The sequence below is a fragment of the Carassius gibelio genome, chromosome B21 (genome assembly GCF_023724105.1).
Source record: "Carassius gibelio isolate Cgi1373 ecotype wild population from Czech Republic chromosome B21, carGib1.2-hapl.c, whole genome shotgun sequence".
Taxonomy (NCBI): Eukaryota; Metazoa; Chordata; class Actinopteri; order Cypriniformes; family Cyprinidae; genus Carassius; species Carassius gibelio.
In genome coordinates, this window is record NC_068416.1 from 12,319,108 (window position 1) to 12,441,003 (window position 121,896).

General features: G+C 37.6%; 3 protein-coding genes across 9 annotated transcripts; all 3 read left to right on the forward strand.

Annotated features, from left to right (window-relative positions):
* The first annotated feature begins 4,183 nt into the window (after window positions 1–4,183).
* adamts2a (ADAM metallopeptidase with thrombospondin type 1 motif, 2a) lies at window positions 4,184–94,096 on the forward strand. Its single transcript, XM_052588644.1, has 22 exons — window positions 4,184–4,342; window positions 5,762–6,177; window positions 42,660–42,828; window positions 57,632–57,834; window positions 64,253–64,336; window positions 68,996–69,152; window positions 69,364–69,469; window positions 70,548–70,691; window positions 70,801–70,933; window positions 73,298–73,411; window positions 73,510–73,655; window positions 73,744–73,919; window positions 75,921–76,054; window positions 77,043–77,166; window positions 77,307–77,387; window positions 77,711–77,874; window positions 80,747–80,906; window positions 84,042–84,174; window positions 85,134–85,341; window positions 88,724–88,853; window positions 88,942–89,016; window positions 91,569–94,096. Exons 1-22 carry the CDS (start codon window positions 4,258–4,260, stop codon window positions 92,399–92,401), a joined length of 3,975 nt encoding a protein of 1,324 aa, XP_052444604.1. The 5' UTR covers window positions 4,184–4,257; the 3' UTR covers window positions 92,402–94,096.
* Window positions 93,883–107,320, forward strand: LOC127985579 (uncharacterized). The gene is made up of 3 exons (XM_052587623.1): window positions 93,883–93,901; window positions 102,422–102,475; window positions 105,243–107,320. The coding sequence occupies exons 1-3, from the start codon at window positions 93,883–93,885 to the stop codon at window positions 106,058–106,060; spliced, it is 891 nt and encodes a 296-aa protein (XP_052443583.1). The 3' UTR covers window positions 106,061–107,320.
* Window positions 107,321–108,964: 1,644 nt separating this feature from the next.
* Window positions 108,965–120,776, forward strand: LOC127985911 (putative monooxygenase p33MONOX). Of its 7 annotated transcripts, none has more exons than XM_052588119.1 (10): window positions 108,992–109,163; window positions 109,731–109,840; window positions 112,435–112,618; window positions 113,007–113,115; window positions 113,363–113,556; window positions 113,691–113,802; window positions 115,472–115,596; window positions 115,697–115,800; window positions 115,892–116,046; window positions 119,791–120,776. In XM_052588119.1, exons 4-10 carry the CDS (start codon window positions 113,091–113,093, stop codon window positions 120,000–120,002), a joined length of 927 nt encoding a protein of 308 aa, XP_052444079.1. In that variant the 5' UTR covers window positions 108,992–109,163; window positions 109,731–109,840; window positions 112,435–112,618; window positions 113,007–113,090; the 3' UTR covers window positions 120,003–120,776. The 7 variants fall into 7 exon arrangements, with proteins under 7 accessions (XP_052444077.1, XP_052444079.1, XP_052444080.1 ...); XM_052588120.1 differs by having other exon boundaries at window positions 113,018–113,115; XM_052588122.1 differs by lacking the exon at window positions 108,992–109,163 and adding an exon at window positions 109,245–109,646.
* Window positions 120,777–121,896: the final 1,120 nt, after the last annotated feature.

The window sequence follows — 121,896 nt, forward strand, 5'->3', positions numbered from 1 at the left end:
CAGCTCCCCTAGTGTTGTCCCTCTCAAAAACCCTGTCTTCTGCTCTACACTTAAAATCCCACAATCCCAGGTCTCTGCAGTTATGTCATAAAGTTAACCACAGTTGACTTTTGCTTACTGAGCTTATAGTTTCTTAGTGTGCTGTTTTTGTGATTGAAAATGCTTTTCCGTACACAAATAGTTCCGTAAAAATGTTATATATAATATAAATATATATATATATATTTTTAAGGAACTATTTATATATAGCATGAAGTAATCCCTTATGTTGATATAGGATTACTTCATGCAGACTTCAATCATCAGAATTTTTTTTTTCACAATGGAAGTCAATGGCAACCAAAACTGGAAGAACATTATATTCTTTATGATGTTTATATATATATATATACTTTTGTTTTGAATTTTCCTTTTTTTTAATCTTGGCAGACCACTTTTAGTGCAGCGTGAACATTCTGCTAGGTATCTCCTTTTTGTTCCATAAAAGAAACAAATGGGAATAGGTAAATAATGAGTATTATTAAGGAAAACAATTGAAACTTTGAAACTTTGAAAAAGCAATTTACACTATTACATTTTAAATGGTTAACAATGTTAAAGTCAGCTTGTTTGTACTCCATAGTGTAAAGCTCTATGGGTCCCTGCATGCTATCATAAGTGCACAACATTCTTTAAAATACACCGAAGGCCTGTCATTGTACTTTCAGAGCCTTGACCTGACAGAGAGGATTGGAGAAGCAAAGGTGCTGACAGATAGATGGCACATGATCCATTTCCTCCTGCGCCACAGAGATGCATTAGATATTCTTGTTCCAAGAAACCAGCATCCAAACTCACCAGGTGATTTATTTCAATAATCCACTAATTTCATAACAGAGCAGAAAGAGTCTTCTCTAATGGCTGTGTGGTGCTGTAGAAGAATATTATGTAGGCTATGATGTAAAAAATACTATGACAGATTTTTAGTTATAAGAAATAGAAAGGGGAAAATTAAGAATGATTTCTACAAGATACCATCCATAATCTTAACCACAAGAAGAGCATTTCATTTTTCAATGAATCTTATTCTACCGTTTCCATGACAAGTGTGAATTGCTACTCATCTTCTCATTCTGAAATTGATTAATAGGAAATTAACCTATTATTTATTTTACTTCTGAAATGATAAAAAAATCAATGGGTTAGATGGCTGGTTAGTTTTGGCAGTTGCCCTGCTATTAGATGTTGTATGTACAGAATTAGGCGAGCAAAAAGCCTTTTTCTTAATTTACGGCCATGTAAAGTAGCCATTGTTACCTTTTTCAAATATTTAATTATATTAATGCTTTCTTAGTTCCTACATCTCTTAAAATTGTGAATCTCAATCATGTTTCTGTATATATTAGGGTTGTCAGTTTAACGCGTACTTAATTAGTTATAAAAGAAGAAATAACGCAATTAAAATATTTTAATGCAGTTAATGCACCGGGTCCCCCAGACCTGCACGTCATCTTATATTTCACACAGTTGACAAATATAATGCAGGGCAACAGCTCCATAAATGAAGTTATGCCCTAAAAGTCAAAAGTCTACTGTTATGTCTATAGCCAAATTTAGTTTGCGATTTAATTTACAGTACACTGTAATTAGGTGAATCATTTTAATCGACTGAAAGCCCTAATATACATATATATCTCCACCCACTTCCCTTCCCAATATATATCTATTCTTTTTGCATTTGTCACACTTGAATGATTCAGATCAAACAAATGTTAATATTACACAAAGATAACCCAAGTGAATATAAAATGCAGTTTCAAATTAACAAGTTCATTTATTGAGGGGAAAAAAGCGGTCCAAACCTACCTGACCCTACATGAAAAAGTAATTGCCCCCTAAATCTAATAACTGGTTGAGCCACCCTTTGCAGCAAAAACTGCAATAAAGCATTTTCGATAACTGGCAATGAGTTTTTCATGTTCGATGTGGATAAATTTGGCCCACTCGTCTTTGCGGAATTGTTTTAATTAAGCCACATTGGAGGGTTTTCAAGCATGAGAGGACTGTTTAAGGTCATGCCACAGCATCTCAATTGTATTATGTCCGGTCTTTGACTTGGCCAGTCCAAAACCTTTTTTTTTTTTTTCTTGAGCCATTCAGAGATGGACTTGCTGGTGTGTTTGAGATCATTGTTCTGCTGCATAAACCCAGTGAGCTTGAGCTTGAGATCACAAACTGACAGCCGGACGTTCTCCTTCAGGATTTTCTGCAGAATTCATGGTTCCATCAATTAAGTCATCCAGGTCCTGAAGCTGGAAAGCAGCCCCAAACCATTACACTACTATCACCATGTTTGACTGTTGGTATGATGTTCTTTATGAAATGCTGTGTTGGTTTTACACCAGATGTAACGGGCACAAACCTTCCAAAAAGTTAAACTTTTGTTTTATCAGTCCACAGAATATTTGCCCAAAAGTCTTGGAGATAATCAAGATATATTTTGGCAAATGCAAGTCAAGCCTTTGTGTTCTTTTTGGTCAACAGTGGCTTTTCTTTTGCCTTGGAACTCTCCCTTGGATGTCGTTTGTGCCCTGTCTCTTTCTTACTGTTGAATCATGAACACTGACCTTAACTGAGGCAAGTGAGGCCTGCACTTCTTCAGATGTTGTTCTGGGTTCTTTTATGACCTCCTGGATTAGTCTTTGTTGTGCTCTTGGAGTAATTTTGGTAGGCCGGCCACTCCTGGGAAGGTTCACCACTGTTCCAAGTTTTCTCCATTTGTGGATAATGGCTCTGACCCTGGTTTGCTGGAGTCCCAAAACCTTAAAAACCTTTATTACCCTTTCCAGACTGATACATGTAAACTATTTTGTTTTTTCACCTATTCTTGAATTTCTTGAGATCGCTGCATGATGTTCTGCTCTTTAAGCATGCTTAACTTTGTCAGACAGGTTCTATTTAAGTGATTTCTTGATTCAACAGTTCTGGCAGTAATCAGGCCTGAGTGTGGCTAGTGAAATTTAATTTGAATTTGACATTTCTAAAATAGTGGGGTTAATCACAGTTCTTTCATGATTTAACAGGAGGGGGCAATTCATTTTTCACATAGGGCCAGGTAGGTTTGGACAGCTTTTTTCCCATATGAAATCATCATTTAATAACTGCATTTTATTTACTTGCATTATCTTTGTGTAATATTAAGATTTATGTGATGATCTGAATCTTTTAAGTGTGACAAGTAAAAAAATAAAAAAATAAAAAAACTTTTTATGGCACTGTAAATTTAGGCTATATGTATAGGTTATTTATGTTATTTTTTTAACCTAATCAGAATAACCCAACTGCATTTTGACTGAGATGAATTGGAATGCACAATGAAAAAACATAATTTTTGAAATTGAAAAAATTTAATAATAATGGAGTTATCGGATTTTGCAAACGAACTCTTCATATACAGCCCGTTTCTGTCGCCGTAAAATGGTCAATATGAAAAGTTATCGGTATGGTTTGTTTATGCCTTTATGTAAGCTACATTTAAATGCATATGTATAATATTATTATTAGTTGTAGTAGTAGTGGCAGTAGTAATACTATTACTATTTTTATGATTATTTAAAGTATTTTCTGTCAATTATGTAGCATGACTGGTCATGTGATGTAAACATGGTGGTGCCCGTGAGGGGGCGACCCTCACCTGTAGATTAGAAACGCCGGGCTGTTCTGAAATCTTGTAGACTGATATGGATGCCTTCTAGTATGAGTATACAGACATTAATTTCTTTGTGTTTATATTTTAGAGAAAAAACGCCCCCCCCCCCCCCCTTATATGTTCTTCAACTCGTATTTCTACTGTGTATTAGGCCTACATGTTGCATTACATGCGTCTATAGAACTTATTAAACTTTCTAGAGAATAATAAATAAAATAAATAATTAAATAAATACATTTCCTTGATTCTGACTCTGAAGAGTGAGTTTAGCACTTTTTATATAGGAGTGCATCACAGGAAGCTTAAGACTGGTGTTCACTTTTTGTGTTGATGGTAAGAACTATTACGCTGGTGGTCTCTGTTGTCATGAGATGATCTGCATTTACGCTTACTGTGGACTATAGAGGAGGAGAGGGGGCTGGACAGGGACACATCTTCCCCAGTGCACTTTGCAGTCAGTCAGGAAGGGGAGGGGGGAAAGAGGGGGCAGGGTTCGCTGCTGGATCGCTTATCTGAGATCTCAAAGTCCGCCTTTCGCCCGTGCGCTCTCCCCTCTCCGCGGACCTGCCATGGATGTTACTCCTGGATGTGCATTCTTCATTATTTTCCTTCACTTTCAGCACGCGAATACTCTTTACATCGCCAACAGTATAGGTACGTGGAGATGTTGTTATTGTCAGTTCTGATCACGGTTACTTTATGCAGGAGATGCAGGAGGATCTTCAGCGTTATGAAGCAGCAACTCAGTTTCTCGGTTTCATCAACTTGTACTTTCATAGAGATGCATGAGTTTTGAGAGAAAAATCATTTTATTGTCAGCGACGTTTTCTCTGAAACTGAGTGTGTGGAAGTTTTCATGGCATCTAAACTGAAAGATCTCTAACTTTTGTCACAGTAAAAAGAACGTCATGATACAGTATATACAGTAGCTACATTATATTGTATTTACGAATTTAGCGTTGATTGTGAAACTCAAAGGAAGCGCAGAATCCACGCGACCTGTCAATAATGTAAAACAGCTGATGGATCTTGTGCCTCCTGCTTGAAATAACTGTCGCAAAATGCCGACATTAATGTCATGATGAGTACACAGGAGAGTAAATTATACAGAAGAACCATGCACATTATTTATTTACTGTCAAATTAGAAAAGACCAATCATAGTGTTGACTTCACTGTAAGCTGCTCTTTCCTGATGAAGTGAAGGACACATAGGATGCACAAACAGAGCAGCCAAATGTGTTTCTGCTTCTCTCATCAGCATGTTAGGAATGCATGACACATTGTCTGGGAGAATAGGGTAAGATATGTCTTCATCTAAAAATACAATTTACAGTTCTTGTCCTGTGACCATATATATATGGTATCTATAGATAGTATCTATAGATATATCACTATCTATACTATCTATAGATAGTGTTTTTTTTTTTCTCTCTAACAAGAATTTATTAAATGTAAGTCATTTTAAATGTATTTTAATTATTGTCTGATTAATGATTGTCTTAGAACAATCAACATGTGACTCTGTAATTATTATTATTATCTTAAATAACTAATGTTTCACTTTTAATGTTTTCATTGCAATTCAGATTGATCAGGCATTTACCTAACTTGCCTGTTGACATGACAAGGGGCAGCCAGCTTGTATCACCCCCTTTAAAAAATAAATAAATACAAATGTTCTGTCCGTATGATAAAGGTGATAGAAAATATTGTGAAATATAGCTAAATATATTAGTTTTGCACGTCTCATTTCTCCTTGCCTAGAGGACAATTTAAGCAAAAGTTGACACAACTTACCCCCATCTGTTCGATGCAATGTTTCTATAGATTTTCCTTTTAATAAGAAATGCCTTTACATCATTAACTTTTTAAAGCTGTCATTTTAAATATTGGCTGTGTTTAGACAGCTGTACTGTCTGCACAATGCAAGCCTTGTAGTTGATTTAGAGATTGGTGGAGTTTTGACCGATTCTGGAAGCTTATGTTGTGCACTGTGAAATCTGTTGACTTTGTGTTTGCATGTGTGCGCGTGCACATTTGAATGTGTGTAACTGTATGTATGCCCCTGCAGATTCCCTGCAGCATGTCCTGAGGGAGTACGGGCTAGTGAGGCCGATGAGCGTGGATGCAGACGGACGCTTTCTCTCCCACGCCGTCTCTGCCAGCCGGTTGAGTGGGCAGGGGTCCCACCGGCGCAGGAGGAGGCAGGCCAACCAGCATGGAGAGACCAATGAGGAGACAAACTCAGAGCAGGACCACCTGAGGCACAAGGAGACACTCTTTTATAATGTCACTGTTTTTGGACAGGAGTTTCACCTTCGCCTCAGGCTAAATTCCAGGCTAGTGGCCCCTGGAGCCAAAGTGGAGTGGCTTGAGGACGATAACCAAATGCACTCTGAGCCCTTGTTGCCCAGTGACTGTTTATATGTGGGTTACGTTACCAATGTGCAGGATACATCAGTGGCTCTCAGTAATTGCAATGGCCTGGTAAGTTATTTGCTGTCTTATATAAAGCATCACTGCATGGTGTTTATCCAGTGTAATGTGGGTTAATGATATGATGGTAATTTTTTTTTTTTAAATATATATATTTATAAAATGTAGTTCAATATATATAAAGATTCCTGTTCTTAGTTGACAGGAGTGGTACTCAGTGTGGTCTTCTGCTGCTGTATCCCATCTGCTTCAGGGCTGCGACGTGTTGTGCGTTCGGAGATGGTATTCTACATACCTTGGTTGTAACGAGTGATTTTTTGAGTTAATGTTGCCTTTCTAGCATATCTAACCAGTCTGCCTATTCTCCTCTGTCCTCTGTCATCAACAAGGCATTTTCGTCCACACAACTGCCGCTCACTGGATATTTTTTCTTTTTCGGACCATTCTCTGTAAACCCTACAGATGATTGTGCGTGAAAATCCCAGTAGATCAGCAGTTTTTGAAATACTCAGATCAACGCGTCTGGCCCCAAAAACCATTCCACGTTCAAAGTCACTTAAATCCCCTTTCTTCCCCATTCTGATGCTCATTTTGAACTTCAGCAAGTCATCTTCACCACATCTAGATGCCTACATGGATTGAGATGCTGCCATGTGATTGGCTGATTAGCAATTTGTGTTACCAAGCAATTGAACAGGTATACCTAATAAAGTGGCTGGTGAGTGTGTGTGTGTGTGTGTGTGTGTGTATATATATATATATATAAAGAGAGAGAGAGAGAGTAAAAATACACACAAATACATGCATATATTTAAAAATAAATTTAACATAACATGTAAATCTATGTTAATATTTAAAAAATATATACCAGGGATCCTCAAATCTGTTTCCTGCAGAGTTTAGATCTAACCCTAATAAAAAACACACCTGAGCATGCTAATCAATGCCAATCAATGTCTTTGGGAACATTAGAAAATCACAGGCCGGTGACTTTGATCAGGGTTGGAGCTTAAGGCCGGGCATACACTGTGCTATTTTCATCCGATTTTGAGCCGAATTCTGACGCGTGCGACTCTTCTTCGGGTCGTGCCAAATTTCAGCATTTTCGTGCGTCGTTTGTCGCGCAGTGTTCGTGCAATGTACAAGGGGAAATGAGAGGCGATAAGCCTCTCCCGACCAGCAATCGGTTGGTAGGATGGATTTCTGAAATGTCAGAAATTTTGGTTGCATCTCATGAGGTATCGCACTATTGAAGCAGGGCTACGAACCGATTTTCCGCGTTTCCCTCACTGCACGTGCGTGAAACCATAAATGAAACCATGGTGACACCTGACACAGCGTGGACTGAAGTGATGGAGGGATAACTTGTGGAGTTATGGCAAAGAAAAATAAAAATAAAAGAGGGGAAAAAACGCCTGCTTACCTCCAGTTCGCGTTGCAAAATGGATTGACCATATTGGCCATGTCTTCCCAGCCACCTGCGCGTCTAGATACGCTGACGCCTTTTTTTTTTTTTTGGACGTTTCAGCACATATAATTGTGCTTTGCGCATATCACCAAAGCAGTGCGTTTATCCCGGGAAAGCATGTTTATTCTGAAACAGCCACAAACATCCGGGTTCTGAGGGATACATGTTGATTCGGTTGATTCCTCACGTATAGTGTGAGCAGTCAAATCGCAACTCGACGATCGGACCGTACAGTGAGCGCACAGAAATCGTGAATTTCAATATTTTATTCAGAATACAACATAGATGACATATCAAATGTTTAAACTGAGAAAAAATTATATTTTAAGGACAAAATAAGTTGATGGCATCAACACAAAAAAGTTGGGACAAGGCCATGTTTACCACTGTGTGTGTTTATAACAGTCTGCAAATATCTGGGGACTGAGGAGACAAGTTGCTCAAGTTTAGGAATAAGAATGTTGTCCTATTCTTGTCTTATACAGGCTTCTATCTGCTAAACTGCCTTAGGTTTTCTTTGTCGCATCTTCCTCTTTATGTTGCGCCAAATGTTTTCTATGGGTGAAAGATCTGGACTTCAGGCTGGCCATTTCAGTACACGGATCCTTCTTCTTGTTGGAAAATGCAAGGTCTTCCCTGAAAGAGACGACATCTGGATGGGAGCATATGTTGTTCTAGAACTTGGATATACCTTTCAGCATTGATGGTGCCTTTCCACACGCACTCATGCAACCCAATACCATCAGAGATGCAGTCTTCTGAACTGAGCGCTGATAACAACTTGGGTTGTCCTTGTCCTCTTTAGTCCAGATGACATGGCGTCCCAGTTTTCCAAAAAGAACTTCAAATTTGTATTCGTCTGACCAGAGAACAGTTTTCCACTTTGCCACAGTACATTTTAAAAGAGTCTTGGCCCAGGAAAACGGCTGCATGCCTGCACTTTACATAATAAATATACACAGTACACACACGTATATAAAGTTAGGGCTGTTAAATTCAGAAATTTTTGGAATAGAGTTCAATTCCAATTCCTGGTTCTGGAATCGACGGGATTAAATTCCAAGAATCAATTCCTCACTGTTGTTTTCGATTCTTTTTCAGTGATTCTTTTTTTTAGATTGAAAGAACCTAATCTCATCGTGAGTGCAGGATATAGGTCATAGAAAGTATCATTCTCATAATAAAAAGCTTTATTTGTAAAAAAAAATTATGATACATAAATTGTAATTTTGTCTGCTTTGCCTGTGAAATTAGTCATAGCCCACAGTTCAGCAGGGACACTGTACACTGAAACAAAATATCCAGAACAATCAGTCAATCAGATGCGCTCTCTGCGTTTTCTTTTAGAATGAACATTGTCTGATATACATTTTTTTTTTCTTTTTCTTTTTTTTAAAGATTCTTTTAGATGGGAATAAGATCAAGAACCTCAGTCACGCCATCATCTATTCTGTTGTGCAGAGCTCAAAACCCCTGAATCGCCTCGAAATAGAGGAATTTCTTATTTTTGGAATCAATTCCCAGACCTATTTAAAGGCCTGCCTGAGGGTCAAGACTTGGTTTTAGGGATCAGGTTATAACTGAGGAAAGGTTAGGTTTAGGGTAAGGGTTTGGGTGAGGCACTTCGTTCTGTTGGGTAGGATTAGGGTATGGAAAAAGAGACTGCATTGTGGATGTCCTCACAAAGTATATATAGTCAAACACTTTTTAAATATTGCATAATTTGACCTTTTTAGGGTCAGTTCAGGTTGTAAAATATCATGTTATGTGACACCTCAAATAAATTAGCTTATTATAAATTAGTTTATGAATATATTTTATTATCAAGATATTTGCACAAAAAGCTTTTCTTAAAATAATGATGAAGATAATACTAGCATGTAGTGAAGAAAAATATGTATTTTTTATATGATGGTTACATGACATTGCATTTTTAGACATATCTAAAATTTCATTGAAAATGTCAATTTATTGAAACTAATATGAATACAAAGAATGCATTTCTAAGGACTTGTATATATATATTTGCCTTTATCATGGACATTCATGGCTCATGTACAAACAGAACACTGTGTTAAGTAGAAACTTCAGTATAGTAATGTTTCAGATCAGTGGTATGCTGTCTTAACTGCAGTGTTGAAAGGCGATTTAGCAACTTGCTATTGGATGTAAGAACTGCTTTTTTATTGGATGTCCACCAGAGGTCCTTCCTACCGGGATTCTGTGCATGCTTGAGTGCTGACTGGCATGGTTTAGACTATTGAAAGAAGGCTTCCTGTGACATCCCAAAAAACACTGCACATGTGTGCTGTACATTGTGTTACCAAATAAAATCACAGAGGGAAGACTTAAGTTTTAGTTACTATTCTACACCATCAAACAGTTCTCCTCACAAATCGCCCTTAAAAACAGCTATTCAGCCATGGCAGTTATCCATGAATTAGAGATCGCCATAGATATTATTCATGTGTTTATATCTTGGATGAAATTGAAAGAATTCTCATGCCCTTTGGTGGTTTGAATGTGGTAGAGATGGGTTGAAAAGTGATGCTTTATTCAAACGCAGTTCAGCTTAGGTTCTTAAAGGAGTCATCGGATGCCCGTTTTCCAAGTTGATATGATCATTTAGGGTCTTAATGAAAAGTCTGTAACATAGTGTGGTTAAAACTTCTCACTGGTAGTTTAGAAAACACCTTTTCACTCTGTTAAAACAGCTCTTTTCAGGGCAAGCCGTTTTGTTGTATTTTCCTTTAAATGTTAATGAGCTCTGCTGACCCCTCCCCTTTCTTCCGAGCCACTCTCAGAGAAACTTGCTAATTAGCACATTATTTAGAAAGGTGATTTGCAAATGATGCATTTACACTCACTTCTTCTGGAGATGAAGCTGGATCACAAATGATTTGCATGTACAGAGACACATGCAAATCATGAATCTTTGCAAATCACCTTTCTAAATAATGTGCTAATTAGCAAGTTTCTCTGAGAGTGGCTAGGAAGAAAGGGGAGGGGTCAGCAGAGCTCATTAACATTTAAAGGAAAATACAACAAAACGGCTTGCCCTGAAAAGAGCTGTTTTAACAGAGTGAAAAGGTGTTTTCTAAACTACCAGTGAGAAGTTTTAACCAAACTATGTTACAGACTTTTGTTTTCGAAGGGTGCATTCCCTTCAAAAACAAAGCTAATCCAGCTTTGTTTTTGAAGGTAATGCACCCCCAATTTGGCAACACTGTCTGAGCTGCTGAAAACACATCTACTGACACATGTACTCTACTAACACAATCTACTGTCTTCAGCAGCTCTTTAATTTGGGCTACTTTAACACTGTTTTAACACTGTTGGGCTAGTTTTGGGCTTGTTTTGAGTAGGGATTGGGGTGGGTTTTCTTGTGGAAACCTGGCAACCCTGGGCTCAGATGTCAGGAGTAAATGACGACTGCTATGTTCATTAAAACATCCAACAACAGAACACCTCAATCACTTAGGAGCCTTTCTTGTCTACATCTGCTCCGGCTGTGAAACAATGGCGGACTGATGACACTCACTCAGGGCGGGTCTAAGGTAAAACGCCAGTCCCATCTGTGCAAAAAACGCTACTTTCAAACTATAATGGGAGGAGCATGTCTGTGTGACGTCACACAGACAGGCATCTAAGATCGGCTCAATTGGAGAAACGGGTAAAGATTTTAGTAGATAAAGAAAAAATCTCTATAATCGTTATAGGGTGCCAACGCACTGCCAACACACATTTCAGTTCAAACTACTTGTAAAAGTGCATGTAGCATCTGATGGCGCCTTTAAAGGGGTCACATTCAGATGATTGAAATGGCCAGATGTTGAAGTTGGTGCTCCAATTGTTTTATATTTAGCATCCGATGACTGCTTTAAACATGAGAATGTTACTGACTGTCTCTCACCTAAGAACACAAAATATCTGTCATAAATTGTTTTACATCACTTGTGCAATTTGAGTGACCAATGATCATTTTTTGATTTGGAAGTGTGCTAAGGCCCCATTTTTGACTTCACAATAAAACTACCCAAAGACATGCACTTGCTTTAAGCTAAAAAATTAAAAAAATTGTCATTCAAAAGAGATAAGGTATATTTTGTACAGTGAAGAATGTGTAGGGTCCAATGTTGTTTTGGACCCTATTTACACTGTACTGAATTATTTGCTGAAGTAACTAAATGTATTAGTAATTTCTAAAAGATAAATAAATAAAATAACAATAATAATAATAATAGTAATCCAAATTAAAGTTTACTTTAATTGTATTGACAAAAACATTTTACAATATTGAAGAAAACAGGTAATACACGTTTGAAACATAAATTCTGCCAGTGTTTACTCTCCCTTATTTTTGGGTGAAATATCCCTTTAAGGATTTAATGGACACTGGACATGGAAAATCTTGAAATGAACAAAGTGCTGGGAGACCGAACAGAAACTGGCTTTGAGAATAGAGGAAACAGCTTATTTCTGTTGCTTTTAAGCCTCAGCCTCAGTGATGGATACACTAGCCCTCCACTGTCTGTACTTGTAACTTTGTGCCGTTCCTCACGCAGAGGGTGCTACATTTCTGCGCCTGGAGCACGTGGAGTTTAGAGCATGTCTGGGCAGCATCTGAAAACACTCTGGAGTGACCTCACAAGTACAAGCCCCTGCTCCACCGTCACTGCAGGCTAAGAGGCGGGGTAACAGTAGCCCCGCAGTGAACTCAGACACGTACAGCACTACAGGAGAGCAGGGCCTGGCTTTTAGTCGATGTAGAGTGGATTTCTGGATTATTCCTTTGACCCACATGGTTGTCACTCCAGAGACGGAATCTGAAGGGAAACAGTCACCTTTTTATTTTCCTCATAAAAGAATAAAATTAATTTAATGTTTTATTTGGGGTGAACTTCCCTTCCCTTAAGCGAAACGCAGTCTAATTCAGCAGATCCGCTTTCCACCGGTAGCTGTTTTATTCTTTTTGCGCATTCAGGGGCGATTTCACTAAAGTTTTGCCAATTTTGCATTCGTTGTTTCAGCACAAAAACTTTGTTTACAAAGCTAAGCAGTATTTGGCATGTGTGGTAAACACTGTGCTCTTATTGCAAGAGAAAAGCAGCCGATAAACTGAATTTTATTAATAAACAATGTCACTATGACCATTTTTCATTGAACATGGCAGAGCAATTCTGCAAAAACTACTAAAAAATAGTTCAAAAACTACATAAACAGTCAAACGGTATAGTCAAGCACATGCCGTCATATGAAAGAGTCGATTCAGGTATCTGAATCACAGTTGTAAAGTTGTAAAGTTCCAGCATTGTTGAATTGTAATGTTGAAGTATTGCTGAAGTTGAATTGTAAAGTTCCAGTAAACTATAGGGCCTTTCATACCGCTTTAGTCCCAGAAGTAAATGTACAGTACCAAAGTACTGTGATGATTTTGCGCGAACTATTTCCCAGTATGTAATATGTATACGTAAATCGATTGAAAGAACGGAAAGGAGGATTACGAATCCCCAACGACAACTGGCAGTGCTACATTGCTATAAGTGCCTGCACTTCAGCATCCGTATATTTATCGCTGTTCATCATTAGCTAATTTGGTTCTTGAAAAAGGTTGTCCGGTACTAAAATCGCACCCAGTTCCTGCGGTGTGAAAAAAGTGGTTAGTACCACAATTAGTTATGGTACTATGAAAAGGTTCCTGTGGTGTGGACGCCCTTATGTCAGATTGCAGTAGTAGTCTGCTGTATACTCCACAACCAAGCTGCAGGATAGGGAACATGCATCATTAAAATCGTACAACATTCTGCAGTAAATTGGATTTGCATAAGTCCTTTATCGACTCAAGTGTTAAATCCATGCCAATAGTAAATAAGTGCAACTACATGAAACTCTCAATATATGACAAAGCATTTGTCATTCTCAATGACACTTTCAAATGTGTCCACACTACCTAACTGTTTTGATGCAGACTGCATATTCAGTTCCATTCATATTTAATGTCTTTACCCCCCCCCCCCCACATGCACACGGACAAACACACATGCCTAATTCTTTCACACTAAGAGTTTGTGGAAGAAGATAATTATGTAATTCCAGGGGCTAGAACAGATTTTATGGAGATTAAGGTACACTGACCTTTTTTAACGAACAGATAATCAATGATATGGATACTTGTATTACAAATGTCCAAATTCTCCTTTCATTTTTATAATCGTGGCAGACCAAGTCAAGAACAAAGAATAACCTTACTTTTGTGCTCAGGGCACTAAGAGTTGTTTATAAAGTGTGCAAAAGTAACTTTTTTAAGGGCCATCCAATTTTATATTGAAATATTTCTTACTAGCACTTGCGGAAATTAACCATGGTTATTTTTCATTAGGGGAATAATTAAATGTTTGCATCATTTTCTATATATAAATGTTTGTCCTCATGATACTAAAATTATTTTACCATGTAATTTTGTCACTTGCAGCGTCATCATATCAATCACGAGTTTCACATCTTTGCGATCTAAAAATAAATTTTTACCACAAATCCACCACCAATAAATTCTACCTATTGTCAGAGGGGCTCCATCTTGATCCTGGAAATGTACATTCTTGCTGTTTAGTCTTAACCACTCTAACATCTGCCCACAAATTTTAAGCAAGACCATAAGATATTTGTTTAGAGTTGTAAGTAAACTCTGCAGAAAGGCAGATTTCTAGAACCAGGAATGATCACTTCCTGTGGTCACACACCCTTTTTGCCCCTGAGTTAAACACTTAACATCTGTCTGCTGGGGGTACAGTTGGCATGATTAGACCCCTGCTTTAGGCTCTTTGTAACAATTCTTTCTAGAACAAAATGTTCTGATAACAGCCATAAGGAGGCTATTGTGATAAAATTTTTAATTGCACAATTGCATAATTCCACAAACCTTTTGTAATGATCTATAATTGGCACCAAACATTTGGTATTGGCATTGGTATAAGTATCAGTGACTCATTTAAACCATTTTCATTTGCACTCTATATTAACCTTTTTTCTTGTATTTTTTTACCCAAGCCCAGCTTTGACTGCAAAGAATGTGTTCAAATGTATTGTAGGATATTATAGACAGGGAATAATACAGCTATGCTGCTTTCAAAAATGTCTTCAAGTCAGATGTTACGCAAAACATCTGAACTGGATGTGACTTGATGCTCCAGGATTTGGACATAGTCTGTCTCAACCCCTTGTTAACCAGATGGTCCATAAACATAATGAACGTTTGGCTTTGTTTTTCATGTGTTACAATTAGAACCAGGGTATCTGAATAGTTGAAGGTTGACGTGTGTAACCACTATGGCAATGAATGGATTTGCAATTTTCTCAAGGGCTGTTCACACAAAGAACTATTACCAAGAAGTTATAATCATTCTATTTATATGAGGGAATGTCCATATCTATAAAGCTTCCTATAAAAACAACACAGAGAATAATATTGTTGGAGGCACTTTCAGAATGCTTTATTTATTTATTTTTATTTTTTTGCCATCAGACAAACTATAAGAAACACTGACAGCCAATCAAAATCCTTCCAACTTTAAAGAGTTTGAGAATTATCTGACAATGTAACTGCAACTAAGGCAATGTTAGTGCCCATGTGGGTAACTAATATAGTTATCATTTTGTTTGTCTTTATAGCTATAGATCTTGGTGTGAACAGGCCATAAAGTCAGCATGAAATCAAAATGGACCCCATGTACTTTGTTTGCACTCATTACTAGTCTCATGGTGAAACATTTTTCATTGCAATTTAATTCACAAAAAAACAGTGAAAAATGCACCGCCATTGGTTCGGAGACGGAGCTCTAGCCTGTGAAATTGTGTTTAGTCCCGTGGGTTCCCGTCGAGCGACCAAAGGTGCAGAGACCACATCTCTGGGTGCGGATGCCAAATCGTTCCGTCCGCCTGAGAAAGGAGATCCCATCACAGAGGAACAGGCCATGGGGCCGCAGTCAGCATCTGTGACAGGTCGGCTATCCAGTGCTGATTTTCCCAGAGTGGGGCTACAAGAAGAACCTTGCATCTCTGGTCCCTGACCCGCCTGATTACTTGGGGAATCAGTGATCTGACTAGCACGTGGTGGCTCTTTAGGTCTGACAGGAAGCTCTGGCAGGCTCGTTGAACTGCAATCATCTCAAGGCAGTTGAAGTGAAGCCTGCTCTCCTCTTTCGACCATCGGCCTTCGCACAGCGCGCCCCAACCTTTGTTAGACGTGTCTGTGGGGAACACTTTCCTTATGCAAACCATACCAAGCGGGGCACCCCGTTCCATCCATTGCATTTTCCTCCAAGGGGTCAGGGCCGAAATGCAGTCCTGATTCACCTTGATATTCAGGCGTCCATGACACCACGCATGAGGTGGAACATGTGGTTTCAGACAATATTGGAGTGGGCTCATACGTAGAAGCCCGAGCTCCAGCACCGGCAATGCTCTTGCCATAAGGCCCAGCAACTTCTGGAATGTTTTAGGGGCGAGAAACACCTATTTTGAAAGAGGCCGCGAGGTGCTGTAGAGCCGCGGCGTGCTCCTTCACTATCGTTGCCCTCATCATAACTGAGTCTAATACTGTTCCCAGAAACAATATACGTTGGCTGGGGGACAGCAAACTCTTGGCAAAATTCACCCTGAGCCCCAGGCATTCCAGATGGCTGAGAAGCAAAGTTCTGTAACCCAATGCCTCCCCCTCTGACTGAGCTAGAACTAGCCAGTCATCGAGGTAATTGAGAATGTGGATTCCCTTCTGCCTGAGAGGGGAGAGAGCCATGTCCATGCACTTTGTAAACGTGCGAGGTGCCAGAGACAGCTCAAAGGGGAGGACCTTGTATTAGTAAGCCCCACCCTCAAAGGCAAATCTCAAGAACGGCCTGTGACGGGGGGCTATCTGGATGTGAAAGTAAGCATCTTACAGATCCAGCGAAAATAACCAATCCTCTGAGCGTATTTGTGAGAGTATTTTGTTTCAATGTGATCATTCTGAAGCACCATCTCATGAGGGCATGGTTCAGATGTCTTAAATCGAGGATGGGGTGCAGCCCGCCATCCTTCCTAGGAAATAGAAAGTAACGGCTGTAAAACGTGCCGCGCGCGGTGTGCTGGGGGAACGATTTCTATAGCTCCCTTCACCAGCAGATTTTCTACTTTGGCACGAAGAACGTGAGTGTTCTCGTTGCGAAGTGGTGACCACCCTGCGAAAGCATGGTGGTCGTTGTGCGAACTGAAGGGAATAGCCGTGTTTTATTATTCCCATGACCCAATCTGATACCCCGGGAATGGCTTGCCATTGTGAGGCCCGGATGGACAGAGGTTGGATTAACTCGAGTGTTTGTCTGCCGCGGGGGGACATAGCACTTGTGAGTGTTGTGTGAGGAAAAATGCTCTTTTTGTGAAAGAGTGTGTTTTTTATTTTGTGTGCTAAACCAGTGATTTGCTGTCTGGGCGCTAAAAAGGGCCCATTGTTTGCAGCAAAAACAACTACGTTGACACCTGGAGATGGACGGCAAAACACACGGGGCAGTTTGGGGGGTGGTCCAGCGGCAGCGAGACTTAGCCCCCTCCTCTTTCTTTAATGTAGATCAGAATGACGGTGGCAGCGCAGGGTCCAGCACTACCTTGGGCCGGGGTCCCATGGGTTTAGGGAACTGAAACTGTCTGGTGGCCGAACAAGAACTGTGTTGAGGCTCGGATTTCACAGGCTGGGCAGTGGCGGTAGCACCGGGCGCTTGCTTGGGAGGCTGACGAGTGGGCACCTGTCTGGGCTGACTGGCAGCGGCAGATGAAGCGCGTTTTGGCAGGAAGTGTCGCATTGCCTGGGATGACTTCTGTGCCTCTGTGAAGCGTTCAGCAAACCCTTCAATTGCTGGACCGAAAAGGCCAATGGGGGAGATCGGTGCATCCAGGAACTGGGCTCTGTCAGCATCCTTGATCTCCGTGAGGTTAAGCCACGAGTGGCGCTCCAGGGTGACCAGGTTAGCCATTGAGTGCCCTATGGCCTGGGCAGTGCTCTTGGTAGCACGCAGTGCCAAGTCTGTTGCACTTCTCAGCTCCCTGAGCGTGGTGACATCAGGGCCAGACTCATCAGTGGCGGCGAGAAGTTTGGCCTGGAAGACTTGTAGCACTGCCATGGAGTGGAGCACCGCGGCTGCTTGCCCTGCCGATGAGTAAGCACGCCCGCCGAGCGCCGACGCTCAACTTATTGTTAACCAGATGGTCCATAAACATAATGACCGTTTGGCTTTGTTTTTCATGTGTTACAATTAGAACCAGGGTATCTGAATATCTGAATGTTGATGTGTGTAATCGCTATGGTGCCGTATGGAATCTTTTAAGACAGCCTATAAATTGACAGGGCGGGGTGCAGGTAACCAAATTTAGAAGATCCAAAAAAGGTCATTAAGGCATTATTACAGTAATCAAGAGGTTTAGGTCTTGTGAAGAAATGTGATTACTTTATATAATAAATAGATTTAACTTAAGCATTTATTTATCTAAACAAATGACACACATACAAAGAAATAAGGGTGTAACGGAAATTTTTTGTACAGAAAATTTTCAGTATGGGGCTTTCAGTTTGGTATGCATGTGTACACAAGAGGAACTTCATTGGAAACTTCCAATTTTATGTATTTTTACTTTTGATAAGAAACAAAGTCTTATCTTTTAAATTATGCCCATTTTATCAGGAATTTCTAACAATAAATTACTGTTTTGGTGCTCTTTGATGTGGTGTGATCGATGTATAAGAGTGACCGTGACAATCCCTTCCTCTTTACTACTAGTTTTAACATGAAATAAACATGAATAAACATCTCATGTAATCGATCAATCAGTGTTTCAATCGCGGAAAGGTGTCAGTAAATACAAAAGTAGTATTTCATTTACCTCAGGCAAGTGATGAGTGTTCACAGCTCGTTAGTTCGGTAGAGAAATTCTAGAGCAGAGCATTTCGAAAAATATCATGAAACAAGTTATGCAGCCACTGTGTAAATGAGTATATTTAGACAGCAATAGTAATTTTATAATTAAGAAGTACATTTTAAGATGGCATTATGTGCAATTTACATGTTTGTGTACAATTAAATATATATAATTTTTTATTTATAAAGTGCCTTTCCAAAACCCAAGGTCGCCAGGATTGACTAACAATTCCTCATTAGAAGATTATAATGGGGAGTGGGTAGGAACATAAGCCAGAAGTAAGTCAAATAAATGTCTACGACCAAGGTTATGGAGAGCTTTATAAATGAGAATTAGTATCTTGTAGTTTATGCACAAAGAAACTGAAAGCCAATGAAGGTGATAGAGGATTGGGGTAATGTGATTGCTCTTTCTTGTGTGAGTAATCAAGCGAGTTTTGAACATATTGTCTTGTTTGATATTATTACCTGACAGCCCATAAAAAAGTGAATAACTGTAATCTAGTTGAGATGTGATGAAGGCATGTGTAACAGTTTCAGTATCCTGCTGACTGAGAGAGAATTGAATACGAGAGATATTACGTAGGTGGAAAAAAGCTGTCTTTACTACTTTATCAATGTGATCATTGAATGAAAGAGTGGAATCAATGAGAACACCAAGATTTCAAACTTTAGTGTATGTCATAATCAGATCACCATCAAGATCTATCAGTTGACCAGAGAGTTTAGATACAACAGCTTTAGAGCCAAACAAAAAAAAACTGAGCTGGATGGTGCACTAAAATAAATTTGAATGTCATCTGCATAACAGTGGAAGTTAAACCCATAGCATTTTATTATTTGTCCAATTGGTAGCACATAAATGGTAAAGAGGAGAGAGGCCCAAAACAGAACTTTGAGGTACACCATAACTGATGGATTTGGTAGATAATATGTGTTTCTGGCATATAACAAATTGTTGCCTCTCGGTCAAATAGGAGGAAAACCATTCAAGGGCTGTGCCAGGAATTCCATTGAAAGCAGTGAGACGAGTATTTAATGAAAAACAGTGTAAAAATCTGAACTGAGGTCTAACAAAAGGAGAGTGCTGAGAGCACCAGAGTCAGAAGCTAAAAGAAGATCATTAAGAACCTTAACCAGGGCTTTTTCAGTACTCTGAAATTGAAAGCCAAACTAGAAGGGTTCGTAGAGGATGTGTGCTGTTAAGAAGGCCTGTAACTGGGAGGCAGCAACTTTTTCTAATATCTTATAAAGAAGAGATAAGTCCTGAACAGGCCTATAACTTAGGTAAGAATTTTCAAGACCATGATTCTTAAGATATATATATGTGTGTTACACCCCTACATAGAACTCAAATATGAGTGTGTGATGCACAAGAACCAGTGAGGTTTGTTCTAGTGTCTGATGCACATCATATAAAGCCAACACATCTCTTCCCAAAACCTGGATTAAACTGGTTGATTTGAAAGTATTACTTTAACAACAGCTTTATGACCATTTTGGATCTTCTAAGTTTTGGTTACGTGGACTTGAGTAAATGATGATTGAATTTTCCTTTTTGAAATTGTTCACTATCGACATAAACCCAGTTTCTGTTTGTAACTGCAATCTGAATATAGAGAGAACACATATAAACCTCACTGTGTCCTCGCTGACATATTCATATTCTTTCTGCAGCAGAGGATGGAGCTCAGAGCTCATTGGTGAAGAACCAAAACACGTATACTCACAATACTCTTGGAGCTCAGTAGGGCAGTTGTGCACTGTGAGGTCTGAACCCCTGCTAAGTGTGAAGTGAGTGGGAGGTTCACCGTGAGCTTGTGCCTCAGTTCTCCAGCAGGGGCACAAGCTGTTGCTGCAGCTAAAGCTAGTTTGCAGCAGGAAGCCTGAAATTAGCAGGATCCTCCTACTCAATGAGGTTTGGCACAATATACAAGGGGGATATTTGGGCTTGTGGATAGTTGTGTCTTTAAAGATGAAATGTGATATTTTAATATTCTTTCTCCTATCCCATTGAAGTAAGCCATTGAAGGGCTGATTTCCCATGAAAAGTGTAAACACTGTAACTGTGTTGCTTTCAAAACATTGCTTTGTTTGTTTGAGTCTTGTTTGTTTGCTCTACCCAGGCTGACATAGCAACATCAACTCAACCAATGGTGTGTGTTTGGGTGCTGGACTATCTGTTTAGTTGACCAATGGAATACGGGGAGTGTTACGGGAAACCTGTTGGTAACAATAATTAATTTTGCAATTCCATTTGGTGATGCAATTGCCTCTGACATTTCAGACTCAGCATTCGTAGTGAGGGGAAGCCTTATGAAGTGTTGTTTTACAAGTTTATTCCACTGCTGAGATATGAAATGGCTTGTTTTATTCTTTTGTAATTATGACATCATTAGTCCAGCTCATCAGGGAATAGTACAGAAACATCTGGAAAACTGAATGGAAATGAAAAGCCCATTTCATATAAACAAGCCTCCATTTTTCTCATTAGTCAGATTGCTGCTTGTTTGGCTTCTTGACTCAAGTCACCCACACATGCATAGATATTTGTGTAACTCTTTGTTAGCAATGGGTAACAATGGTCAACTAGTCATCCAACAATTGACTAATGAGGTCAACTAGGTAATTTCTCCTTGTAAATTTGTTTAGCCATGAGGTATTAATTAGTGTTCTGATTAATGTTTTTGTCCTACTCTAAAAAAACAAACAAACAAACACTGGAAGCACAAACAATGCACATGATAACACACATTACACACAAAGAATACAATAAAAATGTATTAAATAACCTAAAGCACGTTACACAAAACACCCTAACTTTACTGATAACAATTTTTTTTTTTGATAATAATGTTTGCTTACAGTAAATTATAGAATTCTTAATTTTTACTTCCAAAACCCATGCATTTTATGGTATTTTTTACAACAAAATTACATATAATTCAGTGTTATTTGCATATAATTTACATTTAATTTGCATGTATTTGCATGTTAATGTGCATTTATTAGCATGTTATTTACATATAAAAAAGTGTTATGCCATCTGCCTTTTTTCATATATGTTTGATGTTTTTTTTATTTATTATTTTTTAGTAAAGTTTTTTTATTTACTTTAATTTCTGTTAAAGCAACCACTACTATAGCCATAGGCTACTGAACAAATTCAAACTCTCTGGTCATTGTGTTGTACTTCAACTTTGAAGCCTTTCCATTCCTTTGCATTCCTTTGTCTAGCTGATTTTGAACACAAAAAAAAAAAAAAAACATATAATGAATACACTTTCTTATTAACCAGTATAATACAGCATAGAAATCAGATTCTGGAAGTAAAAATCTCACTGACTTTCTCTTCTTTTATAGCATAAATCTTCCAAGACAGGACTAACATGAGATCTGAGCTTAAGTGATGATATATTGTTCAACTGTATAAAAGACAAATTTCTAATAAAGAACATTGCCTTAAATTCTCAAATCAAAAGTTGCTGTTACCATAGAAACCCTATAAAAAACTCCCACGCCCATTAATGTCTCAAATAACTTATATTTGTATAAATGTTACTTTTTTCAATAAATGTTATACTCAGAATGCATGTCTGTATCTCAAATTTTGTATATGTTAGAGTTTTATATTTCATTTTTAGATCGTAAAAAGAAAAACTGTATATTATAAAAACAAACAAACATTTTACATTATTATTCACAGTGCTTCATGAACTGCATTATTCATTGTTGCATTCTATTGTGCATGGTTTTCTTGACACCGACTTCGTAAAAAATGTAGTTTTGCACATTACTTGTGTGCATTCCTTTAATGGGTCTCCAGCAGTCATCTTCTGTGCCGATACAATCCCTTTCTCTCCACCTTTGATGAGTGTACATTACTCTGATTCAGGATCCGACTGATAGCCTTTAATCTTCTGAACACTCTCTTTTGATGTCAGGTTTGTTCAGTGTGGGTTTAGGCGGCGTCATGAGAGCAGTGCACAAGCTTAGAGCCGAGTCTCAAATGACCTCTGAGCTGTCTCAAATGTATTGAAAAATGCTTCAAATGTGAAACCGGGCGATGTTTTTTTTTTTGGGGGGGGGGGGCATCTGTCAGACTTAAGCAGCAGGCCTTGGTGGCTCTTTGCACCGTTTGTGTGTGTGTGTGTCATCGTACCGTGGCGGCGGAGGATGAAAGGGGGGCACTAGTCAGGTGGGGTTGCTCAAGAAATCTCCTGGCACCTGTCGCCTGGGAATCTTTCAGAGTGCTTTGATGATGTCATTAACATTCCACCAGCAACGCTCTCCAAAACATAAAGTGGCAGAGAAAGAAAGAAATAAACAGTTTGCAAATTCCAGAGCGCACAGCTCAGTGTGCTAAAGTAACAGAGCGGTTTAGAGGTACAAATGAAATCACTCTAGAGCTTTGGGCACCGGATTGACCGGGAGTTGCCTTCCAGATGGATGACAGCTCTCATTTCTGGAATGGCCTCTGCGCTTTCATTGGGAATCTCAACTAAAGAGTCTTGTGATGTGGCAGCTGTGAAAGAGAGAGCAGGAGAGTGGTCTGGCCTGCTTCAGAGAAGTCTCATGATACCTTAAACACACACCTCTTCTTCCTGTGGTGGGAATAACAGAGACTGAACTGAGACATGTGTTCAGGGAGGACTGGAAAGGGAATCGTAAGCCAGATAAGGAGTTCCTCCCTAAGGCTGTACTTATTTGAACACACTGTGAGAAGCTCATATCTGAATTCTTCAAATTATTGGATGACATCGAGATTTGGGTTTGTTGGTTCATGGAAACAAAGAGGTGTTTCCCTTATTGCTCTGTTTCTTGCACTCCCTCTGGCCCAGTTGTGCTGAATGTGTGCTAGAGTGCTGTTTTAAAGTGATATTTCATGTCAGAGTTTCCAGTCGAGTAAACCAGCTTAGCACAGCACTGCAAAAATCATTTTCTTCATCAGTATTTTTTCTTTGTTTTAAAGTTACTTTTACTTGAAAAACTACATTATTTGATGTAATAACACTTCTTTTTCTGTACATACAGTACACTACCCTTCCATTTTTTAAAGAAGTCTAATATTCACCAAAAATGCAATTATTTTAACAAAAACAAAAATAATTGATAAAAAAAAACAATAGAAAATAAAAACAGTTATATTGTGGAATATTTCTAATAATTTTCATTCATAAATACAGTAAGGAGATAAATAGATAAATTTTTTCCCAGAATACTTTGCTAAATAAAAAGTTAAAAAGAACAGCATTTATTATATATATATATATATATATATATATATATATATATATATATATATATATATAGTAAGATTTTAAATGTCTTTGCTGTCACTTTTAATCAATTTAATGCATCAAATATGTTAATCCTTTTAAAAAACCTTACTGACCCCAAACAGTATTGTAAATCAGAATTGAGTTTAGTTTTCTTATTCCATTTACTAATATTTTTCTTTTCTTGGATTAAAGCAGGGCTTGAAAATTAAAAAAAAAATAAAATAAAATGTATTGGTTCACTCCGAGCTGAATTGATATTTTAAAGTTTCTGTTCCTGCAGTCCTTTGATATTATTACCGTTCCGAAACCGGTGCAGGTGGAAGAAATACCGGTTAATAACGTTATTTTTTTAACACCATTTCTTTTGCCCATAATTTGCCTAATAATAATAATAAAGTACAACGTTTTCTTTACTCAAAAAGAAAAGGAAAAAAGAGAGATCTGGTAACGTTAGCCAATAACCAGTGGTGTCAGAAGTATTGGCATTCATTACTCAAGTAGAAGTATAGATACTAGGGTTTAAAAAGACTTTTGTAGAAGATGCAACTCAAGCTTTTTACTCAAGTAAAAGTGTAATAGTACTGGTTTAAAAAACAACTTAAAGTATAAAAGTAAAAGTAATGTAAGGGAAAAAATGCCATTAAGAACAAAAGCTTGGGCCGTGCCACAGGAGCCTATTGTGCACTACCCCACCTCCTCAAAAAAACATTTTTCTAAAGGCCATAATGACTATAATGTTATATTAAAATGTACATGTTGAAAAATTTGGGATGCACTAGGCTACCTGTTTCAGCCGCATATATGCCCATTGAAAATGAACGCATTTTAGTTCAAAGCAAATACATTAAAGAGCTAGAGATATGATGTCTAGTTGCCAATAAGTATTGTTATGGTACAAAAAGTCAAACTTCAGAGGCATGTCATCAATAACCTTTAATGGAATGTAAATGTACATCCAAGCTTAGCTGCAGGAATTGGCGAGGGCAATGGACAAGAACATTGGTTAGTAACAGTTACTCTTGTATGATTGTCTATATACAATAAACATTATAGTGCTGTCAAAATGAATGATTAATCCAAGTGATTAATCAAAAACTAAAAATGAAAAATAACTCATAATCCTGATACCTTCTTGATTGATAGCTTCTTGTATTCAGTACATACGTCTGCTATGTCCAGTGTTCGGGGGGTAACGAGTTACAAAGTTGGTAAAGCCTAGTTATCACAACATTGTCAATCGCGTCATCAATCGCAAACGATAATTTATTCAAACATCTCGTTAACGAACTACCTACAGCAGCTTAATTTGTGGAGGAGGAAGAGAAAGCACCCATTTGGTAAATGAGCCAGTGAGAAATAATAACTTTTAAGTATGGTCCAGTGCCTTTTCGATACTTTTAAAATGGTACCAGCGCCTAAACGGTGCTTGAACCGATACTTTAAAAAAAGAACATCAAAAAAACTATGGATAACTTTAAAGAACATTACAAATATAAAAAAAAAATCCATAGCTTTCACCTTGGATGCTCTCATTTACCAAGTTGTGCTTCCCTTACTCGTAGGCTAATAAATGTATTTCACAATCTGGGTCATTATTTAATACAAAACCACACATAATGTTTGTACTGTATCTCTGTCACTCACTCTGATATTTAGTTAAGATGAGTGCTGTCTGTGTCTGTCTTTAATCAGTTCTGTGAATTACTGTATGCTCATTCTTTATAAAGTAGCTGTTACACCCCTGGACTCATTTAGTGTGTTTTTGCCCCTGTGAACCAGTTTCTGTCCCCCGTGTTTGGTTTGATTAGTTCCCAGGTGTGTCTATTTTATTCCCCATGTGTTCCATGTCCCTGTTAATTCAGTCATTCCATCCACCTGTGTTTCCCCAATTATCCCATGTACTTAAGCCTTGTCCTTTCAGTTCAGTTGGGTCGGGTCTACAAACCACTTACGTGTGTCTTCCTTCTATGTGTTCCATGTTGGATATCCCCTGTGTTGGATATAATAAAGCCTTATTTCGTTTATCCTCGACTCCGTGTTCCTTCCGGCAGCGTAACATAACAGAAAGACCCGACCGAAAAAGTTTAAATTGCGTGTTTTCCCTCCATTTTGTTTTCCGTTTTTTCACAGCCTTTTCTTTCCGTAGTGTGTCGATGGATCCCCTCCTTCGCACCGAATTCCTCCTCCTCCTGCTGGAGCAGGAAGGACGTTCTCTTGAGGACCATACCAGACTGTTTCTTCTGCTAGCTAATGCCACCAGCTACCCGGACCACGCGCTTGTCGTCCGAAGATGGTCCTCAGGAGGAATTCGCCGCATTCGTGGAGTGGACTCTGGTGAGAAATGGGTCACCTCTCACTGTCTGCCCCATGGAGGATCTCGCCAGGTCCACTCTGGACCCAGAGCCCAGCCTACCATCTCCACACGGTACGGAGCATGAGCCCAAGCCCACCGATGATTGAGAGCCAGAGAGCAACCCGTCAGACCAGGTGCGAGAGCCGGCGACACTGCCCACCACGAGGGAGCAAAATGTAGAGTGCCAAATGGGTCAAAATGAGGTGGAGGATCGTACAGACTGGGAATCTGAACTGGAAGAAGAACTGCCCCCTCTCCTCTCTCCTACGTCTCAGCTGGTCCCGTCCAGCCCTCCTTCGTCCTTGGTTTCCTCGTCCAGTTTGGAGGGGGTTTTCCATTTACCAATGCCAGTTCCCCAGTTAAGCCCAGGACGGGCTCCTGCCCCCCAGTTAAGCCCAGGACGGGCTCCTGCCCCCCAGTTAAGCCCAGGACGGGCTCCTGAACCCCAGTTAAGCCCAGAAAGGGTTCCAGCCCCAGAGTTCGCTCCAGTGCCTGCTCCTTAGAAATTCCCACCCTCCCACCCGCTCCTGTCTCCTCCTCCGCTGTCGCCTGGCAGCCCCTCTGCTCGCCCTCAGCCTACCATCATTGTGGTGTGAGCTCAGTGGGACTGCCATCCTCCCGCGCCGCCTTGGTCGGCGTCTCCCTCACCTCCGCCTCCAGCTTCTGAAGCCTGGACTCCGCCTCGTCCCGTTGACCCGTCGGCTCCACCATGGCTCCTAGCTCCTCCCTCTCCGCCGTGGCCCAGCAGTCCACAAGCTCTGCCTGGCTCCCTCGTCCCTCCGGCTCCGCCTTGGTCTGGCGTCGTCCATCCTGTGCCTTGGGACTCCACTCCTCCGGCTTCGCCACATCCCCTCGTCCCTCCAGCTCCGTCAGGCTCCTTCATCCCCTCGGCTCCACCTCAGTCCTCTGTCACTTTGGCTCCACCGTGGCCTTCCGGATCCACATCACTGCGTCAGTCACCAGAGCCATTAGTTCCGCCTAGGACCTCTGGCTCCTCCCCATCACCCTGGCTCTTCGGCTCTCCATCTCCGCCTCGGGCTCCTCCTCCACTTGCTCCGTTGCCGTGGGTCGAGCCCCTGGAGTCGCCGGCCATTCCTCCTCCATGGCTCCTCCCACCGTCAGCTCCACCATGGTCCGTTATGGCTGTGGCCTGGGTCCTGCTGGGCACCTCCTGCTCCAGATCCCTCCTGTCTCCTCCCTGGCTCCTCCCTCTGACATCTGGGTCCCTGCCTGCTGGCCCCCTCCTGGGAGTCTGTCCTCCACCGGAACCTCCTCCCAAGTTCCCACCCACGCCTCCCTCTGTTGTTTCTACGGTGCGAGGATGCACCTACCGGGAGGGGGGGGATAATGTTACACCCCTGGACTCATTTAGTGTATTTTTGCCCCTGTGACCCAGTTTCTGTCTCCCGTCTTTGGTTTGATTAGTTCCCAGGTGTGTCTATTTTATTCCCCATGTGTTCCATGTCCCTGTTAATTTAGTCATTCCATCCACCTGTGTTTCCCCAACTATCCCATGTACTTAAGCCTTGTCCTTTCAGTTCAGTTGGGTCGGGTCTACAAACCACTTACGTGTGTCTTCCTTTGTGTTCCATGTTGGATATCCCCTGTGTTGGATATAATAAAGCCTTATTTCATTTATCCTCGACTCCATGTTCCTTCCGGCAGCGTAATGTAACAGTAGCAACAATGTCGTTTTTAAAATACAGTACTGTGCAAAAGTCTTATGGAAAAGAAAAAAATAGTATTTTCATCCCCAAAAAAGGGTTTTAAGCCAGTTACTTATATCTTATGCTGTAATGTGTCCATAGGAAATATCAGTTTGCCATTAATTTTAACAATAATCTAGTGCGATTTTGAATGCACAAGCAGTTTGACAATGGCAAAATTAATGTTTGGAAATGAAACTGATATTTTCTACTGACACACTACTGCAAAATACATAAATAACTGTCCGAACACCATTCTTTTAAGTGAAAATACTAACGTGCCTAAGACTTTTGCACAGTAGTGTATGTATAAAGTAAGTATGATTAAATTAAGTATATTTAAATTAGTGAAATTAAAGTATGTGTACGTTTGGCTGCGGTGTGATGAGTGGTGAACAGAGCGAAAACTTTATAGTAGATGAGAAACCGACTGCTCCCTCGTGACCTTTTGTAAACTGTATTTATGACAAAGAACTGCACAGATACAGATATTCTAACAATCTATCGAAAAACACACACCTTGTGTCCTCTATCTCTGTTTGAGCTCACGCTGCTCCTCCGCGGTCTGCGGATTAAGAGCGCACTGAAAGACGAGGAGGAGACCGGTCTGATGCCGGTTTCATATGAAATTTAAGTGGACTGACTCTGAGGCGATCGGATACCGGTTCCATACCCAACCCTACTTTTAAGAAATATATTTTTTGATAAACGAACCTAAAACTGGCTATGTGCTCACTGGAGTGTGATGTGATTTGTGTCATGCGTAGGTGCGATGGATCGCGTACAAACAAATATGGTGTCGGAATGGTATATGTTTATAATTTTCATCCAACCACAATCAAATTCACTCCATCCGGATGGCGCGATTTATCTGGATAGGGTTTTTTTTTTTTTTTTTTTGAATGATGACAAGCCGGGAATGAAAACAAGCCGAAATGAAATAGCAGTAACGTAGCTATTTTTAAAATGTAAGGAGTAGAAAGTACAGATACTTGCATTAAAATGTAAGGAGTAGAAGTAAAAAGTCGGCTGAAAAATAATTACTCAAGTAAAGTATAGATACTCCAAATTTCTACTTAAGTACAGTAACGAAGTATTTGTACTTTGTTACTTGACACCTCTGCCAATAACTCACTGAGTTAAGTCACAGCCAACTTCTTCTTTTCTAGATTTTGGTCAAATGCATACAGGCTACTAAAGAAACAAAGAAACAAACAAAAATACATTAAAGTATTTTTAAGATATTTAAAAAATAATAATAATACTTATATAAGATTGTGTTTTGAGAGTGAAAAAAAAACATAAGTCATGTCTCACGTCACATTTTATTAGCAACATTACTTTCCGAAATATTTAAGGATAAAATGCCTTTAGGCTAAAGCAAAATGTTAATAAACATTCTCAAAACAGTTATAAGTTTCTCTCCAAAATAAATCATCTTAAGGTTAGGCTATAAAAACTGAAGCTGATGCCTACCTCTCTCATTCGGCACAAATCCAAATGTTTCCATATTCCCGACCTATCTGGATGCTAAAATATGATTTATTATATAGTGTTTGTACGTTCATCGACATAAAATATCATCCTTCACTATGGCTTGCAGAGTGAGTCGCGGTCACGCTGAATGCAACAAATTTTGTAAAACGTAGCAGTGTAACTTTTTTATTTGTTTCTTTAACTCTATTTTATTTTGATAATGAACAGGCTTCATTATGCTCGTAAGGTCGTTCCAATGGTCATACAGAAGCAAGACATTATTCAAAGCTGTCAAGGTTTTACAAAATAATTCAAATTGTAAAGCTTTTGCAAAATAAAGAAAACTAGGGGCCCGCTCTCTGCTGTTTCGTTTTCTTTTCTGAAAACTTTGGAACGTGTTACAATGAACTGTAATTTTGCTATTTTTTTATTTTGTTTCATCAATATGATTTAAGCTAAATATATTTAGTGTATATGCCTATATTGCTTTTTAAGTAATCCTATAGTTTTTCTGTTTTCTCCATTCACAGAAGTGCTTCAGGTGCATGTGATCTGTTGAATTCATCTCACACTATCCTCAGATAAACTCTAAGGGTGGTGCATTGCCATTGCGACTTAAGGCGGGCATACACTGTGTGATTTCTGTGGGATTTCGGCAAGGTACGAACTCACACTGTATGGGTAGATCGCATGCGATGTAAAGCCAAAGCTCACGATTTCTGTGCGCTCACTGTACGGTCCGATCGTCGAGTTGCGATTTGACTGCTCACACTATACGTGAGGAATCAACCGAATCAACATGTAGGATCCCTCAGAACCCGGATGTTTGTGGCTGTTTCAGAATAAACATGCTTTCCCGGGATAAACGCACTGCTTTGGTGATATGCGCAATTCTGTGTGCAGAAACGTCCGGAAAAAAAAGGTGTCGGTGTATCTAGACACGCAGGTGGCTGGGAAGACGTGGCCAATATGGTCAATTCATTTTGCAACGCGAACTGGAGGTAAGCAGGCGTTTTTTCCCCTCTTTTATTTTTTATTTTTCTTTGCCACAACTCCACAAGTTATCCCTCCATCACTTCAGTCCACACTACATGCCGTGTCAGGTGTCACCATGGTTAAGTTTATGGTATCGTGCACACGCAGTGAGGGAAACGCAGAAAATCGGTTCGTAGCCCTGCTTCAATAGTGCGATACCTCACGAGAGGCGACCAAAATTTCTGACATGTCAGAAATCCATCCGACCAACAGATTCCCGGTCGGGAGAGGCTTATCGCCTCTCGGTTCCCCTTGTACACTGCACAAACACTGCATGACAAATGACGCACGAAAATGCTGAAATTCGGCCCGACCCAAAAAGAGTCGCACGAGTCAGAATTCGGCTCAAAATCTGATGAAAATCGCACAGTGTATGCCCGGCCTATGATGAGTTCACAGCTGAGAGGACATTTCACTCGTTGGCTTCAGCATCACATTTGCATATTCCGTACTACTGGAATTCGTGATTGGTTAACAGCTAATTTTAAATATTAAATGGAACGATAAAATAACATTATTAACAGGTTAATGGCCATTTCAAATTTCCGATTCTGTTCAAAAATAAAATTTGATTTCGTTTCTGTTTCTGGTTCTGTTCCTGACAAAATTTTGTTCGTTTCCAGTTTTCGTTTTTGTTCATGTTCCTTTAACCGGTTCAGAGCCCTGGATTAAAGGAATATTTCAACCAAATATTTATTTATTTATGTATTGCATAAATTGTATGAACTGTTGTAGATATGAAAATTAAATTAAATTAGAAATTTCAACACAAAGTAATATATATTCAAAAAAAAAATTATGTAAATATTGAACATGGTGCTAATCAATAAAAATGGCAGGTGAAAATACATTTTGTGAGTCAAGATTTTTTTATTTCTATTTCTTTATTGCTACAGATAAACTGGTGGTAACACTTTATTTTAAGATCCAATTCTTGCTATTAACAAACCATTAACTATGAATTTTGCCTCATTAAACTCTTAAATTGCTGCTTATTAATATAGTTAGTAAGGTATTTGTTAAATGTTGTTACTGGGTAGGATTAGGGATGTAGAATATGGTCATGTAAAATTTGTGCTTTATACATTGTTAAAAAAACATAAAAAATTTAAAACATTACCAATTACCCTGTCCATAACGAATCCTCACTGCACTGAAGTTCCGCTCCTTGTGTATCATGACTGAGGAGAGTCTGGGAATTTAGAAACATAACAAATCCCTCAAGATCCATAAGGAAAATAGCACAAAGTAAACTGTCTGTTGAAGCATTGCCAAAGTCATGAATCTACAAGGTACAGGATGTGTTTATAGTTTTGCACCTTTTAGCCACAACATATCACGTGTGTGAGAAAGCATGCAAAACTAATGGTGCGTCACCCCATTTTTGCTTTCATTATGGACAGAAAAACTGAAATTGCATTGTGGCATTATGTAAAATATTTGGAAATTTCCATGTGAAAACAAGGCTTAGAAAAACCTTTTGGATTTCCAGTAAGGAGTGTTTTTTTAACTTAAAGCCAAAAACACACATAAAACTTAGTTATACCATGAAGCCAGTGGGAAGTCATTGAAAGCACTGAAGCCCAATTTCCTTCTTAATACCCTGAAATATGACATCAACTTTAGCCGTATTTAATTTTGAGTTTTGCTTGGCTTTTGATTTAATGGATCTGAGTGAATGAAATGTAAAGGCTTTAACTTGTTTTAACTGTGTAAATGCAAGTGTGAGGTGCGGGTATCAGTTTTTCCTTTTGTTTAAGAAAGAGAAAGGGAAAAGACAATGAATTCTTGGCAGCTGATGATGTGGAGAAGAGCCTGTAACATGAGATCATGGCGTCAGTTTAACCATAGGCCCATTGATAGTAAAGGTTTCCAGTGAGAGCTGACACCGAAAAGTTTAGAAAATAACAGTACTGTGTGAAAAAGGAAGCTTTTTATTTTTAAATAAGTTATTAGCTATTTGGCTAGACGTCCTAATTCTCTTAGGGAAGCAATGCTGGAATTAAAAGTTCAGATTTTTGAGACTCAATGATTTTGGTTTGTCCAGACCTCTGACAGGAAAAAATGTGTGCGGGTGTGTGAGGTCTGGCTTGATTCATATACAGCATGTGTGTGCACATGTGTGTAAATACTTTCCAGTACTTAGCATCCACCGTCATTGCTTCATCTCATCAACATTCCTACTAAACTCTTTGCCATAATTGGGGAATTCTGGCTCTTTTTTTTCATCATCTGTCATTCTTTAATAGATCCAAAACCAAAAATCTGTGAAGTCGTCCAGAGTTTTTCCTCTGTCAGTTGTTTAGAGAGGAGAAGAGACGTCTGTATGAAATACAGGCCAGCCATTGGACAGGCTGTGGAAAAGCAGTAGGTTTGGCTCGGGGAACGTGGTTGTCTTTGCCCGGCTCAGAAGATAAATGATCAGAAGGAACATGTAAGGCTGTGTTTCTTTCTGTGGAATTTGCTATTCCACTTCACTGTGTGTCTGATCATGCACACTCAGGTTTCTGCTTTTAATTCATGATTCAATAATCCTTAAGTAATCTGACCTGGATCATTGGACTGGCACAATTTACCAAATGGGAAACAGACTAAAATTCACACAACAGATGCAAGGTGACAGCATTTATTTATTTTGAATAAAGGAATAGTTTACTTCAAATAAAAAAAAAATTCTGTCATTCAAAGCCTGTATGACTTTCTTACTTTTAAAAAGAAAAAAAAGTAAAATATGATAGATTTTTCATTTTTGGGAGAACTTTAGACATCGTTATTTTTATTTTTTTTCAGATAATATTAATGATTTTTTACGATTTCTTAATTGATCGTTGTTGTATATACAGCGGTTGGACAAAATGATGGGAACACCCAGTATAATAGGGATCAGTTAAAGTTGTGTAGAGAAAAACAAACATTGCGGCTATCTTTTATTATTTTGTTGTCTATACTCACTGAGTTTTATATCAGTAGTATAAGTTGTGTTTGGCAGTGTTTAGTACAAGCAGCCTTGAAATTGGTGACTTAACCTTAACAGCCCAATTGTTCTTTATGACTATGATTGTGTCCACACAAAGCATGGCAAGACTTCATCAGCAAAGAAGAATGTTTGTAAAAAAAAAAAAAAAAAACCTCAAGTGAATGATAGGGACCATTAAACACTAAGAAGGACTGTGGCACAGAACTACTACTGCACAATGACAGCAAATCTCAATATTCACCTTGAAGACACTGTTTCCATAAAAAACTTACCAGAAAGAACTTTACAAAGCCAACATCCATGAAAGAGCTGCAATTTCCAAAACTTTAATCAAAGACACTAGTGCTAAAATGAAAGAAGTAGAAAAATAGTGTCATGATTATAAAACCTGAACAATTGGAGCACCAGTTTAAACATCTGGCCATTTCAATCAACTGAATGTGACCCCTTTGAAGGCGTCATCGGATGCTACATGCACTTTTACAAGTAGTTTGGACTGAAATGTGATAAAATGATAAAAAAAATGATAAAAATCCACCCAGTGTTTTTTTTTTCACCTGCTAAAATCTTTACCCCTTTCTCAAATCGAGCAAATCTCAGATTGTCACACAGACAGGCCCCTCCCACGATAGTTTGATTGACAGTAGCATTTCAGCGCTGACTGGACTGGCATCTTACCTTAGAGTGTCATCAGTCCACCATTGTTTCACCGTCGGATTAGATGTAGACAAGAATGACTCCTAAGTGATTGAGGTGTTTTGTTGTTTGATGTAATTATTATTAACTCCCGACATCTGAGCCGCTGAAGACGGAGTGGATTACATCTGTTTCTGAAGAAAATGAGCCCCCGATCTACATAAATGCATCTGTCTTCGCTCAAATGTTTTGTGGTCCAGAATAATTTACAGAAAAAGTGAGTAAAAGGTTTTTAATGAATCTTTGCAAATTTCCTTTCCTAACAATGGGCTAATTGGCAAGTTTCACACTGAATGCAAAGTAAACAGTCCCCCAGAGAGTGGCTTAGAAGAAAGGGGCGGGGTCAGCAGAGCTCATGAACATTTAAAGGAAAATGCTACAAAACAGCTTGCTCTGAAAAGAGCTGTTTTTTACATTGAGACATTTTAACTATGTTACAGAACATCAACTTGTGGAAAATGGACATCTGATGACCCCTTTAAGATATTAGATCTCAAAATGATTGCCATATTCAGGATAGATAAAGGATAAAGATCACAGGCATGCACAATTGGCTGTGTTGTCCCAACAAAAACACACATGAGGAAAGCTCATCATCAATGATCGTAAGTCTTCAGTTGCATAAGCACACTCAAAGACCTCATATGTTCCTTGGGTTTGCTTAAAATCGAAATGAATGAAAACACTGCAAATGCTCTGTGTGAATGAAAACACGAGTCACTGCTTTGTACGGCAGATCTTCTTACAGTTCTTAGTGAAGCAATCTTGTTTAAAAACAAGGTTAATATCCCATTTTCTTATAACCAGGTTCTGGTTGGAAACCATCCAAATCCGATCATGATTGAAACCTAAACCTTAGCTGCTCTTCTTTCTCCCAAGGCTAGTATTGAATAACAGTCATCAGGAACTACAGAAAAACTGCTCTCATCTGGGATCAAGAAGCGCAAAAGCATACACCGCTGGTCTTCTATGTACTATACTCCATGACTGACAGTGTAGTTCATCATAGGCTACTCTTTCAAAGAGTTCTAATATACCTGGAGTGAGCTATCAGTTAGCATTTCCATTCATCTCAATAGCATTTGCTAGGCTAGAGGTGCTTTGATGCTGCTATCAGACAAGGACACACACATCACAAACCCAGATAAACCCCGCCCACGGGAACACACAACAAAGGGGACGAGGCCATGCTGTGCTGCTTTAGAGAAGAGGAAGAGAAAACTAGGAGTGCACGCAAAAAATATGTTCATATATGAATCGTCTTCTAACGATTCTAATGGATTCACACGTTTTTCTAGGCTTGATTGTGTTAATGGGGTGCAGTCTAACATGTGTTCATGCTTTGCTTTTTTTTAAAAAAACACATTATTTTTCAAATAATTTAAATTTATTCCACACCGGTCTGTCCCTTCTCTCAAAGATGCCTCAATTATTTCCTGTTTTTATGAAGCCCCTCCCTTAGAAATATGCAATGGGCTAAGATTGGTCAGCTGGCTCAGTGTGTTGTGATTCGCTAAACTGCCTCTACAGTGTGTCTGACCATCCCGCCCCTCAAGCTCAGAATGTGCTCCAGTTGTATTGTAAACAATAAAGACCTCTATATTGCTTATCAGTTTGAGCCCGATTAAGGCGCAGAGAATATTAATGAAGAGGATCGCACAGAACCTGTGCAAGCACAGCTTAATGGTATGTTTGTTTGTTGTCGTGTCATACTTTTAGATATGCTGTTGTTTGTAAATGCTACTGCTTCTGTTAGCTTTTTAATAAAGGTTAGCTCAGTTTTATTCTGATTAAAGCTTTAATACATCACAGCAACCGTACACATCTCGATGTATGACGCTTCGCATTGCTAAGTGAAAATAAGTGTATAGATGGAAAAGTTGGTTGTAGCTGATTTGATGATCTGAATGAGAGCGAGAGAGAGAGAGAGAGAGAGAGAGAGAGAGAGAGAGAGAGAAATGCCGAGCAGGGCGATGCGAGGATCAGGATTGAGAACTGCTGCTTTAGAACATTGGTTTTGAAACTTGTGAATCCATTCGAATCGTTAGAAGACAGAATCACGATTCCTTTATGCACAGATTTGTATGTGCAACCCAAGTTTTCTCTTCCTCTTCTCTAAAACAGCACAACATGGCCTCGCCCCCTTTGTTGAGTGTTCCCGAGGACGGGGTTTATCTGGGTTTGTGACATAACAGACATGGGAAGAAGCTCGTTGTAGTGCCTTACCAGCCGTTTATATAGGCATTAAACTGACATCATTTTAAAAGATGATATCTACGTTTGCATTGAACTTTCAGAGCTGCAACTTTGGAGAAACTGTTTATGCTTAAACAGCAACATTACACTTACTAACGTTAAAGAAGTGAAATCGCCATCAACCACCCATTTAAAGGAGTAATTCAACTATAAGGGATTGTTAATTATGGCTATTCCCTATAATGAGCTGTTCCATTAACAACTTGTTCAATTTGTCATTGTCCACACTCTGACAATGTCCCAGTGATGGATTGGACAGGAAAGGACAGTATGTTAAGTATAGAAATCTGTCCGTCGTCATTAGTGTCACTGTACCCAACCACCCACATGCTTCTCTTTCATCCGATATAACTCTTTTTTACACTATATATACAGTTTCCTAATAGCCTCCTGTGTTATGTCAGAGTTTGGCCTCTCACGGGCCTCATGCTGGAGAAGCACTGCACTGAACTTCCTCCCTGTCTCTTGGGCTCAGCTCTGATCTTTCATCTTTCTTTTTATCTGTTTGGTTTTCCCTGTGTGTGAGTTCTCTGTCTTACACATAAAACAATTTGTCTCGACTTCATCATTGTTAGTATGAATGCGTTATGACATAGTAAAAAGATAAATCCAAGATGGCCAACAAGGTGAGAGAAATTACTAATGTAAATAGTAATTTCTCTATGTGCCCTCCAGAAGTTTGCGCTCTGCAAGTGAACGACGCCTTGTGGTGCCATACCAAAGAAGTTCAAAATCACTCTCACGGACCTTTTCCTGGACTGTGCCCAGCTGCTGAAATGACCTCCCAATCTCAATTCGAACATCTGACTCTTTACTCATTTTCAAGAAACATCTAAAGACTCATCTTTTTCGCCTGTACTTAACCAACTAACACCAGCACTCTTCATTTTCTTGTCTTTTTCATTGAATAAAAAAAAAAAAAAAATATATATATATATATATATATATATATATATATATATATATACACACACACACCTGGCTATGCGTTCTATACTAGACTAACTGAGACTTGTCATGACACTTGTATACTGTTGTTGTTCTCTTGTTGACCTGACTGCTTCTATTGTTCTCATTTGTAAGTCACTTTGGATAAAAGCGTCTGCTAAATGATTAAATGTAAATGTAAATGTAAATAAACATTCATTCTATATCTGACAGTAGTATCGCTCTTGTGATTTATGAACAGGCATGAGTTGAACAAACCTCCTTGATAACATGACGATGACGAGTTAGTTTAGAATTCTGAATTTTGCAGTATGTTATATATTTATATACATAAAGGGCGTTGGCACTCAGCATCAATAGCCTCGCCATTGCACCATGGAAATCCAGAGTTCAATTTGCGGCTAGAGGACTTTTCCTGACCCCGCTTTCTCTGTCCCACATTGCTTGCTTTCTCATCTACCCTTCCTATATCAATAAAGGCAAAAAATAAATAAATAGCCAAGTGTACTTAAAAACACTTTAATGACTATATTTCTTAACACACTTAAGTAAATTTTTTTGTTTTTTGCTTTGAAGTACATTTTAAATATTTTTTTGTCATGCTTTAAAGAGGTACACTTAAAACTTAACATAGAACATGTGTAAAGTACTTGATTATAATTTTAACTCTAGTGTGTTACTCAATATAACATTTAATTTCATTTTAGGTATATTACATTACAACTTTATCTCTGAGCCAAAGAAAGTCAAAAATGAGCCAAAAAAAAGCTCATGTTACTCCTCTCCTCATCAGGTTACACTGGCTACCAGTAGCCGCTCGCATCAAATTCAAGGTACTGATGCTTGCCTACAAGACGACCACTGGCACGGCACCAACTTACCTAAACTCACTGGTTAAATCCTATGTGCCCTCCAGAAGTTTGCGCTCTGCAAGTGAACAACGCCTTGTGGTGCCATCCCAAAGAAATTCAAAATCACTCTCACGGACCTTTTCCTGGACTGTGCCCAGCTGGTGGAATGACCTCCCAATCCCAATTCGTACAGCTGAGTCTTTACTAATTTTCAAGAAACGTCTGAAGACTCATCTTTTTCGCCTGCACTTAACCTACTAACACCAGTACTTTTCATTTTCTTGTCTTTGTTCATTTAATTAAAAAAAAAAAAAAAAAAAAAAAAAAAAAATCCTGGCTATGCGTTCTATACTAGACTAACTGAGACTTGTCATGGCACTTGTATACTGTTGTTGTTCTCCTGTTGACCTGACTGCTTCTATTGTTCTCATTTGTAAGTCGCTTTGGATAAAAGCGTCTGCTAAATGATTAAATGTAAAAATGTAAATGTAATCTCTAGCAATGTGTAATTACAAATAAGTTTAAGTGTAATTTAGTTCCCATAAATGCTTGTTAGTATATTTGACAGTACAATTGACTATAACAATATTTCAAAGATATGAGTAGTTATGTACTTACTATGTAAGAGGTATTTAAGTCCTAATTATCTAAAAAAAAAAAAAAAAAAAAAAAACATGAAAATAACACTTAAGCGTTTTGCATTTAATATGAATGTAAGAAAAAAATAATCTATTTAATTGCATCTTGGAATTAGCATGCAATTACTTGTCCAGAATTTCCATAAGTACTCTTTTTTTTTATAAAATGTATGCTAAAATGTGCTTATTTTACACAAGTTGTAGGACAAAAGGCAGCTCAGTAGAGCTTTTGTCTTATAATATATCATGATGTTGAAGCAGGGTTTTCTCCACGCTGTGATACTTCAGTTCAAATGAAAATTTCTAAATTGACATTGATTGTATTTTCTCCTAGGTGTGGATTGGGTGTAAATGAAAAATATTTCTCACTCTTTGAAGGGAAGACACTAATTTGCTAGGCGGCAGGACATTGAAAAAAAAAAAAAACTTGCATCTTGGCTATCAATTCCTGTTAAATTTGACAACAAGAAAAGTTATGTTTGAACCAAACTGGCCACCTGGAGCCAAGAAAACTTGAAGCAATAGTGGCAATTGAATAGATACAGTGCTCATTGTTTTGTGTCTGTCTAAATCAAACAAATATCAGCTTTTTGAGCAATCACACACATATAGAGTAGCCACAGAGGGTTGTGGATTTCTTATTAAACAGGGAGGTTGGCCGGATTCCACACATTCAAGTGCACACAAACACAGATAATGCATCTGAATCTGCTCATGAACTCTCTGTTGAATATTTTGGCAGATAGTTACAGTTCATATCAGCTGAAGTCTGCCTAACTAAAATCTCGCTGATATAGAGGTCTTGGAAGAAGCTGGATGGTGCAGCTGGCCCGGCTTGTTCTGTTGGAGGTTTTGTGCTGCGTTTCTGTGCTTCAACTGTAACGAAACAGAACATTTTATTATAGATTGTTCATACGAGGCTATTAGAGTTTAACTGTGTGTGCTTGAAAGGGGCCAAAACATAGGCATTAGCCATAGTTTTTACATGAGGAAAGAGGGGCTTTGATTTTGATGATGGGTTCCATTTCAGATTACGGGATCTGGAGATGTCCCAAAGGACTCCAAATGGAAAGAATTAGTCGGTTGAAATGCAGACGTGGTCGATTGTCCAGTAAAAACCCAGTTGACTAGTTTTTCCAAGTAGACACTTTAATAGGAACGACCTAATCTGATCGACGTGAATGACTCTTGTTGTCATTCAGCAGCTTTTAAAAATTTTACTTAAAAAATGATCTTGTCAGTACTGTTCAGTGTCTGAAAATATACTCCACTCTGCCTTTGTAGGGCAGTGTTTCAGTCTTGATAATTTCATTTTATCACAGAAATGACAAACTATTTTAAAGGTGCAGTCCGTAAATTGTTTGGTTAAAAATGATCCAAAATCAATATTTGAGAAGTATTTCAAGGTTGTTGTCAATGATGTGGTTATTTTAACAGTTTTCTTCATACTCTCGGTTCAACGACATTGTTAAATCAATCGATGCATCAAGAAAATGAGTGAATTGTTACACCTCTAGTGGATTGTAATTAAGAAAGGATTATGTGTTTATGAAACACGTGAATGAAATTATATTCCAGTTTCAGGAATATTCTGCAGATAGCCTTGGATTACACAAGATTTGTATTTTAAAGACAACTAGTTCAAAGGGAGAATAGTTTGCTTTTTGGGTTAAAATAATTTCTTAATATGAAATTCGAAATGGTATGACAATAAACGATCTTTAGATTAAATCACCATTGGTAGCATGATTGAATGTGATGCTTTAATGTTTGATGTTATTCAAATGAGTGGACAGACATCCCAGATGGTCATATACATTTTACATATTTTAACTGATATTCCAGTACTCTTTACTAAAGCAATTTGATTAACACTATAAACTAGTGCTGTCAAATGATTAATCGCATCCAAAATAAAAGTTTTTGTTTACATAATATATGTGTGCGTACTGTGTATATTTACTATGCATATATAAATACACACACATGCATGTGTATATTTTGAAAATATGTACATGTATTTACATGTGTATATGTACATTTATATAAATCATATAATTTATAATTTATAATAAAACATTTCTTCTATACATGCATGTGTGTGTATTTATATATACATAATAAATATACACAGTACACACACATATATATATATAAACAAAAACTTTTATTTTGAATGTCAAAATAAAACGCAATTAATCATTTGACGGAACTAATAAAAATATTTGTACTTTTTCCCCTTACCAAAACTTGAAAACCCAAAATGTGTAACAATTACATTACAAGTTATTTAAAGTTATATTGTAATAATTTTCATTTGTAATATTATTTAACAAGGACCCTGATTTCTTTTTTTAAAAGCATTTTAAAAAATTACCAACCACACATTGTTGTGTGTGTGTGTGTGTATGTACCTGGTATTACCTATGGTATGGGGACTAAATATTCCCATAAGTATAGTAATACCAGTAACTTTTGTAATTTTTTGTTCAGCTAAAACCATCATACACCTATGTCCTCATAAAACTTGAAGACCATGTGTTGGTGTGTGTATCCTTTATCTTAATATCCAGTGAGATTTTGCTTCTCAAGTAAATTGATATTGTTTTAAAGATTTTTTACTGGTAAACAGAGCAAAAATACCATGCAGAGTGTATAATGTAAGAATCCTGTTATATCATGCATAGGTGCATTATCCTATTAATCACTTACTTTTTTCCCAGATGTAGGATGTCTGGTAGACTCGTTCAGGTCAGTAAGAAAGGAAAAGCATATTTGATCTATGGTGACATTGTCGTTTTTGTTTACAATAGAGATGAGACACAGAGTGGATTTTGGGAGAGGAAGGAAGTAAATGTTGGTCTGTTTTGTTTTTACATCAGCACTTTCAGTCCACGTTGTCCACGTGCAATGGCAGCCCTTCATGCAGTGGTGTCGATTTTATGCAGCGTGTGGGCATTTCCTTCGTAATGAACCCTCGGGGGAAGCAGGAGGGAGTGAGGGAGGTGGCGGGATCGCTTGCTGTGTAATATTTCCTGGGAGAACAAGCTAAACGACTAGCTCAGCGGCCTGCACTCTGGTTTGCTGGGCTGGGCTTCAATTTTGTGATGACTGAGGGGGCTCCTGCATGACTTTAATGGCCCTGTTTGAAGTTCACATTTTATATTCCACCACATCAGAGGAGAGGTCTAACCTTGCCATCGATTGGCGCTCTAGTTCCAGCTGTCTAATTTGCTATGGAAGCAAAGGGAAAAGACCCTGTGTTCTGGCAAGGAAAAGGCAATAAATCTGTAGGGACTGCAACGTGTCCTACAATCGATTAGCCCTTTGTGTCTAAAGCCTTGCAGACTCTCTCTATCTTGCTCTTATTACGTTCACAGCGCCCCTGGCAGTGGACATGGACCGTCACTCAAAGCCAACGAACCTCAACGAGACACAGCGAGAACGGAACATGAGCTGTCAAGTGTATCTGTCAGTGAGTTTGTTCACTCTGGCAGAGAGATTCATATTGATCTTCGCTCGTGGTTTGGATTCACCTCTTCGCCCTCGTAGACTATTCTCTCACTGTAGTCTTTAAACTGTATAAACAAGACGATCTCATGTTTGCTCCCTAAAAATGTTCGGAAACATTAGCGAGAGTTTGTTTATGCTTATGCCAGGCAGTGTCACAGAGTTTTAGAGATGGTCGGGCCCGAACACATGAGTTAGAAAGAGGATGGATCGATTAAGAGATCAGGTTGCCCGAGGGTTTCTTCCAATGCTGATGAAAACATGATATAGCAGGCTTACAAAAATAGCCCTCATAGCTGATTTGCTTAATGGACTCGATGTGCAAGCTTTGTGCTGTACCTACCTTTGAAAAACCTAATCTCTACTTTTTTTTTCTCTCTTTTGAACCTGTCAGGCAGGGATGATCCGTGCAGGTCAAGAAGAGTTTTTTATCGAGCCACTGGAGAGAGAAGGCGACATGACAGGAGAGGAGGAAGGAGGACCCGGCCGTCATCACATCGTCTACCGGTCCTCTGACATCAAGAAGCCGGTCGTCAATCAACCCGGTGACTTTCACCCCAGAGGTCAGATCACCTTTTTGACAGCAGCTCGTCATGGAGCGCTGATGCGAGTCCTAAACATATATTTTGTTCAGTTTCTTGTCACTGAATCAGCATACATTTCTAGTCTTCTTAGTGCTGGTTAATGCAGGTTTTGTGCTGGTCTGGTATGGTTTTTTTTAGCCAAAGGAGGCTTAATGGTTAAGTTCACTCAGCAGTAAGGATTTTTCTGCTTGCAAGGTCAGGCTTGCGTCTACATTTTGCCTGTGGGAAAATGTATTTATTCTAATAAAAGGAAAAAGAGCCAAAAAATAAATCGTAAGAAAAAAATTTTTTTTACAAACCATCTGGCAGAAAAGACAGTAATTTGTAACTAAATGTATCAGAAAACCAAATGTTTAAAGAAAGACATAAAAATGTATGGTTCGGTACTTACTTCAGTTCAGGGATCACAGTTCGATACAATTTCGGTACAACAGGGAAAACAATTTATCTACTATGCTCGGTTTCTTTTGTTAAGCATAATGAGGGCTCCAGATCCCCAGTTCTACCCAGGAAGGGCTGTGGATCTCCAGTCAGTCCCAGAGCTTGCACCAGTGTTGGCTCAAGAGCGCCCTCAAGTTCCCACTCGTCTAGAGCACCCGCCAGAGTCAGCTCCTCTGGAACGGCCATTAAGATACCTAGTTTCCCCCAATAATTTCTTTTTTGGGTGGGGGGGCATAAGCTCCCCTGATCCGCCATGGCCTCCCAGGTCCGCCATGACTTCCTGGGTACCCTGATCCACCATGGCCTCGCGTGTCCCCTGATCCGCCATGGCAGCCCAAACTGCCTGCTCCACGATGGCTCCCTGGTCCGCCCTGGAGGCTCTCCTTGTCTCCGCCCTGTCCCAGTCCCGCACCAGTCTCCAGGGTACCCGCCCCCCATCCCCGATGCACTGTCTGAGATGGGGGCAATCTGTCACAAGTATGTTACAGTTATCCTTACTTGGTCCTTCCTGTGCCTATCCTGTTCATGTGAATTCGTTCCTAGCTGTGCTTCATTAATTACTTAATTTGTCCCGTAAGGTTCGGCAAAGATCTTCAGCTCTAACCAGCATACCAGCATGTAAAACGCAAAATATTCAGGTGAATAATCACAGAATTTTTTTTTGTGAACTATTCCTTACTAATTGGACCTGAAGTAGGCTACTTGGGTAAAGTGAGGAAAGTTCTCCAGGGCTGAGTCATTGCCCAGGCTGTTCATTCCCCTCCACCCGCAGCATCCCTTGTCAGATGTGTGAGGAGAGGAGCAGCAGAGTGACTGGATAAAGTCATAAACGATTCACGTGTCACTTTGAGTTTGAGCGGTCAAGTTCAGCCGGGTGATATGGAGAGGCTTGACATGCGTCACAGTCCCTTCAACATTTCATTTTTCTTCACAGCCTGGTTGTTTTAGATGGCTGCATGAATTGCTTAACTGCAATACTGTCAAACCCTATTTGACAGATATACAAAAAATATTGCTGATTCTTTTACAAGGACTTTAGGATTAGCCCTGGTAACAATACCAGTGTTCGGCAAGGCTACTTTTAAAAGTAAAAGCAATTTACTCTTACTTTACTTTTTAAAGTGATGTTGCAATCTTGTTTTATGCATCATAAAAATAAAGGCCTGTTCACACCAAGAATGAAAACTATAACTATATTAGCATTTACACCCAGAAGATAATAATGTTGTTTGTAATTTTAAGTGTGCTCTGCAGTTATGCTCTCGCATTGCATACTTTTAAAGTCGGATGGATTTTTTTATCCACAGAAACCAAACTGTTTCCAATTATATTGTTTCTTTGTATCATTATTGTTATGGCTGTAATGTGGTTATCATTACCATTATAGGTATCATTCTTGGTGATAAACAGGCATCATTTCTTTCTTTCTTTCTTTCTTTCTTTCTTTCTTTCTTTCTTTCTTTCTTTCTTTTTTCTTTCTTTCTTCTTCTGTTTTTGGAACTAATACGTTGTTGCTTTTGCCTTACTTTTTCTCATTATTGGTTGGATATGTATGAAGCAAAGCTGCATTTATTACATTTTTCAGGCAGCAGATATTGTTGCAGTACTTCTATTGAATATATATATATATATATATATATATATATATATATATATATATATATATATATATATATATATATATATATATCTCAGAGTATAATTTATTCCAAAAACATCTTTTGTATCATTATGCAAATATGTCTTTCATTTTTTTACTTTGAGCTTTTGAACAGTAGTGTACAGTACTTTAAAAAGTAAAGTAAAAAGTTAAACACAAATTAAACATACTTATACCATGATCTGTCTGAATACTCTATTCTGATTGGCTGGCAGGTATGAATTAAAACCGTTTAATGCACAGGTAGTTCCAAGTCAGTTTAATCACTGTTCTATATAAATGCACTGCTTTAATAATGAACTCATAGACGCAAACACACACACAGAGAGAGAGAGGTCAGAGATCGCATGTTGCACTCTGTACACACAGAAAATTGTTGTCATCACTGCCCTTTATTAATAAAATAGCCAAGATACTAGATTGCTGCATCATATTTATCAGCTGTTCATCAACAACAAGGTGGTAATTATCTCTCCATCTATAATTAATTCTATGTTTAATTCTATAATTAAATGCTATGATTCATTAAAATAAATGTGATCTTACTGCATTATTTCATCTCTGTGTCTGATTTGAAGTGGGCAAAATACTAGTGCTAATGAGCTGTAACTGACAAAAATAATGGTCGTGTTTACCCTTCCGGTCAAATACTAAACTGCAAACATCATTAACAACTTGTCGATGCTGGCAAATGACCATGGTATAAGCGGAATAATACACAGCTAGCTTCGTTTTGCGTCGGATGGTTCTTGGCCTACAGATCGTGCATTAAAATTGTTTTAATTGTAAAATTGTAACTGTGCACTATCCCTTATTTATACGAGAATAAAAACAGTAAGGAAAACATGAATTATAAACTATGACATTTTAGACCAAAATTGCCGACCATGACGAAATAGGATGTTCGAACACACACTCTGGAATGACAATTCACATTTAATTTAGATTATGTAGTGGTGTAAATGTAGGAATTAAAGCATTACTTTTTAATTGTGTTTAAAATTAAACTTAACTAGAAAATAAAGTTAACTAGAAAATAAAACTCAGTATGAAGACTTTTTTTAAAGACTGCTTTTATAAGCTTTTTCTCCTACATCTTCAGACAGTTGTTTCAGAAGCAATTGGTGCTTTTCCTTTTTTCTTAGAAATCAAATTAACCATAAATTAATCATATCCCTTATATGATATGTCTGTTTATCAGCATTATTCAGCTTTTACTTGGCAGAAAGCTTGATGTTATATTGCATTGTGGAAGTGCAGGTATGCCCAAGCCGGTACTAAAAATAACAGGACAATATATCTGTAAGTGAATCTCAATGTTTTTGAGCGAGCAGGTCTTTGGCGACATCAGCTGGAGTGCGTGTGTGCATATGAGAAGCTGCAGCTCTCAGTGCATTCCAGCAGAGACATGCTGGACTCAGACAGCCAGTGTCTACGTGGCAAAGCTTGATGAGAGTTTAAGTTCTACTTGGCAGACGTGAAGCATACAACATTGAAAATCACAGCAAAAGTAGTGGGAGGAGAGAAGGGTGAGAGGTTTTTTCCTCAAAAAATGGCTTGCAAAATATTTCATAATCAGACATGCTGGAAAAACTCCTCTGCTCTGTTTATATAATTTCTTTGTTGTATTTTTGGTTTAGATAACAGCGGAAGAGAGTTGTTGTTTTTTTTAATTACCATGCACATGTATTGGTGAAAGTTGGCCTTGACATAGACTTTGACCTTCTAGGTCTGTACTGACTTCTTTTCCATTTTGCATTTACTTGTACTTTTACTTTTGACATGAGGATCACAAATGGATCTGGTGGAGGTAATGGAGACAGGCAAGTCCCTTTCTTCTTCCTATCCCACCAGATCCACTGCCCGCTCTCTGGGATCGGAAACCTGCTCTGCAGTTTCTTCCCCCCAGGGAGAGGGCTCGATCCTCCACCTGTCTTCCTCAGAGGAGGTAGACATGGTGGCGTCAATGAAGACTCACCCCTCAGTCCCCCCAGTATGATATGGAAGTAGTTACAAGCGCCATTGTACATCGATTGGCCCAATGAGAAACAGGCTGAACCATCAAAGAGCAAATTAGATAAATGCTTTTTGTGAAGTAAGCCACTACCTCCACACCTGGCTGCTATTTCACATGGCACAGCAACTTTTCCTCGTGGTGTTTCTAGCTTTGAAACACTTTCTCCCAGACCTAATAGATCGCCATGTGTTGGTGTCTACCGACAACACAATGGTCTCTTACATCAGCCACCAGGGAGGGCTGCGTTCAAGCCCCTTTACAAGCTGGCGCACCAGATCCTTGTGTGGTCCCAGGGGAAACTCCTCTCACTGAGAGCAGTTCACATCCCTGGGCAGCTCAATATGGGAGCAGAAATACTGTCGAGGCAGGGGCAGAGGCCCAGGAAATGGAGGCTTCCCCCCAAGGTGGTGAAGCAGATTTAGAGAGTTTTTGGCCAGGCTCAGGTGGACCTGTTTGCAACTCAGGAGACATCACACTGTTCCCTCTGATTATCTCTGACTCATCCAGCTACTCTTGGACTGGATGCTATGGTATAGACACGTCTGTACACATTTCCCATGATCACTCTGCTCCCAGGAGTTCTGAAGAGAGGGTCCGTCTACTGCTAGTGGCTAGAGGCCGAATATGGTTCTCGGACCTGGTGTCCCTTCCCAATGGCTCTCCATCGGAGATTCCCATCAGGAGGGACCTCCTCTCTCAGGTGGGAGGGCATCATCTTTCACTCCCGCCCGGAGTTGTGAAAGCTGTGAGTGTGGACATTGAAGGGGCACATCTCGTAGCCTCCAGTCTTTCAACTGAGGTTGTTGAGACCATCCTCCAATCCAGAGCTACGTGGCAGCCACTGTGCCCTGCCACACCCCTCTCGGAGGTCAGTCAGTGGGCAGACGCCCCTAGTTACACGTTTCCTCTCTCAGTGGCCCCTTCGTCATGTCCTGAATTGCGTCAAGGCTCACTCAACTTGGAGTGTGGCGCCCTCCAAGGCCTTTCTGTCAAGTGTATCTATGCAGGACATCTGCAGTGCTGCTGGTTGATCTACATACTGTACATTCTTCAGCATTACATTATCTCACCTTAGTTGAGCTCTTCCGTACAGGGATTTGTAAGTCTGGCAGCGTGGGCATACTCATTCCCATATCGTTTTTACGCAGCTCAAGTTACTGAAGAGAACTGATTAGACATGTATTCTTAGCATGGGAACGCTGGAGGCATTCCCATAGCATTTCGATGCAGCATCTCATTCCCTTGGCTGTCTGTTTATCCAATGGTGGACATGCTTATTATTAAAAGTTTAAATACAAGTTGCAAATTTGAATTAGGGATGCAACTATTGTATGATTTTTGGCTAATACCAATACACTGGTATTTATTTCCATTATTTAATTTTCACCAAAATAAAACATCACATTTATACCATTCTAATATTTATTCTGTTATTTACATCGTTTATATGCATATCTTTTTATAGAATAAAAACAAAATTGTCCACCACAAGCAAGTGTGTATGTTTTTATGCTAATGTGGACAAATGTAATTTAAATGTATATATATAATATTACAAAGAACCTTTTTCATCCATCATTATTCTACACATGTGCAAAATATGTGGACGGAAATCTGCATATTGAAAGCAGTACGTTTCATAACAATTATAATTGGACATGACCTCTCATATGAATGTGGGAAAATCTGAGCCTGATTTTCTTTCCTGGTTTGTCACTGCATTTGAGCAGAGTGTCGTTTCTGCACTTTTGTCAGTTTCTCTTCACCTCAGTCACCCTGACATTTCAACCCACACATATCACACCGCAGCATACCAAATGTGCCATAATGCCTCCAGCTAGCCATCAGAGATCGTATAGATTTATGTGTGTGGCTATATGTGTGCGTTCATGGCTGTAGAATATGTGTGACTGCATGTGTTTTTCATTTAACGTTTTCCCATCCCTGAAACAGCAACATTTTGGTTGTTCCATTGACTAATAGCTGTTGGCCTGGTCTGACATTAAGGAGGAGTGTTCAGCTCCCTCCTGTGCTGCAAATATCTCCATTTGTGCTGGGCCACCTTTGCAGCAGTGCAAGTAAAGACAGTCTCTTAGGAAGAACGCCCGGGGCATTTCGTCTGGAGAGTTAACGAAGACTGATTTTGTGTGTCTTGGAATTCTGGCTCTGTGAGATGAGCTAACTCAACAATGCTGTGTTAAGTGATGATGCCTAGGTGAATAAGACATTAACCAACAGATTACAGGGTTCACTGGCTCTTGTTTTAAGATTGATGGCCAAAGTAAAGATGTGATTAAGATATCCTAAGAGATGACTGTAAAAAGGAAGTAGGGTAAATCCATATAAGCTGAGATACTTTTGTGATTGAGGTCACTGGGAATTGACACAATTATCATGAATTAACTCTAATTGACTTGCCAATTATAGGAAATCAGCTGTCTTTTTATATACACTCACATTTACCATTGTTCACCAAATTTTATATCATCATACATATCATAATTTTATATACATCATACATTGTTGCACTGTTGATAATGGACAATGGACCTTTGTTGTCCACAAAATTTTGCTAATGTAACCTCACCTTAAAAGAAGAGAATGTGAAATGCGACCACGTAATTCCAAATATATATATTGACCATTTCATTAATACAAAGAAAATAACATCCGGATACAAGCAGATGTGGCTGGTAGAAAGAGGATTTTTTTTTTTACTTACTGTCACCTAGTAGAAAATAAGTACAACTTAAGTCATGTGAATCAGGGTGTCACTAAAGTTCATGGGGTCTGATATATTTTTTTTTTATGCAATCATTATGCAAATTGGACTTCTTAATGAGGTGTTTAGAGAGGACAGAAAATTTGACATTATTAGTGTTTCATTCTGATTGGCAATAATATATTTTATTCTGTGATAACTTTAGTTTTAGCATTTCTCTTCCGAATCTATACATCTAAGGTGTATATAATACAGTTCTTCTTAAAGTTAGTAAACATTATAAAGAATTTTTGTTTCACACATAATCAATATAAATTGGCATTTATGCATAAAAATATATAGCTGCCTTTATTTTCAGTTCCTCACAAGGACAATAGGTCCTATAAATGATTCCCAACTCATTAGCATAGACCCAACACACTGACTAGTGGCAGAACTAAGGGTTGGTGCAACTCCTGCATCAGTGTTACTGTGTATATGAGAGTGTGTATGTGTGGGCTCATATTCCTCCATGCTGAGTCACGCCTTCTGAGCAGATGGACCTTCATTCATTCTGCAAGCAACATAGTTTTTCAATCAGTGAGGTTGCAATAGAAACAAGATGTTGCATTCATAGACAAATGGAATTCGAACTACATTCATAACCATGTTTTTATTTCATCCACGTAAAACATGTTTCAGGTTTGACATCAATGTGACATTGTCTGTCTTTACTGAAATCAGTGCAGCTTGGAGTTTTGTACTGTTTGTTTTACATTTCAAGTCTTGTATCTTACAGTCTCATGTTCTCTGACTTAGTACGTCTTGTTTTTTTCTAATTATTTTTCCAGTCACATATGTGAGCATTGATTTAAAGCCAACCATGTCTAATTTGATTCAAAATTAACTTTGCCATTGGGAATATAAAAACTAACCAGTGTTTCTAAAGTATATTTATTAAAATAAAAATAAATAAATAATAATAAAAACATGTCGATAGAGTCAAGCCAAACTTCCACTGGCATATTCAAAGAGGATTTCTCAAGTTGTTAACAGATCCAAATGACTTTGATTTCATTTTCAAAGCAAAGGTTCTACTTGAAAGCTTCTAAAAGATTCAGTTTTCATTTTATCCTTGCAGTTTTTTATGATGCTCCCGTTTCCTGAATACAAATAACGCTTGTGAGCCTGATATGTCAGAACTGACAAGCCTAGCACTCATTGATTCAAAGAATTATGATAATTGGCAACAGTTACTGTCTGCCCAACCTTCATCAATATTCTGTACATCAGCATTGCTCCTTGCAGACCGGCACTCCTTGCAGTTGAAACGGCTATGACTTCAGGTCAGGGGATAACTAGGAGCAGACATGTCCTCTCAGAATGGCATATAGAATATCTTTCTATTCATAGTCAATAGCAAATAAAACGCAGTGGCACAAGGCTATTACTATTGAAATATGATTGTGTCAGCTGACATTGTGATACTCGCTTGACTGTAACAATGTACAGTGTAGTAGAACTACTTTACTGTCACTTCATGGTTTTCCTTGATTTACAAATAAAAATAGCTCACTATATTTTAGTTATTATAAGGGCTCATATTTTTTTATAAATAAAATGTACAAAAAAAATCCAATAATTTTTTAATTAAATCGTATTAATCCATATTTTTCTGGAAAAACATAATAAGGGGTTTGAATAAGTCATGGTGACAGCATTAAATGTGAACAGGTAAATTTATATTAAAGGGGTCATTGGATGCAAAATTGACTTTAACATGTTGCGAAATTTTTTTTGGCAGTGTGTGTTCTCAGCCACCCTTTAATGATAAAAATCAACCCAGTGTTTTTCTTTTTTTAAAAGCCAGATAAATAATATCCCCTTTTTTAAATCAAGCCATTCTCAGATTCTGGGCTGTGTGATGTCACACAGACCCAGGCCCCTCCCATGATTGTTCATTGACACGGCCGTCTTACCTTAGACTTGCCTTGAGTGTCATCAGTCTGCAGTTGTTTCACTGCCAGAGCAGATGTAGGCAAGAATGACTCCTAAGCAATTAAGGTGTTTTGTTGTTGGATGTAATAATGAACATAGCAGTCGTCATTTAATCCCGAAATCTGATGACAATGTTAAGTGACTGAATATAGTATAAAATACCATATATCTGAATTGAATTAATTTTTTTGCAAACATATACAAGGTTTTTTGACAGTTCAGGGATAATCTTATCATCTTGAATCTGTGAATCAATATTAGAAAGCAGACTAAGGGAGTCACTTGATGTCCTCATGAACAGTGTTGGGGGGTAATACATTACAAGTAACGTGAGTTACATAATCAGATTACTTTCTTCAAGTTACTAGTAAAGTAATGCATTACTTTTTAATTTACAAGAAGATCTCACTGTAGTTCTAGAATAAAAATGAACATGCATTTATTAATGAGATTAATGCATTAATGTCACTCACAAAAAAAAAAAAAAAAACTTAAATGAATGAATAAAAATGAATAAAAACAGCGAAATGCGACTCAGAATGTGATCCAAACCTGCAATGATTAAATGTTAAATAACACAAATACCCTTTATATATTTAATACCATTTTATTAACCAATGTCTTTGGTGCTGACGTTCAATGATCCAATTCAACCAAACTAATAGGTCAAAATTGGGGTGATTTAATGGTAGACTCAACTGGTTTTATTTTCAAATTTGTATTTGTTTTATTATGCAGTAATTCTGTTTGACATCTATGACTGGCCTTAATATTTTGAGTTGTAATATTAATGGCCTGCACAAACATACAGGTTTTTGGATTTTTTATTTTTTTTTGTAGAGAAGAAAGATTGATATAGTGTTAGTTCAAGAATCACATTTGAAAGAGGAGGATGTACACAGGTGTAATAATACGTTTAATGAAGTAGTATCTTATTCATCTTTGGATACTAAAACCAAGGGTGTCCTAATATTGGTTTCTGAGGACTTATTAATTAATATTACTATTTCGGATACAGGTTGTGATACAGACGGTAGAATGACACATATAAAAACAATAGTGGAGAATAGGAATATGGTTTTTCTTTCATCGTGATTCCGATATCTGTTCCTTATCTTTGTTGGATCATGATGGAAATTTATGCAGAATATCTTTGATCCCTCTGCTATCTCATGCCATTATATGGCTATTTAACCCCTACATTTTTCTAGATTAAAACTTTTGCAGTCAATTCAGAAATAAATTTGTTCAGTTCATTTAAATTAACAAAGGTTCAGTAAATAATCCGCGAACACTCAGACAATGCACTTAGCAAAATCATGGCGGTTAGGTCTGAACTCAGTTCGTTACTGAGATTCAGGGCAGAATTCCCGATTCAAAGATCCAGGCAGAATTACTATTTTCAAGGAAGTAGACCAAGGCACCTTTTAGCGCTAAGATTACGCGACAGTGAAAAGTTTGCTAATATTTTAGAAGTTACATTTCAATCTGGTTTCTTTAGAATAAACATTAAAGGGTTAGTTCGACCAAAAATGAAAATTATGTAATTAATAACTCACCCTCATGTCGTTCCAAGCCCATGAGACTTATCTTCTGAACACAGTTTAAGATATTTTAGATTTAGTCTGAGAGCTCTCAGTCCCCCCATTGAAGCTGTGTGTATGGTCTACTGTCCATGTCCAGAAAGGTAAGAAAAACATCATCAAAGTAGTCCATGTGACATCAGAAGGTCAGTTAGAATTTGTTGAAGCATCAAATATACATTTTTGTCCATAAATAACAAATGCTACATATTTATTCAGCATTGTCTTCTCTTCCGGGTCTGTTGTGAGCGTGTTCACAACACTGCAATGAAGTGATGTCTGGTTCGCAAACTAAGCATTCGATTTAACCGGATCTTCTTGAACCAGTTCACCGAATCGAACTAAATCGTTTGAAACAGTTCGCGTCTCAAACAGTACACTGACTGAACTGCTGTGAAGCTTAAACTGTGTTCAGAAGATGAACGGAGGTCCTACGGGTTTGGAACGACATGAGGGTAAGTTATTAATTACATAATTTTCATTTTTGGGTGAACCAACCCTTTAATATCGCCTTCCACACTTATTTCATTGTCCGCAATGGGCTCATAATAAAGTAAACACTCTGGGAGATATCTATGATGATAGTGGTTTATAATCCTTCCAGAATTCTCCAATACGCATTAATCCACAAATGACTTAAGCTGTTAACTTTTTTAATGTGGCTGACACTCCCTCTGAGTTAAAATAAACCAATATCCCGGAGTAATTCATTTACTCTGAATGCGAACTGCTTTTGTGGACGCGTTCTTCCCAACAATGTGCAGAAACACGGCAGCTAAACTCTAAAAATTCACAGCGTTTTATTAGAATGGTGTTCTCATTATAATGGTATGGATGTGACAGTCCAGTCATAGTTATTAATATTCTGCATTGTAGTTTTACCTGCTCATGCTGTGTGCTGAAGAGATATCACTGCAGTACTACAATGAAGCGCTTGACTCAAACCAAATGCATCTTATATCAGGTAAATAATATATTCACGATATTGAAATGTTTTGAAATTACTTGTACCCTACCTGTTTTCGAAGAAATCCAGTCTCTGCCCATGTCAGTTTGAGTCTTGGTAAAGTTTAAATCCCTGCCGCCAAGATGCTCCTCGTTCACAGATTATGGAAAGTGAAACATAAATCTATAGGCATGGTTTGATTTATTCACACACTTTAAATTATTTATTTGAAGCTTCTTTCTTTTCAGATTCTTATTCACGGCTTTATCATATTAGACTGCATATTAATTTATTGGGAGAAAACCATAAGTTCTATGTGAAATCAGACATTTGAGTGCTCACATATAGTCAGAATGGCATAACCATAACAGCCCGCGAATATTCGACTGTTAGATTGGTAGTCGAATCAGGCTCCTCGAATCTAGGCATCGAATAGTCGACTATTTGGGGTCACCACTAGTATTATTATTATTATTTCTTTTTTTTTTCTTTATTTTGAAGTCTCCCAGGGGGTGGGACGGGTTGGGATGGGTTCTAAATTTGCACAGTTGCTTTTTGTTTTATACTTCTGTTCCCAGAAGAAAATTTAGAACCCATCCCCCCCAAAAAAATGAACCAGCCAATAAGTATATTCCCTAGAAATGTGAATATAAGAAATATGAGAAAGCAGACCATTTAGGATGAACCGATTTACTAGAATGAATCAGACTTCCCAAAGCTACATATGAAAGTGAATAAACTAGTGGAAAACCAAAGCTGGTCCTTCACACATGCTGGAGTTTTCAGCATGGAGTCAAATTAGAACAAGAACTAGCATGTTAAAGTGACCTGGGAATGTGCGCCCCGTGCTGGAATGACACCAAGGGTAGAGGCAATTAAAAGGACATCAACACAAAAGCCAGAGTCATGGAAAAGGTTAAGTACTGGCTTAGAATACAAATGATTTTTAAAGGAGAATCAGCCCTGACATGAGGAGTACCTAATGTATCTAAAAATGTTGGTCTTACTAACTTAAGCATTGCAACAACATTTCAGCTATTTTCATAATTTTCCAAGTGTGTACTATACCTTGTAGTAAGGAGCTACTTTATCGAATGATAAGTTTATTTGTTGAAGCAATAAACAAAAACTCACCTAAACATATACCCTCACTTTCATATTCTAGTGTAATGTGCTGCTAAATACAAAAAAAAAAAAAAAAAAGATGTCTGTTGCACAGAGCCCATGACTCATTTTCATATAAATTTTGTCAAGCTAATAAACATTGCAATTTGTTTGTTCTGCTGATTTTCTTTTACTAGCATTTGCGGCATTTTCATTTATACCATTAATGATTGTTGATCTCTTGGCAGTAAACATTACTGATTTTTATGGCGTATTTGTTGGACTTCCCATTCCATTTTGTGTGTCTGTGCTTGTTTAGAAACTAGCCAGACGTTTATGAAATTCGACTTTATTATTAAACATAAATGCAAAGTTTATAAAGAAGATGTATACAGCTTTGCCGATTCAAAACAGGGAACATTCATCATTCAAGATCCCTCCATTCTGAACCATACAGACTGTGAAGTGCTATACTTGAGAAATCAAATCTGAAAGGAACCGAAGAAGAGCATTTGTTTGAATTACACAAACAGTGTATACATTCTTATTAGACTGCAGATTAACGATTCTGTAAGTATTGATCTGGAAATCCTGAATCGCTGATCCTGTGAAAAAAGTTTGTTTCTATTTCATTTGTTTTCATCTAAGGTTGGATATTTTCATGGGTTAACCTCTTAGCTTTCCTGCAAATTTTGCCAACAACGCCTAAAAAAAAGCCTCTCCAAATTAAATTGCTTGCTGTTCTTGAACCATTTGGAGTATATGCCTGGTTTTGGTCTCTTTTGAAAGGGGACACTTTGAGGTTTGTACCTGAAGTGTCAGAATCACTGTATGTCTTACTGGTATTGAGTAATAGAACTTTGAACACAGTAAAAAAGGGAAAAAAAAATTCCGCCTACATTTTTTTTTGTAAAAACATGCCTGTAGATAACTCCAGCTGGGAGGTATTAGCTGGAAAACACAATGGGATCAAAGCATGAAGCCTTACCAACCCCAGTTTCAAATTTGATGATAATACCTTGGATAATGAGTGTTTTACACATGTTTATCTAAGTTTATGTCTAGGCGTTCCCCAAAAAAAGCCACTTGGAGACTCCAAATGACCCTTTGTATAGTGGGTTTTTTTTTTTCAATTCTTGAAACCAAACTTTCTACAAATGAAGAGACAAAACAACTGCTATGTATTAAAACACTTTAATATTAGAACTCACACTGTAAAAAATATATATATAAACACACACACACACAAAATACAAAACACAATAATGTTGGATCACTGTAGCATAATGGTAAGGAATCGAGGCTCCAGAAATTGGAGGGGGGGGGGGTGCATCTAATCAGATGTGAAGACACTGAACTGCTTATCCTAAGATGGTTTGCAAATAACGCAATGGAATCTGAAACAACAGTACAATATAAAACTTTTTGTGATTCAATATATCATATACTGTATTCAAAGTTTTTAACAAAATATTGAAACATACACAAGTTTTGTGAGAGTATCAGGAAAATCAGTTATGTCATTTACAATGCTCGATAGGAGTGGGTGGTCACTTGTGAGCTCTTGTGCTGGAATTCTGGTTTCCATAGTAACAGCGACTTCTCTGATTGGTGAATCGCCCTTCAGGATTATCTCATTACTTCTGAAGAAATGAAGAAATTAAATGGGAACGTCAAATGGCATATAAAAATGTGTAATCATAAGGTTTACCACCTTGGGAAGAAACATCAAATTTCCTTCAGAATACACAGAGTGAAGTCTGTAAAGCAAGCACATTGCGGTGACATACAAATGTTTTGGACACAATACCAAGTACAATGTAAATACCATTGTAAATAAATATGATAATTGAGAATTTTATTAAGGGAAATCAAGGCAAGGTGTCACTGAATTGTTACAGTAACATTTTTCTGCCTGTCATCCATTTAGTTCTCTCTCACCTCACACTGTCCCTCGCTCGAGCAGTTTTGGCACAGGCAGAGCCTGAGAGACATGCCTCAGTGGCACTGAACATGAAAGCTCTCGGAGTTGTGAGATTGTTTGTGCCGTGTGTTAGGTGACAAGAGGGAGAATCTGCTGAATGAAATGAGAAACATACTGCCACTGTTTTTGTTTATCATTGTACAGCTATTTTCATATTAAGTAATGGGCTGAAAAATCTACAGTATGAACAATATACAATGGGCAGTTTAGTTTCAATGTCTCATTTAAATTTGCCTTCTTCATGATGTTATATTTGAATGAGTCACATCATAGAATTTTTATTATGATTATCAAGATTCCTCATGACCTTTTAAAATGATGTCATTTTTGTGATTTATTTTTTTGCAGGTTCACCTCTGGGTCTTCAGGCTGGATTGCAGTATTTACCCCACCATGTTAAGAAGAAAATAAAGAGCAACACACGAACACGCAGAGAGACTTATGAAGATGAGATCTTTAACATCGAGGTTCTCTTGGGAGTCGACTGCTCTGTGGTGATGTTTCATGGCAGAGAGCACATCCAGAAATACCTCCTGACCCTCATGAATATTGTAAGTTTCCCAAATCCCATTAGAAAGGATTGAAGCTTGAGATGGTGGCTAATAGTTACAGAACTGAGTTTACCTTTATGGCCTATTATCATATGTCTTTTGCTCCATACAGGTTCTTTATTGGTTTCTATTGTTCCATGAAGAAACTTTAACATCCATGGAAGCTTTGCATTTTACAAAAGTTTCTGAAAAAAAAGTTATTAAGATTATTATAATGTCTTCAAAATTGTAGCGTGAAGACACTAATGTGACATAAATTGTGAAGGTCTTCACACTACACTAAAAGTGCCAGAAGAGGGATTTTGTATCAATGCAATAGAAGGACCATTTTCTTCTTAGTGTAAGGGACATTGTAATAATCATTCCATTTTAAAGAATCTTATGTCCAATGGAAAGATTACATATTAAATGTTTTTAACATTTTTAATGTTTTTAAACAATGCCAGTTAAGAATCCTTTACTGAAACATTTTTGGAAAAGCTTTATTTTTAAGAGTGTTGGGTAAGTGTCCATCTACTATAAGTTACTTTGTATAAAATAAGTTCTCTTAATGGCTTTTGCAAAATTAGGCATAATCAACATTTATCCAAAATACATCCCTTTTCAGACAGCGCTATGGTTATTTACAGTCATGATTTGATCATACAGACATTCACATGAATTACTTCATATTCAAACAAAGAATTTGGCATTATTGTATAAATTAGGGGCTCCATCCATCTCCCTGACAACTGCTCTTAGTCAAGAAATTACATTCACATCCCTGACAAGGCTTCCTACCTGAAAGATTGATGTATTTGAAATCCTCGACAAGACCAGACTCACAATGACATATTCTGACTTTCCCTTTGATTTTCTTTTTCATTTTGATAAATTATTTTGCCAGATATTTCACACAAACAGACCCATATGCTTGACCGATGTCCCATTAACTATAGTTGCTTATTAGCATGCCTATAAAATATTGTCTGCTTATTAGTACTATTCTGCATCCCTAATCATACCCAATACCTAAACTTAACAACAACCTTATTAACTATTATTAATCAGTAAATTATGAGTTTATTGAGGCAAAAGTCGTAGTTAATGGTTTGTTAATAGTGAGAATTGGGGTGTTTACTCTGTTTTAGTTCCCCTTGTGGAAATGTCCAAAATGTTCAGATTTGCGTACTGTTATGAACTGCAGTGTGACATTTTGTAATGCAACAACACACTTAAAGTAATATGTGTAGCTAAAGCACTTGTCATTCTTGTACTTTGGGTATTCAAGTGATCTCTTGCAACTTTTCAACTCTATCCTTTTCAAATCCCTCAATGTTCTTTTTTTTTTTTTTTTTCATGGTGCATGGTTCCGTTGCTAAGCAGAAGACAAGCTCCGATGGAAGACCTCGCTGCATTATTAATTTAGTCCTAATGATTTTCTGGCACTTTGGCCTCTTACTCGTCAATTAGCTACATGCCAGCTACAAGCAGAGATCTAGACTAATGAAATACTGACAGGGTCCTGGAGAGGGCCAAAGACAGCCAGTGCTAATGAGAGACTCGCTGCTGAGGTGATTAGTATGGTGTGTGTGTGTGTGTGTGTGTGTGGGAGAGAAGAGAATAAAAACAAGAGAGTATGTGCTGATAATAGTCATTTATGCCAGGTTACAGAGCTGTCATTACTGAGTATCTGAGTAGATACATGCTTTCAGGTGGGAACAGGGTTACCTGGCACTGTTTCTCAGAGACTAAAATTGCAACTGTTTTCGTTCTTAGCAACAATGATAATGAACTTGTATCTTAACAACATGGATACATATATAAATATATAATAATGATCATTTAAATGTTATATGATATTAAATATTTAATAAAATATTACATACATTAAAACTCATAATTTGGTTACTCTAAAATGTATAAGTCATTCATGACATGTCAATAAATTGTCTCCATATTGTCTGTATATATGTGTAAATGCGTATACACATGATTTATATTTAGTTTTCCTGTTAGTCAAATCTGAGATTAAAATTAAATTAAACTAAATTTATGCATTTAGCAGACGCTTTTATCCAAAGCAACTTACAGTGCATTCAGGCTATCATTTTTTACATATCATGTGTTCCTGGGGATTCGAACCCCCAACCTTGCGCTTGCTTGCTTGCTAGCACAGTGCTCTATATGCATTTTATTTTAAGGTCCATTTCTCAATATTAACTAGTTACTTATTTGCATGCTTATTGCTAGCATATTGGCTGTTTATTAGTACTTATAAAGCACATATACAGTCCCTGACAAAAGTATTGTCGCTTGTATACAAATTGACCTGAAGTGCCACTGAAATATATTTCTAATCAAGATTTTTTTTACAAGAAATGGCTCATTTTAATCCCAACAGCCCATTGAGTCAATTTTTGCAAAGACATAAGTGTTGTCGCCCTGTCATATGAGCTTCCCCTTTGACTAATAGTGGATCAATTAGGTCTCCGGTGTGTATAAAAACAACCCCAGTACAGTAGACCTTCACATCAACTGCAACTAGGCCTCTGCAAACATGCCTAAGATTCACCCTGAGACTAAAGTTTTGATTATCAAGAGGCTGAAGACCACATCCACTGCTGATATGGCAGACACCTTCAATGTGTCTCAGCATCAAGTACAAACGATAAAAAAAAACATTTGAAGACACTGGAGATGTTTTTGACAAGCCCAGGTCAGGCAGACCCCGCAAGACAACTGCTCCAGAGGACCGTTTGTTGGCTTGAAAATCCAAGGCCAGCCCATTTTCCACTACAGCTCCACAAGACCTGGTCACCTAGAGTCCCTGTGTCAACCAGAACGGTTTGTCGGATTCTGTCTTGGAATGGCCTCCATGGTCGAATTAGTGCCCATAAGCCAGCACTAAACAAAAGACAATTGAAATACCGTGGCATTTGCCAAGGCTCAAAGGATAGACGCTGGAAAAGTATCAGAATGTGGATTTTTCAGATGAATCTTCTGTTGAATTACACCACAGTCGCCGCAAATATTGCAGGAGATCTACTGGAGCCCGCATGGATCCAAGATTCACCAAGAAAACAGTGAAGTTTGGTGGCGGCAAAATCATGGTCTGGGGTTACGTCCAGTATGGGGGTGTGCGAGAGATCTGCAGGGTGGATGGCAACATCAACAGTCTAATATGCCAAGAAATCTCAGCTACCTCTTATATTTCCAACCATAAAAGAGGCCTTATTCTGCAGCAGGATGGTGCTCCATTGCATACTTCCATCTCCACATCAAAGTTCCTCAAGGCGAAGAAGATCAAGATGCTCCAGGATTGGCCAGCCCAGTCACCAGACATGAACATCATTGAGCATATGTGGGGTAGGATGAAAGAGGAAGCATGGAAGACGAAACCAAAGAATATTGATGAACTCTGGGAGGCATGCAAGACTGCTTTCTTTGCTATTCCTGATGACTTCATCAATAAATTGTATGAATCCTTGCCAAACCGCATGGATGCAGTCATTCAAGCTCATGGAAGTCATACAAGATATTAAAGGGTTAGTTCGCCCAAAAATGAAAATTATGTCATTAATAACTCACCCATATGCTGTTCCAAACATGTAAGACCTCCTTTTATCTTCGGAACACAGTTTAAGATATTTTAGATTTAGTCCGAGAGCTCTCAGTCCCTCCATTGAATCTGTGTGTAAGGTACACTGTCCATGTCCAGAAAGGTAAGAAAAACATCATCAGAGTAGTCCATGTGACATCAGAGGGTCAGTTGGAATTTTTTGAAGCATCAAAAATACATTTTGGTCCAAAAATAGCAAAAACGACGACTTTATTCAGCATTGTCTTCTCTTCCGTGTCTGTGTGAGAGAGAGTTCAAATCAAAACAGTCTGGATATCCGGTTCGCGAACAAATAATTTAAAAGTTAAAAAAAAGAATCGTTTTAAACGGTTCACATCTCTAATATGCATTAATCCACAAATGACTTAACTTTTTTTAAAATGTGGCTGACACTCCCTCTGAGTTCAAACAAACCAATATCCCGGAGTTCATGTACTCAAACAGTACATTGACTGAACTGCTGTGAAGAGAGTCACAGCAGTTCAGTCAATGTACTGTTTGAGTACATGAACTCCGGGATATTGGTTTGTTTGAACTTAGAGGGAGTGTCAGTCACATTAAAAAAGTTAACAGCTTAAGTCATTTGTGGATTAATGCGTATTAGAGATGTGAACCGTTTAAAACGATTCAGTTCGATTTGGTGAACTGAATGATTCGTTCGTGAACCGGATATCCAGACTGCTTTGATTTGAACCCTCTCTCACACAGACACGGAAGAGAAGACAATGCTGAATAAAGTCGTCGTTTTTGCTATTTTTGGACCAAAATGTATTTTCGATGCTTCAAAAAATTCCAACAGACCCTCTGATGTCACATGGACTACTCTGATGATGTTTTTCTTACCTTTCTGGACATGGACAGTGTACCGTACACACAGTTTCAATGGAGGCACTGAGAGCTCTCGGACTAAATCTAAAATATCTTAAACTGTGTTCCGAAGATAAATGGAGGTCTTACATGTTTGGAACGTCATGAGGGTGAGTTATTAATGACATAATTTTGATTATTGGGTGAACTAACCCTTTAAATTTGAATCTCACAGCACTACTACTTAATTTTCTGAAATATTTTTGTATTTGCAGTAAATTTGTTCAATTTCTCTATAGGCGACAAAACTTTTGTCTTACGAAAATTTGACCTTTCTGTCTTGATTAAATGATAAATCTTTTTTCAGTGAAACTAATTTATTTCAGTGCATTAAACATCATTTGGGAGGGTTTTAGCTTTTCATATAAGCTATTTCTAACACCAATTGATTAATTACAAGTCAGGTTAACAGCAGGGGTTTCTACAAAATAGATAAGCAACAAGACTTTTGTCAGGGACTGTATAACCTTTTTCTTCTTGACATTATTCTAAATCCTAAACCTAACAACTGCTAACTATTAATGAGCAGCACATTTGGATTTATTCAAAAGTCATTGTTAATAGTTAGTTGTTAGTGAGAATTGGTTCCGTAAACTAAAGTGGGATGATTTAGTTTTATTGACAAAACAAGTGGTATTATGAGGAATAGGCATCTTATTGTATCTTTTTGTATTCTGGGGAGGGTTTGAGTGTTTTAAAGGAACTATAGCTAGAATTTCTAAAGTGTCTGCTCTCCCTAATCAGACTCTGATTTTTAAACAGCCTCTAGTCGAGCTGTCATCCATCTGTCACTGTCTTTGTGTATGAGTGTGTGTGGTACAGTGTTTCTTTTCTTTCTCATCACTCTGGTCATCTCGCTGAAGCCTCAGCACCTTCCCAGGTTGCACCAGATTATTTTGTAAATGAGTGGAGCAAAGTCATATGTAAGCATGGTAAATTGATCGAATATGTGTTTTTTATGAAGGGATGCAGATATGCATGTCATGTTTGCTTATTTATTTATTCATAGATACATTTATATTAAACCTTCCACTTACCCCAGCTCCACCTGTCTAGATTTTCTAAAGAATTTATGTATGTTTATCTACACAGCAGCAGCATATCTTACATGCTCACAGCAGCATGTCTGTGTATCTGGTGGCAGTAGCAAGTCTGCACTTGAGTGTCAGAATGCATAAGAAATCTTGTCTGCCATAATCTTGTGTAGACAGACCTTCAAACTGATTGTGTGATGTCTAATTCTGCCAAGGCCAAATACATAAAAACTATGCAGAAATGTATATATATATATATAAATATTTATATATAAATATTTTATTTAATTTTTTTTAATCTGAACTTATAATAATAGCACTTCAACAAATATATAAATATCTGTACAGACGTCCAGGCACCAGTAAATAATGACTCAGCCCTTATGAAAATTAACCATGATTTTACAATAATAAAAGTGTCCTAAACCATTTAAATAATGCATATTGTCTTTTTGCATAATGATTGCCATTTGTATAACCATAGTTTTACTACAAATACCATGGTTAGACTATGGATAGCAGAACAAAACCGTGGTTAATTTGTGGTTATCATGGTTTAACTATGTAGTAACCATGGTTTTTTGGTTTTATTTGTACTGTAGTAAAATGGTTCACTTTTGTAAGAGAGGGTTCAGGGTTCACCTCTAAATCCTTCTCAAAGTGACTGTAAGGGTAAGTGCTATGCATTTTTCAGCTCACAGGCAGTAAACTCAGCTTTTTCCTGTTAAACTCTCTAACTTCTCAGAACACCTCTGGCACTGTGACAGTTTTTCCTGCCTACATAATTTTCGTAGCCGTGTTACTGTCCAGACAAATTACACATCCATTCATCACATCCAGGCTCTCTGTAGTAAGGCTATGTTTGTGTTACATTTCTACTTGTTTATCCTTTGTTTTCTTATGAATTGTTCCACAGGTGAATGAGATTTATCAGGACAGCTCCCTGGGTGCCCATATTAATGTTGTCCTGGTTAGAATCATGATGCTCTGCTCCTCCAAGGTAAGACGGCATCAGCCGGTTTCCTTCCATCCAAAACTTTTGGATGACTGTGGTTGTATCAACAACACTTCAAAGTACAAAAATATCTTATCTATGAAAAAATAGCTGGTGTATGATTCCAGTAGCTGTCCAACAGAAACGGTATTGAAGTATAATTTTGGGATCTCAAAAGGAAAGTTTCACCACTGTAGCCAAGGCAGATTCAAAGTTGGGTTTTTGGATTTATTTTGTAATGGATGCAAAGGCCTTGCATTTCTAAGAAACTTAGAATTAAATATAGCTGCAAGCAGCAATCACGGGGCCAAGCATTCCAGCGGCAACATCAGGAGCTAAGCATATGTAGCATCAGACCAAATGCAACAATGAATAATGAAATTAATAATTGCATGATTGTAATTGAAATGGCTGAAAATCGTTAATAAAAGTTCCACAGCGAGGAGCTAAGCATGGCATGGAGCATCAGACCAAATGCAACGAGTAAGAAAAGCAATTATTGGAAGAGTGTAATTGAAACAGCCAGTAAAACTCCAGTAAAATGATGCATTATCATTTTTGGAAAATAGGTGGCGCTGTAATCAAATCGCTTTGTTGTGTTCTGTGGGAGGTGACAATGTTGTGGGCAATTTCTTTCAAAATACTTACAGACCTTTAGGGCAATGAGTCGAACATGCCCACCGAGTTTCGTTCCGATCGACTTCCATTAACCTTGTCAAATAGGTAATTAAAGTTGTTTGGCCAATGGCGGCCATGTTTTTTAAGATAAGTGAAATTCCTCATAGAGCACTTGTGCCACATTGGGCCATATCAATTTTCAAGTTGATTGGATCAACGGTTGCTTAGTTATAGCCATTTGATTTTTTTTCATCCTGTAGCGCCACCAAGTGGCAGATATGGAAAAAAAATAATAATTTGACTAAAGTTTTTGTTCATGCATATGAGTTCTGAGTTTGGTGAAGATATCTCATTTTGTTCCCGAGTTATAGCCTTTTTCGTAAAATTGGTCCACGAATTTGAATGTTTTGGGTCACCTGGTTTTTTGTTCAGTCTTGATCAAACCACTGCAATAATATTCTCTGGACTCTCTAGATCAATAATTTTCAAAAATATGTTGCATTTTGTCCTTTGGTTAGCTATAAGAGGTCATTTAGGAAAGGGCCGTGGCCACATGTAACCTAAAGCCTATAAAACTGAAACAAAAACTCAAAACTTTATGAAACTTGGTTATAACATGTGAAAGATGACCCACCAAGCATGCAAAGTTTCATTAAGATCAGAAAATAGCTGGTGCTATAACAGTTAAAATGGCCTAAAAAACAAAAGATTTCTGTTGTGAATGGCATTAAACTGCAAAAAAAGGGGTAATATAATCACACATGCATTAGATCTGTATTTTTTCTAAACAATCATGCAAAATTTAACAGAGATTAGGTAAAAAAGAACACTGTAATATTTATAAAGCTTCAAAACCCAGTGTTGAATAAAAAATTGCAATTATAACCACTAGATGTCACCGGAAGACCACTAATGAGCTCACTAAAGACTAAAACATTACAGTTTATGGGCTTGTTGAGGGATTCATCTAGAAAAAATGTATATTACTATTATTTAATATTACTGTTCAAGCATTTCAGATCACATTGAGTCAAAGTTTACCAATTTATTCATACAGATATATCTAATGTTTATAATTATGCCAGATTATGATTGCAATGAAACCTGAAAAATGACATAGAAGCCCATAAAAACAGAAGACTTGCAATAGGTTTTATCACCCATCATTTATTTTAATTATCTATATATATAACAAAATGTGTGCATCTGTGTGTGGGTTTAAGCATGCTTATTGAGTATTAATATAGTAGTTTAAACATTTCATGTTTGTGTGTGTCTGTAATTCTGTTCTATTCTTTTACTGTCAGCCATATCTAGGTTATTTAAAATCAGTGCAGTACTATTATCTAGACTGTGAAATTATACATAAATTGCGTATGCTTCTTTGGAATGAAATTAAGACAACATATAACAGTTATAAAGGTTAAAGAGACAGTGTTGTATGATAAATTGCATTTACGACCACTAGATGTCACTGGAAGACCACTAATGGGCTCACTAAAGACTAAAACATTACAGTTCATTGTCTCGATGATTGATTCATCTAGAAAAATATATATTACTATTATTTAATATTACTGTTCAAGCATTTAAGATCACATTGAGTGAAAGTTCAACAATTTATTCATACATGTATATCAAATGTTTACTATTATGTCAGAATATGAATGCAATGAAACCTGACATAGAAATGTAAGAAAAGAAGTCTTTCTGTGAGTTGTGTGTCACCTATAATTTATTTCAAATATCTACATACAACAAAATGTGTGGGCATGTACTTCTCTCTGTGTGTGTGTGTGTGTGTGTGTGTAATCATGCTTATTGATTATTCATATAATAGTTGAACCATTTCATTTCTGTGTGTGAGTGTCTGTGAGCCTATTCTCCATATTAGACAATGGCACACACAAGTTTGGCTTAATTACAACAAAGCTTTGCAGAGATATAGCCTCAGACTCATTTTGTGAAGATGCCTGACATCTGAAGCAGCGCTGTACAAAAACGGTTTCGTCTATTGACACGAAATCCATAACTTTTTGTCAGCACGGTCTGAAGATGATCTGATTCAATTTTGGTGAAAATCAGACAAACGGTTGAGGATGAGTTTAAAAAAAAAGGTTTTCAACATGAATCAAAATGGCGGACAGGAAGTTTTGCTTAATATGACATAATTGGTATGTATGTTGTCGGCATGTCCCAAGGAACATTTTGAGACATGTTTCATGATAATAGGCTAATGCAATCAAAAGTTATTAGCATTATTGGAAATGTAATAATTAGCGGTTATTGATTGGTTTATTACTCTTGACCAATAGGTGGCGCTGTGACCAAAATGATGTGGCGTGGTCAATGTGATGTGACAATGTCACATATTAAGTTTTGTGTAAATATCTCCAACCTTTGCAGAGATACAGCCTCAGATGCAGTTTGGCATCTTTCCAGCAAATTAGTTGGTACGCTAATTGAAAACGGTTACGTGTATCGACACAAATTCCATAACTTTTTGCCAGCATGGTCTGAAGATGATCCAAATCAAATTTGGTGAAAATCTGAGCAACGGTCTAGGAGGAGTTCGAAAAAGTAGGTTTTCAACATGAATAAAAATGGCGGACAGGAAATTTTGCCAAAATTGACAAATGGGGTATCGGTGTTCTCGGCGTGACCCAAGGAATCTATCAACATCAGTTTTGTTACAATAGGCTAATGTATGCAAAAGTTATTAGCATTTTTCGAAAAATCGTTATAACTATTGACCACAAGGTGGGGCTGCCCCCATTTTTTTTGTGTACATTCAGGGCATGGAGCCGGACATTTTTGTAATTATTTGCGAAACGATACGGAACTTCATTCTTAAGATACAGCAATTTACAACTAAATTCAAAATGGCCGACGCCCAAAATAGCCGAATTGGGAAAATTCAGTATCATTCGACTCGGAATGATGCACTGAATCTAAAGACACCACTTTTGTGATTTTTGGCAAAACCGTTCAGAAGTTATGAGCAAAAACATGCATTTTTCATATCTCCTGACCACTAGGGGGCACAGCGCCGAAACACTGCATGTAGTCCCAGGGATTGGTTGTTATAAGACCCACCAAGATTGGTCTCAATAGGCCAAACCGTTGCGGAGATATAGCCTCACGTTCACGTTTGCGTGCTTTTCGAAGAATTCGTTCATGAGCTATTCGGAAACGGTTTGAGAAATCAACTTGAATTCCATAACTTTTTGCCAGCATGGTCTGAAAATTATCTGATTCAATTTTCGTGACAATCGGTGCAACGGCCTAGGACGAGTTCGAAAAAGTAGGTTTTACGAACAATTGACGATAGCGAAAAAACTAAACCTTGCGATTTTTGAATTTTGGTGTCCATTCGACTCGGCATGAGCCAAGGAATCACAGGAAAAAAGAATTTTCATTTTGTGGCTTACGGTTCAAGAGTTATTAGCATCAAGTTTTTGAAAGTTTAGACAATTGGTGGCGCTAGAGAGTTTGAGTTAGAGACTTCAAATTTGCTACGGTTAATGTTCAGACAGTCCTCTATTAGTGTGCCAAATTATACAACTTTCCCGCAATCGGTTCTATGGGCTACCATAGACTTGGGGTGGAAGAAGAAGAATAATAACGCCAACAAACACAATAGGTGCCTTCGCACCTTCGGTGCTTGGCCCCTAAAAATGTATAACAATGTTTAAAAAATAAATCAACAGCATACTGACATTGAAAAAGCTTGATTATTGACTTCCAGATACAAAGTGGTGCCAAAGTCCTGGCCAGCAGGTTTAAGTTTCTTTATTCTTTGGACCACCTTGCATTTAATTACTTAATGAATGAATGAACTAATAAATAGACTCTCAAAGCTCAAGTAGAACTCTAAAATCAAACTGTTGAAAATTCTCTTGAAAACATGTCCAAAATGATACCAAAAATTGGCTTTAATACATTTTGCTTAAGTATTCTAATACTGAAATTTTCACATTTCTGAAATGAAACTGTTTCAAATAACAGTGTCCGGTATTAACCTATGATCTGTGTTGGTATTGTCAGTCCATGGGTTTGATTGAGCTGGGCAACGCCTCTCAGAGTCTGGAGAATGTCTGCCGCTGGGCCTACCTGCAGCAAAAAGAGGACAAGAATGATGCAGAATACCACGATCATGCCATTTTCCTCACCAGACAAGAGTTTGGGCCCACTGGCATGCAAGGTAATACTTTTGGATTCTATAAACTTACATGTAAACATGACATGATGCAAGAATCTCAGATATACAGGCTAATTAAAATAAATGTAACAAGGAGAGAACTGTAATCTTACCATACTTTTTTTTCTTCTTTTTTTTCACTGAGAGACTTACCAACTTGAGCCAACATAAACAACAGACCATTGATGAAAATGTATCTTCTCTCTCTTTGCAGGTTATGCTCCCGTGACAGGAATGTGTCACCCTGTGAGAAGTTGCACTCTGAACCATGAGGATGGCTTCTCGTCTGCTTTTGTTGTGGCCCATGAGACAGGACACGTGTGAGAAAAACTTGATACAACCTTCCTCCATAATATGCCACCAGTGTTGGAGATAGCTAGTATGAAAGTGTCAAGCCCTAAGTTAATTATAAAAACTAGTAGTTCAACTCAAATCAAGCTGCTAAGTATTTACAGTTCATACCATAAATAAAAGGTTAATGGTGCACTAAGTGATTTTTACCAAACAATGTAGATATTTGAAAGCACCAAAACAAAAATGCACATATTTCAGCATGACCTCGTCCCTATTTTAATGTCTTGATGAGTACATACACAACCCTGGCATAACGTTGATCGCAGAAACAAGTGATGATGACACATCAGCATATTCAGACAAAAGCTAGAACAGATAACTAGTGTGAAACAATGCAAAATCAATATTGCTCACCTATCAAAATGAAACAACACAACCTCAGCGTCTGATTCAAGCCCTTCCCGCTCCTTTAGTCTTCTCCAACAGTGGAAAACGTATCTTTAATGTTTTGTTTTTCTGATATTTCCCCCCTTTTTTATCTGCCATCTCTCTCTATCTAATGTCGATCTGCTAATCTCCATCCTGTGCACTCAAATTGAGCGTTTTCTCTATCATTACAAGACATGGCCCTTACTGCTGATTGGCTACAAGTTTGTTTTGGGACTCAGTCCGACACTGTGGTCAAAAGAGCTTTTCAAATATTGAAATAAAAGTGCACCTTTAACTATATCAAAGCTATTGGGTGGACGGTAATATCTTTGAATATCATTTTCTTTAGATTTTTTTTTCTTTTTTTAATTTAGAGAAGTGTTAATCTGCCACAAAAACAGTCAATAAAATTGAAAGTTCTGTAATATTCATTTTTAAATATTTGATAATATTTTGTATATCATCGCAAATAAAGATGTCGTGTATATGTTGTATGTTTGAATTGTATAATACTAGTATGCACAATATTTTTTACATAATCTTTCACCCACATTTCCATTCATTACAGAAGATGATTGTATAGACTGAGTGAGTGAATGTGTGCTTGTTAGGGCCCGAGCACTGCAGTGCGAGGACCCTATTGGAATTGCTCCGTTTATTAATTATTATATTCAGACTGGGGATGGAGCACGATGGCCAGGCGAATGAGTGCGGGGATGAGGTTCCCATGGGGAGTATAATGGCTCCTCTGGTTCAAGCAGCCTTCCACCGCTTTCATTGGTCCCGATGTAGTCAACAGGAGCTCAGGCGATATCTCCAGTGAGTTTTCTGGTTATGGTAGCTTCCTGCTTAGTAGTATATGAATATATTCTGTTATGCATCCTGTTCCTTGATTTCACATTCTAAGATAATCCAATTACTTATGCAGTACATATGACTGTCTGCGTGATGATCCCTTTGATCATGAATGGCCAACTCTGCCCCAGCTGCCTGGCCTGCATTACTCTATGAACGACCAGTGCCGCTTTGACTTTGGCATGGGCTACATGATGTGCACTGCGGTGAGTGAAAGAGAGACTTTGTCACACCAATTAACCTGACATGCCATCTCACTCCACATTCAACCACATTAACTGGTTAGATTTATAGTTAGTAATACTGAGTCCAAGTAAAGATAATGAAATAATACTGAAAATGTGGAATGTTTGAAACATTTCACCTAGAGGAAACCCATGACATATAATTATGATTTTAAGAAAATCTCAATACAATGAAGAATATTTAAGATTCTGCACTATTTCTAGGTGACTAATCAAATGTAATCAAATTATTATATTGATCATGTAACTCTTTGTGCAGACAATTATGTTCTTGCTTTCTTTTTTAATCATCATGGGTATCTGTCTGATCTACATATTATTACTTATAAAGTATTAATTATTAATTATTAGTTATAAACTGTTCTCATAGATGCACATTTGTACTTTCAGTATTCTTAAAGGGGTCATATGATGCGATTTAAAATTTTCCTTTCTCTTTGGAGTGTTACAAGCTCTTGATGCATAAAGAAGATCTGTAAAGTTGCAAAGACTAAAGTCTAAAATTCAAAGAAATATTCCTTATAAAAATTTAAGAGTCAGTCCCCACGTCTATGTCACGATGTGGAAAGATTTGCATAACAGTGCCCAAATGTTCACCCAAAGAAAGAAGGCGTAACTTTGATTCTATTGTGGCTGCTGTCGCCGCCTTTGTAGAGATGCTGTGTGTTTCATTGTGAAAGCAAAACTACTTTTTCACATGTGTCCTTCGTCGAATCCACCGGCTGCGCCATTCTCAAGCCCACCGGCCTTGTGAAAGCAAAACTACTTTGTTTGGCCTTCCAAAAGAGGACACAACTAGAAATCAGTGGTTAAAATGTAGGAACATTTTGAGGGGCAAAAAAAGTAGAAGTGGAATAAAGGGCACTTATATTTATATTAATTATTTTTTCTAAACAAAACATTTAATATATTAGGGGTGTGTGATATTAAATAAAAAATATATCTCAATATTTTCTGGGATTTTATCGATAATGTTAATTAGACAGTATTATGCTGAGTGTGTTATTGTGCTGATATCTTGAGTACTACCGTGACATGGACAACTGACTCCTACATTTTTTTTTTTTTGATATTCTGTATATTCTGTGTGGTTCACAGTAGTAATAGAAATTAATCTTTTCCTATGAGTTTAAATGTATTTTTAAATCTATAAAGCCCTTTTTTCCTAAAAATGTGCTTTATCTTTTCAGTCTAATTATTAAATTGAATCAGCCAGTTAGAATAATAAGTCATTTGGTCTGTTAACAAACAAATTAAATCAGTATTGACAAAATTCATCTTTGCAATGCAGAGAAAGCACAGAAGCTGTATCTGAAGTGGCATTTACAGTAGATGAATTTACACACTGTTTAATGCAGGACATGAAGGGTTTTTGAAAAAACATGAACTGGTCTAACCTGCTATTTAGCTAAACTTTAGCTAACTTACATTGTAGCTCTCGTTGGTCATGCTTGTTAGCAAGACATATGAACTATATTTGCCTTTTTTCTTATGGATAATTAGCTGTACATTCAAGGCACAGGTACTGTAGCTTAGTTTTTTGTTCATCAGCACTCACCTCAGCACCAAGACAAACACCACTGGAAAGGGAGGGAGGGCTTCACTTCTGCACTCTCTGTCTGGGATGAGCATGTGCCGATCAATGTACTGTAAACTACACTGCTGTGCTGCGGAGACACAGAACTCGACTGAGTCTCAACATTTCCCACCTGATATTTCTCTTTTTCATTTGTTTCATTATATATACATTTCGTATACCACTCTTTACAGAACGATGAGCTTTGTAAAAATTGAGGCGTTTAAGAAAGGCGGGGCATAGAGGAACAACAATAATGTACATTATGTGGAAAATTATTATTTTTTGTTTGTTGTTGTTGTTTTTAACACTAAACTGCATAAACACATTACATTACACCAAAAACAAAACATAATGTTTTTTTTTTTTTTTTTTTTTTTTTTTTTTAAGCAACATTATATGACCCCTTTAAAGATTGTGTATTGACAACAAATTTCTGGCACATTAAATAAAACATTTTGCCCATTAATGGTTTCCTGTTATGAAAAGTAAGATAAAGATTAAAAAAATAGATATGATCAGTTTGAAAAAATAGAAACATTTCTGGATTCTTATCCTCTATAGTATGAAATAATGTTGTTTATGCAGGTGCAAGCAGATAATTAATCTGCAAACAAGAAAAGCAAAATAAAACAATTGAAAAACAAGTCTTCTGCCACTTTCCCATTTCCCTGCCGCCATGCGGGCATGTAATCTGGGCTGGTCACATGGTCTGTGTGTATGAATGCGAGCATGACTGTTTCTTTTAGTACAGCACCTACGATCCTTGCAAGCAGCTGTGGTGCAGCCACCCCGAGAACCCTTTCTTCTGCAAGACCAAGAAGGGCCCACCTATCGATGGGACCAAGTGTGCAACAGGAAAGGTTAGACCTTATACTCAGAATCTGAGCATATACCCAGAACCAGAATACCAGATACCATTTCACATTCTTTTCTCCCTTTCTCTTTTTTTTTTCTCCAGCACTGTTTTAAGGGTCACTGTATCAAGCTGACGCCAGACATTCTTAGGCAGGATGGCCACTGGGGTCAGTGGACCAAGTTTGGCTCCTGTTCTCGTACCTGTGGTGGTGGAGTACAGTTCCGAACTCGAGAGTGTAACAACCCAATGTGAGTGTCTTCAAATCGGTGAAAGTGGTATTCTCGTGTTCTCACATTTCACCTCTGTCAACATGAACAAATCTGTTCTATGTTGTAGTCCGTCCAACGGGGGGCGCACTTGTTATGGAAACAACTATGAGTTCCAGCTCTGTAACATGGAGGAGTGTGAAAAGGCCCTGGCTGACTTTAGAGAGGAGCAGTGCAAAATGTGGAACCCCCACTTTGAGCATGACGGCACCAAACACCATTGGTTGCCCTACGAGCATTCTGAACGTGAGTGATGAGCTGATTTATTTAGTGTTATTCCTTTCCAAATCATTTTCCGTTTTTGTTCAGTCTCATATTATGCTGGTGGAAAAAAAACATTGGCACAGTCACATGGTATTATACTTTTTTAATGCTTCCTGATGTCCGCCATGTGTCTTGGACACCTTTCATCTTTCCTTCAAAGAAATGTGCTTTTTAAACATCATTCACAAACTTACTTTTTCTGTAAATGTTTCCATAACATATAAGAGCTAAGAAAAATATATTTGTGTTTTAGGTGCCATATAGAATCTTTTTTTTTTTCTTTTTTTTTTTTTTTTTGCATTTTTGTGTGGCTTTATGCTTCTGCATTTTTTTCTATTGGTAATAAATACAATAAGGTTTAATTTCTTTACATTAGTTAACTACATTAGTTAGTATGAACTAACAATGAACAATACTTCTATAGCATTTCTTAAACTTAAAGTTAATCTCAACATTTACCAGTACATTTTTGAGATCAAAAGTTAGTAAATACACTGTTAACTAGCACAAAAAAATTTTCCACGAAGAAAAAAAATGTGTATTTATCTAACAATTTTAACATTTTTCTAAAAACTACATATCACACAAATGTTCATATCTCACAATTCTGACTTTCTGACTTTTCTTCTCAGAATTGAGAGATAAAAAAATGTTTTATCCCACTGCGGAAACAAGTCTCATAGTTTTATGTCATGCCACCAAATCTTAATGCAGAACAAAGCAGAAAATGGAACATATATTCATGGAAAGGATGAAATCAAAACTGTCTGGAAAAAAGTGTCTGTATCTCTCCTTCAGGGTCATGGTTTTTCTAGTTTTTATGTCTTTATTTGGTAACTTCAACATTAAGACTTCAGAAAGAGTAATAGGGTTGTTACTTAACTGAAGAGTTGCTCTTAGCTGCTTGGAAACATTTGCCAAAAGTTTGGCCCAGTCACTGAGAAGGGCATCAGCCAAGAGCTGGACAGCAGCGGCTGGAAGAAAAGTACATGGAAATGTGATTAAGCAGCAACAGCATCTCCAGTTATCCGCTGGGACCGAATTACTGCTACAATAAAGGGAATGCAGGTTGCCAGCTAATAACCACTCCAGCCTCCTGCTCTACTGCTGAGAGGAGAAAACAATCTTGTTTTCACTGCACATACAGTAAGAACAAGGTTGCAGTGGAGACACTGGTTTTTGTTTTTTCTATTTAATTATTTTTTATGATTATTATGTAGCAGACACCTTCTTTTAAGACTCTAAAATAATTATCTTTACACCACAAATCTGATATCAGTGGCATTCTTACTAAATCTGTCCATATGAAATGTCTAGATGTAACAATGTAATTGATTACAGTAGTACTTACACTAAAGTGTGGTTGTAGCACACAAACATTTTAATACATTCTGTCAGGCCGATTGCTTACATTTCACAAGTATTAATGATCAAAAATACTGTAAAAACGGTAATATTGTTATTTATATTAACGGTAATATAAAATGTTATTGTAGTATAACTGTACAATTTTAGAATGTCATTTTAAATGTCATTCCTGTGATGGTTAAGTTGAATTTTCAGCAATAATTGAATTGTTAGAATTCTTTGTTGTATGGAAAGTCTAAAAGAACATCATTGTTTTGGTCAAAGCTTTTAGTAGTAATGAAAACATCTCTACTGTGACTTTTGAACAATTTAAAGCACCCTTGGCAAAATAAAAGTCATTTATTATGTTTTTTTTTGTTTGTTTGTTTGTTTTAATCTTGCCGAACATTTAAATGGTAATTCACACTGAAAAGTACAATATGAACATATTACCAGGATTGAAAATATAACTTAACCATAACAATGATTCATTATTGCATTATTAAAAATTATTATATTTATTAATCCATTTGGGGATATGAGCATTATCATACATCTAGTGTTGAGTGGAATCTTACGGTGTGCTCAAACAAATATGAATTGTATGAATTTGTCTGTGGTCTGTTTTTTGGACAGCTGAAGAGAGATGTCAACTGTACTGCCAGTCAAAAGAAACTGGAGATGTGGTCTCCATGAAGAGAATGGTGCATGATGGCACACGTTGTTCCTATAAAGACCCTTACAGCGTGTGTGTGCGTGGGGAGTGTGAGGTAAAGGTTATTCAAACACACCCACATAAACCATCCATCATTGAAGTTCATCCTCCAAAATGCCATAGAATGAATAATATCAGGCCTAATCTCAGCCTTCTGAGGCCTTTCCACTTCTCACTGCCTGGTAAATTGTTGATTCTCTAGAACAGGACATTGTTTTCAATGGTCTGTGTTTAACTAGTTCTATTATTGGTGGAATATATGACTGCAAGGTCCTGATTGATCAAGTACATGCTTAGATCTCAGTGTTTTGCTAGTGGAATTAAAAGATGAAGTGCATTCCAAGATGTATTGCTTTATAATCTGAGAGGGATATGAATGTCTGGAAAAAGCTGGGTTTGAATGTGCACCAGCGCTGGCACTCACCTAGGGAAATATGGGAACTGTGATTGTTTCCATGCAGTTGTGTGCTCAAGAGTGTTTCCTGCCTTTTAATGTTTATTGATTTTATTGGCAAACAGTGGTTCTGGTTAGAATTAAGATTAAGTTCAGAGTAAATGAACCATCCATGCATACATTTTCATGCAAAATTGCTGGTCAATAGCACTATTGTCTTTGCCTTTATAAAGACATTTATTGCTTATTATTAATCCCATTTATTGAGGATGCATTATACGCAAAAGCAGTTACAGATTCAATTGTAGAAATGCTCTGTTTAGGTTTCTTCATCAGTATGCTTGTCTTGTTTTCCAGTAAAAATGTAAACATACTTCAAAACAGATATAAGTATGAATAATACTTAAAATACTTAATAAATAAAAAATACTTCACCCATAGAAAACCCATGAACAAATTGCTGAAGGACTAAGAAAACTAAATTTACTCTGAAGACAAAGCTTAAATATATTTTATAATTGTTATCGTATTAAAAAATATATACATTTTATTATGAGGATCTTTTAGTGGAAAAACTACAAAATGTTATTTTTTTTTTCTTCTTATGTCTCTATATTCTTGGCTCTCTTAAACCCTGCTCTCTGCACAGAAAGTGGGCTGTGACAATGTCATAGCCTCGGAGCTAGAGGAAGATAAGTGTGGCGTGTGTGGAGGAAACAACTCTACCTGCAAGATAGTCAAAGGAAATTTCACCCGCAGCACAAGGAAACCAGGTGAGCTTCTTCCCTCGCCACAGACGCCTTGCGCAGGTTCATTTAGTGTGTCCAACCCGATTTATTTTAAAATTTCACCACAATCAGGAAATTCTTCATTTCTCAAATCTCATTTTTATTTTTGTGAATTGTATTCTTAGGTTTTCTGAAGATCCTGGAGATTCCTAGAGGAGCACGCCACATACAGATCCACGAATTCAAAGGAACTCCGCATATTCTAGGTAGAAGCTCCTTCTCAGCAAATGCCCCTGTGATTAATAACTCCAACACTGGCCTTCATAATTCAAGTGTCTGGCCTCCCACTGTTTGTTATTGATGGAGAGGTTTGGACTCCTCCTGGCACTGAGAACATTAGGAACTCCAGCTCAGTGGCCGTAAAGCACCTTAGTTGCTTAGAAGTAATGACTTCCAATACTGTGATTTATAGGTACAAGGAATGCATATAAAATCAGCTTGATGAAGATTGATCCTTGTTTTTGTCTCACTCGGTGCATAATTTGGACTACATGTAGTGAAGTCCTAATTTTAAATTGTCCTCTGCTAGCGGTGAAGAACCAGGCCACAGATCATATCTTCCTGAACGACGAAGGTGATTTTCCTGAGTCACGTACAGTAATTGAGAAAGGTGTGGCATGGGAGTATACTAACAATGACGACAAGGAGACAGTCCAGACCACTGGACCACTCAAATATGGAGTTCTCATTATGGTAAGAATGAGCATTATATGAGCCGAAATTAAAAGAAGTAGTGGACAACTGTAAATCCAGATTTAAAACCTAAAGAGCTTTCAGGGTTAATGAGGGCAGTACATCTAGTAATCGATAGGAATAGTTCACCAAGAATTAAAAATTCAGCCGTACTCATCCTGGTGTTGTTCCATAGCATTTGCCCTTCTTTCTTTTTCAGATCAAGAAAATTAAAAAATGCCATGTCCTGCTCACGCAAAAGATGTAAAAGTGACACACAATGGTCCCATGTAACACGTATCATACATTTCAAGTGTTATGAGGGTATAGGATAGGGTTAGGTGAAAAACAAAGCTAAATTTATTGTAATATTTAAAATCCTGACCTAAGCCATTGGTCTTTTGTGCATGGCTGCGTTCATGAGACACTGTTAGGTCAGCGGTTAGGTCACACAAGTGCACCATTGTGAGAAATAAAAATGAATAAAATCACAACATGAAATACAGAGCCTGGAAGAAAAAAATAGTGTCATTGTACTTTCTTTAGTGAGTTCCGAACTTCCAGACAATAATGGTTTGTCAGTTTCCAGTCAGAATGACAGTTGATAGATATGAACACAACATATACATTCAGCTCAGAGAAGAAAGTACATGGATTGTATTTTATTTAGCGTTTTTAGTAATCTAGATTTCTCACAATGTGTGATTTTTGAAGTTTGAGTTGAAATGAACTGTGGCTCTAAAGAAGCACAGTTGTGTACAGACCATTGAACTAGGTAAGATTCTTTTAAATACAAACCCGATTCCAAAAAAGTTGGGACACTGTGCAAATTGTGAGTAAAAAAGGAATGTAATAATTTACAAATCTCATAAACTTATATGTTATTCACAATAGAATACAGATAACATCAAATGTTAAAAAAAAATCATAAAATTTTGAAAAATTAATGTCAAATATTGGCTTATTTTTGGATTTCATGAGAGCTACACATTCCAAAGTTGTGACAGGTAGCAATAAGAGGCCGGAAATGTTAAATGTACATATAAGGAACAGCTGGAGGACCAATTTGCAGCTTATTAAGTCAATTGGCAACATGATTGGGTATAAAAAGAGCCTCTCAGAGTGGCAGTGTCTCTCAGAAGTCAAGATGGGAAGAGGATTACCAATTCCCCCAATGCTGCGGCGAAAAATAGTGGAGCAATATCAGACAGGAGTTTCTAAGAGTAAATTGTAAAGATTTTGAAGTTATCATCATCCAAAGATTCAGAGAATCTGGAATAATCTCTGTGCGTAAGGGTCAAGGCCGGAAAACCATACTGGATGCCCGTGATCTTTGGGCCCTTGGACGGCACTGCGTCACATACAGGAATGCTACTGTAATGGAAATTACAACATGGGCTCAGGAATACTTCCAGAAAACATTGTCGGTGAACACAATCCACCATGCCATTCGCCGTTGCCGGCTTAAACTCTATAGGTCAAAAAATAAGTCATATCTAAACATGGTCCCGAAGTGCAGCCGTTTTCTCTGGGCCAAGCCTTATTTAACCCTTTGGAGTCGATTAACACGTATACGCATTATAAGGCATTTTCTCCTGATAACCCTGGATAGAACTTGAATAACACTTTCAGTTTTGATCGTACAGATAAGAGCAATACATCAATCGAAACTGTAAAGGGTCGATTTTTTTGTATACAGACATAATAACAATGAATCTGGACAAATCTAATTTTTCACGAATCAATGGAAAACTGGGACGCCATGTCATCTGGACTAAAGAGGACAAGGACAACCCAAGTTGTTATCAGCGCTCAGTTCAGAAGACTGCATCTCTGATGGTATGGGGGTTGCATGAGTGTGTGTGGAATGGGCAGCTTACACATCTGGAAAGGCACCAATAATGATGAAAGTCATATCCAAGTACTAGAACAACATATGCTCCCATCCAGAAGTCATCTCTTTCAGGGAAGACCTTGCATTTTCCAACATGGCAATGCCAGACCACTTATTGCATCAATTACAACATCATGGCTGCATAGAAGAAGGATCTGTGTCCTGAAATGGACAGACAGAAGTCCAGATCTTTCACCCATAGAAAACATTTGGCGCATCATAAAGAGGAAGATGTGACAAAGAAGACCTAAGACAGTTGAGCAACTAGAAGCCTGTATTAGACAAGAATGGGACAACATTCCTATTCCTAAACTTGAGCAACTTGAGTCTCCTCAGTCCCCAGACATTTGCAGACTGTTATAAAGAAGAGGGGATGCCAGACAGTGGTAAACATGGCCTTGTCCCAACTTTTTTTAGATGTGTTGATGCCATGAAATTTAAAATCAACTTATTTTCCCTTAAAATTATACATTTTCTCAGTTTACACATTTGATATGTGATCCATGTTGTATGCTGAATAAAATATAGAAATTTCAAACTTCCACATTGCATTCTGTTTTTATTCACAATTTGTACAGTGTCCCAACTTTTTTGGAATGGCATTTGTAATACATTAGTTTGTGTTTTTCACCAAACCCAGAAAACTTATAAGACATGTCACATGGGACCATTCAGTGAAACTTTTCTGTCTTTGTTATTTAAAAAAAAAATAATAATAATAATAATGCTTGATGCTGGTCACTTTCCACTGCCATTCTGGTCAGTTTTTTATTTCAAGCATGAGTAGTACAGTGTATTTTCAAAATAAAAGTTATAAAAAAAAATCTTGTCCCAAAAAGAAAGAAGAGATACAGCATTAGAATAACACCAGGGTGAGTAAACAATTACTTAATTTTCATCTTTGGGTAAACTATTAACAATTACATTAAATCACATGATAGTCAACAGAATATACTTTTAAAAGTAACATGCTTCACCAATTTCAAACATATTCTCCAGGTCCAGTCTCAGAGCATTTCTAAAGTCACGCTTTCATACAAATACATCCTGGCAGAAGATCCGCTCTCATCGATGGAGAACACCCTGCCTCAGGATGACACAATTTACTTCGAGTGGGCTCTCAGGAAGTGGTCACACTGCTCAAAGCCATGTGGCGGAGGTACACAGCAATATAATAAGAATTGGCTACTTTTTTATTTACTTTCAATAGAGATAGAATTTTAAATTGAGTTGGCAATGTCCAGTATTATTAGGTTGAAATAGAAATAAATTAGGAAAGACATTTAAATAATGCCATTTCAAAAGTTGATTATTAACCTTTAACTTTAGTTCTAACATATTTTTTTTATATTATTTTTTTATGATTTTTAAAGTATCCTATGTAAAATACAACAAAAACATTAATATTGTAATTTATTATTGCAATTCAAAAGCAATGTTTTCAATTTAAAGTAATTTAAAGTAAAACATCTTGATTACTTATGGTAACCCTCATTCCCTAATGGAGGGAATGGAAAATTTGTGTCGAAGTCCAACACTAGGTGTCGCACTTGAGAGCCCAGACACCTCTGATAAAATTGAGAAAATTTGCACAGCTGGGCTGACCATGCCTCAAATATTTGGGTATAAATATGCCAGCATGGAATATGCTCACTCGTTTTGTTCTGAAGAGTCAAAAAGTGTCTAAACTGTTCCCTCCATCAGGGAACGAGGGTTACCATACATAGCTGAGACGTTTATTTTTAGTCTGTCACTTTGACGTAGTGTCAAAGTACGACACTAGGGGTCCGTATACTAAATGCCACAGCAACTGAACTTTGTTACGAATCCACAGGAATCTGCAGGTGTTGACAAGCCCAGTATGTCACAATAAAATGCACCTCTCCTCCTCATAACCTTACAATGCCCAAGACTTATGACCTCACTCTCCAACATCTGGGAGAGCCACCATATAAGACCGATGTCACCTCCAACTGAAGACTTTTCTCATCTGAGAATAAATAAGAAAAAAATAGCGGCTAGAAAGTCCTGGTTGTTAATGTTGGGGAAGCGTTCATTTCCCCAAGTGGGGAAAGAACACTGTGAAGACCTCATCCTACCTGAAGGGGAGGAAATGTGGAGATACATCCAAAACTCACTAAAAAGACAGTAGGGTTGGTTCTGTGGAGTGTTCCACATTTGGGGGCGAACTAGGTCTCAGAATAATGCATCCATGACGAAGGAGGCCTCGGATAGGGCAAACGCAATAGGCAAAGAAAGGAATCCTGTGAGGCAACAGATATGTCTGTGCCTGACTCAGCCACTCCAATCAGCTGAATCGTCAAGCCAAACAACCTGAGGAGCCAACAGGAAATGCTAAATAATAATGTAATTTATTCCTGTAAAGTAAAACATTTTGGTTACAAAAGGCTCACAATGGAAGAGAACGTTGCACACAGTGATGTACAAGGGAGCAGAGACTTGCATAGGTTTGTCATACTGGCTTGACATCAGACCTGCTGCATCAAAACCAGAGGAGGCAGAAATCTTTGTCTGAACAGGTTTGATGCTCCAACAACATATGCACCAATTCAACCACAAATTTGGTGGCCTAGGCCCTGCAGAATCCATCTCTTATCCCTCGGTGCAAGTAGAGCTGGTTGGTCATCTCTACCTGGGTCGCTCATTACAGGTGATGATGACACCTTGCTGCTAAAAGATTGCCTCCCGTCGGGCTTGACCACCAGTCCAGGCCGATGCAGGGTCAGCGCAGTTCTCACAGATTGTCTCCAGCAACAAGTAGGCAGAGATTGCTGCATCAGGGGCCGAGGCAGAATACCTTTGCCAGTTTGCTGACTGTCGAGAAATGGCGGTGTCACCAAAGAGACCAAACTGGGAAATATGGGAGTAAAGAAAGTGCACTTTCTCAGTAACCAGCATCCCCATCGGATTGAGCCACATGTGGTGCTTCTGGACCACTGAAGTACAGTGATGATGTTCACTGATGAGTTGCCCTCCCCAGAGCCTGCTGCGTGACCTTCGTAGCATGGAGGGAAGAGTCAGTCGTAGAGCACAGTTCCTGCATGCTGGGGTTTGGGTCCACCCTCGTGCAGACCCTACCCTAAACAACAGCAGGATAGCCTTGGTGTGCGGAGTAGATGCAGCTTGTCTAGAAGCAGTATAAGCTCTCACCACAAGGGACGAGGAAATTGTATGCACTAAATGGGAGTTTTAGACATCTCCTCCAGATGGCAGCGTTCTCGATCATTCTCTCCACCTGGGGGACACCCATATATTCCTTTTTGCTGGACCGCTGTCAAGGGTAATGAGAAAATAGGTACCGGTGCAACGTATTAGAGCAATTACGGTTGGAGGAACAAGACATCTGCAGGAATTCATCCACTGGAACTGCTCCCACAACATCTCCTTTCTCCCCTTCAGGGTACATCATCGAGGCCCTGTACCCGGAAGAAGAAGGGCCCGGACAGCATGCAGATGAGGTGACTTGTGCTTATAGCCATGTCCTCACAAGAGGGATATAAACCATCCACAAAAACTGCTTTTAAAAGGAAATTTGCTCCCAAAGATCACAGTTGAAGCACCCAGTGGTACTCTCACTACACTTATCTGTGTATGGGTTCTAGAGAAACCGCTGTTTTACCATAGATCCTACGCATCGGCTCCGAAGAACAGAACGATTGAACAAATGCCATGCTGGCCTATTCATACCCAGACATCTGGGGCGAGGCCAGCTGTGTAAATTTAGCTTGCAAACATCATGTGCCTTTTCTCAATGATGTCAGAGGTGTCTGGGCTCCGAAGTCTGACCCCTAGTTTCAGACTTTGAGACAATGTTGAAGTGACCAAATTGAATTTTTAACAGCCATTACTCCAGTCTTAATTTTTTGTGGAAATGTAAAAAAAAAAAAAAAGATTCAAGATGAATGGATAGTACAAAACAACATTTATATGAAATATAAATCTTTGTTTACATGAACATTAATGACTTTACTGTCACTTTTTAATCAGCTTAATCCACTCTTGCTAAATAACAGTATTTTTTTTTATCAAGGTAATGTATGTTTATCTGTTATTTATAATAAAATGTACAAGTATTCTTTTGTTTGTTGGTTGTTGTTTTTTTCTTTTCATTCCTTAAATTGCAGTTTTATATTCTGTTGATTAAAGTTGCTTAAATAATTAAATTCTTAATTCAACTCAACTGTTACAGACAAGAGCTTTGAGTGAGGCTTGGATCAGTGGTAGGAGACAACAGCTTCTATTGTGACATTTTGTCTGTTTGTCTGGCTTTTAGGGAAACAGTACACACGTTTTGGATGCCGGAGGAAGTCGGATGGCAAAATGGTACACCGCACACTCTGTGCCAACATACCCAAGCCTCGTGCCATCAGTCGAGTCTGCAACCAGAAGGAGTGCTCAGAACCAATGTAAGCAAACGAGGTTCACTGTGTGGTAGTTTTCAAACCAATATCACACAGTTGAACTCTTGTAGTATCTAAATGAGTGATGGACGATAGTGTAAGGCAGGGTCACTAGACTTGGTCCTGGAGGGCCGGTGTCATGCAAAGTTTAGATCAAACTTGCCGCAATACACCTGCCTATAAGTTACAAGTAGGGCTGCACGATGTGTCGTTTAAGTGTCGATATCACAATGTACGAATCCACGATAGTCAGGCGCGGCCCGAGCCGCGTGGCAAACTAGAAATAGAACCGACGACTATTTTTCACGCGACACGCAAGCTTGCTGGAAGCGTTTCCAGACAAAATAGAATAGGAAAATATGTTTATATGTCATTTTGTACACAGATACATATTAATTCTTGACATATTAATTCATCTCTTAGATGTTTGAAAGTCTATAGGTTGACATATATTCAGATATAAATGTAATTTAAAAAGAAATTAATAATTATTGATTTTCAAATATTGCACCTGTCACCGGCCTGAGAGAAAGAGCACGCGCGAGAGAGAGAGCGCGCGCAAGAGAGAGAGCGCGCGCAAGAGAGAAGGAGAGAGAGAGCGAGCCCCGGCCGCATGCTCAATGTCTTCAAACAACACGAGCGCTGTCTTGCTCTCTCTCCCTCGCGCATATTAATCAATTGACACAATGATGTCAATGTTTAAATCATTTAAAATGAGAATGTAAGTGTGCTCACCCCATTTTTGTTTGTAAGAAAAAATTAGATTTCATATCGCAATATATATCGCAGAAAAATAAAATATCACAATGTAATTTTTTCCCAATATCGTGCAGCCTTAGTTACAAGTATTCCTAGGAACTTTCTTCAGGTATGTTTAATTAGGGTTGGAGCTAAACTCTCTAAACTCTAAACTCTGGAATCCTAGGGTTAGTGGATATTTTTTCAGTGTGTATTGTGTATTTCAGCTGGGTGACAGGAGAATGGGAGGAGTGCAGTAAATCATGTGGTAAGACTGGTTCTCAGACTCGACCTGTGCGCTGTGTGAGACCTGAACTGGACGGTTCATACAAAGCCATCAATGCTAAGTATTGCAATGATGACCGGCCTGAAGGGCGACGATCCTGTAATCGTCACCTATGCCCTGCACAATGGAGAACTGGACCTTGGTCTCAGGTGAGTATGAGTAAGATTGAGAGTTTGACAGTCAGATGTTTTTTTTTATATTCGTGCACATTTTTACATTTAGATTACCTTTATATAGCACTCAAAGTTAATCTTTAAAATTGTCCTATTTAATAACACTGTTAGAACACAAAATATGCCTAAATTCAAAATTAATGATTAATTTTAGTGTTCACTGCTTTATTTTTAATTGATCAAATAGATCAAATAGTAATAAAAGTATAAAAGTAATATGTGTGATTATTGACCATAACATGAAAATTATTATGAAACATATCAGCCAGAATACCAGTGATATTCTAAAAGAAGAAATCTTGTATCAGCATCTGTATCAGTTGATGTGTTTTAGTATCAATGATGCTATAATAAAGCACCATCATTATGTTAAAGCAACAGTTCACCCAAAATGATATTCTCAAAATATTACTTCTTTAATGTAGCAACCTTACTCTCAAAACATTATGCCATTATTTAAGTAATGTCACAACTTATTCACAAAGTCTTAATACAGTGCAAAATTACACTACTGGCAGGTCCACATTAATGCACAGGCTTACCTGGACTTAAACCCAGTAAACAGATGGTTATGTCTTAACTGAGCATAAACAGTTGTGGAAAAATCGAATATGTAATAGTATTCGTGATTTAGATCTTTATACAACAGATTTACCTAAAAACAATGGGAGAAGAGAGGGAATTACTACTCTTGCCTGAATAACTTTTATAGCTTTATTATTTGTAATGAATACACTAAAGACTATGCAATTATTAGAGTTACATTTGATTATTCAATTTCTGTATGTCTTACTTGCTTCTGTAAAATAGATGTAAAAGTAAAGCACTGTAAAAAAACTAATTCGAAAGAATATATTGTATTTTCTGTACTGTTTATTTGCATATTTGTTTAGATTTTTTTTATAAGCTAACAGAGGTAAAATAACAAGATCTTTATGTATTTTTTCCTATGGTAATGATTATTAAATAAATAATTGGAGGAAAAGATGCATTGTGATGCATCATAATAAATCTAATCAAATCTTGAGGCAACGGAAGATCCACACTTGCGATTTGGCCAAAAGGGCTCAACAGTGGTTCAAATTTTTATTTGCCCTGCCACAAAAAAAAAAAAAGAAAAAAGAAAAATTTTTATCAATATCATACCAAATTTATAGATAGGCATAACTGTTACATTTTACATTTCTTGATTCCAATTATAGACAAGTGACCAGTCACTAAATAAGAACAAATTAACCAATTATAAACAAAAGCACAAATAGCCTAAATAAATTAATAAATAGAACAATGCGTTTGTAGGTGTTCAGATACAGAAATTGAATAATCAAATATAAGTTAACATTGCATTCTTTTTACTTTTCTGTTCTTTTTATTCCGGAAAGAAATGCAATTCAGGGCTCTTGCGCTGCTCTATACTGAATGTGTTCTCAGAACACACAGAATGGAGCTCTCTCCTGCTTCCGCTTGATTTCTTTAAACCCACTTCAAGGTTTACATTTCATGACAAATCTGTCATTTGTCCCAAGTGTTTTTCACACTTCACTATCATTAAGGTAAATTAGTGACTTAAAAAATTGCATGTGTAGAGTAAGATTAGTGAAAATGTAAATGAACTTACCACCCAGATCCACTGGCCGTTAAACATACTGTACAGAATTTGTGAAGATATTTGCACTCAAAGTGCAGAACATTTTGTGAAGTTACACATTTAACCTTCAATAATTTACCTTCCTCTGTTCTTTAATGTTAGTTCATAGTGCATTTAACTAACATTATCAGATGCAATTTAATGCTACACGTTTGTATTTAGATATCTGTGTAAAATATGTCCAGCATTGTGCATGTTTATTTCATAAAGTGATATTTGTGTATATTTTATATGACATATAATAATCTTTTGTTAATGACATTTATAGCTGCAAAGTGAGTGAATGTAGGCTGTAGTTCTCATCGATGAAGGGCCCCTCAATAGGTAAAGCCCAGGGGCCCCTTACAGTCTTAATGCGACCCTGACTACTGGCACACTATGAATGTAAAATAAAATGTGATTTATTCCTGCAACCACAAGCTGAATTTTTGATAATAACTGGGCACAAAATCAGCATATTACAGTAGAATGATTTCTGAAGGATCGTGTGACACTGAAAAATAGAGTAATGGCTGCTGAAAATTCAGGTTTGCCATAAATTACATTTTAAAATATATTAAAATGGAAAAAAGCTATTTTAAACTGTTAAATATTTTTTTCAATATTTTACTCTTATTTATTTTTTGACAAATAAATGCAGCCTTGGTAAGCATAAGAGACTTCTTTCAAAACACGTTTGACCTGTCGTGCAGGTTAATCAAGGTTATCTGGTAACACTTTATAATAACTGCATGCTATTAATCATTAGTTAAGCATTAGGAAACAGTTAATTCATCATTTATAAAGCATTAATAGACATTTATAAGCAGTTTATAAATACAGATATAAATGCTTTATACCTGATTTAAGAGCATATATATAATGTATTTAATCATTGTTTTTTCATACTTTATTAATGATCAATTTATCATTTCTAAATTAAGTATAGCATTATTTACACACCAGTTATTAAGGAGTTGTCAGTGGTTCATAAGATCACTTAGAAATTGTAAGTAAATGATTAATAAACTATTTAAATGTGCATTCATACATCTTTTTATTCAGACATATAGTAATAGTTACTTATAGTGTTAATAAATGGTTTATTAACATGTATTTCTACTGTAATTCAGGGTTAATTCAGGTAGTTATAAAGCATATGTAGTTGTTAGTTAACTATTTTTGTGAGCTCATATTTATGCCTTGTAAAGCTTTTACAAATGAGATTTAAAGGCGTTTTTTGTTTAGAAGATAACTGAGCTTTTAAATATCCTTTATAAATGCTTTACAAGGCATAACTAGTCCTCACTTTAGATGAGCTCACATAAATAGTTAACTGACCACTACTAAATGCTTTATAACTACCTAAATTTACTACATTTCTTGTGATCTTATGAATCACTGGCAACTCCTAAATAACTGGTTTGTAAATAATGCTATACTTCATTGAGAAATAATAAATTGATCATGAATAAAGTATGAAAATACAATTATTAACCCATTATAAACACATTATACATATGCTTTTAAATCAAGAATAAAGCATTTATATCTGTATTTATAAACTGCTTATTACTGTCTATTAATGCTTTATAAATTATGAATTATCTGTTTACTAATGCTTAATTAATGATTAATAGTGTGCAGTTATTATAAAGTGTTACCGGTTATCTTGTTACTGCATCCTCTTCTGCTACTTTGTATGTTTCAATGTTCTGCATGTGTGTGCAGTGCTCAATGACCTGTGGTAACGGGACTCAGGAGCGGCAGGTCATGTGCAGCACCCCTGATAATGCCATCGGCGTCTGTATGGACACCAAGCCTGACAGCATCAAATCATGTCTGCTGGCACCGTGTCCAAGTGAGTGTCCTCTGTCACCTATACAGCTCCTCAGATTTCACTTCAAAACCAAAATAACACTGTTCCTAAATCCTGTCTCATCTACTAGATGACAGAGGAAACTTCCTCATCCAGTGGCTCTCCAGAGCAGACCCTGAGTTCTCAGCGCCCAAGATCTCCTCAAGTAAACGACCCAACTCCAATCATCAGCCTGCTGTGTGCTGCATGGCCGCTCTTTCCTGGACCCTGCCTCTCTCTCTTACCCTATGGCTCTGTTACACTCTGTCCTGACCGCTTCCCTGTTCCTCTCAGAGTCTTAACTTTTCCTTAATCCGAGGAAATTCCGTGGGCTGTTTCCTTTCTCTGCCCTTGTTCGCGCTGTACTTAGTCTTCTATAGAAACGAGGGCTAAACACAGCCTTAAATTGCATTGAAAAAGGGCACTGGTGCCTGTGCGGAAGGAGCCTTGTTTTGAGAAGCCGTGACGGTTGTGCTATGTCAGGTAATATGGATATGACTGTTGTAATGACTTCCGAGGTGAATCATTCAACAAACTCTATGAAACAAACTCTTCTGTGTGAGGAAGTTGGTCCGGCGCTGTCGGTAACTGGAGCATTTCTGTCAGTTTGTAAAATTAAGTACATATATATAAGATGAACATAATATATCACAAAAATGACAATGTGGGACATAATCTTCATTTATTTTGACTGTTTGATGTCATGTATTTTTGTATATATTTTCTCGAAAAAATGGTTTAAGAACCATGTATATACAGTAGAAGGAGTATCGAAAATCAACGGAGCATTTCATAATTTTTCAGGGATTTTTTTTTCCCCTATATGATGAAAAGACTTGAGTGGTAAGACGGTGCATGCTTTTTAACATTTTTATTTTATAAATTGGTTGCGTGTCGATGTTTGACATCCTAATGAAGGATCAAAAATACCTCATGCTTCTGCGTGTTTGTTTCCAGTCACATCAGCGATTTTTGCCTTATTTAAGATTGAAGGGACGAGAGTTTGCGATTGCATGTCCACCAACATTTCAAAAAGAGGCAGCTAAAGAAAAAGGACAACAACAAATATGAATGTTTACAGCTAAGCAAGTGTAGACGGTTGCTGCTCTTCTGTTGTATCATGGTCTCTCACTGCTGTCTGTGGAAAGATGAAGCTATAGCGATTATGAGACTATGTCTAAAGGCCTTTTTTAAAACTATACAGCAATTATGTGTATATGTTAAATAACGCTGAGTATACTTAGTAATGGTAATAACATATTCGATGACTGTTATCTCTTACACCAGTAACAAAAGTAATATATTGTATTTATCTATGTATTTTGAGCTTACAGGCCATGTTTCCTTGCCTGAAAAATAATGATTTGAAATATGTATACAGTATATATCATGTTTAAAAGAGTATCTAAAGTTATAATGATATTTTAAAGGATTATAAAGTATCTGACCGTGTGTGTGTGTGTGTGTGTGTGTGTGTGTGTGTGTGTGTGTGTGCGCGTGTGGGCGTGTGAGGTCCAGTTGTCCAGTTACTGAAATAAACGTGACAGGGTCCAGGCTGAAAAAGACTTTGATAGGAGCTTTACACTGAAGGGTGGCATTTGTTTAGACTGTTCTTCCAGCCCGTTTCTGGAATTACATATTCAAAACACCTCACATCTGGACTTATTTGTAATTAAAACTGGTTTGAAATGATTTCAGATGGCGTGTTGAAGGCAGCGTTTGGCCTGTAGTCAGATCTTTGCTGAATGCTGGCCCCTGTAGGTCTTATTTGTCACAGCTCTTTCATTCCAGAGCGTAGCATTTCCCTACATTACCTACGGTTACAGTATGTGGTTGTTTAAATGAAACCCAGGATGTGCCATTTCCATTTTTATAATTATATTCCTCAAAGTTGTCTGTTTTTCAATGGATTTGATGGTGTTGAGATGTTTAACCAAAGTGTTTACTAAACTGTGAATGGTGTGACATTTCAAAACAGTTTACACTGTACTCAGAAAAGTTGTATGTGTTGTCTTGTACTTGCTCTATATTTGACAGGAAGTCTCTGTGTAACTAATGTGGTTTCTTGTCAGCTGTGTTTATGGGAATAAAGGGTCAAGTAATATTCTAAATACTTAAATCCTCTGAATTTGTGCTCTATCATTTCATGTCGCCATTTTGCTTAGACTAACATTATTTCCATATCGCATTTTCCTAATTTCCTGGTGTTTTACTTCATTGTTTTACTTTCTTTTTTTTTTTAGATTTCATTGTTGTTTTCTAATATTATATTATATTATATTATATTATATTATACTATATTATATTATACATTTTATGAATTTTTCTTAATTTATATATAATGGTTTATTTGAACATTTCATCAATTTTTATATATATATATATATATATATATATATATATATATATATATATATATTTTTTTTTTTTTTTTTTTTTTTTTTTTCATTATCATATTGACATCACTGTTTGCCAGGGTCACGCTGCTGCATGCATTTTTCATGTTTATATTTCAAATACTCATTTATATATTTATTTTAATCTACTATTTTTGTATTGAAGTCCATAACCGTCTGCCAGGGTCATGCATGCTTTTTCATTTTCACATATTACTATTATCATTATTATTATTTTCTAATCTTTTTATTTGTATTATTTCCCGTTACTGTACTGACATCAGTAACTCTACACTGATCACCCTGTTGGTTTATTTTTCAGGGTCCCGCTGTAAAGGAGACAAGTCGGTGTTCTGTCAGAGGGAAGTTCTCAGTAAGTACTGCTCCTACCCGGGCTACAGGCAGATGTGCTGCAAGTCCTGCAAAGCGGGCAACCACTCCTCTGAATTCAACCTGACTAGACCCAGGATGTACACCACTGTCACTCCTAACATAACTCCCACTGCAATGGCTCCCGTTCGCATGACACAGCTGTACAGGACCTCACAGAAGCCCGCCACAACAATCACACCGTCGGTCAGCAGATGGAGAAACATCAGCACAGAGCCCAGCTCTTGGGGCTACACAACCACTGTGAATCCGACAACCCTAAAACCAGCAACCACAGTCCCTTTCACCACTGGTTCTGTCACTGTGCACACGAAGCACCCCAGCACACTCGAGTATGAAGAGGAAACCAGCACCCCCTTCTACGAGGATGAACCCTGGAGCGACGTCTCAACCGAACACGTCTCAGAATCCCAATCGTCAGAGTCCATCTCATCATCTGCAGAGCCTTGGCCAACATCACCACAATATAAAACCACACCTCAGAATAAAAACATCGAGACAACGCTACAACCTAACGTTACTGCAACAACAAGCCCTCCTGCCATAATCACTCTCCATCAGTCGGAAGACAAGAAGGAGAATAACTCCATCGACGTGTCCTACAGGATTGTCAATCCGAACGAGGCCGCACTTAACCACTTTGTTCCCAGAAATCGAGTGCCCTTCCGTGAGAAAACGCACAATAAAAGAATTCAAGAGCTTCTTGCGGAGAAAAGACAACGGGACTTCCTGCTTCAAAGACTGAAACGAAAACCAGGAGACTGATACATTTCCTTTTCTTTATCCCTGTGGTATTTTGTGAGTATATTTTAAGTGGTTTTATGGCCTCTACACTCTTTCTTGGCATTTGCAATATTTTGACAGGAAATAACCTCAGATCGCAGTCTTTCATGTAGTGTCTGTTTAAGGCATCTGATCGGATAGAAAATTGACCATAGTCATGTTTGGTTGGGTTTTTTGAAGATGACATTGCCCCAGGGATTTACCACACACACATACCACGAAAAGTTGTGTTGTTTGTCATTATCTCACTTTTAAAGGTTTACTGGCCCAGCTGAAAACATAGTTAAATCAGCTCAAGCTGGTTTGCTGGTCAAAGATGGTCTGGTTTGTTCGTTTTAGATGGGTTTTGTTCAGACCAGCTTAACCAGCTGAACACAATCTTGACCAAAATCGAAAACCAGCTTAAACAAGACTAGCTAAAAATCTGGTTCAATGCTTTTTGTCATCAGGAGAATGATGTTTCAACATTTGGTGTATCTTGTCCAAAGTTTTAAGTCATCTTACCTGTAATTGCATTACAGAACAGTATATATAAAGCTAACTGCCCAAGGACTCCCTTCGAAAATGAACTGATTTTAACATAAATAAAAACATGATTATGGTTATGCCATAATAAAATGCTACACTAAACATAGTTTAACCATAGTATTTGTAGTAAAACTGTGGTTATACAAATGGTAATCAATACGTCAAAAAACAACATGGTTAATACACTTTTACTACAATAAAACCATGGTTTATTTCCACATACAAAGAGGTTTACTATATCATCAATAGTGTAGCGATGTGTGAAGCACAGTTCATACAGAAGTCACTTTTAAACCAAGCAGCATTCTGTTGATCAGTGCGTTGAATCTGTATTAGGAAATATTTTGTCTCTACACGAAATTCCAGATTGTGTTGATTCCTGTTGAAAAAGATTGAATTTCATGTGTGGAAATTCGTAAAACAATGGTATTTGATAGCACCTCGAATTTGGATACTCAAACCTTATGTTGAAAAATCATTCTCGTCGGGGGTGGTAATGTGTTCAGAAATATTCATTTGCTTCTAAATGAACAAATGTAAATCAGCTAGTTGCGGCATAATGGAATATAAACTACTTCGCACTTCAGCAATATGCTGAGTAAACCGCAAGACACATCGCAGCAGGCAAATGTGTCGCAATGTTTACATGGGGAAGAACCAACACAGATGGATGCCCATTAGGATGACTGCTGTGGGATTGCCGGTCATCTCTTGACATTTTGGAACAAAACGTGAATTCTGTAACCACATGGCTATTTCCTGCAAACACTTATCTGGCTTCTCTCTTAATAAATGCACAGATCTGAATCCCTTTCGTAAATGTTGTAAATATGAGCTAGAATTTATTTTTTGTATTTATTGAAGTACCTGTGCTTTCTCCCAAAGCCGCTTTGTGTTTATTAGACCACTTTGCGCTTTTTTTTTGTGCATGCGGCATGAGTGACAATCCTACACGTATCCAAGAGCCAATACTATGATATCTCCTCTACATTGTCCAAACACTGTATTGAGAAATCAGTGTACATTACAAATGCAATAGACATCTGCATTCTTCATTCATGACCGTCCACATTCTTGATTCAAGGGGTACAAGTGGACGTCTGCATTTTTGATTCATCACATTCTTCACTTAATAAAGCTGCAAATGAACTAACAGTGTTGGTCTCATTCCAGCTGTGTGTTAAGAAGAGCAGAAGTTTGGAAAAGTGATTTTAAGCAGAAACCAACTGATGGCCACAAGATGGCAGTGCTTCTCTCTGTATTGGATTTCTTCTTCTTCTTCTTCTTCTTCTTTTCTCGAGATTAGTTTCAATCTGCATGCATAAACTACCATTAAGCTGGTCACATACATACACACACATTATTATTATTATTATTATAGTTGCACACAGCAGATGGCAGTTTAGTGTTATTTTGTTGTAACTTAAACTGGTATTTTCCTACTATTGGTTGGTCAAGGTCTCAAAGTTGTTGTTTTCACCTTAAAGCAACCTTGTCATTAGACAAATGAAACGATGAAGGCCTGACAAAAATAACTTGCCTATTTTGTGCTGCAAAGTCAACACAACTATCAAACTTTCAGTGCTGCTGGCTACAGCCTAATAGACATTAGATTTATTATATTAGTCCTAAATTACAAACAAGCTTTTATATAAAATTATGTTTCATATTTACTCTATGATTACCACAGTAAAACAGCATTACCTACTGAATTAAATAATAGGACTAGGCAATTAAAAGCTGAAATATTGTCTCATTTTATTATCATAATGTAGCCACCACTGCAATACATAGAGATTAATGATGTGTGTAATAAAGTGACCTTGTAATTGTGCACAGTAACATAGCGGGCAGCTTAAAAATGTCCCTTACCAAAGCTGCCCCGTGACACATGTTTATATGTCAATTTCCTCACGGCCTTCATATCAGATGACTGTCTTATCTTTGTGGAAAACACAAACAGGACAAAAATAAACCTTATCTGCATTTAACAATTGTGATCTCGTGGCAAACACTAAGTTGGAAATATAAAAATGGATTTCCTGTATTTTGATAGGGAAGATAGTTATTTATATCAGACAAAGTATATAAAACTTGTAGAGTCTCTAGTCCTAATGTTTGGCTTGATGTTTACATGATGCATTTGTGACTGTTGTTATGCTATTTTAAAATGAACTATTAACTACTAATATACCTATTCAAAACCCATTTGACCGATATTATTGAAATATATCACAAGACAAGAAAATATAATGAAAGAATTGAGAAAAGCTATTAAAATGGCCTTTTAATAGTTCTCAAACAATAGTTGAGTATGAAATCACAGCAGCTTGCAGTTGAGTAGAACTGTATGGCTCATCACCAGTAAGACATATGACCACAAATTATGAAAGGGCACAATGTTGACATATTATAAATTGTAGCTTGTTAACATAATTGTGTATGGATCCTCCTAATCTGCATATATACCATCAACAGGAATGTTCTGACATGCTTCCAACTCACATACAGTATGTACAGAACATTTACAACAAACAAAACCCATTCGTGTCGCCCAATCAATATTTCATGCCTGTATTTCTTACTGCAGAGAGCAGCACTGAAACTTTAATGGTCACTCCATTGCGTGTCCTGCTCTGCTGAAGTTGACTTTGTCTTAAAAATTCCTGAATTATTCAGTTGTGGAAAAAAAAAACAAATCCTTTAAAACCCTGAGGCCTTATTCTGTCTCCCTTCAACCGACGCACACTTCTGCATGGTGGCGTTTTATATAACCACATTGTGTAAGAGTTACTTAAAATGAACCCTGAATACTAGCAAACTAATGGTGTTTTTTTTAGGGTAAATTGCTTTCTGTGTTTATGTGAAGTAACATGCTGTTATGTAATTTTACTGTTTGTGTATCATGTTAGCTTTAAAATGCTGTGACCAAATCGCATTGCATCTCTTTAGAAGGTTTTTGCAACTCAAATAATTAGACACTGGATATTCGCATGCTCAAATTGGACTCTTAAATCAACTGTGCCAACCTCAAAATGTTAACAAAACGTACAAATTGTCAACAAATTGAGCCACATTTTCTTTTATTGCTAAAAGAAAGTGACTCCATTATGAACCGGCCCTAACATCTCTGAGTCATTTCTTCACTAATAGGACTGACTTCACCTTCAGGCCATGCAAGGTGGAGATTTGTTTCTTCAGCAGAAAAGATTTGAAGAAACGTATCATTACAACACTTGCTCACCAATGGATCCTCTGCAGTGAATGGGTGCCATCAGAAGGAGAATCCAAACAGATGATAAAAACGTCACAGTAAATCAACAAGTAATCAACACAGCTTCAGATGATTCATTGGTGAGCAAGTGATGTGAAATCTAAATTTCTCCATATCTGTTCAGATGAAGAAACGAATTATTCTACATCTTGATTGGAGTAAACCATTCCTCCAATGGTAGGGAATGGAAATTGCATTAGTATTTATGATAAAAGTTCACACATTAACTATGCACATGTTCAGAAACTATAAATGTGCAAATACTGATACTTAATTGTAAATACTATTATTAACCTAAACCTTTTTTGTGAAATGTTGTCCAAGCTGGAGTCACAGTAATGTCAATTTGCGGTGTTAACTAAGAAGAATATTCTCAACTTCAAGCTTACTATTTTGCTAAATTTTCATTTTTATTCACAATACACAGTCCCAACAGTTAATCAAATTCATTTTAAAGTGAAACGTTCTGTAATTAAAAGAAATGCTCTTCAGTCAGCTGTCAGATGTGAATGTACAGTATGTGAGTTCTGGTTACAATGTTAACACTTTAATTATATCTGATACTCAGGGGAATATACCACCACAGTTCAGTGTTCTAAATGAGATCCTAAATGAAACTGCCCTAATTATTAAACGGATAATCTGAGTTATGTAGTTTTTGTACATGCATTTATACATAAATGATTCACTAGTCATCAGTCATTATTGTTGTTGTTTTTGAAAGACTGCTTTTAGAAAGCCTTATTTTATTCTGTATAGAATTAATTCTGTAAGTTTTATAGATTTAAAATCTATAGATCTATGATCTGTTAGCACCACACAAAAAAAAACATAAAATAAAATAATCAATTAGAAAAATTACAGAGAAGCTTAACATTGTCATTGAAAGTGACACCTGTAAATAAAAAAAATGACTGCTATAATGTATCAAATCTGATGAACAAACACCAAAGCCCTAAAATGTTCTAGATAGTCAGCTAAGTAGGTATTTGAGACACAGCTAATTATTGATTCAACAGCTTAAAAAAAATGTTTTTCAAAAATAACTAGCAAGTATCAAAGGAGGCTACGCTATTTTCGGCTTGCCATATGTAGCTCCATCAAAGCCTTTGATGCCAGATCACATGAAGCACGCTTTATTTATTAAAGTGACAGGCAGATGATGCAGCAGTCACGAACAGAAAGACATTGAAGGTATCGTGTCGTCTGAGAGCAAAAAATCTTTAGTACCAAACAAGCTGTCAGTGCTGTGGGTGAGTGATAAAGGTCATCTTTTCAAAGGATCTCAGTGGGTCGCTATCCTGCACGTGATAAACAGGTTACACGTGCTGCAGAAGACGTGCACAGTTACTCATAAACCAGACCTTCCAGTTCACGGTACATCTAAATGCTCTGCTGTGTCGTGTTTATTGAAACATCTAAGCACACAGCCGCTTTTTCAGATTTGATTCTAAACAAATCGAACAAGAAAAAACTGTTGATGAAATGTTAGTATGTGGGTTAACATTTATTTACTATTTCTTTTATGATCTGGAGTACTGTCACATCGCTAGATACAGGATTTAAACTACTTAACTAAACATTATTGGTAAGCTGAGTGTAACCAGTGCATATTATTAATCACACATGGGTTATTATTGCAAAGTCTGTTTTGAGAATTTTGTTTATTATAGATTATGATTATTAAAATAAATAAAAGTGACTTCCTATCCCATTAAAGGGCTTGTGTTTGACATGGTATTGTTATGTTATGATGATCAAACTCTTCATTAACATCAGATGACACATTCATTTATACATATAATCATATAATTTTTGTAAAACTAAAATACATTTTATTAGTGGTAAACATTATGAATCTGTTTATCAGTTGGCTCAGAAACCAAAGGAACTGCAATAAAGAGATTTCTGAGTCACTAGCCACACCTAAAGAAGTAGAACACTGTTTTCAAACAGGTTTCCTACTTCCTATGTGTCCTATTATTGAAATAAACAGTTAGTATCACCCCTAAACTCACTTTACTTGTTGGCCCATTGTTGCTGCATCTGGCAGTTTAAACATGATGTAATGTTTTAATAGCGCCAGTGATTGAATTGGGCACTCCTATATTTTAATCTACCTGCACTTTTTTGTGTATATTGGCACTTCTGACACTTCTGACATGATTCTCAGAGTAAAAGCTTCAGGGTCTGGTTGATATCTTCTTCTTCTTCTTCCGGGCATTAGTCCCGCAGTGCGGGTTCCGCCGATTGGCACAACATTCGTTGTGGGCCCACTGGATTCATCAGCCTTTCCTCCACCATGGCTCCTCTCTGTGTCGGCCCCACCGTGGACACCCGGGAGTCCATCCTCTGCCCGAACCTCCCCCTGTATTGTCTGCCTGCCTTCCTGCCATCCTTTTGCCATCCCCTGTTACCATCCCACATCCACTTCTTTGTCCTCTTCCTAAGTCCCCCTCGATCCCTCACTTTTTCTTTGCGGCGCGAGGTCGAGCCTTCCAGGAGGGGGGTGAACTGTCACTCCTATGGAGAGGTTATGTACTGTATTATTTTCTTTCACAATGTGTTTATCGTGACCTACTTTGTGTCTCCCATTGATTGTGTCATTTGGTCCAGGTGTGTCTCATTCATTAGGCTAATCTTCATTTGCTTTATTATTTATAAATAATAAATGTATAAATAATGCTCCCTCATCCGGTATTATTGATGTATTTTGTGAATGTTTCCTATATGTGTGTCACCTGCCTGCCTATCGTGGATTTACCCTCTTGTCGATTAATTCAAGATTATTTGACTTGATCATCTTCTTCGTGCGCTTAATTCACCATAGCGTGACAGCTGCATATTAAGCAGAGAATGTTTTAAAAGTGAAAACGCCATGGATCAGTTTTAAAATCTGATCTTTGCCTCTTGGAGCAGATGGGAGCCATCATCACATGTGATTCAGTTCTGTGCTGGAAATGAACGGAAGGTGTGAATCTCTTTATTGCTGAGAGTGGCTGTCAGCAGAAGATGGCTAGATGAGTATGAGAATACATCAGCTCGGTGTGACTGCAGTTCATTGAGGCCAACACAGTTCATTCCTAGCATGATTCGCACACGTGTTGCCATGGTTTTCTGTCTTTCTGCACTTACTGCCTGTGCTATTACAGTCTTTATTACAAAGCTCCATACTTCTTCTGTATTCCCTCTTGTCACTCATTTTGTTCTTCTTTCATTTGACTCGACCTATTTAGCAAGAAGACTCTGTACCCTTGGGTTTCTGACTATTATTCTCATTATTAGACTCCTTCTCTCATCTTTCTCCATCCTCCAAAACAGCTTTTGGTTATACTCACACACACAAACACATGGTCGCAGGCATGAAGGTGGAGTTTTAAATTGAACTTGAGCTGAGTATTCGCTAAAAACACCTTGATTTCTGAATGGGTGCATTTTTCACTTTATAATAGGTGTGAATTATTGCATTGATCAGCCAGTTACAGTGAAGTGGAGGAACTGCATACACTCATGTTACTTTTCAGCTGTATTTCGCCCAGCTTGGTCTGTTGGTGTCTGAATATTTGAGGCACTGATTTCCAGAGGCATGAGTTTCACTCAAGTTTTGATTTTCAGTTTTTATTGCAAAAGCAGTCCATTTAAACATTATGTCTTTATTAATGATATTAAGGTGGTTAAAGGGATAATCTGCATAAAATGGAAATTTTCATCATTTACTCACTTAACACTCTCACAGATGTACATAACGTTTTTGCATAGACAAACGAAAACATTATTTGTAAATATTAATATTTCTCACCAACCCACATATAACAGTTGGCCTGAAGTAATGGCTTTAGTTAAAATTTTTTATTAAAAAATTTAATTATTAGTATTTCACAACACAATGGAAACAAGTCACAACACAATGGACACAAGCCACAACACAATGGAAACAAGTCACAACACAGCGAAACTAGCACAACACAACGGAAACAAGCCACAACACAATGGAAACAAGTCACAACACAATGGACACAAGCCACAACACAATGGACACAAGCCTCAACACAATGGAAACAAGTCACAACACAATGGACACAAGCCACAACACAATGGACACAAGCCACAACACAATGGAAACAAGTCACAACACAGCGAAACTAGCACAACACAACGGAAACAAGCCACAACACAATGGAAACAAGTCACAACACAATGGACACAAGCCACAACACAATGGAAACAAGTCACAACACAACGGACACAAGCCACAACACAATGGAAACAAGTCACAACACAACGGACACAAGCCACAACACAATGGAAACAAGTCACAACACAATGGACACAAGCCACAACACAATGGAAACAAGTCACAACACAATGGAAACAAGTCACAACACAATGGACACAAGCCACAACACAATGGAAACAAGTCACAACACAATGGAAACAAGTCACAACACAATGGACACAAGCCACAACACAATGGAAACAAGTCACAACACAATGGAAACAAGCCGCAACACAATGGAAACAAGTCACAACACAAAGGACACAAGCCACAACACAATGGAAACAAGTCACAACACAATGGAAACAAGCCGCAACACAATGGAAACAAGTCACAACACAACGGACACAAGCCACAACACAAAGGACACAAGCCACAACACAATGGAAACAAGTCACAACACAATGGAAACAAGCCGCAACACAATGGAAACAAGTCACAACACAACGGACACAAGCCACAACACAATGGAAACAAGTCACAACACAACGGACACAAGCCACAACACAATGGAAACAAGTCACAACACAACGGACACAAGCCACAACACAATGGAAACAAGTCACAACACAGCGAAACAAGCACAACACAACGGAAACAAGCCACAACACATTGGAAACAAGTCACAACACAACGAAATTAGCACAACACAATGGAAACAACTCACAACACAACGAAATTAGCACAACACAATGGAAACAAGCTGCAACAGAACAAAATTACCACAACATAATGGAATCAAGCCACATCAAATTGCACACAAGTCATAACACAACGGAGCTACAACAACGAATTTAGCAGAACACAACCGAAACAAGTGCAACACAATGGAAACAAGTCACAACACAATGAAACTAGCACAACACAACAGAAATAAGCCACAACACAATGGAAACAAGTCACAACACAACAAAATTAGCACAGCACAATGGAAACAAGCCACATCAAATTGCACACAAGTCACAACACACAAGTGTACATAACGTTTTTGCATAGACAAACGAAAACATTATTTGTAAATATTAATATTTCTCAAATATTACAAGCTGCAACATAAAGGAAACATGTTGCAACCCAACACAACAAAATCAGCACAACACAACAGAATCAAGTTGAAACACAATGGAAACAAGCCACAACAAAATGATTCGACACAACAGAAAAAAAATATGAAATTGAAATGAGCACAACACAACAAAAACAAGCCGAAACACAGCAAAATTAGCACAGCGCAATTAAAGTAGTCCTATGCATTGAATTGTGGTGATCTTGTTGTGTTGTGGAGACTTCGTTGTGTTGTGCACTATGAGGGTGAGCAAATAATGAGAGAATTTTTGATTGGAGCAATGTTCCTTTAAAAGGACACTACGCAGTATGTTTTCATAGAGATCTATGTCCTGAATAATTCGGTGCATCTAGCCCAGTCCATCCTTGAGTCAAAGCTCTAGTTAGCTTAATAGTTAGCTTATTTTTTTTTCAGCTTCTACTAAATAAAAGTGTACCTAAATAACAAAAGAAATAAGAAATAAAAATCTAAAATTAAAAATAAATATATGTTATAGTAATATATGTTAAGATTAATAGACACTATCACAAAGATACTAAAATAACACTGCTGTGAGTGCAGTGAATTTATTCAAGCAGACTGAAATGCTTTTCATATGACCTCTGACCAGAAGTCAGATAAATGGAAAAGGATTATACTAAATTTAATAGGGCTGCTCTGTAAAATGTTCTGATCTCCAAACTGCTCCACCTTCAAAACAACCTCCTCCCTCTCGACACGTCCCTCCCTTTCACTCCCTCTCTCTTTTTCTCACACCCTTCCTTCTCAGACAAACATTTTTTAAGAGTGAACATGATGTTTGTGGTTTAAACAGGACAGTCTTGTGAAGTCTATATTGACGGCATCATCCGATAACAGCAACAGCTCACTCAACGACTCTGGAATATACACAACAACGGCCTACAATAACAGGTAAAGGACATTGCACAACAAATTCTGTCATATTTTAATCTGTATATCTGGTAGGTTTACAGGTAGATTAATTCAAGATCAGTCTGGCTTGAGAAAGACAGTATACAACAGATTTCTCTACGTATTTTTGTTGAGTTTTCATTCAGACATACAATCTATATGCACTTGTAAACATTTGAGGCACCACATGTGGGGAATCGACCCAGTACGTTGGTGTTGTTTGTTACATTGATGCTCACAAGTTTACTGCCCTTTTCCAACGTGTGATTGCAACGTGGACATGATAAAAGGTAATTGAAAACTCAATATACCTGCAGATGGAGCTATATATAACTGTACAAACAACTCTCTTCACTCAAGATAAGAACACCAAGTGAACCAAGGTCAAAAAATAGAGTTATATCTCTAAAATCAGTAATAAATTGACTTGATTACTTCCTCATAAAAAACAGCAATGCTGGAAAAATAATTTATACATTATTAAAAATGCTGCTTTGGTATCAGGAATGAAACTCAGTATCAATCGGGTCTGGGTATTTTATTATTTTATTTTATTATTTCTTTTTTGTTTTGTTTTTTACTCTCTCTTTATTATCACAGATGTGGGGGGTGTTCTTGTCTTGTCTAACTCTTTTTCCTTGCACTGTCCTACCAACTTCTTCCCTTCTCCTCTTTCGTTCTCCCCACCACATCAGTGAAATCCATTTTGCAAATGATTCTTTACAGCCACGGGGACGGGAATGAAGGTGCTATTTTTAGCCCTGACCAAGGGAGGAGAGAGAGTGAGGCGCACGAGAGAGGGCGAGCAAGCAAACAGGCAAGAGAGAAAGAGGGAGGGAGAGAGACGGGGGAGAAAATCATTATTTTTTGTGTGTGTAGCAGCAGTTGGAGGTTTTGAGCTGAGGCAGGGAGCCGAGGCAGCAGCAGGGAAGAGGAGACGAGACGAGAAGAGTGGAGGAAGAAGAGACCCACAGCAGCTCCAGGAAGCCGGAGAGACCCCGCTCAGGTGGGACACGACACGCACCACTGGCCTCAATAGAAACCAGAACGAAGGTTACATCATCCTTGATGGTCTTCATATATGACACAATTCCAGAATAGATTAGAAATCTATTTTAGGTTCTGATTCATTAGGATTATGTCCAGAGTTTCTTTGAATTTCATCAATTGTCGTCAGAAATGTCAAATGCCAGATGCCCATCGTAATGGATTGTGTAAGACATATCTTGATTTATATTGCTTTTGATCTTGAAGTATATTGTGAGCTTTTTTTGTCTTGTGATAATGGATTGTCATATGAACATTTGAGGACGGGGAAAATCCAAACAGGTTTAGGCAGCGTCAGACAGTTGAAAATAGGAAAGGCTGGGAATCGGTGCTTGGTTGTGTACATTGCTCTGCCACAATAAATAGGGGAGATTATTTGGGCATGGGGTGGTGGGGGTGTGGGGAGGAGCTGTTTCAGTGTGTGTGTGTGTGTGTGTGTGTGTGCTTTCCAATTGCTATGAAATCTGAGCACAGGCTGGGATGTGATGGGAAGAGGCGTTGCTATGGAGACTGGGCTTGCACGTATTCCTGTAACCAATCCCTCCCATTATAAACATTGATTTTTGCCATTTACTGTACAGAGCATCAATAAGGAATGATCAGGCAGGTAATAACGACATCAAAAACTATGCTGTTTAATAATGAATTAAGCAATAATGTGGGTTATTAATGTCAAAGCCAACAAAAGATGCATTAGAGGTCTGTGAGTGAAAGTGTGTGTGCTGGTGAACTGGACATGTTTGTTAGAATTTAGTTCACGTTAATTTCAACATTTAGGCCTACTAATACATTATTTAAAAAAAAATGTGTTTTTAAATAATAGTTAATGGTCCCAAGGTATTATAAACAACAGTTAACAGTACTTTTATAAACACGTTTACAAAGATAAACACTGTTACAAATGTATAGCTCATTGTTATACTTTAGGTAAAGTGTATCTGAATGATTTTGTATGCTTTTTGCAAACTGCAAATATACTGTATGTTGTTATGGGTGCCTAGAGAAAACTGTATTGTTCTGAGATTTAAATTTCCTAGATCAGGAGAATTAAAGGGGTTTCATTTATGTTTCATGAATTGACTTAAATTGCCTTAAACGCCTAAAGAGAAACAGAAACTGTAAGAGGATTGATACTAATATTAATATCATAAACCAGAACATTGTAACGTGTATATTTGAGTTAACATATAATGAGTGGTTCTAGTTATTTGCATATCAAATACATAAATAACTCTTAGTCAAAGGAATCCATGTAATCTAAGGGCAGAATTTGCAACGGGTTCCTGTTATTTGCAGGGTAGTAGGTCCTTACCGCTTTTTGTCATGATTGGAACTGGGAATGATTTTAGTTACATAGGAAAGTCTTTTAGGGGGGACTAAATTAGCCCTTAATTCATTTGACTCAGTACAACAGGAACTACCAGTGGTGTAAATATATGTTGTTTGGCCGAATGCTTGTCATTCAAAACACAGACACTCACCATTTTAAAAAGCTGTGCAAACACACAATGCCAAAGTCCAGGCACTTCTTCGTCCTCCATCTTCCAGTTGTTGATGCTGTTGAATTCTCACATAAACAAGTATTCATAAATACTGTTGAAAATGTGTTGCTTAACTTACGGGACATTCTTGTAAAATGTTATCAAAAAATTTTATATACGATTTTCCTTTCCAATCATTTAGGTATTTATTTAATGACCCAATATTTCCACTTTTACAGTCATGCGTCCCAGGTCCAGATTACTGGCTAAACGTGGCCTTCCCACCATCAGGGAGGGTTATGAGGAGCTGGTGCAGGACCTGAACCAGACCAACAGCCAACACACCACCACACAGGACTACTTCCTCTCCATCTGCCATCTGGCCCGACCCACCTTCCCTCTACATGAGCCCGACTATGACATCCTTTCCATCGGCCCTTTGGATTCCCCAAAGCCCTGCCTACGACTGCACCGGCTGCATCAGCATCTGCAGTCTTCAAAGCTCCATACCTCCATAAGCAGCGACCAGACAGTTCAACAAGCCCATAAAGAGAAAGATTCCATCAGATCTGCTCCGTCAGAGCCTCTGCAGGCTCACGCCGCCCCAGAGGAGGACAACGGATGCAGAGGTGACATCCCAAGCCCTACAGATCCGCTGGAGTACCTCTACAGCCACAGAGGTGCTCTAGCGCTCTCCACCAGAAGGAGCAGTATTCCTCCGCGCCGGCCACGCAGCGACACCTTCCCATGCTGTTCCTCTGCGCCTGACACCCAGCGGAAAAGCAGCTGCCCAGAGCTTAGCCTGCCTGAGACGGTCCCTGTGGGGACGGTCCTGCAGCGGTCACCGCTCAGCAGGAAGAAGCTGGATGAAGGCAGTTTGGCCTCACGTAGTGGCGTTCCCAACAAGGTTGATGGCGCCCCTGCTGGCTGGAGGGGAAAGAACAGTCGTTGCATGGACAAACAGACCATAGTGTCCCACTGGATCTCAGAGTGCCGCAGCGCATGGAAGGAAGCCCGCATTCGCGCATGCATGCTGCCCGCCATTGCCGAGAAGTAATGTACGCCTGCCAGAATCTATTTCTGGTAAGGTTGAATATCACATAGAGTAATGTGGATTATTGTGGAATTATTACTTTGCACTTCAGGTTTATATGCATATACATTTTTGATGTATTTCTAAACTTGTGACCCTATAGATGGTGCCGTGTTGATAGCACACCATAGTGTAGAGTTACAATGAATGTCAATGATGACTGAATCAGTACAGTAATGTCCAGTCGTAATCAATAAATGCATTGATGTTGGATGCCTTTAACATTGTTTGGTGAGATAAAAAAAAAAAAAAACATAATCAAAATTGCAGTTCTAATATATGAAACTCAATGATAACAGCAATCCATGATATTCATAAACAAGAATCTCATTGTGTCCACAACTATATTTGGCTGGCAAGACCCAGGTTTTTAGCAAAGTTGCATATTAGGCAGCTACTGTGATGCAGAATGAATATGCCATGCTTCCTTGAAATATCATCAAACATTTGATGACATTTAGAAGATTTATTTAGGAAAATACTGGGATTAGGACTAGGACTAGGACCTATTTCCACCATGAATATGTTCAGAGATGTTATGTCCAATTGTTATTTCTATATGATATCTTGAGTAAGTACTTCTTCGTTCACTGGTATTTCGCAACAAAAAGGCTAAAAAGCTTTAATAATTCACTGCCACCTTCTGACAACAAAGACAAAATTTGTCATGTTGAAAATGGCTATCATGTTTGTTTCCCAGGCCCTTGTGTCGCAGTTTTAAAAAATGGAGCATGGTGTAACAGCTTGCAAGCACAAATATCAGCTTAAGAGTGAACTAGGTAGTCCGGTTGGAGGATAAATAATTAAATTCTGGTTGGGAATCACCTTTGTTAAACAACAGACCATACAATGAAAAATCTGACCTACATCATTTTGATTTTCAGAACTACGTCAAAAGGCCAATGTAGAAGGGCACTGTTATCATGTAAGACTGTTTGTGCACACCCAGAAAATCCTGTTTTCTTTGCTTTGATTAGGTGTTTCAGTATTCTGAGATTGTCTTACTATTAAAAGATGAATTAGTACGGTTGCATGTGAAATTGTAAATTATTTTGTATTCATGCATATGAAACTTCTTTAAATTATTATTATGGATGTAATGGTTTGAGGGAAACTGTATATTACACCATATGAGAAAAGGAAATATCTGTTGTTTGTAAATTTTCAGCAACCTTGTACTTTTTTTTCTCACTTTTTTTAAATTAATAAAATGTCTGTGTTTTATGTATGGATTCTGTGTGTTTTTCCCCATTCCATCAAGTAGATTAAAATTACAATGAGTCCTCTGAGACAATTAGTAGTCTATTCCATTAGCTGTAATGTTGATCATCAGACTAAACCTGTTAACCTGATGACTTTTACAATCTATTATTTATATCTATTTAAATCTTGTATTGATCAACAGGAAAAGCTAGTGAACATTACGGTTTAGCATAATGCCCTCTAAAGGTGCAACTACTACAATTTGACATGAAAATTCTTTACAGTGATAAAATGCTGCAGTTAAGGTATGATTCATTCAACAAAAGAGATTGCATTCATTTTCAGTGCTGTTTTAGTTTATTACATTATTTGGATATTTATTTGTTTATCTGTTGTAATGTTATGCCATTATTTAAAAAAATGTACTGTATGTTGTTATTTTATATAAGTGTATTATTTTATCTCATATAGCGTAACTAAAGTTTATAGCAGGTGTTAACAGTGATTAAAAACTACAACAAATGTAAATGGAGACAGGGGTGGGGTACTATACCATTCAATTTAATGTGATTAGAGAGAAGAATTATCCCACCCCCTTGTGTTAATCAGGTGTATCATGCCCCCCACCAGCACACACCAACACACTACACAACACCCTCCATTAAGGGTGCTCTCTGTTGCTGCATTGTCCTGCGGATCAGCAAATCTGGTCAGATACAATTACTGCTGACCTGGATGGGTTAGGGCCGTTCACATTTTTAGTTGGGTGCATAGGGGCCCCTATAGCGCCCCAAACGGAGGGTGTTGTGTAGTGTGTGTTGGTGTTTGGAGGGTGTGACACAGCTGATTAACACAAGAGGGATGGGGTGGTTATTATTTCCAATCAAATGAGCTTTAAATGGTTCATTCATACCACCCCACACATAACCCATAATGCATACACAAAACAATTTCCTTAAAATTATACAATAGTTTAAAACATCAAAATGTCCCTACTTTACAGTCACAGAGTATAATAATTATACTTGTGTGAACAACGTTGGTTCTTATAACTCTGACAAAAATCTGAAAGACAAGTATTTTCTTGTAAATCTTTTTATTTTTCTAGCCAAGTTTTCTGTACACAATTGTAGGTTTTTGTCTGTCAAACCTCTTTTTATTGTCTTTTGCAATGACCTGACATATTATTTGAGTACTATATTTTCTTCCAACAATGCCAAAGCTTTAAAATCAGTTACATTATGCACAAAGTATAATATTTATGCTTTTTTATATTGAAAACAAAAGGGACTCGAGGCATGTCTATCTCTCTTGAATTTATTTAAAGGATATGTTAACCCTGGCTCAATTATTATTAATATTTTTAAATGTATTATTTTTTATTTTGTTATTATTTTGTTTTACTTGTCTATTTTACTTGCTTTTTACTTTACTTGCTCTTTGTCTACTGTTTATAATTATATTATTTTTTGTTTTTGTAGATGAAACTAAATGCTGTTATGTTTGTTCAATTAAAACAAAAACAAAAACAAAAAAAACGTGTGTGAACTACAGTGCTGCTGTGTGTTTATATGTCTTTTACTGCCCCGTGTGGCTACTTGAAGTACTGCAGCAGCGGCGGAGATCGAAGTATCGCGAGATTGAGATCGCGAATCGACGTATCGCGAGATTGAGCGGGGACTGCAGCCCCATCTGTATTGTGTTGGTTATTGTCAGAGACCCAAAAGGGAGGTTATGGAAGATACAAAGGCCAAATTTTGTCAAACATCTGTGATGTGTAATACAGCCATTCGGTTAAAAATGCCCCTATTACCTCTGCTGGCCTTTTAGCTGCTGTAGAGGAGGCGCGGGAACTCTTCAGCAGGTAACGTTATAAACAATTGAGTAGCGCGCTCCGCAGCTCGCGAGCGCACCTCAAACCGGTTTCAGTTCGCCAAATCTGGATCGAGTCCGCTCATTTACATACCATTTAACAATTATTGTTGTATTTGTCAAAATATATGGTGGTGTTCAGTAAAATATTTATTAATACTAAAACTTAAACGAAACAATGTTTGAAAACAAAAGCAAGCTGTTGTGCTTAAAGCTAACATTAGTGCGTTAGCTTTTGAAGTAACGTTAACGTAAATGATCGTTAGCGGAGATCAGTAACGTTAATTTACTGGGAAAGTGAGCAAGCATTAACGTTGCATCAGCAGGACAACTCGTGTAAACAGCATGCACTGACTCTCACCACACTACTGCTCAGTCTTGCGTTATCACTTAACGTTAATGTTTAAAAGCGTTTAACGTTATTAGTCTAATTGTAGATTCAGATACATTTGTAGTCTTTAACTTATAACATTAGGTAACGTATCTTTTCAGTCAACGGGTTTATACTGCAGTCTCTCAAAACGTCCTTATGTTTTCATGGCTTTTGTTTGTTCTCTAGCTCTTTCTGTCTTTTCCTGGCTGTGCCTGTCCTCGTCCTGGTGTCCCACAATGCTGAGTGATCAAGATCACCCTGTGCTCTAGCTGTGGTGCTTTGGCTGCCCTTCACTGGTAAGAGATGGTCACATTTGATTTAATAATGCCCCGTGTCGTAGATAAGAATAGATGTGTTTTTGAAATCTAAACGTGTGTAGACAAAACCCTCTCCCAGCTTGGAGAGATTTCCATTTTACTAGCACAAAAAATGATTGTTTAAAGAATTTATCGTCTCAGATATACATGCATGTTTACTTCGAAGTACCACCACATGATCTACATTTGTTATGTTAGCAGGACGAGGTACGCATTAGAAGTCATTTGTCACTACTAACTGCATTTGTAAGATGTAAATGTGCTCTTAAATAGAGTTTCATTGTATTAGACATGGGAAGAGTGAGCATATGGTTAAATGTTGGACACCACATGATGTTTTTTTTTATTTATGCAAATTTAGTTTTTTCGGTGTCATTCAATATCAGTATTTATCATGACATGTTTAGTTCATACCCCCCGGATTCTGTTCTTTATGACAGATTTAATATTTTAGAAAAATATGTCTAAGGAAACTAATTCCAAAAACGTTGACAGTTTAATGATTCTTTTAAAATAATTTGCATTCAAAAAAGGCATTTTTATTTTTGTCAAATAAGGTGCTGTAAACTATAAATTAAAACATTAAATTAAAAATGTGTATTCTTTATGATAAAGTGTTCAATATTAATAATAAATAAGGTTTTAATAAATTGTATTGATTGTAGTTATAATAATAATAATATAAAGAATCTATTTTGTCAATTTAATTTGATGTGGACACCAACATGGTACATCTTTTCTTTAATCCTAAAATTAGGATTAAATAAAAATTATACAGACATTTTAGCATCATGCATTTGATTGTTTAGAAGTAGGCTAGATATTGAATACTATTTTAAGCAGTGGTGTATAAAGTACCGTGAAAGTCATATTCAAGTAAAAGTACAACAATCTTCCCAGAAAATTACTTTGGTAGAAATTGAAGTCACCGTTTGGAATTTTATTTGAGTAAAAGTTATGTGACATTTATTGTACTTAAATACAAAAAGTCTTTTTTAAATCTTAAATGTACTTAAGTATTGAAAGTAAAAGTACAAGTAAATGCAAAATGGAATATCAATATATATATATATATATATATATATATATATATGTGTGTGTGTGTGTGTGTGTGTGTGTGTGTGTGTGTGTGTGTGTGTGTGTGTGTGTGTGTGTGTGTGTGTGTGTATATATATATATATATATATATATATATATATATATATATATATGCATACATACATTGAACTCTTTCTTACATTTTATATTTTTAGGTAAGAATAAGAAGCACTTCTTCCAGTACTTAGTGTCTTTCATTCCATCATAAGAAAACATTTCTGGAATCTTCATCTGAAATAGCATGTATTTACAGAGTTTATGTATCTCAGAGGGGATATGGATGCATTTAAACTGCAGATACAGATGTATAAATAGGCATCATGTTTTGTTTTTAACATTAAACGTTAAAAAACTGATATTTGAAATAATTTAAAACATGAAAAAAAATTTAAATGTGAAATTAAAACTGCCAGTAGGTGACAGCAAGTGAATGTTAATGAGTGAGTCATTGAGATTCAACCTGTTCATTCAAACAGCTAATTAATTCGGAAACAAAGCATTTGACCGTGTTAATGAGTGAATCACTGGATAATTTATGCAACCGATTCCTTCAAAAAGCTGATTCATTCAATAAGTAAACACCATCCATTGCTCAGATGCAAAACAGTGCTGTGATCTGGGGCCTGTTCTTCGTACGTCGCTAACTCAGTTAGCTGGATTTGATTGTTGACGATTTGGTGTGATCTTGGATCGTTTGGTTCTTCAAAGCTCATCCCGGAGCTGCTGTCATAGCAACAGGTCCGTAACCTTACACCTGCTCGGGAGCAGGCTTATTTCATGTAAACATGAAAAATCTAATAAAATCGAATAAAATAAAAACATGTATCTTTTATCTGTTTCATGTACCGATTATAACATTTATGTAGTTTTGTTTTGCTTGGCTGTTTCCTTATAAAAGTCCAGAAATTTGTTTTTCGTCTGGTGTCATTTTAAATTATATAAAATCTTTACATTGCCGTCTTGCCACAGACAACACATGAATGCGCAATTATCTCAGATAACTCAATCCAGCGATACTAATCATACACAACAGGTGTGTTCGAAGAACCCAATTAGCCGGATCATGATTAGCACGATGATATCATCTTGGATGTGTAATTTGATCTTGGATGTAATAAGCGACGTACGAAGAACGGGCCCCTGGTTGTAACAATTTTCAAAATTGAGAAAAATCAAGCAATATTATGTCTAAAATGTAAGTCATTTATTGATTTATTGAACTTGAATAAAATTATTATTTAATGTGTTCATGCATCTGCAGAAAAACGGTACTCTGTATGAAATAGATTAAGTTAATTAGGCCTACATGAAATTATATAAATATAAAAAGCATAAAGACGGATTTTTGCCATCTACAATTTAGAATGCCTGGAATTTTGAGTTTTAATAGACTGATAAATCATGTGTGTGCACTCTGTGTGGTTGGGGATATTTGGTGGCAGATCATTACAACAACACTTCCCATATCATTGCAGACGATGCTGTATCGCACACCCCAGCCTCGAATTGAGTGGGAAATTAAATCATCAGCGGTTGTGCGCGGCACGCACTTGTTTGCACACGAGCAAAGGTGTTTTTATAAGTCTAACTTGCGAATGCCAGACCACTGATTCGTCAAACCTGCTTTCCTGCAGTCTGTGTTCTTCTGAATATTTTGTAGTAAGTAACGAATGTACTTTGGGAAATGTATTGGAGTAAAAGTTGCCTGAAATATAAAAACTCAAGTATAGATACTCCCCAAAAATACTTAAGTACTGTAGTGAAGTATTTTTACTTTGTTATATTACAACACTTTTTAGTTTGAGTTTTACTTTTTTACTTTTAAGTTTATTATCAATATTGTGTATTCTCACACAATCCCAGGTGTGAAATATTTATCCAAAAAGATCAGGGTTCTTTGAATTTCAGCCACTCTGTTCATAGCAGAGGATTGCAGAACTTTCTCTTTAATGATTAATCTGAGGCTGATGGATAGTTCATTGGTCTTAAACTCAAATATTGCTCTGTTAATATGTTACTTATTCCTTTCTCTTAATTTCATCTGTAGATTTGATCCAGTCCCATCTGATCGGGTTGTCCAGGCTTGTCTTCTCTTTTCGGTCCACCAGAAACAATTCACTCAGTTGCCATAATGTCCAGACCTGGAGATCTTCCAGGTAAAGGAGAGAGGCCTGTTTATTTTACACATGCAGTGCAGTGCAGTGCATAAAATTACTTTTTAAAGTCTTGTCAAGGGTTTGAACATACTTTCACCTTCGCTTTAAATAGCTTTAAGAGACAATATATGACAGATATGACATCAATGTCAATGGTTTCTCTTTTTAAATGCATTAAATTGTGACTGCTTGACGAAGATTGGAGGTTCATATGTTGTTGACACAGTGCTTTGCTCTTTTACCTCAGCCCTGGAAGCAGGTCCAGGTGCTTCAGAGGGACTCCTCGGGGTAATGTCCATCCCTGTTAGGATGACCCGTCGAGCTCACGGCTATGATGATAATCTTGAGTGCCCTATGTCTTCACCTCCATCTGACATTAATATTAAAAACCTGTGGAGGCGACCTCTTATACCTGAGAGGAAGTTTGCACGACTTGCTGAGGTGTGTGTGCACTGCTCATCTCTGACCAGGTTTATTATAATTTTCACCACCTGGGGGCACTCCATACCACAATTTAAGAACTGCTGTTGTAGGCTAATTTAACAATTCTTCTGGTATGTCCTGTTTGTGTTTAGGAGGATGAGTCAGAAGGAGGGGTAAAACAAAGTGCTACCTTTGAATCCACTAAACCTCCAGTCCCTGTGGTGAAAGCCAAAGCCTCGTCGGTCATGAACTCCCTCATCATCAGTAAGAATGTTATGATGACTCTAGGGTTGGGCGATGTCTACCAGATTGGCATCAGACGATGTCTACAGTGACAATGACATAGGGGGTTGAGGTGGGATTATGGCATGTGCCCAAGGCGTGAAACAAATAATGCGTTCTATGGAGCCACTAAAAGTTTAGCCGCTTGCTAGCAGTAGCCTGCTGCATTTAAAGTACAAAAAGGTTCACTTACCACATACAAAGAGCAAAGGAGTAATGTCTGATAGAACGATGGCAAATGATTTGCAGATCCTGAGCACCAATAACAAACCTCTAATCTTGTCAAAAGTGTGGTAAGTACTGTCGGTTTGTAGTATAGAGTCCTTGTGATCGCGAATCTCAAGGTGAAAGTAAAATGACAGCGTGCAATCAAAAGTGGTTTCAATAGTGGCTTCCAGATGCCCGCAATTTATATACAGTCGCTTATACTTACCCAATGATATAACTGCAAGTATTAGAAACAAGGTAACTTAAAAGTATTGAAATTAGGGCTGTCATTAAATGATAAAAATGTTTAATCAAATTAATCAGAATTTTTAGTGGATTAATCAGGATTAATCACTATTTGCAATTACACCTGAATCCTAACCATTTTTTTTCCTGAAATGCATACCAAAAGATAAATAACAGGACACCGATACGTAATTTTCATGTATTGATTCATCAATATGTGGTTCTTTTTTTCTGAATTTCAAAAGTTTAACATTTACTTAGATCAAATTTACCTGAGCACTATATCAAACCATGCCCTTTAACTACAGATAGTGTAAGAGTTCTAGGTGAACCAGTGGTTAAATATAGCCACATATCTATGAAATTATGCATAGAGAAACTCGAAAGAATGAACTCAGAAACACAAACATGCGCCCTCTGCACTCTGGGCACTCTTGTTTTTGGGAGGTGTACATTTGCTCTGCCACAATACTTTAGGATCGATATTTTCATGTTTTGAAGGCTTCAAGTGCCAGTAAAACCAAGTAAAAATGCATATGCTTTTTCAAACCGCTGTAATTTTCGCTGCATTGCATGTAGGCGTTCTGCGCATGCGCAGTGTGAAACACAGGACACTATAACAGGAAGAAGCTCCAGCGTATCAACTACCAAAGTAGTCTCTGTTTATCGAGCTTGGCATGAATGTATTTGAGAGTAGCTGGGGTAAAACCTTAAGCTTCTTCTGAGTTTTCGTCGCGGCGCTCGCCGCAGTTTTTTACTATCTTGAGAATTCAAAGATCGACGAAAATTTCCTGACCTGAATAATTTGTCACACTGCGCATACGTGAAATGCGTAAAAAAATTTGACGTAATTAACAACAAACAACTAATTAACGTCGTTAACGCGCTATTTTTGACAGCCCTAATTGAAATATATTTTTTTATCCTCCCATCTCGTAGGCTATTTACTCGCTTTAGGGTTTCCGTAGTACACTTCATTTCCTTTTGGAACTGGGATGCGGCGGATTGTGGGAGAGTGATGATGGGTGGGGGGTATCACAATGTCAGCTTAACATCATGATGTCTGTAAGCCATCAGCGATGGACGATGGCATCATCTATCGGCCCAACCCTAGATGACAGTGCCTTATGCATCACATTTCAAGTGTTAATTGGTGTAAAACAGTGGCCTTAATGGGACCTGTTACATTGCATTGCAGAGCAGACCCAGGAGAGCATGCACAGTTTTGAGAAGCAGGCAGGACTGACTGATACAGGCTACACTCCTCACAAAGGCTTGAATGCAGAGGAGACCCGCTACCATCGTCTGGCAGAGTCAATGCATGTAGGCAGAGATCCTCAGTTCAACAGGCTCAAATGTCAAAGTGATCTGACATCTCCAAAATTTTGTTTAATGTATAAATCATGTGTTTTGGATGTTGTAGAAGCTTCAAATGCAAAGTGTAGATGCCAAAGAAGAAAAACAGCCATTGTCTGGTCAGTCGACGCCTGCCGTGACCCCTCAGTCCTCACCCAAGCAGATACGCAGGTGCTGAATGAGTCGGCAGCTTCACATCCTTTTGTATTAGTCAAATGTGGGCTGAAAAATGAGATGGTAATTGTGTGTGTGTGTTTGGCAGGGGATGGTTCAGCAGCTCCACCGGTTCTCTCACAGGCTCTGAGATGAGCACCAGTTCCAGCTCCAGTGTAGATCTGGCTTCCAGTGATGGACCTGTAGAACACTGGGGCACTTTTGGACCACGAACTCAAGTCAGCAAGTCCACAACTGACCTAGGTACAGATCACAAGACACACATTAACAGTAGATTCTGGGGTTTAATTTAGAATATTTATCATTTTAATAATCCAGCACGTTGCTCCCAACCTTTTAGATGCGACCATGTGCCTTCAAGGTTTGGGAAAGATACTTTGAAATTGTTGTTTAATCGTCAAGCTACTTATAATTTAGAATATTTGTAGTAAAAACAGCCTGTATTTTGATTTGATTTATTCGACCATGTTATTTAAAATACGATCTTTGTGTCATACAGTGAAAGGAACATACAAAGTCAGGATAACACAATAAAGTCCTAGGGCTTATTTCCATTGGGGTCATGAGTAAAGGTAGACAAAGCAAGTGGCAAAAAAACAAACATCAACCATCACATTCATATAACACAAAATAAAAACCATCAAGAAAAAACTATAAAATATTGTCATACTAACATTGGCATCTGAGCCATTTTTTTAAATGCCAGCTGAAAACCTCTTAAACTTCTGGTCGTCTTTAAATTCCCTGGCAACCTTTTCCACAAACTTGTTGCGACAAACAAGAAGGACTCTTTACCTAAATTACTTTTAACTTTTGGAGGTACAAAATCAGTAGAGCTGTCTCTGGTAGAGTAGCTGTGTACATCTCTCACTCTATTAAAATAATTATTCAGATATTTGGGGACAGCTCCATGCACAGTCCTATGTACCATGCACAGATGAATCTGAGAGACACGATCCTCTGCTTTTAACCACCCAATAGTCTCAAAATGAGAAATATCAAGATGAGTTCTCATGGGGAGGTTCAAAACAAGCCTGCAAGCCCTATTTTGAACCATCTGAAGCCTATGTTTCAGGTGCTTTAAGACACCATTATACCAAGAGCAACATGCATAATCAAAATATGGCTGAATTAGAGCATTTGCCAGAATTAGCATAGCTTTTTTTTGTCCAAAAATTTTGAGATTCTGGACAAGAAACATACCGTATTTTCCAGACTATAAGTCACACTTTTTTTCATAGTTTGGCTGGTCCTGCGACTTATTTATCAAAATTAATTTGACATGAACCGAGAGAAATGAACTAAGAGAAAACATTACCGTCTACAGCCGCGAGAGATGTGACTTATAGTCCGAAAAATACGGTACTCTTTGATTTACCTTCGTAAGAACCTTTTGCGCTTGGCCCACTCCAGACAAGTGGCATTCCAGCACACAGCCAAGGTAACTAACCGAGTCCTTTACATTAATCTCATTATCACCAACTAAAACCTTAAAACCAGGGGGTCTTTTTAATTATATCCCCAGACAATAGCAGGCACATACAGATGATTAAATCTCTGCCGTTAATTTGCCGCTTAGCTCCAGCCTTTGATTTATGCCTGGCTGAGTACCGGCTGGGATACAGGAATATGTCCAACAGAGTTTTCTTTCCATAATGCAACGGTTTAATAACTAAAAGTTTGTTAGAATGTACAAAGTTACTTTGTAAGCACTCTTCCATGTCAATTCTGGGACCATTGTCTGAGACATTTCTTATAATTTTGTAAACTAAAAACATCACAAGGACACCAAACTTGCCAGCAGCCATCTTGGAATGAACAATCTCCGTTGGTTCATATGATGTATTGTTTTTTGATTTGGCAAAATTGATAAACGTCAACAGGCAGGTTTTTACCAAGAATGAGAATAAATATTTTATTCACATTCCCTTCCAGGCTTCTCACTTGAGTTTTTACTTTCCTCAAAGACTGATTAAAAAAAGCAATATACTGGAGAAAAATAAATAAATAAAATCAAATATATGATTTTTAAGCTTATTTATAAAACCGACTGAATGAGCCACATTTGAAACCAATGTAAAAATTTCTTATATACACACACATCATCTCAAATCATTTATGTAATATGTTTTTAATACCCAAAAGGTTTTATAAGCTAGATATACTTGGAAGCTGAATTATGTTGATAACTGTTAATGATTTATTTAACACTGGGGGACTTTGTTCACATTTGTAATTTTATATAATGTGTGTGTTTGTGTATATTCACTGTTCAAGTTTATGTGTGTGTAAACCACGGTGGATTATATTGATAAAAATGACAGTAAGGACATTTATAAAATGCTGTAATTATGTGATGCTTTAAATGCTGTATTTTTTGGTGATTTTTTTAGTACTTGGCTGAATGTATGGTGACCCATACTCAGAATTCGTGCTCTGCATTTAACCCATCCAAAGTTCACACACACAGAGCAGTGACAACACACACACACACACACACACACACACACACACCCGGAGCAGTGGGCAGCCATTTATGCTGCAGCCCCAAGGAGCAATTGGGGCACCCTCAGTCGTGATATTTCCGGCCCGAGATTTGAACCCACAACCCTAGGGTTAGGAGTCAAACTCTCTAACCACTAGGCCACGACTTACCCCTCTGATGAATTTCTATTTATCAGAGAATTCTGAAAAATGTATCTTCCACAAAAATATTAAGCAGGACATTTTCTTTATTATATAAGCATTTTAACTACTGTGTATTAAATAATCAGAATAAACTACTTTTGTACTTCTTTTAAACTAGGCATGGGCGATATGGGCTCAAATGTATCACGATAATTTCTGATATTTATTGTGATAACAATATCAATGACGATAATTGAGGGAATCCTGTTTTTTGAGAGAAAAGTGTTATCTTTCCTATTTTTCATCCAAAATAGGGTATTGTGAGCAGTACACATGAATATTTAATTCATATTGGAAGCTGGAGGGCTAACTCCACACATGCACTGTAGAAGTAATGCTCTAGGAAATCACTAATATGGACAGAGGTATCCAGTGATCGCTGTAGCTGAATAAATGCAGAAAGAGAAGTTTGACTGAGGAAACGTGAAAACAATAAACACGCTATTGCACAAAATAGATGGTCTTTGTTCTTCCAGTATGTGTGTTTGATTTGATGCTGACCGACTGTGCAGACCAATCGATGTATTACAGTACCACGAGAGTTATTGAACGCAGATTGCTCTGTGTGCTTTAGAATCGTTCTCACGGATGTCAAACACCAATCGATCTGCACCGTGACTCCAGCTAGTGCTGCTCGCTTATTTCACTCACTAACACTGATGAGATTAACCCCTTAAGTATCGAAATTTGGTACCTAACAACGAGATGTTTCTGCCTAATGCTTGGTGGTTCGTGACATATCCTCGGATAAACTCTAACGGCAGCACATAGCCATTGAGACTTAACTATGAGGATTTTACAGCTGAGAGTGGGCATTTCACTGGATGCGTCAGCGTCATGTTTGCATATGGCCCAACTATGCCGTCTTATGAACTATACTTTGCACAGATTTAATTTGATTTTGTTTTGGCATGTATTTAATTACTTTGCCCAGAGAAAAACTTATAGACATGCAACTCATTCTCGATGCAGTTAATTAATAAATCATCTGTATCTTCCCTTTTCATTTTATTTCGATATGCAGATGGCTTAAAACTAATAAAAAAATCGGCCAGTAAATATCGGCAGCAGATACGTCGGTGCATCCCTTGCAACTAGCCCCTGCAGAGACCAATTCTGTTCTACATGTTTATACTACTAGACCAATCACATTGGAGGACAAGATCTAGCTGCTGTATAAAATGCTTTAAAACTCTGCAGACTGAGAGATTTTGTCACCTGTATTGCAGATGTTAGAGGTTCATTGCCCCCGCCCCCATCATTGTCAACATACTTAATGTCATTCCTGTATGTTTACAGGGGGCTTTGCCCTGCAGTCCTACAAGGGAGCTCAGAAACCCACCCCTATGGAAGTGATGAAAGCCCAGGCCACCCGCTTGGCCGAGGACCCCACAAACTTCAAAGCTCCCCCCAAGATGGAAATCCCAACCATGGAGGGGAAGAGGCCGATGAGCCAACCTCACAAACTCAAACACCGGGACATGAACGTCTTGACACCCTCTGGATTCTGAGAGAACTCCCTACATCCCCCTCAGCTGTACACATAGTGAACCGTAGCTGGTCTACCCTTTCTCTTATTATCTTGTGCTGTTGGGTCACTGCATTGGTAATTGCTTTTCCCTATCACAGACTCATCCTTTTGCTAGTGTGGAATTAAATGTTCATCCTCAGAATTTGTTGTGTAAGTGCGTAGCAGCATCTTTGCTTGTGCTGTTGTCATTTGTTAGCCTCTTCTTTGCTTTGCCTTTTAATTTTTCCTTAAGTGTTTCTTTAAGTTAGTATGTGTGAGAGTGTGCGTGCCTTGATGTTTTTGGATCTATCGTGGTGTAATTATCATTTATTCATGGCTTGACTATGAACAAAAGCAGTGTTTTTATGTGTTGGGTTTTTCGTTGCATCACATAGAAAGTTTGAAAACTGCCTAGATCAATTGTCATATATTGAGAAATGATGTTGTGATTTCCTGTGTAACATCTTCAATACACAATGGGTTCAGTGATAACTTAATTCTTTAAGTCTTTGCTGTTGTGTATTATGACGTTTAGCATTGTTTTGATACGGTTGTGTCGAGGACCGTGTGACATAAGGGCACTAAAACTGACTGAAGGCTAAAAAAAAACTTTGGCTGACATTGTATTTAATATAAAAGCTCTGGACAGAGAATTGATTATATTTTTGTTACAAGTTTAAAATTGTTTCAATTTCACGAAAGGTTTAATGTATTTGCTTTGATCTCATTGGATCTGTTAATACATGAACGAATAAATAAAAATACGTAAACGCCATATTTCCTCTCAAATAGTTTTTGGTTGTAGCAATAATAAAGAAAGTTCAAACAAATCTTATGTGGGTACATGGAAGCTATTATTATTTTCCGGGCAATAAGTCGCACTTTTTTCATAGTTTGGCTGGTCCTGCGACTTATAGTCAGGTGTGACTTTATCAAAATTAATTTGACATGAACCGATAGAAATGAACCTAGAGAAACATTACCATCTCCATGCTACAGGAGCACTGAGCAGCACAGAGCGCCCTCTCGTGGCTGTAGACTGTAATGTGTTCTCTTGGTTCTAAATGAATGCGACTTACAGTCCAGTGCGACTTATAGTCCGAAAAATGCGGTAAACGTTTAACTTTGTACAGTATTATTATTATTTTTTTGTTTAGAATTAATGCATTTAATATTGAACATTGTGTTTATACACTGCTTTCCATATTCAAATTATATACATAAACTAAATTCATGCATTATTGTTCATATGTATGCTGACAATACAAGTTTTTTTATTTTCCCCAGCAGTATTGATCAACAATGACAGCCACATAAACAATTAAATAGTTTTTTTTTTTTTTTTTTTGGTTTAAAATATTGAACAAAAAACTAAGTTACAAAAGATGATGAATGGTGAATGGTGATCTTTTGAACGTTTACACAAACATATTAAGCCGCAAAACTGTTTTCAACATTGATTATAAATGGGAACTGTATAAATAATTGAACACCAGTGATAACTGTTAATAAGTTTTTTGCGACACTTGTAGGATTTTTTGACACTTGAATATGTTAAAAAGTTTCACTGAAGACAGTGAAATTTCAGATTTGCCATCAGAGGAATAAATGACAATGTTAAAATAAAAAATAATAAACGTTTCAAATTGTAATATTTCACAGTTTACTGTAAAATACAGCCTTTGTGAGCAGTATAGACTGACTGGCCCTAAACTTTTGGAAGGTTGTGTAAACCTGGTAAAATTTCCGAAATCCTCCCTTTGGAACATTCTTCATTTTTTTTTTTTTTTTTTTTAAATGCTAAAAAGTTTTCTGTTCGTGTTAGGTTATAGTATTTATAACTAGCTGTAGAGGTCTGTGCAATGTGCCTGTTTAGATAGTTGTGTGTGTGTGTG

Excerpts from the sequence above, each read along its gene's own strand:
- adamts2a (XM_052588644.1), top strand. The coding sequence starts at position 4,258 with ATGGATGTTACTCCTGGATGTGCATTCTTCATTATTTTCCTTCACTTT. Across the intron at positions 88,854-88,941 it reads TCTGCTGGCACCGTGTCCAA|ATGACAGAGGAAACTTCCTC; the intron begins GTGAGTGTCCTC and ends CTCATCTACTAG. Across the intron at positions 89,017-91,568 it reads AGCGCCCAAGATCTCCTCAA|GGTCCCGCTGTAAAGGAGAC; the intron begins GTAAACGACCCA and ends TTTATTTTTCAG.
- LOC127985579 (XM_052587623.1), top strand. Across the intron at positions 102,476-105,242 it reads ACAACGGCCTACAATAACAG|TCATGCGTCCCAGGTCCAGA; the intron begins GTAAAGGACATT and ends CCACTTTTACAG.
- LOC127985911 (XM_052588117.1), top strand. The coding sequence starts at position 113,091 with ATGTCCAGACCTGGAGATCTTCCAG. Across the intron at positions 115,801-115,891 it reads TCACCCAAGCAGATACGCAG|GGGATGGTTCAGCAGCTCCA; the intron begins GTGCTGAATGAG and ends TGTGTTTGGCAG. Across the intron at positions 116,047-119,790 it reads CAAGTCCACAACTGACCTAG|GGGGCTTTGCCCTGCAGTCC; the intron begins GTACAGATCACA and ends GTATGTTTACAG.